Genomic DNA, 141,495 nt, shown 5'->3' on the forward strand with positions numbered 1-141,495 from the left:
CACGGGAAGTAAACAAACATGGTTATGGAACTAGATTGAAATAGCCTAAGTTAAACATAATTATGTAGGAAAGTTATTTATGTTTAACCCTCCTCCTTCCAATTATAATGATTTTGAAGGCTAAATATAGGCATATATATGTATACACATATATATATAAAACATTATAAAGGTATGTATGTACAATGTATGAAATTTGGAAAATCTTGAAAACATTAATAACAAAATAAAAGTTATCTATAAAACCCTCATCTGGTGGGGCATTGTGGGTCACACCTGTAATCCTAGCACTTTGAGAGGCTGAGGCAGGAGCATCACTTGAGGCCAGGAGTTTGAGACCAGCCTGGGCAACATAGCAAGACCTCCATCTCTAGAAAAAATAGAAAAATTAGCCAGGTGTGGTGGTGCACACCTGTAGTCCCAGCTACTTGGGAAGCTGAGGCAGGAGGATCGAGTGAGCCCAGGAGTTGAGGTTGCTGTGAGCTATGATGACACTACTGCCCTCATGCCCAGGCAACAGAGGAAGACCTTGTCTCCAAAAAACAAACAAACAAACAAACAAATAATAAAACCCTCATCTAACAATTGTTAACATTTTGGTATATTTTCTTCAAGTCTTCTATGTTTATAACTAACTAAATAAAAATAAACAAATGGGATCATATTGCATATACTGTTTTGTAGCCTTCCTTTCCCACGTTATATTGTGAATGCTTTTATATTATTAGCTATTCTTTAAAGACAGTTTGAATGTTTACATAGGATTCCATTTATCTAGGCCCAATCTCCACCTCACCGCCTTGTAGAGGACGAGCTGGCAGACTCCGGGAGGACAGGATTCCGAGCCTACACACTGTTACCAATAAAGAGGAAGACACATGATTTCCGTAAGGGCAAACCAGGCCTGTCTCACCCACCTGTTGGAAGTCAGTCCTTTGGCAAATGTTTACCAACTCTCGGGGGCCTGCTGGGCCTTGGGCTGAAAGGTGCAAACACTGAGAGGAAAGACAGCCTCTACCTCGCAGGAGCTCATGAGGAGACCGACTATATACCACGTGCTCTCTACAAATAGGCTGGCGGGATGGACACAGGGCTGCCAGGGAGCAATTCACTGTGCAGGGAAAGGAGAGTTTATGGGAAGTACCACAGGCGTGACATCGGTACCGGCGTTCCGGGGAAGGGGTGACTGTCCCCCAGAACCCTCTGAGATGGGTATCAGATTGGCAATCCCACAGCATCCATCTGTTATCCCCGAAGGGAGTTGTTTGCTCTTTTCTTTCTTTCTTTATTTTTGCCACTGCTCCCATGTTTCACCTGTGCATTCTTTCAAATCTCCAAGTCATGTTACCAATTCTTCGCAAATTTCCTCTGAGTTTCTTAGTCAGATTGGTCAAGACGGGGAAAGGGACAGGGGTAGGATTATTCGGCTTTTATTTATTTATTTATTTAGAGGCAGGGTCTCGCTCTGTCACCTGGGCTAGAGTGCAGTGGCGTCATCATAGCTCACTGAGACCTCAAACTCCCAGGCTCCAGCGATCCTCCCACCTCAGCCCCCAGATTAGCTAGGGCTACAGGCATGTGCCACCACACCTGGCTAATTTTTGTAAATATGCGGGGGGGGAGGGGGTCTCACTCTTGCTCAGGCTGGTCTTGAACTCCTGGACTCAAGGGATCCTCCTGCCTCGGCCTCCCAAAGTGCTAGGGTTATAGGCGGGAGCCACTGGGCCCCGCTGGATTATTCAAGTTATCCAGAGGTTTACACCACCTGCTTTTCTACCTTGGGCCTTGTTAAGCTGCATTTGGGAGTTCTAGGAGGAGTTGGTCTCACGGTGGCAGGGACAATGTGGTTGGTTCCAAAGCTGCAGCCATATGCTCTTGTCCACCATTCATGCCCTGGCATTTGCCCTTGGCGAGGAAAATCCTGGAAAAGTCATGTGCTGTTTTCCCAATGGTCTAGCTGGAGCCCGCCTTGAGCCCGAGCCCAGTAGCTCTCCTTCAGCCTCATCCCCACAGTAGATAATGACATATGTTCCCAGCGATCGATGCTTAATATAGCCAGAGACTTAGCAAAAGGCTTCCATCACCTTCCCATTCACTCCGTGGAAACAGCAGGTGTTCTGAGCTGGTGCTAGCATGGGCGTGCGTGGGTGGGTGAGGACAGGAAGGGGAGAAGCTAGAGTGCAGGCTGAGGGCAGCGTAGGAGGGGACTCTTTAAGGAGTTTAACTTTCATTCTCCAAGCCACGGAGAGCCATCCACCCTATTCAGCAGGGCAGAGACATCACCAGGGCATACTTTAGAGAAATAACTGCTGGCGCAGAGAAGGATAGACTGAAAGGCAGGCCCCTGGCGGCAGGGCCTGGAGCAGGGCAGAGCAGTGGGTGTACCGAGGGGTTTGCACACCGGAGAGGAGAAGGAAAGCAGGTCAGGTTTGCAGCTTGGGTGAATGGGAGGTGCCCTTGTCAGGACAGAGAATTCTGGTACAGGAGGGTGTGAAGATGATGGGCTCCAGGCTTGCCACGCTGAAGGTGAGGTGGCTGTGGGACAGCTTGTCCAATGGCAGCTACTCCTGCTGCCCCTGGGGCTCAAGAGAGGGAGTGGGGTGCAGGGACAGGCTGTTGGCACACTCTGTCTGACAGCGGCAGATGTGGTCATGTTATTATTAATAACAATATGGCAGTTATTGCACATGTGATGCGTCAGGTGCTGTTCTGTGCATTTTACATGCATGGATTTGTTTTACTGTCACCACACTCCTTTGAGGTAGGCACTGTTGTTAGCCCCAAATACAGAAGAGGAAACCGCGGCACAGAGAGTGAAGAAACTGGCCCAAAGTCACACAGCGTGCAAGTGGAGCAGCGGGGCTGGGACCCACTCGCTCTATTCTCTTTTCCAGAACATCCTGGGAAGAGGAGTCGGTGGGAAAGTTAGAGGGCGGAGCCCTCGAGAACCCCTGGGGCAAGCAGAGCTGAAGAAGTAAGTCTGGCAGGAAAACCAAGAGGCTAGGAAGCCACTGGCAGTGGAGTGATTCCAGGAGGCGTTAGCAGCACGCAGGGCGGCCACGGAGCAGCCAAGGGGTGGTCGTGGGGGGGAGGCCCTCGGGCTGAAAGAGCTGGGAGAGCCCGCTGGTGTCTTCCACTGCAGCTGCCCCTGGAAGGAAGGCGAAGTTGAGGGAAGCGGGATAGCAGGAAGTCGAGGATTGAATGGGTCTTGAGGAAGCAGAGAGTTGGTCTGGCTGCTCCTTAGAGGAGGTCTCCTGATGAATGGGGAGGAGAAATAGGGCAATGGCTTGAGGGCACGGTAGGGTTGGGGCAGGGTTTTCTTAGAAGGGGCCATCCGGAAGTGTTTGCAGCTTTGAAACAGCGGAGGAGACGGGGGAACCAGTAGAGTCTCCTGAAGCTCACAGGTTGGGCTGGAAAGCAAAGAGGATGGATGCGTCATCCTCTGAGAGGGGCAAAGACAACAGAGGCCTGAACTGAACAGGCAGAACTGGAGGAATGAGGGAGAGAGAGGGAAGGAAGAATGGACGGGGCCTGAGAACCAAGAGAATTCAGGGAAGGGGCACAGGGTTGGGGGGGCGGGGTACAGAGTGGCAGGGGAGGAGGTGGTGGCTTGGGGAGGGAACTGCTCTGCATTTGCTTTTTGCCTCCTTGAATTTGGGGTGTCTGAGGGAGCCCCTCTGTAGGCAGCTGGTGTGAAGGGCTGGAGCGCAGGAGGGAGATCCGGCCTGGACCCCTGGGAGCTCACCGCAGTGGTGGCAGTGAGTGAGGGTATCTGGGGGTGTGAGAGGCAGGGAAGCGGTCTGAGAAAAAGCTCCCAGGAAGAAGGAGTATGTTAGCAAAGTCCAAGAAGAATGTGCTTTAAGGATTGGTTTTATTAATGACCATAATACAAACCTCCAAGTTTTGTTAGACGCATTTTCCTGGTCCTGAAATGCCAAGCTGACAGGGATGAACTGCAGGGGGATCTTGCGAGTAAGCAGAAAAGTGGCAGATGAACTGCACTGCTGGTAAGTATAAGATAACACACTTGATAGCATAATCCAGTACCGCCAAGAGGATAAATCCTGAGCGCTCAGTTACAATTCAGGAAAGGAGCCAGGAGTCAGCAGAGAGGCATGGGTCGGTTCGTCTGCATTAAGAATCTTTAACCTGGGGTCTAAGGACCATCTTCTGGGGTTTCAAGCCCCACCCCAATCAGATGCACAGGAGCATGGGGAGAGGGGAGCAGGAGAGAGATCCTCAGAGGGGGAGAGGGAACCCAGTCCTGGAGCTCAGCTCCACATGCTACCCTAACACAAGGCCTCCCCAAGGAGGGTGTGGTTCTGAGGTTTCTCTCCCTCCCAGGTTCCTAAACTAACCCGGGGCATGCAAATGATGGAAACACACTGGTGTCTGGGGCACTTTGGTTTGCGGTTTTTACCATCAGATGTCTCTGTGGCTGAGCATGTTGGTCTGTCTCAGCAAGGCTAGCGGGTTGCAAGTGCTCAGAGGAGGGTAGAGGGGGCTCTTCCTGGGGGCCTGGGTCCAGACGGGCAAGCGGGTCTCTAAGGCAGGCTTTTGCAGGAGGAGGGTGCAGACGCTTTGCAAGTTGTTTGGCAGCAAAGCTGGGATTACATCTGGCCTTCACCCTCCTCAGATGCCCTAGGTAGCTCCTCTTCGAAGCAGGGTTCTTGGGGGTCACCATCTGATTCACCCTACCTGGCCCTAAATTGGAGTCCAAAACCGGACCACGTGGAAAAAGCATAGCCAAAGTCGATTTTCTATTTATTAAACAAGTTTTTCCATGGAATATCTTCCCAGGGCTCAGAAGCCCCTGAAGTGACACGGCGGACGTTGGAGAGATTGGGAAAAGAGGCCATGGGGATGTGGCAGGTGGTATCTGCTGGTGTGAATGAATAATAGCTTTGATTTCCTGACCCTTCCCCACATTCTCCTCTGATCTCAGCGTTTGATTTTGTTTCCTGTCCTGACCCCTAAATCCCAGGGAGCTGCCCCTCCCCCACACTTCCGTGTCCCAAGCCCCAGATGTGCGTCCACATTCTCCTGCACCCTCACCCTGGGTTCCTGGCGTACATCTGCAACCTGTCCGGCCGCGCTGCTCTTGGGCTCCCCTCTGATCTCAGAGATCTTGGGTCTCCCCGGCCCACCCTGCCCTGGCGCTGCTCCCCAGTCGGGAGGGGAGGACGCCCCGCACCCCGCTCTGCCTGGGAGACCTCCTGCCCGCAAGCCAGGGGGTCACTGCGGCTGCCAGGGGGGTGACACGGAGGGGATTTTCCCAATCTTCAGTCAGTGCTCCCCTCTCCGCCCCGCGCCACCGCGTTGGTTTCTGGACCCCCATCCCTGCTTCTCTCTTCCCTGGAAAGGGGTCGGGCACCCGGAGAGGGTCTGGGGGCGCCGCAGCCTGGCCCCCGCTCCGCCCGCAGCCCCGCTCCTCCCCGCGCGGCCCCACTTGTGGCCCCGCCGGCAGCCGCGCAGGGACAGCTGCATTTCTCGCCGCCCGCCGCTAGGAAGCTTGCCTCGCCTCGCATTCTCCGCCTCCCCGCGCCCAGCCGCGCCGCCGCGCCGCCGAGCCGGGCCCGCCGCCGCCGCCGCCGCCGCCGCGGGATCGCGCCCCTCCCCCGCCCGGCCCGGCCCGGCCCCAGCGGCCCGCGGGGAGCGGACGCGCGTGGCGGCTGCTCGGTAAGACCTCCTGCGCGCCCGCCGGCTGCCGCCCGGCCCCGCCGCGGACCCCGCCGGGCTCCCCGCGCGCAATCTCGGCCCCGGCCCGGCGGCCCCACCTTCTCGGGACCGATCGCCCAGGCGCCGCCGGGAGGGCCGGGCCGTCGCGAGTTTGATTCCCGGTGCTGTCGCCGCGGCTCCCTGGGAGCCCGCGCCGCCCCAGCCGCGTGCGGCAGGTCCCGGCCCGCCCTTCCTTCCCGAGCCTCCACCTCATCCCAGGCCCTGGGCGCGGGGGGCGTGCGGGCATCTGGGGCTGGGAGCGGGGCGCGCGGTGGCGGGGTGGTCGCGGGCCGGCGCCGCGGGGGAGGGAAGCGAGGCCTCCCCGAGCCGGCGCCGCCTGAGTCCCCTCTCCCGCCGCTCCCCCTTTTGTGTGGGCGCCCCTCCCGGTTTTGCCCGGGCCTGGGGGCGCTGGCTGGGCGGGACTGCAGGCGGGGGCGCCTGCTGGGAGCAGAGCTCCTTTCAGGGGGAGGGGAGCTTCGCTTCCTGCCCCCGCCGATGTCACAGGTCGGCTCAGCCTTTTCTGGTCCCACCTCGTCCCCTGGGAGCTGCATCTCCGGGCGGCTCGGCCAGGGAAAGTTGGGAACGCACTGTCTCCGCCCCTGCTCCCCCGCCCTGTGCGCTCCTGTGCCCCGGGCTCTAAGCTCCAGGGGGCTGGCATTTGCGGTTATTCATTCTGCCCTTGTCATTTTCTGGGTCGTACGGTTGCCTTATACCCAGCACTGGCTTGCCCATTTCATTTCTCCGTAAAAAAAGTTTTAGCTCCAAGAAATATATACTGAAATTAAATCCCGGGAAGGAATTTAACGGGAGAAAGGTTTTAGATTTTCCTTTTTTTGGTGCAAGTGGAGGGGGAGGGGACTCACTGAGAGTTTAGAAACAAGATGTCCAGGAGGTGATACAGGGTTCAAGAAGACCATTTCGCTTCCCACCTGATCCTCGGGCGGCAGCATCGTGAGCGTGGGGAGTGAGCCTTCCCCTGGGTTACCTTGCAGCACCCTGAACCACCTGGCCTAGGAGAAAGGACTCAGGAAGATGTTCTGGGCCTCCCCACCCCTTTTCTTTACAGCCTGGGTGGGGTTACCCTGGCGTTCCTGAAGGAGGTGAGGAAGTCCTCTCCCATGAGGTTTGCCCTGCAGATCTAGTGTGAAGCTGGGCCCTCTCTGTTGTTGAGGGTTGGTGCTGTTGGGACCCTGATCTGAGCGGTGGGTGCTATCTCTGGGATGGAGAGGTGCTGCTGAGAGAAGCTTGGCTCAGGCCCCCAGGCAGCTGGAGGATGTGTGCAGGAGGGTTGAGTTAGAAACTCCCCTGTCCACTTTCTGAAGCTGGAAAGATCAGATCAGCAGACAAGGGAACAGGTTGGCGCCGCAGACCTGGACACAATGTTGAATAGAAGAGAGAGCCTGGACAGCTAGGTGGCTCAGGGATGTTGATATGACTAGGGTGGGACTTGAGGCCAGAGGTTGGGGTCATGGGCCCCTTTGAGAATCTGATAAAAGCCCTAACTCCCCTCCACCCAAAATGCACATGTGCAGGGACACACTTGTCTTCAATATCAGAGGGTTAATATACCCCCTTGGAACTAGGACCCTCATTAAGACCCCAGCTCTAGTTTGTGGTCTAGCTTGGACCATTCAGAACAGTTCCCTCCTTTGTGGCTGGTCAGCGAATAATCCTGGGTGCAAAGAGCAGACCTCTTGTAAGGTCTTTCTCATGACCTTCCCATGCAACTTTGGGCTTGTAGCCACAGAGACCTGGAAACCCTGGAGCAGATCCCGGCTGCCCACAGCTGGATGGAGAATGGAGGCCGATGAGGCGGCCCTTCTCCAGAGCTGTTGTTGCTGTCTGTGTGGGGGGAAGGCCGTGGGCGCTGGGCTGGGGCCCACTGGGCTGTTGAATTAGAGGTAAATACAGGCACTGGGTAGGGTGGACATTCTGGTGTTTTAGCTGAGTGCAGGAGCCAGGCGCTTTAAGAGCCCTAGTTCATTCTTCGGGAGACTGAGTTAAGGTGCTTTAGTGGTGAGTGTCAAGTGTGAAAGAAAGACTCCTCTTGAGGAGGCCTCGGGGCAGAATTGTCCAAGGCCAGAATCTGGGTATTGCAGGTTCCTTAGATCCTTCTGGACTTTAGAAGGCAAGTGGGGGCCAGAGGGCTGGCCATCCCCATCCCCCTCCCCGTCCCCAGTGCAGCCTGGAGGGGGCCTGGCCTGCCTTTTCTTTCTTACTCATAGCTCACTGGGCCCTGGCTGCTGCGCAGTGTTTATGGTGTCTTCACTTGCTAGGGATCTGGAAGAGCCTTTAGGAGGACCTGCCATTTGTGACTTCTCTGCCTTTGTATTGAGAAGCTCTCGTTAGGCTCAAGTTCCCCCCAAGACAACTGTAGCTCATCGGGGTTTTTCTTTGTTTAGCTAGGGAGCACAGTGTTTGGCATATGGCGCCTCTCACACCTGTTTCTTCCTTCAGAGTTTCCTACATTCGCTCTGCTCTGGCATAAGCAACAGAGGCAGGAGTACTCTAGAGCCTTGGGCATAGGAAGCTGGGTGTCTGTTTTGCTGGCTCTTACACTTATGGGAAGTAAAAGCCATAATGGGCCTTGGGGACCCTAAAGGGCTGTGGTCCAGCAGTCCCTGACGTGGGACTTGGAAGATGTCTCGGTGGCATGCAAAGGTCCTGTGGCAGTGACTGAGGATTCACCTTCCCTAGTGGCCGGGACTTGTCTGTCTGCTGTGGCCCTGGCTGCCATGGGTTGGTACGTTCAGGATGCTAGTTGTGTTAGCTCACTCAGTGCTTCTCTGATCCCCTCTGCTTCTGGCCTCCCAGTAAGTACCTCTGATGTGTCAGAGCAAGATAAGGGACTCCTAAAGATATAGCTAAAATTCTTATCTTTAAAGCAGGTCATAAATGATAAATGTGGTAACAGTGCTTGTAAACATAAACTCCCTTCTCATAAAATGTGACCAGTTCATTTCTATTATGGTGGCATCAGGAGTCTTTGAGGAATTCTTGGTGGGATAAAAAAAACTCTGCTGGTCTAACCTCCACCCTCAGGAAGCAATGCAACCATTCTGTGTCCATTTTCCATCCTGGCTTAGTGGTTTAGAGTGTGGGATCTGAAGGTGGGCATCCCCAGGTGGAATCCCCCCATCTCACTCTATGACTTTGTAAGTCCCTGAGTTTCTCCTGTTTAGAAAGAGTTAAAAGAGATCTAACATGTGTCCCAGACAAATAGAAAGTGTTCATTAGATAGAAGCTATTATTATTATTATTTCTGCACATGGGTGCAAAAGTTCTGAGGCTTGTCATTAAGGAAAATCTTTGGTAAAAACTGTAGAGGGCTGAGGCTGGCTTTTGGAGAGGTGGGGGGTGTGTGGTGAGGCTCTTGAATTGTGAGCAGAGAGGACTGCACGGTGGGGTTGGGGTGGCTGAAACGTCAGGGCTGACAGCTAAGCATAGGTGGGGGCAGAATGACTCAGCATTTGTAGCCCTGCTGTGGAAACAACTCTTCTCCGTTTTCTTTGGAGAACTTGCCCTATAAGCTGGGGGCAGGGGTGTGGGGATAATCAGCGAGGGGGTTGGATGGCTTTTCATATTGGTACCAACATTGGTCCAGAGCAGGGGGCAAAGGGGGCACTGGAGGAAGGGAGCCTAGTGAGGGGGTGGGGAAGGCCCTATGGGGTCAAGAGTGGAATCTTCTGGGCTCTTGGGGCTCCTGTGAAGGCATAGGCTTGGGAAATAATGATAATAAGCACTTAGTCATGGTCAGACCACTTGCTATGGGTCAGGCCCTGTTCCAAGTGCTTCACATGGATTAGTTTGTTTCATCTTCATAAGACTCTATGAGATGCTATGTCCATTTTTCAGATGAAGAAAAAGAGACATATAGTAAGAGACATCGAGAGTTCAAATAACTGGCCCAAGATCACGTAAGTGGCAGAGCCAGGATCTGAATTCAGGAAGCCTGGCTGCAGGCTCACACCCTTATAGAAATTCTCAGAGAGACCCCTGATGAGCTGGGTGGGGGCTGTGGGATGGGGACAGTGGGCCGGCAGGTTTGTGCCCCGCTGGAAGGGCTGCCAGTGCAGTGTCCGGGCACTGCTGGAACATGCCCAGAGAGTTCAGGTTGATGCAGTCTGCTGAGAACCCCTGGCCAAGCGCCAGACACTCTGCTGGGGTCTGCCCTGGAGCGCATAGGTCTCCAAGGCATGGCCCCTGCCTGCAAGATGCCTGCAGTCTAGTAAGGGAGACCAACATTTTAGCCTAGAATTCCAGCTGCCATGGCAAGTGCTGCGACAGGACAAAGCACTGAAGACGGGGCTTTGCCAGCCAGAAGAGGAGTCGAGCAGGGAAGGTTTCCTGGGGGAGGGTGCGCTTGAGCTGAGCGAAGATAAAGGTGGCTGCTCTCTCCTGGGCTTTTTGTCTTCTTTTATTGATACGTAGTATTTTACATATTTATAGGGTACCTGTGAGTGTTTTTTACATGCATAGAATGTGTAGTGATCAAGTCAGGGTACTTGGGGTATCCATCACTTTGAGAATTTATCATCTCTATGTGCTGGGAACATTTCAAGTCCTCTCTTAGCTACGTTGAAATATACAATATGTTATTTCTAACTTTAGTCACCCTAGTCTGCTATGGAACCTTGGAACTTATTTCTTCTATGTAACTGTAAGGTTGTGCTCATTCACCAACCTCTCTTCAGTTCCCCCTCCCACCCTCAGGCCCTTCCCAGCCTCTGGTATCCATCATTCTATTCTGTCTTCATGAGATCAAGGTTTTAGGCTCCCACGTATGAGTGAGAACTTGCAGTATTTGTCTTTCTGTGCCTAGGTTATTTCACTAACATAATGACCGCTGGTTCTATCCATGTTGCTGCAAATGACATGATTTTATTCTTTTTTATGGCCAAATGGTATTCCATTGTGTATATAGACCACATTGTCTTTATCAGTTCATCTGTTGTTGGACACTTAGGTTGATTCCATATTTTTACTACTGTGAACAGTGCTGCAGTCAACAAGCGAGTGCAGAGGACCCTTTGATATACTGATATCTTTTCCTCTGAAAAGATACCCAGTAGTGGGATTGCTGGATTGTATCACTGTGTACACTGACAGCATCTAAGAGTTCCCTGTTCTCCACATGGCCACCAGCATTTGTTATTTTTTGTCTTTTCAGTGATAGCCATTCTGACCGAGGTAAGACGATATCTCATTGTAGTTTTGATTTGGAATTTTCTGACGATTAGTGATGTTGAGCATTTTTCATAAACCTGTTGGCCATTTGCATGTCTTCTTTTGCGAACTGGCTTTTCATGTCCTTTGCCCACTTTTTAATGGGATTATTTGTGGGAGGAGGTTTTGGTTGTTTTTGAGTTGTTTGAGTTTCTTATATTCTAGATATTAGTCCCTTGTTGGTTGAATAGTTTGCAAACATTTTCTCCTGTTTGACAGGTTGTTTCTTCACTCTGTTGATTATTTCCTTTGCTGTGCAGATGCTTTTTAGTTTAATATAATCCCATTTGTCTATTTTTGTTTTAGTTGCCTGTGCTTTCGAGGTTTTTTTTTTTTTTTTAAGACAGAGTCTCGCTCTGTTGCCTGGGCTAGAGTGCCGTGGTGTCAGTGTGGCTCACAGCAACCTCAAACTCCTGGGCTCAGGCGATCCTCCTGCCTCAGCCTCCCAAGTAGCTGGGACTACAGGCACGTGCCACGATGCCCAGCTAATTTTTCTATTTTTAGTAGAGACGGGCTCTTGCTCAGGCTGGTCTCTAACTGCTGGGCTCAAGCAATCCTCCCGCCTCTGCCTCCCAGAGTGCTAGGATTACAGGCGTGAACCACAGCACCCTGCTGCTTTTGAGGTCTTAACCATGAAATTTTTGCCTAAACCAATGTTCTGAATTGTGTCCCCTGTTTTCTTCTAGTAGTTTCAGGTCTTGAGTTGATTTTTGTGGTGAGAGATAGGGGTCCAGTTTCATTCTTCTGTGATGGATGTGTGGATGTCCAATTTTCCTAGCACCATTTATTAAAGAGGATGTCCTTTTCCCAGTGTATGTTCTTGGCGCCTTTGTCAAACATCAGCTGGCTGTAAATATGTATTAATAGATTTATTTCTGGATTCTGGATTCTGTTCCATTGGTCTTTGGGTCTATTTTTATACCACTACCATGCTGTTTTGGTTACTGTACTCTTGTAATATATTTTGAAGTCAGGTAGTGGGGTGCCTCCAGCTTTATTCTTTTTGCTCAGGATTGCTCTGGCTATTCTGGCTCTTTTACGTTCCATATGAATTTTAGGATTGTTTCGTCCATTTCTGTGAAAAAATGACACTGGTATTTTGATAGGGATTGCATTGAATCTGTATATTGCTTTGGGCAGTCTCCTGGGCTTTTGATGTGGCCATGGGAAAGAAAACATTGCTCTGCCACTTTGTGAACTCTGAGCAGAGCCGAGTGGCTGGTGTGTGGGTGTCAGAGGGTCAGGTTTTCTGGATCCTGCAGCACCCTTGCCAGGGTGAGGCAGGAACTGGGCAGTGTGGTTGGCTTTGTGGTTTTTAATAGCGGAGAAACACTGTCTCCTCCTGTAATGCCTGCAGTGAACAAGCTGAAGAAAAAATAAAAGTCTCCTAAGAGTTACTGCTCAAAACACAGTGATTCGCTCGTCTCTCCGAACTTAGAACCAGAACCAGAGGCAAATGAATTTAAACCGCAGAGGAAGGACTCAAGTCAGGTGCGAGGAAGACATTCCAGATAGGATGTGAGATGTAAGAAAGGTGACTCACAGGAGCAGAAGGGAATGGCCTTCCCTGAAGGTCTTTAGAAATAGGGACAAATTTCATTTGTCTTTGTGGTTTAAGAGGTTTCATCTGGAGACAGGAAGACGTAGTAGCGGCCCCTAGAGATCCACGTCAGCTCAGTAATAGTAGGATAAAAGGAGCTGGAATTTCTGAGCTAGAAGATTGCTCGAATCTGGCCTAACCCCTTCTTTTACTGTTGGAGTGATCGAAGAATGCCCAATAACACTGAGCAGCTCATCCGCTAATTAGTGAGCCCAGGCACACACTGTATCTTCTCAACAGCTGGGGCCCTGGCCCTGCACAGATCTCGATCAGCAAGGGTGCTCGCTGGGGGTGACCTGCAGCCCCCTAGGATGGAGTCCATGCCTGTGAGAAGAGGTGCAGGACCCCTGGAAGTGGTGGAACGTTTGTCTGGTTATTGGAACACAGAAAGCATCAGCCCCCATCACAAGTTGTTTCTGAGAGTGGCACGGGCCAAGCTAGCGGGTTATCTTGTTCACCCTCCTGGCCTAGCACCTAGAAGGGTTTTGAGTGTACACACGAGGCCCTCAGTAAACTTTGTTGAATGAATGAGTGAATAACAGATAATCCAAAAGTGATTTCTCTTTGACCATGCACTTGTTGGGCCAGTGCTCTTACCCTTCCAGTTCTGTTTTGCTTAAGCCCACAGTAGAATCATTTTGTAATACCAGCCGGCCACAAAGAAAGGCACCCACATGTGTGTAGTGGGGGCAGGGGTAAGAGGCACAGAACACAGCTTAGGATCTTTCTCAAAATGTATAATTCCTTGAAAGATCACCAAGGACTAACATTATGTTCATTTATAATGGCGTTTTCTCTTTCTTTCTTTCTTTTTTTTTTTTTGAGACAGAGTCTCATTCTGTTGCTGGGCTCGAGTGCCGTGGCGTCAGCCTAGCTCACAGCAACCTCAAACTCCTGAGCTCTAGTGATCCTCCTGCCTCAGCCTCCTGAGTAGCTGGGACTACAGGCATGCACCACCATGCCCGGCTAATTTTTTTTTTCTATATATGTTTAGTTGTCCAGCTAATTTCTTTCTATTTTTAGTACAGATGGGGTCTCGCGCTCTTGTTCAGGCTGGTCTCGAACTCCTGAGCTCAAACGATCCTCCCGCCTTGGCCTCCCAGAGTGCTAGGATCACAGGCATGAGCCACCGCACCCGGCCTTTTTTTCTTTTTTGTTGTTTCAAGCACAAAGTAAAACCTTCATTTTTCAAATCTAGGAAAAACATGTCCTGTAACAATCTCAACTGCATTCAGCAAGATGGCTGTAGAGATCTCACAAGAGAACAAGGCTCGCTCTCGGAAGAGAATCTGATTAAGAACGAACCAAATATAAATGGATGCTGGACAACGAGTTTAAAGAGTTTAAAATTGTGGGTGGTGAACTTTAGCTCTTGGGGTGAATTTAAATTGACTTGTGCAAATTAGAGAGAAGTAGCAGCAGAAAACAGTATGGCATGAACTCTTGCTTCCTCCTCTAACCCCATGTTTCCCTTTTCATTAAGTAAGTGTTCGGTTCTATGGGGGCGTCTGCAAAGCTTTGTTGTTTTCCGGTGACCAGCAAGCTGGATTTGGAGCTGTGTTGAGGGAAAATGCTCTGTGGTCATGTAGGGTGATCAGGCCAGGAAACGATTTCACTTAGTTCAGGTCTGAGATTAGTTTCTGTTTCAGGCAGTACCAGGAGCCAGAAAGAGTGAGCTAGTGAGCATGAGGGGAGGGGTCAGCTGGAAGAGTTTCACTACTGGCTTTGTCGCCAGCAACTAGGTGAGCAGACAGCAGGGAGAGGAAGAAGATGAATCAGAGATGGAGTTGGGGAAGGCGGCGAAACTGAGTGTGTGTCTGGAGACTGGGCTGGGTGATGGTGGGGAGGAGGAAGCCGATGAAGATATCAGACGTGCATAGGACAAAACCCCTGCCCAATTACAGGACCACAGAGGTGATAGGGAGGTCTTAAAACACAGATTACTGGGGCCCAGGTGCAGTGGCTCATGCCTGTAATCCCAGCACTTTGGCAAGCTGAGGTGGGAGGATCACTTGAGGCCAGGAGTTTGAGACCAGTCTGGTCAACATAGTGAGACCCTGCCTCTAAAACAGAAAAATTAGCCAGGCATGGTGGCATGTGCCTGTAGTCTCAGCTACTTGTGAGGCTGAGGCAGGAGGATTGCTTGAGCCTAGGAATTTGAGGTTGCTGTGAGCTATGATGACACCACTGCACTCCAGCCTGGGTGACAGAGTGAGACCTTGTCTAAAAAAAAAAAAAAAAACCGAGGCCGGGCGCGGTGGCTCGTGCCTGTAATCCTAGCACTCTGGGAGGCCGAGGTGGGCGGATTGTTTGAGCTCAGGAGTTCGAGACCAGCCTGAGCAAGAGCGAGACCCCCATCTCTACTAAAAATAGAAAGAAATTATATGGACAGCTAAAAATATATATATAGAAAAAATTAGCCGGGCATGGTGGCGCATGCCTGTAGTCCCAGCTACTCGGGAGGCTGAGACAGGAGGATTGCTTGAGCTCAGGAGTTTAAGGTTGCTGTGAGCTAGGCTGACGCCACGGCACTCACTCTAGCCTGGGCAACAGAGTGAGACTCTGTCTCAAAAAAAAAAAAAAAACAAAAAAACCCCCGAAAACCCACAAAAAATATAGATTACCTGGGCAAGGTGGATGGTACTTGAGCAGTTGTCCACCTGAGAAGAAAGCAGAGTATGCACAAGGTCAACATATATATTGTGCTGGCATCCTTAATACTAGGCCCCAGCCACCAGCGGCTACTGTCGTGAGAGGACTTATTCTGTGTCCAGCATTCTACTTATATAATTTAATTTAGACCTTATAGTAACCCTATGAGCCAGGGATTATTGTCTTTTGGATGTGGGAACTGAGGCTAAGGGTTAAGTAATTTATCCAAGTAACACACCCACTTACTGGGTGGAGTGTTTATTTGGTTTTTGTTTTAACCTTCTATTGTGAACAATTTCAAATATCTACAAAAGTAGAGAGACTAGCATAGTAAATTCCCATGTAAATGCCCCTGCTGAGCAGCATTTTTTTTTTTAAGAGACAGAGTTTCACGCTGTTGCCCAGGCTAGAGTGCAGTGATGCTATCATGGTCAGTGCACCCTTAAACTCCTGGCCTCAAGTGACCCTCCTGCCTCAGCCTCCAGAGTAGCTGGGACTACAGGTGTGCACCACCATGCCTAGCTGATTTTTCTCATTTTTTTTTCTTTTGTTTCTTTTGCTGGCACCTCAATCTTGGACTCTTTTTTTTTTTTTTTTTCCAAAGAGATAGAGTCTCACTATGTTGCCCAGGCTGGTCTTGAACTCCTGGCCTGAAACAATCCTCCTGCCTCAGCCTCCCAAGTTGCTGGAAATACAGGTGTGAGCCACTGCACCCAGCAGCATTTTCTTGCATTTGACTTTCTTTTTTTAAAAAAGTCAAATTAAAGTTTGAGAACTGATAGTTGCAAACTTGCAGACTTTTGCATATTGGTGCATTCTCTAAGAACTTTAAGCTGTCATTTTTCCAGAGACGGTTTGGGGCCAGTCTGGGTGTTTCACAGGGCATCATTACCCTAGAAAATCAGTGGTTTTCCTCCCTTGACTGGTTCTGGGTGAGGCATACACAGATGTTTCCTTCCATCTTAACAGTACTAGAGCATCATTGCATTTTATTTCTTGAAGTCATAAATTTATTTTATTTCTAAAAGAATCACTGAATTTTACAGCCAGAAAGGATTTTGAAGATCACTCAGCCTGCTCCTAGAGGAATTTGTGGTCCTGGGTCATTAAACACCTTGAAAAGACTGATGGTATGTGGTTAAGAACATCATGTCATCCTGCCTGTGTTTGAATACAGCTTCTGCTAGTCGCTGCTGTGTTCCTGGGGCAAGTTACTCAATCTCTCCGAGTCTTAGTTTCCTGATGTATACAGTGGGAGTAATAATATTACCAAGCGGTTGCTAATGAGGACCAAATACTTATTAAGCTCTTAGCACAGTGTTTAGTATATTGTAAGTCCTCAATAAATGTTAGCTGCTGTTACTGTTATTGTTATTATCATTATTTTCATTTCATGAACTCACACAGCTACTTAGTGGTAGAGCCAGGGCTACAGTGCTAAATTCTTTTCATTCTTAGTTCTTTTCAGCATGGCTATAAGGTGCTTTCATCACAGTCTTGAAATATGAGAAAGTGTGCAGAAGTCTTCTAACTAATGTTCAAAACAGAGCTAGAAGAAATGGGCTTAACCCATCTATTAGCTACAGTTAGACTTTGGGCATGAGGGCATATGTTTACCAAATGACTTGTTTCCACAAATATCATTTACTAGTGTTTTAGAGGCTTCCTAAATGCCAGATTGGTTGCTGCTGCTGGAAAGGTTGGGGTGTTTTTAGATGTTTTTGTTGAGGAGTTCTTCTCAAATTGGAAACATCCATTTCAATGAATTGTGGTGGCAAAGCAGGCTTTTGGGTGTAATGGAAATATTTCTGTAGCCTGGCTGCTATTTGTCAAGGGTGAAGACAGTGCAGATGTTTTAAAAATATATATATGGGCTTGGCAGAAGTCCACATGTCTTAGGCCGTGCTTATACAAATATGCTCCCGAATGGTTTGCCCTGACCTTTATAAATTGATGATAGCCTGGGAGCCTCCCAAGGGAGACTTTTTTGTCTGAACCATTGCTGAGGTCTGTGTGATCCTCGAGTGGTCCTTGGTGGCACCCTCTCCCCAAGGTGGCTTCAGTGTGTTTTCTTGGAATATTAAAATGAATAGAAATTAAATTTTCTTGGCGAATCCTGCAACTCTCCCTTGCAATACTGCCACTCCCTAGAGGTTGCAGCATTGGAATCTGTTTTTGATGCTCACCCATGGGACTTCTCAAATTTCCATGACGGAAGGAGGGAGCGTGTCAAAGTGTGAAATTCGTGAGTGTGCAAATTGGAGGCTGTGGCTGGAGTTCCAGTCTCAGCTCTGCCATGTGTGGGCTGTGTCATTCTGAGCAAGCCACTTCACTTCCTAATTTGTACTTTTCTTGAGGCAAATCTATTATTATACCCCCACAGCAACACATGGCTGTTGAACACATCTGTTACATAGAGCTTGGTAATAATAATCCCTATCGGTTAAGATTGTGGTGATGGTCTGATAAAAATAGCTAACATTTATTGCATGCTTGCTGCATGCCTGTAAGCTTTCTGAGCAGTTTAGGAGTATTAATTTATTTAAGCAGCCCTACATGAGATAGTGTTATCAGCACTTGATGCAGGAAGAGACTGAGGCACAGAGAGGTTAAGTGAACTTGCCTAAGGTCACACCGCTAGTTAATTGAGGAGGTGGGATCAGAGCTCAAGCCAGCAGCTGAGGCTTTGGATGTGTTTACAGGAGTGCGAGTGCTTTGCGCCATCGTAGTGTTGGGATTCTTATCCTTTCACTGTTACTCTCCTTATTTGACAAGCCGAGGGAGGGATAAAGTGAGCCTGGAGGTAGATTAAGTGTACGAGCGCAGAGCTGGAAAGAATGAGGAGACCGAGCATATGAGAGCTTTTTTTGGAGTTATGGGGAAGCAGCTGTTTCTAAGTTTGGGAAAGAGCTGAAGAGATCCAGCAGGGACAGAGAAGGACGTTTTCTGGGTGGATTTTTACTATCTGTTGCACGTCTGTGGATTTAAGAGCCGCGTGTCTCTTTCCCCTCCTAGCACGTTTTATTTGGAAATCCTTAAACCCCAACCCAGCCCTCCAGCAGCCTTAGAGACTTAGCAAACTGCCAGAGAGTGAATTCTTGAGACATGAAAGGGGAGCTGAAGGGTGGGATTTTTAGTGGAATTTCTTCCTTGTGCTGGCATTTCTATTAAGTGCGTACGGAGGATGAGCCATGGAGTGGCTTATGTTCAAAAGGATAAGGGGTGGGATTTGGGTGACTTCCCTTTTTCTCGTGAGTTGATTTAATAAGAGAATGAATCATCCTATTAGCTTTCATCCTGGAAAAGAAAAAAGAAAGGACAAAGCGAGTGAGTGAGATGACATTTGACTGAAGCCAGAAGCCCTCTGTGTCAGCCTCCGAGGGCAGGCACCAGGCTGGCACCCAGGGCCTTGGTGGTTCGTGCCAAGGGTGGGGGCCCTTCAGGGGTTTTGGAGAGGGCTCCCAGCTTCCTGTCACTGCCACCCTCAGCCTTCTCAACCTGGTGAGGCTCTGGGACCTAAGGCCTTGAAGGGAAGTGAATAGGGGGTGTAAGTGTCATTAAAAATACACTACTGGTGAAATTCACATATAGCAGCGCTCATATTTTGAAGACATTAACATAAAAATTCATTCTGTATAATGAGGCAATTCAAAAATGGCGTTTGACCTTCTGGGATGTGAATGGCCACTCACACCCCACAAAGGTGGCAGGAGTCCTCTCTGTGCTAATGGCTGCTCTCCTGGGACACCTTTGGGGAACTCCTGTTCCCTTTGAGGACTCCAGCTTTGAGCCTTCCAGGTGTGGCGCTCCCAGCCCAGCCAGCTCTACCTACCAGCCGCCTGGCCCTTCTCCGAGTTTACCTGGGTGCTGGGCAGCATGTCCTTTTCTGAAACACTCTTTGTGACCTTTCTGTGGATCAGTGACCTTAATTTGGATTCTGAGCTGAGGCTGGGGTCTCCTGGGGAATGTGAAGGCTGCCAAGAAAGGGGGGGTTCCGTGAGACCTCCCTCGGACCAGCCCTGCTCCCCAAGCTCCATTCAGGAACACTAGTAGGGTGGTCATATTTTCAGACTCTGGCTTCTTGGCACACATTTCCCAAAGCACTTGCTTTTCTGGACAATGTCCGTCTATCCCCATTTGCCTTGTGTTCCTTCCTGGCCCCAGCCACCAGCGGCTACTGTTGTAAGAGGACTTATTCTGTGTCCAGCATTCTACTTATGTAATTTAATTTAGACCTTATAGCAACCCTATGAGCCAGGGATTATTGTCTTTTGGATGTGGGAACTGAGGCTAAGGGTTAAGTAACTTATCCAAGTAACACACCCACTTACTGGGTGGAGTGTTTATTTGGTTTTTGTTTTAACCTTTTATTGTGAACAATTTCAAATATCTACAAAAGTAGAGAGACTAGCATAGTAAATTCCTCTGTACCCATCACCAAGCTCCTTCACTCGTCTGCAGAAGCCCTGGCTCCAGTGCTTCTGTGGCATACAGCAGACACCTTTGGGTGAATCAGAAGAAAGTACCCTTCCTCTAGGATATACAGCTTGATAAGCAAAGTATAGGCTGGATTCCAGCCCCATTTGCCCCTTTGGATGGGCACCTTGTGCAGTGAACAGCCTGCATAACTGTCTATGGCAACCCTGCCTGCCTAACTTCTCATCTAGATTTTGGCATAACGAAAGGAGACTGTAGCCAGACACCAGTTCCTGACAGAGTGATGATTTCTCTGCTCAGTTCTCAGCTATGTTGGGGGAGAGAAAAACCCAATCGTTGGGGACTTTTCCAGTTAAAATTGAGCAGGGAGATGATTCCCAGAGGAGCTAGTTCTGCTGCAGAGGATGGTGAGGAAGATGAGCTGTCTCTTTTGCTGCTCCTATTTTCTGCCAGCCACCTGCTGTCTTGATGCCTCCTCCGCCTTGATGCCTTCTCCCTTCTGTTCTGCGCCCAGGGCATGGGAAGCGCTTGTCTGCAGCCATGAGGTTGGCAGGAGTCGGGCTGGTAAAGCCCAGGGTGTGAAAGCCTAGTGTGAACTCACTCCTGGCTGCCACCCTCCTGGAGTCGCTGGGACAAGCTGTCTTTGCCTCTTGGAGGCTGAGCTTTTCTTGGGGCTCAGGTTAGCCAGGGGCTGTGTGGGAGCTCTGCTTTTGCACCTGGAGAACTGTTCCTTTGAGTCCTAAATGGGGCCTGTGGTTACCAGCAGATAGGGTGCTTCCTAGGGATAGCTATTGGGTTGGTTTGTGTGTTTGTTTTTTAACTACTGTGCCCTTTGCTATACCTGTTACAGCATCTGGCATTGGTGCTCCACAAATACCTACTAAACAGATGAATGTCAAACAAATGAGTGCAGCATCCTGCAGACCAGAGAAATATGCTGAAGGGCCTGGGCTGACTAATTTTTGTGCTTTAGTCAGGATGGGCTAGACTATGCTGCAGGAATAATCCAACCCTGTTATCCCAGTGGCGTGACACAATTTAGGTTTATTTTCTGCTCATGGAAAGTTTGGTGTGGGTTAGGCAGTCCTCCGCTGTCTGTAGGCACACTGTCTGCAACATGGGGACTTCCAGGTTACCACGGGAGGGGACGGGAGAGACGCAGGCAGCACCCTGGCTCTAACCGTCTCAGCAGGGAACCAGCCCGGCTCTCAGTTCAGACTCTACTGATTGCAAGTAACAGAAACCAGCCTGAGCTATTTGAAGCCCCTGGGGAGTTAAAGACTCAAGCGCAGGAAGTACAGCTGGCCTCCCTAGTGCCTGGAACTGACTCAGCTGCTCTCGGGGCCTCTGCGTGGTGCACCTGCAGGATGCTGCTGCCAGGTGTCATGGCCCCTCAGCTCCCAAGTAGACCCGTGCTCTTTCCAGTAACATCGTAGACTGAGTAGTGTCTGAACCTTGATTTGAAGTCTGGGGGGGAGAGAATCTGATTGGCTCATTTGGGTCAGCTGTCTACCACTGTCCAACAAGAGGTGTGGGAGGATGTGGCCTTATATAGTACCACTGCGGTGCTGGGGGCGTCTCCTGTGAGTTGGGGGGAAGGCAGACCCCACAGGAGGGATGTGAAGTGGGCAGACACCTCAAAAAGGTGTCCATGCTTACCTGGTTCAAGGGTCGTTGAGTTCATTGCATAATGTCTGTAAGAAAGTTTTTTGGGAACTGCAGGGTGTTGCACAGATGTGAGCTGGTACGATGGTGTGGGATCTCCCGTTAGGAATCTTGGAAATCGCACCACCCTAAAGGGGTATGGGAGGGATTATAAAGTGAGAGAGGATTAAAAAGTCTTGGTGGAGGCAGCAGAGCTGTTGGAAGTTCATGGAGCAGGGTGGGAAGGAGTGGTCAGCGCCAGCACAGGGCCTTGCTAGGGGTGAAGCTGGGTTTATAGATCGTTAGACCGTAACATTGTAAAAGAGTAAACGTGTGTGTCTCACCTGCATAAATACAGATGCTTCTGTAGTTGAAAGGATGTAGCCTGGATATAGCACTTTGGTCCTTGTCTCCAGACTGCCCCAACTGGCTGTGTGGCAGTGAGCAAGTCACCTTACCTCGCTGGGGCTGGTCAGTCCTGGAGCTTGAAGACTGTGTGTGCAGCCTGTATCTGTATAACTGAGGAGGTGGGGGACAAGGCGTGGAGTCTGGAATTGGACAACTGGCTTTGAATCCTTGTCCTTCGCTTACTAGCTGTGTGACCCAGGCGAGTTCTTAACCTCCCTGAGTCTCAGTTTCCTCCTCTGTGAAACGATGGTGTTCATAGTACCTACCGTATGCGGTTGTGTGAGGATTACATGAAACGAGTGCCAAGGCCAGGCCAGTTCCAGGGCCCTATGCCCGGGTGCAGGGATGCCGAGTGCGCAGGCCCTGTGGCAGTTAGGATGAACTCGGCGGGCTGTGTGGGGGTGCGTGAGGTGGGGGTGCAGGGAGAAGCCCTGAGAGAGGATGGGAAGCTGGAGGGCCCGAGAGAGGCACGGGGAGGCTGTTGACAGAGGGGGGTCTAGCCTCCCCGAGGCTGAGGCTCAGGTCTTCCTATTAATCCAGTTCCGCCAGCGCTGTGGAGATAAGCCCTGGAGCCTGCGCTGCTGCCTCTCGTCCCACCAGCCTATCTGCGTGGGCCTCTGACCCCGCAGAATCCTAGAAGTTTAGCACCTTCTTCCCTCCCCTCCTGGGCAGGGGCCTGGGGTTGGGATCAGAGTGACTCCCGTTGTGAAACCATGGAGCCTGGAGAGTTAAAAAATAAATGAAGAAGTCCTTCTGACCACAGAGCAATTTGAGGGCTGAATTATTTAGAGCCTCTGCTCCCTCTGGCTTCTCCTGGGGAAAGAGCCAAAGGAGGAATGCGGAGCCAGGGAGGGTTGATGTCCCCTGGCCGGGCTTGTACTCAGGAGCCCCTCGGAGCCCACACTGCTGGCCTTGTCCTCGTCCTCCGCGGCTGCCTTTGTCCTTGGGCCCCGAGGTCCTTGTGGTTTCCTGCAGCCCGGGGCCTTGCAGGGTTCAGATCAAGAGGAGAGGCCCTCCCATTCTTCCTTCCCAGGCTGAGGTCTCGCCTCCGCCTGATGCTGCTTGGCTCCAGGACACAGCGATAATGAATTACATAAATAAGTCATTCCCATTAGCAGCTGGCCCGGGAGGCAGGGCAGCGCCCTGGCAGGCGGGCGTGGGCCTGGCCAGCGTCTCCTGCCCGAGCAAGGCTGGTCAAGTCGCCTGGTCTTTCTCTCGGGAGCTCCCGAGGGAGCCTTAATCTTCTTTCAGGCCCTCCAGGATTAAGTTTTCAGCCTGAGGGACTTGAAAATCAGCGCTTGCAGCAGCTGTGGGGCCCAGGAGAGGGGTGCCAGCGAGGTCCCTAGGAGGGGCCTGGGGTGGGGTGCCCTGGCAGCGCTGAGCCTGCCAGCCAAGGTGGGCCGTGGCCATGGCAACCCCTGGCTGCAGCCGGGTAAACACAGGCTTTCAAAGGGGGCCTTGTTCCCTGTGGGAGCCTTTCAGTTCCAGCCTGCTGGGCTTTTCAAACCTCACGGGAAAGGGAGGGCAGCGGGGATGGGGTGGGCCTGTCTGTGAGGAAGTGTCGCTCCTGGTTCCCCCTTCGCCCTGGCCCCAGGCATATTTCCTGGAGGCCCCAGTTGCCAAAGCTCCTGCTTCTGGAGAAAGAAAAGAAGCTGTAAGCACCAGGAATGTGTCCAGTCTCTAGGCAACAGGGTGTGTGTGCCTGTGTGTAATTGAGGGGAGGGAAGTTTGGAAAAAAAAAATCACTGTCACGCTGGCCACCTCGGAATGGAAGGCCTCACCGCCCTGGGCCGCCGTGGGCAAGCTAGCCACGGCCACCTGATGCAGATCTGTAAGGACTGCTCACCCCGTTGGCATTGATTATGAAATGAGTAAAATCTCACGGAAAACACTAAACCATTCGTTACATATAAAATAACCACATTGGCAATTTGTATTCTTACATATTAGCCATTGAATTTTAGGGGGAAAGTTGATTGTGGGTGCTTCAATAGCCTTTGCTGTCTTTGGAGGAGCTTGGTCCCTGGAGTCCTCCCCATCATTTTGTCTTTAAGCTCACCCAAGTATTAACGTAAAGATCGGGAAGGATGGCGTGTCTGCTGTCTACGGTATTCTGTGTGCCTGCTAATGAATGAGCGAATGATGTGTGCACTTCCTCTTCCTAGGGAAGACAGGGGTGATGTCCAAATGTCCTTTCTGACACTGCATTCCTCTGCAGCCTGGTCTGCAGGTGGGAGGAGCAGCCTCAGGTGTGGGGAGGAGGGGAGCTCGAGGCAGACACCACTGCATCTGCTAATGCTGGGCTGGCCTCTCTCAGCCGGGTGCTCCTGGGGATCCTTGAGGGAGGTGTGGGGAGAGGTCCCAGCACAAGAGCCAGGCTGAGAAAGGAGCCGACCTGGGCCTGCGTCCATCTGTTTTTGAGTCACCGGCAGCCTGAGGACAGCAGCGTCTGATCTGGTAGACTGGGGTCCACTGCTGCCGGCCCCCGGCTCGTGCCCTCCATTCTGGTCAGGAGCGGGGTGGGCTCAGGAAGCACGAGGATACTTAGGCCAGCACCTGGCCACTCAGTGAGCCTCCCCCCAGCCCCAGCCCCCAGGGGACAGCGGCAGGAAGAGTCTCCTTCCCAGGTCGGACCCTGTGACCGAAGTCAGGCAGCTGGATTCTCCGAGATCCTCATCTCTCTGTCATCTCCTCCCTGTGTAAATTCTGCCTTGTCCTATGCTGTTGAATTTGGGTGAGGTGGTGCTGCTGAAAGGGGCGTCTTCATCTGAAGTTGGGGTGGAGGGGGCTGGTGAGCTTTCCCAGCTATTTTGATTAGCATAAAATAAGAGGCACTCATGGAGCTTTGTGGAGACGGGAAAAGAAGATACGGTTTCTGCCTCTGGAGGGATTTGGTCTAAGGGAGGAACCAACCAACACATTAGAAGAACATCAGGGCATATAAAGTGACAGACATTCTTGCTTACCTGGAGAATCTTAGACCGACAGGGAGGTCTAAAATGTTCAGAGGATACCTCCATTCGTGACTGCTCATTAGCATGTCTGATGCTGTCAGTGTGGGGTGGGGCCCTGGCGTGGTCCCCAGGTGTTTCTGATGTGCAGCCAGGGTTGAGAACCAGCCCTCTAGTGCAGTGGTTCACAAATGGGGGTGATTTTGTGGGTGGATGGATGGCAGGGACGCTGCTAAATATCCTCCAATATATAAGACAGGCCCCTACCACAGAGAACTGTCTGGCCCACAACGTCAGTAGTGCTCAGGGTTGAGAAGCCATGCTAGTGCCGGGACCAGACCTTCTGGAGATTTGTTTTAAGCAGAATTCTGAGAAAAGGAGGGATGTGAGAGGAGCAGGGTGGGGGCATCGTGTGGGGAAACAGCACGTGGCGGGATTGGGAGGTAGGAGAATGTGATCTGGGTTTTGCAAAGGAGAAAGAAGCTTGTGGTTTCATGGGAGTCATGTGAGATCCAGAGGAAGTTTTCAGCCTGACGCTCCCTGGACTCAGGCCTGTGTCTTGCTGAGACACGTTTAGTTGGGACAGCAAGCCCCTCTGTGTTTGCTTTGGTGTCACTGACCTTCAGGCCCAGTGGGAGTCAAATGAAGGAGCCCCTGTCAGGCACCATGAACTTCAAATACCCAGTCCCACCCTCAGGCCGACTTTCCCTAAGTCCATGCATATGTGAAAGCTGCTGGCCCGGGATCACTTTCCCTCCTGCTCCAGGAACAGCGGATGGCGTCTTGAACCCTTCTCTTATTTATTCCCCACTTCTTTAGGGGAGGGTGAGGAGAAGGCCCCCATCTGCCGAGCCCGTGCTGTCTGCCCGCTGCCTGACAGTACCTGGCATGTGGCAGTTGCGCCATCACTGCTTTTGAGAGAATGAGTGAATTCCCTGAATGAATGGGAGATCCGGGGCTTTCACTGCAAATGACCCCTCGTAATAAGCCTTTCAGTCCTTGTGCCTTAAAGTGAATTAGGGGAGACTGAGGTTGGCAATAAGAAGGGGGGTCTATACTATCAAGAATGTCCAGGGAGTAGCCCAGGTAACAGGAGGGTTACTCGAGGCCAGTGGGGGCCATTCTCCTTTGGAGTTGGGCTGCCCGTGGCGCTTTCTGGCTGCAGGAGTCACCATGGAGGGGTCATTCCTGCCCTCCTGGGTTGGCCACAGCACACCACTTCCTCCGAGGCTTCCAGCTCTTAATTAGATTCCTTAGCTCTCACAGTAGATGTGAATATCCCTTTTTTAAGAGGTACAAAGTGCTTGCCAAATGCATGTGTCTAGTTATTCTCCCAGGGCATCACTGTCCCAGCTTCAGCCTGGCATGAGCAGAACCGAGGAAGTGAGCACAGTTTTCTCAAAAATGCCTCCTCCTCTTGGGTATGGTTGTGGGTAATTTTCCTCTGAATGTTTGCAAATGCTTTTGAGCTGCTTTTCTCTGCCTTCTGTCAAGTCCCTGGGACAGAAAGGGCTGCTGTCTCTGCCACTCAGGAAAAAAAAGGGCCCCTGGGTGTTCCAGGCTCAGCCTGGCATGGGGGAAGGTGTTTTGTAAGGGCTGCCTGTGAGCCCAGCCCAGTCCCAAGGCCTTCTGCCCTCCTCACTGCCAGTCCTGCCTGGTGAGCCTGTGGCTGGTCCCCTGCTGGACTCTGATTCACTTTCTCAGACGGAGTTCCCAGCACCAGCCTTGTCTGCCCTGGTGCACTTGTGCAGTCAGAACCTTCCTACTCCAAGAAGGTCCCCAGACCAGCCGCGCCAACATCACCTGTTAGAAAGGGAGAGTCGCAGGCCCCACTTTGGACTTCCCGAGTCGGTCTGCATTTTAACAAGATGCACAGCTGGTTGGTTTGTGTGCACATCAAAGTCTGAGAAACGCTGTGCTGGAAGATTTTGGATGCCGCAGGGACAGCTGGTGACCTCGTGTGAGCGTCTTACATGCCCTGCCTTTGCAGTGCTTTAAAACAGTGCTTCTCAAACCATCTCAGGTGAAGGACAACTTGTTTTTCTTCATTCGTTTAGGGACCAGTGAGCATGACCTGTCTGTGCACGTCTGAGAACATCCGAACTGGTCTATACCCTGTTTGTTCAAAGAGGCAAGTTCACAGATCACATGCTTGGATGTTGTGGTAGTGCCAGATTACTAGAAACGTCTGTAAATCCCTTCTTACTTTCTTTTTCTGTACTTGTCTTGCCAAGGACCCACAACTAACAGTAGGTAATCTGTGGACATGCTTTTAGTGGTCCTGGTCTAGAGCTCTGTCTTTGGGGTCAGATAGATTCAAGTTTGAATCCTGACACTGTCAGTTACTTGCTGTGTGTTTTTGGGCAGCTGTTCAACCTCTCTGAGCCTTAATTTTGCCATCTCTAAATTGGAGGTAATAATGCTTCTGCCTCTTAGAGTTGGGGTGAGGGTGAAACGAGATAAACGCGGGTGAAGCCCAGAGCCCAGCACACAGAATTTGGGCGTGGTAATACTGGGTGTCAAATGTTGGCAGCCGCATCACTGTTATTGTTTTCTATCTTGGAGCATCTGGAAGTGAGGACAATGGCCTCTGTTAAGGGACAGCCTTGTTTTTAGACAGACAGTGGCCTTTAAAACTATAGCAAATTAGTTTGGAATGGAAACTTTCTTCCCCCTGCAAATTTCTGATAGTTTGGAATTGCTGGTGATGGATTTCTCTCGATGTGGATCCAAGCAAAACCCAGGATCAGAATTGGGACAGTGTTGGAACTTGTTTTTAAGTGATGGAAAGAAGTAATAAACACTGTGTAGGAAATCCTTTAATCCCACAGGACCTGACTGTTAACCCTTTCCCTCCCCATCCCCCAGTGTATATCTTGGCTACTGTCTCCCAAGCAGGCTGGGTGGATTTTCAGTGCCAGGTTTCCTTTAATTCTCAAGCTGCCAGTATATCCTCCCATTCTGGAGAAATTCAGGCTGCCCTCTTGGCTATTTCTTGAGAGCAAGGAGGTGAAGTGAAAAGTATAGGACAAAAGTCAGAAGATCTATGTTCTAGAATCAACGTAATGAGGCATCGAAGTGTTATACCTCAATGGCAGTTGGTTCTTACCCTTTTTTATGGTCCAGGGCGCCTTTGATCATCTAAAGAGAACTTTGACATCCTTCCCCACCCTGAAAAGTGCATGCACACACGAACGCTAAATTGTGCATTTGATTTCTGTTGGGTCCATGGACCTCACAGAAACCTCACGGACCCTTGGCTAAGAACCTTGTGCCAAGATGTAAGCTCAATGAGGCTTGCTTCTACTGCCCAGTGAACGTCTGAGTGGCCCTAGGGTAGAATAAGGGTTAAATGCACAGGCTTTGGAGTCAGGGTGCTGGGGTTTGAATTCTTCCTCTACTACTCGTTGGCTGCCTTTATCACAGAGCAACAGACAGTTGAACCGTGCGTGAACGTGAGGCTGTCTCTGGGTGGGTGGGGGCAGGCGTACCTCTGGGAAAGTCGGGTGGTCGGGAGCTTTGCAGCAAGGCTCCTAGGAGCCCTCCAGACCCAGCTGCTCCCGTTCTGTAATTTCCATGTGCTGGTTTTGGCTCCAGGCACCGAGAGCCCTGCCTCCCGAGCTTCCCTGAAACTAGAAGCCCCAGCCCAGAGGGTGTGGGCAGGGAGGGAAGCCTCAGTGAAGAGCTTTTTTTCTTGCCTTAATTAACTCTGGCTTTTTTGCTCCCGGGGCTTTTGGGCTTTCTGCATCCCCGGCAATTAGCGGGAGTGTTAACTGGGGTCAGGGCAGTGGCAGGGCTTGGGTAGGGGGGGACTCCCCGGGATAGTGGGGTGGGGGGAGGAAGTGCCTCTCAGGTGCCCCAGTGAGAACTTCACCGCCTGCTGCCTCAGCCCTCGGTCCCTTGCTGCCCCCTTTTAGCTGAGCTGCCCAGAAAGCCATTGTCGCCTTCTGTTGCAGCCCCACGCTCTGTCCCTGCCGATCTGTGAGAATGGCCAGGAGTTAAAGGATTCCAAACATTGGCCCCCACCGGGCCCTTAATTACATTAACGCACAAAGTGGCCCGGCCGCCTTGGCTCCAAGCGCATCACTGGCGTCCCAGCGAACAATCGCGGGTCTGTTCTCGGCCTGTTTCCCCCAGCTGCGCCTCCCTTTCATCCCGGCCTCTTTCCCAGGGATGCTGGGTTGTAACCTCCTTACTTCACCCCTGGCTTCATTGGTTTTTGTGTCTTCCTTTCCCCCTCTGGTCCAGGGGGGCCCCACGTGGCCCCAGCCTCTGAGCCCCCTTCCTGCGTTCCTGAGCAGCCCATCCAAGCCTGTCTTACTCGGATAGTGAGAGGTGTGAAAAGAACAAGAATGTGTTTGGCTGTTTTTGCTTCTAATTTGCACATCGTCCTGAAAGGGAAGCAAAATGCCCTCACTTTATAATGATACCCCAAGCATGGCATTGTCACGACACCTTCCATGCGTTTAGAATTGGATAGTTTTATGAAGCGCTATCCTATACATTTCTCACTGGTCTGTACACATTAAAAAAAAATTATTCATTAAAAAAATTTTTTTTTAAATTTACCCTGCCTCCACAGCATACACATTTTGATGCAGTGGCTAGGATGGGAATCGCACCTGTTTCAGGGAGTGAAGGGGCTTGAACGGGGGCGGGACCCAGCTAGCCTGACTCCCAGGCCAGAGCTCCTTCCCCTCGCCTGCTCCGCCTGCTCCGGGGCTTGGTGAGTGTGGGCCTTTTTCAGTCCTCCCCTGCGTCTCGGTGGACATGCCCGCAGCAGGAGGCCACCCGGGAGGGGCACCTGCGCTGCTGGTGAACTTGAGCTCCTTGCCATGAGCCTCGGGGTGTGAGGGACCTCTGGGGAACTGGCATTTCTCGCCTCTCCACTTGACTCTGCCCTTCTGCAGCTTCAAGGGACGAGGACGTCACTTTTTTCCATTCCAGTGTTGAGCTGTTCCAGATGCTTGGGTCTTTAAAATTTCCAGAGAAGGAAATTCTGTAGCCCCTCCCCGAGTTCCTCGACGACGACGGAGGGACTCCCGGCACAGGGCACAGGCCCCCTGACCCTGCCTTGAGGACTTCTCAGCAAGCTGGGCCTGGGGCTACCCCACCCGGCTGGGGGAGCCAGACCACCGCCCTCGCCGCCTCTGGGCCAGCCACAGGCTGCAGAGCACGGGCGGCAGGTGAAGGCTGACTCCCGGAGCACCTTCGCTTGCCCGCACCAGCAGGGCTCAGGCGCCACAGCCCTTGTAATTAGTGCTCTTGTGCAGACAGCTGCGGCCGCTCCTTCTCTTGACCCCTTCCTTCTTCACATTTGCACATGGCTTAGGGGCCTGCCATTCTCCCTCGCTGGGGCTGTCGCTGGGGCTGGCGTTCCCAGGAGCCTCCTGAACCCCATATGGTGAAGCTTGTCTCTTTTATATCCTTGTGCTGGGGGTGGCAGTGTGGGCAGGAGTCCCCGTCTGCTGGGGGGTCTCTGAGGGACACTGGACCCTGCAGAGGCAGCTGTCTTCTGCCTCTTCGCCTGGGGCCGAGCACCTGGCTGGACTGTGTTTCGCTTTGGCATCTTTCCCCAAACTCCGTTAGAGCACTTTAAGGGCTAACAGGCTCTTTGTTGTGTTCCCTGGAGAACTGCAGTCCCTGGGGAAGGGTATCCCACTGGCTTGCTTGTCCAGGTGTGACCATGACAGCCCCGAGGGCCTCTGGTTTGCAGCTGTGCCTGTCCCATGTCATTGCTGTGGGCTGCCTGGGGGCGTTTATACCTTCCCCGCAGGTCTTCATCCTGACTGCTCAGAAGCTGGGATCTTAGTCAGAATGTGTTCCTCTTTCCCCTGGGTAGTTTACAAGCTCATTAAATAAGAACAGGAAAATGCTTAATTTCCAGTAAAAATGGACCATTCTGATCATTTAAATCTGCTGCTGAGAACATTTGGTTGTGTTTCCTTCTGTTCTTTTTTTTTTTTAAAAAAAAATCGTGCATAGGTTTTAACAACTGTCGTGATCTTACTGATTACATACTTTCGAATCTAGCTTGTTCACGTTGCACTGCATGATGAGCACTTTTAACGAGTTGGTGTGGTTTTAAAACATCCTTTTAAATGGCTGTGTGCGGGTTCATCCTGTGGCCACACTACTGCTTACCGTCCTTGACCCCTCCAAGCTCACCTTTATTTTAAGCCTCCGGACCTTATAGAGTGTGAAAGTCAGGAGTCGTTGGTTTGGGTTCTCTTGGGGTAATGTTAATCCAGGGTCAGGGGCTCTGCCAAGGCCCCTTCTTGCCAAGGTGCTAGGAGGAGGGACCTGGCTGTGGTACAGTCTGGGGCCTTGATGGGACAGAGGCTCCTCCACGACCTCTCCAGCCCTCAGCTCCGTAGTCCTTAAAGCCCTTTGACGCTTCCTGAAGCTTCCTGTGGCTTATGCAGGGCTGGGGTGATGGGACACAGCCTCAGGTTGGCTCCCGGGGCCCCAGTGCATTGACTGAGGCATTTCCATGCATGGGCCTGGCATGGTGGGCCAGGTGCCAGGAACACGCTGCCCTGACCTAGCTCCGTCTCCTGCCGCTGTTGGGTTTTTGGCTCCTGCTTACCCTGCAGCCAGAGTCTCCCCCAGAGGCTCTTGGGTTTTCACCTGGAGTCATCAGGTGCTGCTCACCCTTTCCCAGAGGAACTGGGGACTGTAGTGTCCTGGCCTGCTGGGAACTGCCCGGGGCCAGGTGCCTTGCCTGGCTACCCAAAACACAGGATAGACACCGTCTTTTCTCTCAGTGTCTCTTAGTTACACTTCTGATGATGATAATGGTTAATAATAATTATAATAAGCATTATCCTTTGTTTTTGGAGACTCAGAGCTACTTCCAGTTCTGTTGATTTTATACACTTTTCCCTTTTCCCTTTCTTCTCCGTGCCGTGAAAGGGTAAACTGGATCACTGAGAGGTTTAAGAGTGTTGAGTAGCAATATAAAGAAGTAGGAAAAATCAGGGCACAGTGGCACGTGCCTGTGGTCCCAGATACTCAGGAGGCTGAGGTGGGAGGATTGCTTGAGCCCAGGAGTTTGAGTTCAGCCTGAGCAACATAGCAAGACCCCCATCTCTAAAAAAAAAAAATAATAACTAAGAAGTAGGAAGAATTGGACAGGCTTGGGTTCCAATCCTGGCTCTATCCTGTGTGAGTTCCATAGTCACTTATTCATTGAGCCTCAGTTTCCTCATGTATACAGTGAAAACAGTGATGCCTGACTTGCAAAGTTGATGTGAGGATCAAGTGAAAGTGTTTCTTTATCTTTTTATTTTTTTGAGACAAGGTCTTGTTCCATCACCCAGGCTGGAGTGCAGTGGTGTCATCAAAGCTCACGGCAACCTCCAACTCCTGGGCTGGAGCGATCCTCACACCTCAGCCTTTCAAAGTGCTTGTGACTACAGGCATAAACCACCACGCCCAGCCTGAAAGTATTTCTGTAAAATTGCCCAGCACATAGTAGATGCCCAATGTTGTTTTGTTGATGTTCAGGGTCACAAAATGCGCCAACCTCAAAGGCAGAGGGGTCTGCCCACCCCGCTCCCCCCACCCTGCTCCTGGTTTGCCAGAGCCCCTGAACTGTGCCTTTACCTGGCCAGCTTCTGGCTTTCCTGCATGGCTGATCGGAGGAGTTTGGCTGGCCACACTTGCTATTGTTTCAGCTCCTTCTGGCCGGGACATCCTGCCAAGGCGGGCCACGCTTTCCTACACCCCTGCTCAGCCAAGGGGAAGTAACTAGGGCCCTTTCCTTCTGGCTTCTCCCTTGGCCAATCTTGAGAAGGCAACTCTGCAGGAATGCAGGGTGTGGCATCACAATTAATTTGCTAGTGCCTCTTTCTGACCACATTTATCTGCAGACTCTTGGTAGAACCCAAAACGCCAACAGGAAGCCAGAGAGTCATTTGGGGACAATGACTTTGATTGGTTCCCTTTGGTTCTGGATCTTTGTCTGGGGTCACATGGTTGACTTTCTGCTTCCAGGAGGCAGTGCACTCACTCTAGCCTGGCTGGACAGAGCTGGCCTTTGAGACTGTCCAAGGAAGAAGAATGATATAGTCTTTCCAGCTATCCACCCAAGACCTCAAGTTTTGGGTGCCATTCCTCCCGAGGCCGCGGACCAGTGGTATCACCTGGGAGCTAGTTGGAAATGCAAGTCTCGTGCCTCACACCAAACCTACCGAGTCACAACCTGCACTTCCGCAAGATCACGAGGAAGTTTGTGTGCATGTTAAAGGCCAGGGAGCACTGATTTAGGCCGGTTCTCAGCCACAGGTGCACATTAGAATCCCCTGGAGAGTTTTTCTAAATCGTACTGATTGCCCAGGCCCCACCCACAGAGCAATGAATCAGAATCACTGAGGGTGAGATCTGGGCACTGGTATTAAAAAAAGAAAAAAAAATTCCCTCGGTGATTCTAATGTGCAGCTGGATTGATGAACTGTCTTTGGGATGAATGGTCCCAAATGACAATGATCATGATGGTAATAGGTTTTAAGCTCCTCCTGTGTAGGAAGAGCTTTACCTTATCTGTAATCTGCATTCCAAACCTGAAAGGTGGCAGTACTGTCCCTGGCTTGCATGTGAGAAAACTGAGGCTCAGTGAGGTGAACCAAGTCACCTAAGGTCATGTAAGTAATGGGACTGGAATCGTCTGCCCCGAGGCCTCTTTTGCCATTGACTTTAACCCGAGTTCATAATGGTTCAGATGGGTCTGGTTCTCCGTGCAAAATCTGGTTCGGTATTCTCTGCGAGCTCAGTTTCGGTGATACTTTCAGACAGTGTGATTTTAGGATGGTTGAGTTTGAGCAAAAGTATGGTGGCTTTTAGTCCTCAGATTCGTGTCTCCTAGAATGAAGGGTCAGAGGGGTGAGGTCAGTGACAGGCCACTTGCAAAGGAATGGTGGACAGTTCTTAAGGAAAGGAGGTATTTCCAAAGGTCATCGAGAAAGCATGGATAAAAGAGCCTGGACTTTGGGGCCGGAGAACCCGACCCAACTCTGTTTATTTTAAGTTAGCTGTACGGGTTCGACCAAGTCACTTTATCCCTCCGGACCCAAACTCTACACCTTCCACATGAGCGAGGGGTAACACTTGCTGCTCTTTCCAGTTCTACACATCTGAGTTCCAAGATAAAATGTGGGCAATGGGGGCAGTGGCTGGAATTGAGCCGAGCAGCAGACCCAAGACTTTTGCTCTAAGAGCGCTGGGAGGCGGCACTGGGGACAGTCACTGGTAGGCAGTCATGGAAAGGATGCTGCAGCCACTGTGCCCAGACAGGAAGCACACAGAACCCTGGAACAGATGCTCCCGAGGACTTGCAAGCTTGCAGAGAAACCAGGCGCAAGCAGCACAGAGAAAATGGGCCAGACATTGAAAAATAGCCCTTTCTTTTCCTGTTCTGAACCATGGCCAAACCTAACTTCTGAGTTCGAATAAGGATTTGAAAATCTGCCTGAGGCTCCCACAGAATCTAAATCCAGGTTACTCTGTACATCTTCCTTATAAAGTCACGGAATATCTGTGTTTAGGGAATGGAATGAGTGAGGGTGAATGTTCACTGCTTTTTTTTTTTTTTTAAACCTTTTTTCTTTTCAAGAAAATGCTTGGCCCTTGCATTGCACAGTATCTTGCAGCTCACGAGGGTCTTTAATGCATTTGGCTGTATCATTGATCCCTGCTCCAACACTATGGGGCTGAAAAGGGGAGCAGAGTTACCCCCATTTTATAGCAGAGGAAACACAGGCCCACAGATGAGCCTTGAGGTCCCACAGCACATTAGGGGCAGAGCCTGGACTTCAGTCTGGGTCTTCCAGCTCCAAGCACAGCGCTCCTTTTGTTCCACCAACACCTCCTGTTGATTCCCTATCTTGGTCTTCCAGGGTCTGAGGCTGGAAGCTGTCAATATCCTTGGATAGACGGAGCTCATAAAATACAATCAATGTCCAGTGATCTGTACTCGTATATTGAAACATACTTTCCTATTTAATTATATAACCAATACACAGCTGCATTCTGTTCATTAAAAATTTCAGGCAGGGTGCAGTGGCTCACGCCTGTAATCCTCGAACCCTGAGACGCCTAGGCGGGAGGATTGCTTGAGCGCAGGAGTTAGAGACCAGCCTGCACAAGAGCAAGACTGTGGCTCTACTAAAAATAGAAACATTAGCTGGGTGTGGTGCCCACCTGTAGTCCCAGCTACTTGGGAGGCTGAGGCAGGAGGATCACTTGAGCCCAGGAGTTTGAGGTTGCTGTGAGCTATGATGACACCACTGCACTCTACTAGGGTGACAGAGTGAGACTCAAATAAATAAATAAATAATTTTTTTTTAAAATTTCAAATAATATAAAGCCCCCTTTGATTCCTCCTGCCCCCTTCCCGTACCACTCCTCAGAGGTGACCCCTGAGGACACTTGGATGTGAATCCTCCGAGCCCTTTTTTCAAAACTGCATTTTGCATGTGTTGCTGATGGACTATGATAACCCCCAACCATCTTGCCTGCTTTAATTGCCAGCTGTGTGTATGTGCGTGGAAAAAGCAAACAATCCTTGCTTTTTCAGCAAGATAAAACCAGGGTGGTAAATCAGCCAGGCTGGTGGGTTAGAGCAGTGATTCTCAGACTCGGGTGTGCATGTGCATCCCTCGCAGATTTTGCTAAAATGCAGATTCCGATTCACTAGGCTCTGAGCAGGCCCTGGTATCCTGCGCTGCCAATAAGGTACCAGCGGATGTGAATGCTGCTGGTCGCAGGCCACACTCGGAGTAGGGAGAGTTTTTAGAGCGCAGACTCTGGAATCGAACAGACCCACTGGGCCCTTAATTGCCAGCTGAGCGAGCCAAGCAGGTCTGTAAGCTCTCGGTGCCTGTGACTCGGGAATAAGAAGGGGACCTTCCCTGCAGAGTTGTTGTGAAAACAAAATGGGCTGGGGCCTGTGAGGCACTTAGTCCAGTGCCTGGCACATAGTGAGCGCTCGATAAATATTAATATCATCTAGAGACAAATACCATAAAGTTGCCCAAGCCAAACAGAAAACGCTTGCCGGTTGGCTCCTATTTTGGGCTGTTTTGTGCTGGTGCGCTGTTCCATTATTCATTTAATGTCTTCATCGTCATCACCACCAGGATTTCGAATATGCCTTGTATGCTATTATTCCCATGCACTTACAGGGAAACTGAGGCTCGGGAAGGTTGGGGGACTTAGCCTTCCCAGCCACACAGCAGACACAAACTTACATCCGGGTTCCAGGTCTGCTGCTTGCTGTATACACCGCAGCTGCCTTCTCTTGAGAACTTACTATGTGCATGGCCCCGCGGATCTGTCAGTGTGGGAGCTTGAGCCTTTGATCATGGCTCCAGGGAACGAAAGCAACAGGCTTCAAAGTTTTTTTTTACTCCCACACCTGTCAAAAGAATTTCGAAAAACTCTGTATCTGCTCACACATTTTTTAATTGACGGATAAAATTTTTTTAACATAACTGTAAGGGGAATGTATTTCCAGGCTTATTGTATGTCATATACTTGCTTCAAATATATTTCTGTCAAAGCCTTAGAACAGCACACTCAGCCCAGGCAGTCATGGAAAATGTCTCCCGTAATTCCTAATTGGCCAACCTGGATCTTGTTATTAGACCAGTGGGGCAAATCATACTTTCTTTCCGAAAAAGCCTGACTCCATTTTTTAATTCAAATATTGATTAAATAGGTTAAGCAGATGTCCCTGTGTCAGCTTCCTTGCTTCCTAATTCTAATCCTAAAATAAACAGATGGGTAGATAAGATAGATAAATATGTCCAGCTCCCTTCTCAATGTCTTAAGGAAGCTCTCTTTGTCTGTGCTCCTCCATGAGGGCTGCATTCTCCAGTTGTCTCTTTGGTGGCTTTTACACCCCGGGGCAGGGCACCAGGGTAAGGCTGGGATGGCTGGGGGTGGGCCTTTGTTTCGGGAAGTGTCCCCAAGGGCCGTGGTGAAGGGAGAGCTGGCAGATCCAGACGGCTCCCAGCAGATCTGTCTTAGGAAGGAGCACATGTGGAAGTAGAGGTTTTAGGAATCGATTTCCTGGAAGCCATCTGTGTCTGAACCCCCCCGGACGTCCCTGTGTTGCCCAGGGGTTCCCCACACGCACCCTGCTGGGAAGACTGTTGAACTGGAGGCCCGGAGATGCTGCCCAGGGTTTTGCTCTGCGAACATTACATTGTGCATCCAGGGCTTGTGGATCTTTGGGAGTCTTTGTCGGAGCCGGGACTGAGTCTGCTTCTCCCACCGGCTCCCTGGCGGTACCTGGAATGCATGTCCATGTTTCTTCATGGCTCCTCTCAGGGAGATGGCGGGAGGCTCACACTCCCTTGTTGCAGAGGGGTAAACTGAGGCCCAGCACAGGGGAGGGACTTCATGGCCACAGAGCAGTCCATGTACCCACCAAGAAAGCCAGCTGGCATTCCTAGGGGAGGCATCACAAGGCAAAAAAGCCTTGGGGTGGGTCAGGAGAGCTGGTCTTCAGAGTCCGTCACTGCCTCCGCATCAGTGCACATCACTTGCGTTCTCTCATGCTCTCTGTTAAATGGGGGCGATGTGACGGGCATTTAGCCTAGTGTTCACGGGCCCTGAAGTAGGGCAGACCTGTGTTTGAATCCTGGGTTTGCCACTTGCTAGCTGTGTGACCTCGGGCAAGTTACTCAGCTCTCTGTGCCTGTCACCACATCGGTAAATGGGGAGAAGAAAAATATCTCCCCGGTGGGGTGATCGAGAGGATCAGTGAGACCATGGCTGTTTAGCGTCGGGCTCACGCAGCATGCTACGTAAATATGCTTGTTGTCGTCCTTGGTTTGTGTTCCCTGCAGGAATTGTGGTCAGGAAAACGCTCAGTGGAGCGAAGGCCCGGAGGAGACTCTCCAAGGGCAGGGTTTTGTTGGTGTGTAGCCTTGACCCCTTCCCAGGATGTCATGTGTGAAGGGGTGCTTAATACGTGTCATCTGATGAGCTGGGAGAGCAAGCCAAGAGGCTCTTGTGACTGCCCTTGAGCCCCTGCCACCTGCTGAGTCTGCTGTTGGCATCTCCCTCTGGCCTGCCCTGGACACTTCAAGCCTCTTGCCCTGGGGACGTCTCGTAACCCTGACGGCTTCAAGGGTGCCCGTGCACTCTGGTGGGGCCTGTGGTGACCTGAGGGTCCTTGTGGGACACCTGTTGCTGCCCAGCTTCCTCTGCCGTTCAGGTTCCCATGTCCTTCCTGTACAACCGGCCTCCTTACTCACCTTTCTGTTCTCAAGCTGCCAAGTCTCAGTTTTCTTTTGAGCCTCTCCCAGCAGATGTTGTATAAACAGAGTCCTGTCCCCACCCTCCCCCGTGTTCTGTCTTCTTTTCTTGCAGACTTTCCTCTGGAAGCTTCTCCCTTGGCCCCTTCCTCCTCAGCCGCAGGACGCAGATAATGAAACAGAACAAATGCTCAATCCACCGAGGGATTTTGCTGTTTCAAGGAATCCCTTTGTCAAGCAAGGAATCCTTTTGTAAAGTGAATCATCGCTCACTTTGGATTTCTGTTCGGGATCTTTCTCAAGAGTGGGGCCCGGGCTAGTTTGCAGGCCTGGGGGCGGTGGGGGCTGCTGGCCCCTCTCTCCCGGCCTGGCTTCTAGATGCGCTGATTACCTTTAATCCTTCCGCTGTCTTCCTGTCGGGGCTCTGGCCCGCCAGCATCCATCACGCTGGCCCGGAAGGTGGCGACGGGTTAGTGTTTCTCACTGTTTTGTTCCTTTGCTTTGCCCATCGCGTCTCCATGGAAACAGGTGCAGCCTTTGTGTTGCCTCTGCTTTGGGCAAATCAATGTGAGGAGTGGGGATTTTTCTTTTCTTTGGGATCAAAGGGGGAGGTGGGGGCGGTGCGGGGACTGACAGGAGGCCTTGTGCTGGCCCTCAGAGCTCTGGTCAGCCCCCTAGCTGAGACCCTGCCGTGTGGCCCCTGACCCGGCCTGCCCCCAGTGGTCACGCCTCAGGCACCGTGAGGCCATCAGGATGGGCGGGTGTGCAGTGATTTATAAGCGCTCTCGGCCCCCCTCGGCCCTCTATATTCTCAGAGGCAGCTGCTGGCCCCTGGGGTGGGTCTCTGGGAAGCCTCGGGGGAACTGGCACCAGCTCTGAGGCTTTGGTGGGACCTCCAGGGCGAGGCCTTTAACCTTTTCGGGTCTTGGTTTCTCCTGAGAGGGTGGAGAGGTGTTCAACACGGGAGAAGGCAGGGCTTTGGCCATATGACTCCTTTTACCTTAAGGAAAACCCGTATCTGGGTACACTCTGCAAAGTTTATGTCATGGGATTGTTCTGGGGTGAACTGCACATTCTGTGTTTGATTCAAATCAGCGAGTTGCCTGAACCAGTGAGTCTGAAAGGAGACACGCGCGGGAGCCTCCCTTTAGACTGAGCATCGTACTTACCACGCAGCCCCCCGGCCCCCGGCCTGGCCCAGGCTGTTCGCCTTCCTGGCTAATAACAGCCTGTCCGGGAGCCATTGTTCCGGGCCAGAGCACAGGTGTGGACCCACGCAGCCCTGCTTCGTGTCCTCGAGGTCCTCCCAGCGTTTCAGCTGCGGCCAGGGGACAAGGGCGCCCAGGCAGGGCGGGGCTCCTGAGGCGAGGTGGCAGTTTTCTGCCTGAGCTGGTTGCCTGCACGTGTCCCTAGTCGTCTCTGTCCCTGCGAGGTTGATGAACTGCATCACCCAACAGCTGAAACAGTCGGCTTGCAGCAGTGCCAGGCTCAGGTGCTAACTTGAACACAGTCACATTAACCCCTTTGATTGAATCAGTAAAATCCAAACCCTGCCCATTTGTTAAAAAGTTTAAAAAAGACTTCATTTTAATATCTGAACTCTCTACCCATCTGCTCGTTAAATTTAGCAAAGGAAGTGTTTGACCTCAGATTTCACATCGCCTGAAAGCCTCACTTGATGTGGGGGCTGGAGCCTTGTCCAGTCTCCTGCCTGCAGAATGGGCAGCCGCAACTTTTGGGGTCTGTCCTGGGACTCGAACTCTCTAATGCCTCTTTACAGTCAAGAAATTTTTTCTGCAGTCTAACCTAAATCCCATTTTATTTTCTTCTGTCTTTGAGAAAGATAGCAAATAAAGAGCAAGTATCCTTAATGCTTAACTCAAAGACACTTAAATCTCTACCGAGCCCTGGCCAAACACACCCAATTTTTGAAGGTTGCCTCCTGGCCTTTTCTTCCAGCAGAACAATGCCGGAGTTTTCTGTTGGTAAAACAAGGAGCGCAGTAGCTGCCTTGCTGGGTGGGTGTGAAAATTAAATAAAGACTGTGGGGATGCACCTTGCCAAGTGCCTGGCATATGGTTCATTTTCAGTTACATCTAGTTGACTCTGAATACATTTTATTTCCTGTCTACTTTTATGCCACTCGGGGTTCCTGCTTTTCCTTACAGCCTTTCTTGAGTAAAGCACCCAGGGCTAGTGGGACATTCTCTTGATGGCCTGTTCCTGGGCCCACGGAGGCCAGGTGGGGCAGGTGTGGGCCACACCCCTTTGCTGCCCCAGCACCAGCAGGCTGGGAGACTCTCGGCCCTTCTCTCTCCCCTGGGAGTCTTGGGCATGGGAGAGAAAAGCCCTTTTATGCCAAGGCCCTGGGTAGCATCATCCCTGTCCCTATTTCTAAATCGACCTCCCAGAACTCCCATTTGGACTGCTGACTCCCGGACCCTCCCAAATGGATTCAACAGTGTCCTGGTACCTCCTTGAGAGAGGCCTTCTGCAGAGACAAATTGCTCCCGCCCCTGTGCACAGCAGCCTGGATCTGTGCTTCATCCAAAGGGTAAAATTATGGTGTCACTGTGACCCCTGAGCCACAGGAAACAAGGACTTCAGAGGCAGTTATTTTTTCCTAGATTTTACTCTTTTTCTCTTTGAACCAGAGATACCATGTGGGCATATTTACCCCGTGTCTCAGTCTTCTCTCTGGAACATAGGACTTGCTAATAATAGTATTTGCTATAATTTCCCTAGAGTTTTGAAAAATGTGCCTAGTGGAACTGTTTGATTTAAAATTTCCTCCCTCCCTGTCTTCTGATCAGCATAAATACACATATTGCTTGTCTGCTCTGCGCTGGGTGCTGGGGACAGAGAAACTCAATGAGACCCAAAAATCCTGCCTTCCCAGGTGAGCATCATCTGTTGGGGCCACCGACTGGCATGGTGGCAATTGTGCTGTCCCGTGTCTCGTGCTGCCATATTGATGGCGGAGAAGAGTGAGGGTCTAGGCCAAGGCTGTGGGAGTGAGCTGAGAAGTGCATGTGGGAAGACTTCCTGGAAGAGGAGGCCTGCAATCTGAGTCCTGGAATAAAGAGTCACAGTTGCTCAAGCTGTGTGCTTGCTGGCAGGCGCCAACACCTGCATCTGGGGCTAAGGTAGTGCGTGTGTAGCGGGTTTGCTGTTGGGAGGATTCCGCACAGAGAGCTTTCTGCAGGCTTCTGCTGTACCTCATGCAATTGTAATTCTTGGTCTCTGTGAAGAAAAGAGGTTTTTATCTTGTGCATGCTGACACACAGTAGGTGCTCAGTTTTTTGACAGTGAATAAATCAATAGCAGTGTGTGTGAGTGTCATTGGTGCCTGCGAATGTGACGGAGTCAGTTCGCCTGGGACGTGAGGAATGCCTCCTGCATAATGTGGAGTCACTAAAGAGGTGTCTGTCCCTGTCTGTCCCTTAAGAGCTGATGGGGTGGCGGGAGCCAACCACACAAGACAGCAGCCGACGAAGTGCTACACTGCCTGCCATTATGGCCACTAAGTGCTCCCTGCCTCTTCCAGACCACCCTTAAGTGCTGGGGGTGGGCTGGGAGGGCAGAGAGATCAGATCGATACTGGCTGAAGTTTTCCAAGATTGCCTCTTGGGACAAGGCAACTTGAGCTAGGTCTTGAAAGATGGACCTGGCTTGTTTAGGAAGACAGAGGAGAGGTGCGAATCAAGTGTTCTCAGAGTGTGTTCCCTGGATCAGCAGTATCAGCTGTCACCTGAGAACTTGTCAGGTATGCGAATTCTTGGGCCCAGCGCCACACCTAGGGATCAGGAACTCTGGAGGTGGAGGCCAGCAGTGTGTGCTTAACCAAGCTGTCCAGGTGACTGTGATGCTCGCTGAGTGTGATGACGGCTGATGCAGAGGGAGGGATGTGATCTTTACACGAGAGACTGGAGCTGGGAAGTGGCCTGGCCTGTTCTGCTGTTGGTGGTGTGGTGGAGGGAAGGTGGGAGGCACACAGCAGACCAGCCTGGAGGCATCGGGGAAGCAGGCCTGGGATGCTGAGGGTCTCCGCTGGGTGGGCGGTAGCCAAGGGAACAAAGCGCAAAGCCAGGGCTCCTGTGAAGGGAGGATGGGCAAGCCCAGTGACGCACTGGATCTCGCGCCATACTTTACGAATACTCTTTTCTATAAAATGTTTAAAAAAGCATATCCCATTATGCTATGCTAATTCTGGAAAAATAAAAGAAAGGCGAAAAAATGGGGGCCATGCAGAATCCCACCATCTAGGACAACTACGGACATCTTGGCGTATTTCCTTCTGGCCCTGTTTTCTATACATTTTTTCTTTCTGTAGTTGAAAGCATAACCACAAAATACCAATTTGCATCCTACGTCCTTTGCTTAACAAAATATCATAAGCATTTCCCTATGTGCTTTCAGGCTCACTGTTTCTTTTTATTAGCACAGGAGGCCCCTGAGTTGGGCAGGGGAGGTAACTCCGGTTCAGGGAGAAAAGGAAAGTTGCTCCATGAACTTCAGACGGTAGGCAAGGCTGTGGTCAGATGGCCTGGATTCTTCAACACATAAATCATAAGGGAAAGAAAGGGATGGAGGGGAAGCTGTAGATTAAAATAGACTTAAAAGACAACAACGGGCAAAACTATAGCGTCCAGGGATGTGTAGTTGAGCGATAAAGAAATGCGAGGAGGCGATTGCTGCAAAAGTCAGCCTGCAGCATGTGCGGAGGGTTTTGGAGCAGCTGACAAAGTTTTGTTTCTTGACATGGGTAGTGACAAGGTGTTTGCCTTATGGTAATTCATAAAGTTTACACGTGTTTTGTGTAGTTTTCTGTATCTGTTTTATAAAAGATTAAAAGGAAAAGGAACATGTTCCATGATCCATGCACGGAACCAGGATTAGAACCCAGGCTCCCTGTCTCTCCTGGGGTGTCTTCATTCCCCGTTCCCCGCTGGGCCCAGACTTTGCGAGTTGTCTGTTCAGCCCCCATCCCCCAATCCTCAGCTTGCTGGAAAAACTGTAGATTTATGTCTCATTTTGGTTGACTTTCAGGGCCAAGCAGAGACAACTTGCAGGGAGAACAGTGAGGCTGCTTTGACTCCAATGAGGAAATTATTAAGGAGATTGATTATGTTAGGAGTGAAGGTGTCTCGGACATATATTAATGTATGTGGTGTGCGTTGCATGGGTGGGAGGGGCCTCAGTCTTTTTCTCTCTCTCTGCTTAGTTCAAAGATACAGAACCAAACACTCAGTCATCCTTTGCGTTGTTAGAACCCCTTCTAGCTCATTTCTTTAGCCTGACCATCTGATTCCCTGAAATAATGTTTTTATCTTTAATAAGCATTTACCAGCTTGGTGTGATGGGTCACGCTGTAATCTCAGCACTTTAGTAGGCCAAGGTGGGAGGATCACTTGAGGCCAGGAGTTCAAGACCAGCCTGGGCAACACAGCGAGACCCTGTCTCTACCAAAAAAAGAAAAAAAAAAGCTGAGTGTGGTGGCCTGTACCCATAGTCCCACATACTTGGGAGGCTGAGGCAGGAGGATAGCTTGAGCCCAGGAGTTTGAGGTTGCAGTGAGCTATAATTGTGCCATTGCATTCTACCTGGGGTGACAGAGCAAGACCCTATCACAAAAATAAAAAAACAGCACCGCCCTCCCCCCCCCACACCATATACATGCCCCCTGCCTCAGCTGCCCTTTTTCTCTGACTCCTTCCTATTGCTCTGAGAAGCAGAAGGAGGCAGTGCCAGGGCCACACACATGCACACCAGGAGAGGGGACAGGGGACAGCGGAGGAGCCCTGAGGATGCTAAGAATACCCCTCCTCCTGGCAAGGCAAACAGGAGGGCCTTTCTGCATCTGGTCCTCTGAGACCAGAGCCCTGCCAGTGTTGAAAGCAGAACTGGGGCTCCCAGCTGGACTCCCACTTTTGTCTGCCTGGGGTGTCAAGTTTCACAGGAAACAGCCAAAGCTTTGATCCTGGTTGAGGCCGAGGAGTGGGCAGGGCAAGGGCACAGAGCTCACCCCAGCTGTGCAGGCCGGGACGTGTGGGCGGCCCCTCTGCTGGGGGCCGGCTGTCCACGGTCCTTGGTCTCCCCCAGATAATGCAGTACAGCCCTTCCCGTTCCAGGGAATCAGGGCTTCAAACTGCTCAGGAGGAGAGGGGCTCCCCTTTAGGTCCTAGAATAGCGCTGTCTGATAGAATTTCCTGCGATGCTGGGAATGTCCTAAAATATGTCCTGTTCAATTTGATGGCCAATAGCCCCGGTGGCTGTTGAGCGCTTGAAATGCGGTAGTACGACTGAGGAACTGCATTGCAAATTTCATTTAATTTTAATTAATTAAAATTTAAATTTCTATTGCCACATGTGACTGGTGGCTTCCTTACTGAACAGTACAGTTCTAGAAGAAGTGGGTCTCTGAGAAGACCAGAGCGGCCACTTTGGGATCTTTCAGAACTGCCTGCCTTCCTCTTTCTTACGTGTGCACATACGCGCACACATGCACAAGTACCACCTAGCATGTTTCAGGAAGCTCTTGGATACAATGCCCTTTCATAGAAAGTCCACTGCTTAAATACCCTCCTGTCAAGTGAGGCAGAGCCGCCACTGACCACAGATGTGCCCCACGCACAGCTTCTCCTTGTCCTTGCACGACTGGAGGGAAGTGGGTAAAACCTCGGGAAACTGTGTCCCTGAGAAGTGTGCCTTCAGCAGTCACTGGCCTCAAAACCCGGCGTCCTACCTGGGCATGCCTGAACTTCTCCGTGCTCCTGCCCTTCCGGAAGAAGGTGTCAGTCAATGCCCGGTGGCTGGCCAGTGGGCACGCGTGTGTAAATAAGGCCCAGTCACGAGGGTGTTCAGCCCACCCTGGCAGTTTTCATCTTAGTCCCTCTTCTGGTTCCAACAGCTTGGCTCCAGTAACAGGGACTTTGGCCTTCTGCAAGAATGGGGGGGTTCGAGAGCAGCTCACTTATTCTTTCCTTCCTTTCTTTCTTTCTTTCTTTTTTTGAGATAGGGTCTCACTCTGTGGCCCAGGCTGGAATGCAGTAGTGTCATCATAGCTCACTGCAACCTCAAAGTCCTACCTCGGCCTCCCAAAGAGCTGGGACTACAGGCACCTGCCACCATGCCCAGCTAATTTTTCTTATTTTTCTGTAGAGATGGGGTCTTGCTGTATTGCCCAGGCTGGTCTCGAACTCCTGGGCTCAAGTGATCCCCCAGCCTCAGCCTCCTAAAGTGCTAGGATTACAGGTGTGAGCCACCACGCTCAGACTTCTTTCTTGTTTATATATTTTTAAGCAAGATGGATGAGGGAACTGAAGGTACACTGAGGTATTTACCAGATGGGGTGGTCTTCTTATCCCCCCGTCCCCACTTTCCCATCTCCCAGCACCTGGGCTCACACTGCCTGTCTGTGGAATGATGATTTCTCTCTAGCCGAGCTCCCTCTAGGACAGACTCTCTGCCTATGCTCTCCCTCCAGACTGCCCCAGCCTTCCTGCCGGTCTCTCTCATTCCCCACCCCTCCTGTCCAAGGATCTCTGATGCACGCTTCATTTTCCAGCACAACAGCCCTTTTTAATAGCTGTTTCCTAATGTATCATAACCCGGCTATTCCAAATGTCCGGAAAGTATCCCTGCACTGCCATCTCCCCCGGCCCTGTGGCATGAGTCACTCCGCAGGCCATCTGAACAGTCCTCACCAACAGAGTGTCATGTGCCTCAGCCCACTCCATGCAGATGGGGACAGAGCTCCTCTGTGCAGGCCAGGGCGTCCTGTGCGCTGGTTGCCCTCTCTCTCAGCAGCCCCGGTCGTGCCCCCGCCCCTGCTTCTGCTCAGTGACTCGATTTCTCCAAAACCTCTGCCTCGTCCTGCCTTATTTCCTTCCTTCCTTCTTTTTTCTCTTTCTCTCTTATCCGTCCTTCCTTCCTTCCTTCCTTCTTTCCTTCCTTTCTTCTTTCTTTCTTTCCTTGTTGTGGTAAAATATACGTAACATAACATTTACTATTTCAACCATTTTTCAGTGTACAATTCGGTGGCGTTTATAGTACATTCACATTGTTGTACGGCCATCACCACCATCCATCTCCAGAACTTGTTCATCATCCCAAACAAAACTCTGTCCATTAAACCAGAACTCCCCGTTCTCCCTCCCCTCGGTCCCTGGAAAGCTCCATTCTGCTTTCTGTCTCTGTGAATCTGCCTATTCTAAGTTCCTCCTGTAAGTGGAATCATAGTGTATTTGTCCCTTTGTGTCTGGCTTGTTTCACTGAGCGTAGTGTTTTTAAGTTTCATCCACCTGGTAGCATGTATCAGAATTTCATCCCTTGCGTGTGGCTGAGCAATATTCTGTTGTTCCAAACATACATACTACGTTTTCTTCATCCATCCATCTGCTGGCGGGCACCTGTGGCTACCGTGAACAATGCTGCTATGAACGCTGGTGCACAGGTATCAGCTGGAGTCCCCATTTCCAGTTCTTCTGGGCATATACTCCTGAGTGGAGTCACTGGATCTTACGGTAACTCTGTGTTTAACGTTTGGAGGAACCACTCAACTGTGGTTTTTCGCCATGCTTTACACTGTGGCCATACCACTTAACATTCTTACCAATGATGCACTTATTTGTTTAATTTTTAATTTTAAATTGCAGAAATAATGCGTGTTTGTTGTAAAAACACCAAAGGATGCAGAGGTACAAGAAGTAAATAGCAGAAGTTCCCCCTCGCGCAAGCTGCCTCTTAGGTAACTGCTGCTCAGGGTTTGGTGTGTATCTAGATACACACGTGCACATCCAGACATTTTAGCAAAAATGGGACAGTACACAGGGCCCTGCCACTGGGTTTTTTCATGTGGTTCCATGTCGGCACCTAAAGGTCTCAGCTGCCTGTGGCTGTACCCTGTGTTATCTGTTGCTCGCTGGGTACGGGGGCAAGAGGGTGGTTCCCCCTTTTTCGCTCTGCATTGACAGCTTTGCACACGTGGGCTCGTGTCTCACCAGATGGCAGCTGTTTGTGGAACTTGGACTGAGCCTCATCCTGGGGAGGCCTTCGGGCCCAGAACCACCTTCCCCAGCAGGTCTCAGCTTTTCCCACTTGCTCTCACCCCCAGTGCGGCCAAACCGCCAAACCGAGCTGAGCTGGGAACTTCCTTGTGAAAAAGGGCCACCCACCTGGCCTGAGCAGGCTGGCAGCAGCCAGGCACGCCCTCCCCTCTGGGAGTACCAGAGTCAGCCTCCCTGGGAGTGACTTAGAGGCAAGCCACAGACTTGAGTGTGTGTGTGTGTGTGTGAGAGAGAGAGAGGGAGAACCTGCTGCCATTAGCTGGCTGGGCTCTAGGAGCACTGGGTGCGGTGTTCTCCATGGTGGCTTGAGGGGTCCTCAAGGTATACAGTCCCCTCACACACTTGGAAAGACCCAGTTGGGCCTGGCAAAAGGCCACCTGTAAAGCCAGGGACCAGCCGGTCTTTCGCCAGCACCTTTTTCTGCAGAGCTCTGGGCAGCTGGTGGCAGAGTACAAAGAGGCCTGGAAAATCCATAAACTGCATTAATCAGCCCCTGCATCTTGGCGGCTTGACTCTGTTTATTGCTTCCTGTCCCCGAAAGCCCTTTACAAACAGAGCCAGTTTGAGGGGAGTGAGCTGGACCTGGTGGGTGGCCTGCCCCTGCCACACTCCAAAGCACCAAAGCACAGACGGAGGGACGGATCAGGCAGCTTCCCTAGACAAGCCACCTCTGCTGCTGTCACCCCAGCACAGCCAGGGAGGGTGGGGATGAGCCCAGGGGGTGTCTGAGAGTGTGAGGGGACCCCCACAAAGGAGAGCGATCCCCTAGAGAGCTGTTTACTTTGTAACTGCCAAAGGACAAGGGTCCCATTTCTTCTAATTTCCTTGGAGGCCTCTAGGTTAAGCTCTAATGAGGTGCAGGAGGGAAGCAGAGCAAAAGCTCAGCCTCTTGACGACCCCTGCTAGGTGGGGTGGGCGGTGGAGCCCATTCCCTGGGATCTAGAGACAGTCCCGGGTCCAAGGGCTTACAGGGCTCACTCAAAGCCTGCTTTATGGTTGTTTGCATTACATTTTGGGAAACAGATGTTTCCTTGTTGACTGCCTCTTCTCCCCCTGTGACCATATTCCCTTCCCTCTTTCTCTCCTCCCCACCCTTCATCTCCCTCCTCCAGGACTAACTAATTAGCTTCGCTGCCTTGCCCACCACTCCGGGTGGCTGAGGTGGGACTCGGAAAGGTTGCCCTAGATAGTGTTCCAGGGCTGTGGGGTGCCTGTGGGGATGGTTATGGGTGTTTTCCTCATCTGGGGGACACGGGGCGGACACGGGGCACCTGCATGGGGGGAGGAGGGATGCCGTCTTTTGGCAAGCGGGCTGCAGGAAGGCAGCCTTCCTAGAGCTGGGGCAAGCGGGAGTTGTCCATCTCTCCCAGACGCACGCTGCCACCGTGGCCCGGCTGGCCTGAGTCCCTTCTCTCCTTCTGTCGCCTGCCTTTCTGCCTCTTTCCTTTGCTTGGTTTCCCTGACTTGGAAGATTCTGACCACCAGTCCCACAGTTTATCCCCTGTGGGAAGCCCTCTCTGATTTAAAAAGCAGTGGCGGTGAGCCAGCCCTCACCCTCTCTCTCTCTGCGGACCTGCCTGGCCTGTGCTTCTGCAGGTGGCCTGTACGGGGGACCTGTGTGTGTCTGAGCCTGTACTCTTGGTTGTGCAATTCTCAGCCTGCCTCACCCTCCCAGCTCCTTCCTGAAAGTGAAATGCTACAGTCCTTGCTCAAGAACAAAGGCCCTCAGCTCGGCCCTGCACGTTAATGATATTCAAGTGTGGCCACTTCCTCTTGCCTGGCCTGAGTCACCCTGCCTGCTGCCTGATGTGGCTGCAGTGGAAACACAACCTGAAGAAAGCCCAGACCGGGACGGGGAGGCCCTGCTGGGAGTGGCAGTGGAGGCTGGTGAGGGCCCCTCTGCGCCTAGGACCACTGTGGCAGGGGTGTGCAGTGGCGCTGGCCTGCTCAGCTCTGAGCTGGCGTGCCCCTGCCACCCGGCCAGCCCACCACATCCACACACTCATCACAGCCACCTCTCTCCTGCTCCAGGGTGGCTGGAGGTGGGACCATTGCCAGGCTGACCCCATGTGCCCAGCCCTTCTGGAGCCTCAGTTTCCCCCCTTGCCGACGTGGAACAAGTTATTTAACTCCTCTGTGCCTTAATTCCCTCATCTGCAACATAACAGTCCCTATCAGGATTGTCATGGGGATGCCATGTAGATGGAGTGTCCAGCGTGGTGCCAGGGGCCGTCTCTGCTGTGGAGTGTGTGCCCGGCCTAGAGCCTGGCTCAATGGAAAGGGCTCGTGGACGTTCCTCCAGCACCGTAAGCTGCTAAGTGCTGTGCACGTGTAGGGCTGTCAGCGTGGTCACAGTGAGAGCACGATCTATCTTGGGGTTCTTAAATGACTGGGATCAGCAGATCCTGGCTATGATTCACAGATGTTTCCCCGCGTGGGAGCTGGGTTTTCATTCTTGCCTTTCCTGCCGTCCTGCCTCGTTAGCTGCCTTGCACATGCACACAGGTTCTCCACGCGCACAGGCAGCCCGAACCTGAACTCGCCTCGCACGGCCCGGCTGTGGGCCTGATGATCCCACAGCCCTGCTGTCGAGGATTCATAGACTGTGAAGGACGAGTCAGTCATGTGTCAGCCACCAGCAAGCAGTGTTTGAGCACTAGCTGAATACATCATGTTTTCATGGTGATCATCAAAGAAGCTAAGGGACTGAGAAACGTCTAGCTGCTTCTGGAAGGTTCCTGCAGCTGCTGGCTGCTCCTCGGTGCTGTTTCGTCACCTCCCTTCAGTCTGGATGACCTTGCAGCCCATTCTGTGCTGGGAGGACGGGAGCACACCATCCACACCTCCCGGGCTGGCTGCTTCCCCGTGAGAGACAGAGCGGGTGCAAGTTTGGGCTTGCGAGGTGACTTGGCAGCGCCTTTGTTTGATGACTGTTGCCTAAGCCCAGGTGTGCAGACCCAGTGTTTACTGAGTCCTGGTTGGCTCAGGGCTGGGGCTGGAATGAAGAAAATAGATGTTCAGGGGAGGGGGGAGGCAGCATGGATCATCCAAAAGCCATTTGTTTAGGGCCTAGAGCCAGAGATAAGGAATTTTTGCAGGTTTCCCTAAATCAGCCAGACAGGGTCTCTTTGCAATGAATACCTGCAGTGTATCCTGGCTGTTCCAGAGACCGGCCAGCCTGTGGACTGCGGTTCATACACTGTGGATCATCCGGGGACTCAGCAGACACAGAGGATGTCAGGGGTGAAGGGAGTCTTGGAGATCTTTTAGTCCTACCTGCCCATTTTCCACATGGGGAGCTGGAGGCCCGGGAGGCAAAATGATTTGCCTGAGGTCACTTGGCTAGTTAGTGATGGGGTAAAACCAGCATCCAGGTCTTTAAGTCATATCACCCTGTAAAAGAGAGGTCCTCACACTTCACTGTGTATCAGAATGACCTGGGAGCTTGTTAAAATGCAGATTCCCAGGCCACACCTCCGGAGAGGCTGATTCCACAATGGGGTAGAGAAGTTGTGTTCTTTGCAAATACCTCAGGGGTGTCTGATGAAGGTGGTCTCCACCACCCTCTGGGGGTACACTGCTAATATCAATTTATATCCCTACATAAATGCTATAGTGCAAAGAGCATTTGCCTCTTAGCCTGGCAGAAAAGCACATTTGCATTTCCTGAAGCCACATCAGTAGCAGTGAGGGGAACAGGCAGATATGTCATCAGTTCGGGAGATGCGAGCGTGCGGGGTTAAACCCAGGCAGTAAAACACGTGGCAAGTAACTCTGGTACGTCAAGAAGCTTGACCCACACGGCCAGGTTGGATGTGGCGAGGTCCTGGACAGCCCCTAGGTCACACGTGATTCAGTGTGCCTACCTGTAAAATGGCCCGATACTGGTGGAAGGTCGTAATCTACAGTCCTACACTGTCATGAGATTAAATGACATGACGCACGAGAAACACTTTGCCTAGCACTCAGTAAATGGCAGCTTCTCTGTGCATCAGTGCTGGGGGTGGGTGACGGCAGGTTGCTGTTTACTGTCTTTATGTAACAGACATCTTCTGAGGGTTTCACTTGAGAACAGGGGTTCTGGTTCTATAGCTCAAGAAAGCACACAGATCCTTCCAGTCCTGGGGGACTGGGGTGCAGAGACCTCCTGCAAAGGAGTCATCCTGGTTTGTACCCAGAATCATGGTGCCTTTCTCTGGCCCTGATCCACTCCCCCAGCCCCCACCCATGTCCTTGCATCCCTGGAGGATTTCAGTGATCAGACAGAGCAGGGACTATTGCTCTCCGTTTTCTAGAAGTTGAGGCTGAGGCCCTCCGGAGGCAAAGGAGGCTGGAGCTAGCCCTAGGAGCTCCTGTCCCCTTCCTCTGACTGTTAGATTTGAGGGCTGGGGCTACCAGCCCCAGCTGATCTGAGGTCCTTCCGAGAACTCCCTCCCAGGGGCTGGGCGTGCAGGCAATCAGGAAGCCAGCGCCTCGGCCAGGGTGTGCCGCTTCCTCGTGCTGGACAGTTTTGAAGCAAGTCAGGTCAGCCTGACCTCACCAACGCTGTAAAAACCGTTCTGGGTGCAGACGGGGGAAGAGAGAGAGAGATCTGGGGCCTCCTCTTGCCCTGACATCAGCCTGGTGCAGGGAGTGGCTTGCAGGGTGGGCTTCCAGAAGGATGAGGGTACTGTTAGTGCATAGTGTGTGTGTGTGTGTGTGTGTGTGTATAGAAGAGTGTCACTGTAAGTTTTAAAAGGCAGCTTCAGAGTTGGGGAAAGAAAGGAACAGATTGAGTGCCCGGGGTGGATGGGAGCGTTCAGGAAAAATCCTAAAGAGGGTGTCTGTGTCCGGGGGCTGTGAGGGCCCGGGACAAGCACATGGCACGTGAGAGTGAATGGGTCTGAGTGAGCCGGTGCGCGTGGCAGCGAGTGGGAGCCTGTTGGCACACGCAGGTGCGTGAGCTGTGTGCTGGCGCGGGCTGGCGTGTGTGCTGCACAGGGAGAAAGCACTGCCCAGGGGTCTCACGATCTGGGTTCAAATCCCAGCGCTGCGCCCCTTGAGCTGTGGTCTTTGGCAACATACACCGTCTGGAAGTGAGAGCAGATTTCTGCTGCCTCCCTAACTGTGGCGACTCTGGAGTGCAGAGTGCGTGTGTGGGCAGGCGGGTACGTGGGTGAGCCAGGGCGTCAGGTGGGGAGGGGACGCCAGGCAGCTGGCCGCTGGGTGCTGCCGGCTGAGGAGGGGGAGCTCCGAGTTCTGACAGGCTGGGCGGGGAGCGGCCTGTGGCTGTGGGGTATAGCTGGCCCGGCAGCAAGTGGCTCTAAACAATCCCATCTGCTGTCTGGGCTGGGGCCTTCTCACTCAGGGTGGAATTTCTGACGGTGTCCCTGCTGCCTGAGGGGGGTGGCCCTCCCAAGCCGCAGCTGCTGCCTGCTCTTTTGAAGCTGGGCCATGGGCCAACCTCCCCTCCCTGCCTAGCCTCTTCCCCTGCTCGGAGCCTGCATTCCTCAGCTGCCAGAGGAGACATTTCGGAGAGGGCCACTCTGCCTGTGCTCCTGCTGCCCGGGCCGTGGAGCCCTCCCTGTCCCCTGAGGAGGAGTGAGAGGCCCTGGTAATCTTCCAGTCGCTTCTCTTCCTCTTGGGAGCTTAGCTGGGGGCAGGGTGGGGGCAGGAAAGGGCAGAGGGGCTGTTGGCCAGCTCCCTGCTCCTCCCTCAGGGGTCCCCCAGGCCACCCGGCCTGAAGTCCTGGAGGCCCCTGAGAGGAGGCCTTTGTGTGGCACACTCGCCCCCTCAGGGCTGGATTCAAGATCACATCCCCAGGCCTGACTCCTGGGCCGGCTCTGGGCTCAACCCCTCAGAACTGTGTGGCCTTGGGGCATGAATGGCCCAGGACAGTCTGCACTCACAGCTGCCCCTGACCGAGAGCATCCTGCGTGGGGTGCCGGCCCACCACCACGAATCCCCCCAGGACCCCCCCAGAGGGTGCAGGTGGCCCAGTCTTACAGAAGCAGAAACTCACCTGGTAAGCGGCAGGGTCGGGATATGAGCTAAAGCCCCACTGCTACCGCTCTGCCTGCGGCCTCTCACCCCAGACTCGGCCCCAGCAGACACCAGCTTGTGGTTTCCGCTCCACGAGGAGCTTCCTGGCCAGACCCCAGCCCTGCTGTGCCCCAGCGGGCCCTGCACACTGTGGCCCTGCCTCTGAAACAGCCGTGGCACAGGCCAGCGCCTTGCCAGGCAGCAGGCAGCAGGGGGCAGGTGGGTCCCTAACCGGGCCTGCGGACGCACTGAGGCTGGAGAAAGCCTGCCTGTGTAACCACAGCAGGAAGGGCGGGATTGGGACTCTAAGGACTGCGAGGTTTTCAAGGCTCTGTGGTTTGCTTTCTTCTTAAGATTGTTTTCTATTATCATTCAGTTTTTTAAGAAATTTGTTTTGATTAGAGAGACAGTATAGGAGGAGGTTACGAAGAGCATGGACTCCGGGGCCAGACCATTTGGATTCAAATTCTGGCTCTGCCACTGTGTGACCCTACTTAAGTAATTTAGCATCTCTGAGTCTTAGTTTCTTTATCTGTAAAATGGGTACAATAATTGCTTTACTGTGGGAATTTGATGAGATAATGCATGCAGAGTGCATAGAAAGTGCATGCACCTAGCACATGCTCATAGATATTTGCTATAATTATTATTAAAAAGTAACTCATGTCCATTGTAGATACTATACATGGGCAAACATAAATGAAATCACTGGCAATGCTATTACTTTAATGTTCTTCATAGGTTATTTGTTTTTTAATTAATAAATACACATGAATCAAAATTTAAAAGGTAAGAAGAATTTACAGCGGAAAAGTTTCCCTGATCTATCTCTTATGACCAAATTCTCCCCAGAGAACCTATATTTTCAGTTTCTTGTGCATCAGAGTGCTCTCTCTCCCTCCACACACACACACACCCACCCATCCCATAATGCACTATAGTGACTACACGCACCGTTTTGTGCCTTGCATTGCCCCCTTAGGTCTTGGGTATAAAGAGACATATTGAAATGCCTCATTTTTGTTTATTGTTCCGTAGTATTCTATTATATATAGATAGATATTAGGATGATGATCATGTTCCATAATTTCACCAGCCTCCTATTGGTGGATGTTTAGAATGTTTCCAATCTTCTGCTGTTATATTATTACAGGGAACATCCTTGTGCATATATTGGGCACATGTGCAAATATATCTGTAAGTAAATTCAATAGAAAGGGATCCATGAATCAGTGGGTGGGAGCAAAGTGTGCGTTAATATGTGGATAGGGCAAGGGTCAGGACTTCCCAGGACCCTCCTCTGCCCATCCTGAACACCCCTCCCTCAGCTTGGGTTCTGTGACCTGGATTCCTGGGTGTACACAGATGCTAAATTGTGGGTCATTGACTGCCACCTGTCCCAGGGGCCCAGAGATGTTTCCTCATGCTGTCTAGAGTTCAGAGTTTAGCCGCAGACCATGCAGGCCCAGCCTGTGGAGGGGCCTTTGGCCTGACAGCCTGCAGGAGAGGCCCAGGGAGGGGTGGCTGGCCCCCCTTTCCCAAGAAGCTGGGCCTGGGCCAGTATGAGCTCATGCCTGGAGCCAGCCCAGCTTCCCTGGCCCTCCCTGCACCTCAGCTGCCAGGGTCCCCCTTCCTCCAGTCTGGGCCACATCACTTGGTCCCAGGTATGCACATATGTTCCTGCAAGCCCAGTGGGGCTCCCCAGAGCTGCGGCACCTTTGTGGGGAGGGATGTCGGGGGGCAGCACTCCCTTCATCCGCTGAGGTCTGATTTCCTCCCCGGCACCTGGCTTGGGTGTCTTGGCTGAGCTGGTGGTGTTTGTTGTTGGAGAGAGGGATTGTTGTGGAAATAGTCCCCAACCAGCTCAGGTAGTGATGGAAAACCAGTTGGTTGCTCAGGCAACTTGACAACTTTATGGGGTGAGGGAAAGGTTTTTGTAGGGAAATAGCCGTGGTTCTGTTTCGTCTTCTGGATGAGGCTTCACCTGCAGATTCCTCCTCCCTTGCTTCCCGGACATGAGCAACATCCCTTATATCTGCAGAGGCAGCCTCAGCCTCTCCAGGGGCAACTCTTCCCCTTTAGAATTCAATTTAACTCATAGCTACCGAGTTCTTGCCGTGTGCCTGGCTCTGTGCTTGATGAATGTAGAGTGTGGAGTCTGGAATCAGACCTCCTAGGTTCAAATTTCAGCTTCGCCACTAATCTGCATGACCTTGAACTCAACTCATTTTTCTATCCATAAAGTAGAAATAGCAGCAGTAACCTTACCTCTCAGGGCCGTGGAGAGGATGAAAAGAGTTAGCATGCGTAAGGCACTTGGAATGGTGGCTGGCATGTGAGGAAGCAGCAATCAGTGTTATTTATTATCATTATTCTATTATTACCATTATCTTGCCAAGATGAACCAGACAAATGACATGTTAGTCATGCCTGAGGAGCATCATCCTGGATCTTTCCAGCTGGAAGGCAGAGTTGGCTTCCTGATGGAGCCTTTGATGGCAGCCAGGACCGCCCGATATTCGGGCCTCAGGAGCGGAGGTGAATGATGGTGTCCTTAGGACTGAGGCTGAGGGCCCATTTCTTCGTGGGAGAAGGACCTTCTTAACCTCCTTTGAAACCTCTTGCCCTAGTCCCTGCCCCACATCTCCCATTGACCACAGTGTTGAGGTAGGAGAGAGAAATATTAGGAAAGAAAAGCTCTTTTTTCCCTCTTGTTCTTTCTTTTTCAGATTTTTAAAGATTAAAAATTGGTTTTGTTTGTTTGTTTAGCAATGTCTTAGCCTTACAGATCTGACTACATGATAGGGGGCGGGGGTGGTCAGGGAGGAGTTGTGCAGTGCACAGCCTGTACAGCTGCATATGGTAGCCTTGGGAAGGCAGGTGTTGCCCTCAGCCTTCCCCCTGCTGGCAGTCCTGCCAGGTGGGCTTGGAAACCAGGTGCCCTGCTTCTCTGGGTGGTTATAGGGCTTCTCGTAGCCCTTCTTCTTCCTAGCAAAGAGCCTTTGGAGTCCTTTTATTAAATCCTCGTGATTTACAGGTGACGAAGAAGAGAGGAGTCTCCAGAGGAGAGAGGGGCTGACCCACGGTCACACAGCAGGGCATGACAAAGTTTTCTGTCTCTCCCCTGTCCCTCCTCCTCCTCCCCTCAGGTCCAGTCCATCGGCCTCTTTTCTCCCATGGCTGTGCCCGAGGGTCCGCTTTGCCCTTCCTGGCCGGGGGTGGGCACAGGTGTGGCTGCCCGGCAGCTCTGCGGCCTGTGGAGCGGAGCGAGGCTGGCTTTGTTGCCGCCCCAGCAGCTGTGGCCGGCTGGGTCAGGTTTCCATTAAGCCGTTTCCGAGCCTTGGGCAAGAGCAGGAGGCTCAGCATCTAAAGGTCACCCGGCTTTTGAAGCTGCAGCGACATTAATAGCTTGGGAAGAAAACAAGGCTGTGCAGGGGAGGAGGACAAGGCGTCTCTGTCAGGGCTGCCTCCCCCTCCCCGCTGGGCGCATGCACACACACACACACACACACACATACACACACACACACACACACACCCTGAGAGCCTCCCTCTCTCTGTCTCTTGCTCTTCTCCCCCCTCCCTTCCTCTCTCCCCCTTTGGGGGCCTCTTCAGCTCTGAAGCCAAGAAGCTCAGACAGACTTCCCTGCACCCCACCCCCAGCGCGTCGGAGGTGACAATTGGCCGAGGATGCAGCTGTCCGGGGCCCAGCAGCCTCTCCATTAACACTGCCATTACCCACTTGAGGTTTCCCGGGACTCAGCCATGGTTACACAAGCCTCCCCTCATATGACCTCATTCTGGCCCCGCTGGCTCTCGCAGCCCGGATTCCTGATGAGACAAAGTGAGCGTGGGCCTGGTCTTCCCATGCGGGACATGCGAGTGCTGGCAGCCGGGCTGTCCCTCGAATGCCAGTTTTAGTCACTTGGTAGTGGCTTGCCCAGAGCGCCGTGTCGCAGAGGGTTCTGAGGCTGGGTGGGTCCTGTAGGACAGTAATACCTGGATGGATTAGTGATGTCTGCCACAGGGATAGACACTAGTGGCACGTGTGTCATATATTTGCTATCTGGGGACTAAATGATATTGCAACTCTGCGGTCTTGGGTTCTCAGACCCCTGGGGCGATTGGGTGGTTCTTCTCCCGGTTAGTCAGTCCAGAGGTGGGGGCAGGGCACATTCTTGTGTTCCGGGAGAGAAGCCACTCTGTCTGCCCTTTCCCTGGGACCTGCTGGGCCCTGAGCCCTGGGACACCACCTAGTGGCCTAGTCTGGCGGTGCCACTGGGCTGGGCCCAGATCTTAGGCAAGAAGCAAGTCCCCTCTGCAGGCAGGGATCACAGCCATGGCAGATAGATCACAGATCTAGGGTCCACCCCTCGGTGGTTTTTGGAGGAGGGAGCCGAGCCTGGGGTGTGCAGAGACAGTGCTGGTCTGAGGCAGTCCCACCCGCTTCCAGAAGAGTGGCCCCCTGGGTGTGGGCAGGAAAGAGCTGGCAGTTGGGACCTCTGGGCTCCCAGCCCCACGCCTCCTCTGAAGGCTTCCTATTCTAATGCCCACCTTCCAGGGTCGGGCCCTGGTGGTCCTGGGGAGCAGGGGGAAGGTCAAGCTAGATCTGGGAGGGGTCGACCTCCTGCCTCCTCCAGCTGACACTGGCCTGGAAAGGGGACCATCCTGCTATTAGCCTCGTATGCCAGGGAGGAGGCCCTCAGGCCAGGCAGCAGGAGGCTCATGGGACCGTGGCCCTGTCACCGGACTACCTTGGCCTCCGGTCCCTTCATCTGGGAAGCAGGACAGTCATGCCCTGTATATCTTGTGGGTTTGCTGTGAGGAGCAAATGAGAGTGTAGAAGAGAAAGGCCTCCCCCCCCCCACCCCCCCCCCCCGCCGTTGCTGAGCAGGAAGGGAAGGGAGGAAAACCCACGGTGGTTGTGCTCCTCCATCTTTCCTTCCCTCCTTGTCCACCTAACAAATCTCTCTCGGCAGTGCCAGGCGCAGTTGTAGGCACTGGGGACACCGCGGTGAACACAGCAAAGACCCTGTCCCCAGGGAGCTCACATTCTGGTGCAGAAGGTGGTCAATAACAAATATATAACCTCTGACGTCGTCTGTTTCGTCAGGACAAAGCCATGTAAAGGGTCAGGGAACTGTGGGGGAGGGGAGGTGCCTGGGTTGCCTCTCTGGTCCCTACTCAAGGTGACGCTTTGGGGAACAGGCCTTGGACCTTTTCCCAGGCTGTACTCACTCCCTGAGCGATCTTACCCACCTCCATGGCTTCAGATACCATCTGCATACCGAACACCAGCTCCCTATTTCTCTGATGCTCTGACTTCCCCTGAGAATGCTTGTGGAAGTGGAATAATTTTCCTAAGTCACACACAGCCTTGCTAGGCTGACAAAGTGAACACAGGACTCTTGCTCCCCGGCTGTCACATCCCCCGTGCGGACCCTCCCTGGCCCTGACGGGCAGGCCCTCCTAAGGCAGAAGGCTGTCTGGGATGACCTTGGACGAGCCCGGATGAACCACCCCAGGGCGCCTTGCCCACCTCCCTGGGCCAGGCCGGGAGTGACTCAGGCCTTGGCTGCGGACTTACACTAGGAGTGGAGGCTGGCTGTCTGCCGCCCTGCCAGGCCTGCTTCCCTTTAGGGGGCGGGTGGAGGTCCATTCTGGGCCTGGCTCCCTGGGACCTGGGGGAGAACAGGTGTGGGGCTTCTACTTCCTGGCCCCCAGGTTACCCACAGCCATGAGTTCAACCTTTGGGTCAGCCTCCGAGAGGTCTAACGGGCTCAGCAAGTCGATTCACTTCCTTTCTCAGAAGCTGGTCAGGGGTTATCTACCTGTCTTTCCCTGCCAGTGCTCAGCAGCTGAGGTTCAGAGAGGTCTCTTGAAGGCCACAGAGTCAGCTCTGGGGCACAGCCAACAGACCTCTCCCCGTGCTGTCTGGGTCACGTTTCCTCTGCCGAAATGTCCTCCAGGCTATGCCAGTGTGCTGAACCTGGGGCACACATGGCTGAATTTCTCAGGCTCCTTGGCTCTCAGCCCTGCAAGCCTTAACTGGCATTTTTGGCTCTTAGGAAGTTGGTTCCTAATTCTGGCCTCTCTATATACCGGCTGTGTGACTTTGGGCAAGTTACCGACCTTCTCTGAACCGGTTCCCACAGCCATAAAATGGAGACAATACCTATCTCATGGAGTTGTAATAAAGATGAAATGCAAAAGCGCCTGGCACAAGCTCGTAAACCTGTCTGTCGCCTGCTTGCCTTAATGCTTTCACATGTTTTAAACTGCTTTTCATTTGAGCAGTGCTGGTCGCAGAGGGCAGCCTGGCGTGGATAACTCTAACCCTGAGGACAGTCCTCCCTGCTCGCAGCCTTTCTAGCCACACCTCAGCCCTGGCCTCAGACTCTGCCCTTGAGCTTAGCGAGGGGGAGAGGGGAGGAGTCCTTTGAGGATTGGGGTCCTCACAGCCCAGCCTGGTGCCAATATAGGCAGCCTGGCTTTGGGGGGCCCTGAGTCCTTGTAGAGTCCTACAGAAATGGTATCACAGTAGATTGAATTCTGTTTCCCCCCGTTTCCCATTCCTGTTTCTGAGCCACTTTCTCCTCATCCACAGAACCGCCCTCTGATGGAAAAGTCTAGGCTTTGCCTTTACTCACTGTGTGTCCTCGGGCCACTCCCTCCTAGTCCTGGATCTCGGTCTCTTCATCTGTGCTGTGGGGTGGGGTTTGGGGCTGGGTTTTTACATGTCATGACTCACACACAAAAGGAGATTTGGAGCTGTTTTGAGGCTTTCACCTGGGGTGAATGGAAGAGGCTGCTTGAGCTGTGGTGTCCCCAGCTGCCCAGGCGAGCCAGGCCCTCCCCCAGGCTGCAAGGATCAGTATTTTCTTTTGGGGGGGGGGCTGAAGGAATCCTAGGGGTTAACATCCAGATGCTGGGGAAGACGCCCCTAGGATCCCCGCACCCCGGGGGGCAGCGTGGCCAGTTTACCCACTGCCCCTGGCTCCTCACCAGCCTCTGGGCAGTGACAGCAAGAATGCAGCCAGCCACGTTCCAGGCACTGTGCTGAGGATTATCTTGTTTCAGTCCCATTGAAGCCCCATAGGGGTGCGCACAGCTGAGGGCACTGGGCCACGGAGAGGAGAGGAGACTTGCCCCGGGTCCCACAGCTGGGGAGTGGCGGAGCAGAATTGCAGCCTGGGTCTGAACCGGCGCACACCCACTGTGCTTCTCAACACTCGGGCCCAGGGTCCAAGGAGCCTGTCCAGAGGGCTGTTAATGGGGAAAATATAGGCCCTGCCATCTTCCTTTTTCCTCCCCTGGGGGTGGGCCAGGCCCTGGCATCTTTCTGCAAGGGAATGGCTTTGACAAAGTGAGAGCCAAGTCCCTCCATCTCTCTTACTAAAGTATCAGGCAGGGAGATGGTGGCTTTACTCCAGACGGCCATAGCACAAGTCACTGACCCCTGTGTGTGATGACACTGTAGCCGCAGACAACAGCCCAGGGCACTGGCTTCTGGGGCCTTCTGGGCCTGAGGTCTGTGTTAGAGGCCACAAGGCAGGTCCCCAGAGCCCAGGACAAAGGCAGCTGTCAGGGTGGAGCCTCATGTTGGAGGGCATTTTGGCAGAGCCAGAGCAGCATCCTCCAACCTTCTGATAGATGGGGGCTGGCGGGAGGTGTGGGTGTCGGGGGCTGGGGTGTCTAAAGCCAGTTGTGAGAAGCCATGTCACACTTGGCTATCTTCCTGTGTTCATTCTCATAACGAGATTCTTGGACTGATCATTTGAGGTCACCCCTCTGTGTCTCCTTGTGAAATGGCTTTGGCCTGTCTGGGCTCTGACTGGCTCATCTGGGAAGAGATGGGGTAGAGGGAGTTGGATGATAAATCATGCTTCACTCAGTCAACAGAATACTACTCGGGCACTAAAAATGATGAAGTAGATCTATATGTTCTGACATGGGAAGATGGCCACAATATATTATTAAGTGGAAAAAACTAGCTGCATAGTAGAATTTATGGTATGACCACATTTAACACATTAACTACCATGTGAGTTATATTTAACTCATGCTAGTTTTGAGCCCAGGGAAAAGCAAAACCTGGGCAAAACTCTGCAGTTGGTTCATGAAGATCTTGTCGATGTTCTTATTGTTACAATTAATATTGACAAGTTAATTCTAAAAAGGTAGATTAAATGAATAGAAATCAATATATTTTGTTTTTCATTAAAGTAGAAAGGATCATTTGTTTTTCAAAGTTTTTATTCTATTTTCATAATAAAACACTGTGGCCCCAAGGGAAACATTTTTTTTTCCTAGGGTGGCAGTCAATGTGTTAAACAAAATAAATTCATACATATGGTAGCATATGCAAAGAAAAAATATCTAGATGTAGACACAGTAGAGTGCGAACATGTTTTCTCAGGGCTGGGAGAGGAAGATCACATTGATTTGCTCACAGGGACGTTTCTGTATCAGCTGTTAAGACTGTGACCCCAAGTCTCGGAAAAGGGAAAACAAGTTTGCACCTGTTTCATCAAACTTAAGAATATCCTTTGATGGAACAGTCCCTTAAAATAAAGCTGCTACTTTTCTACAATTAACAAAATTACTTTAAATCTTGGAGTAAGCACGAGAAAGTCAGAACTAGATGTTTTTAGACACATTCGGCGCAGTTGTCTGCACTAACAGAAACGCAACCTTGGCAGTCATTTACGTGCCTGCTTCTGAGTGGGCCGGATGGTTTTCTGTTGCAGACTTAAGTCCCTAATTGTGCTTGATTTTTATTCTCGTCTATACACGTTCTCAGGCACACTGTGCTGACACTGGGGTCTGGGGAACTGGGTTTGGTGGGGATAAGAACAGAACTTACGATGTACGTGGTTTCTCAAGACATCTTTGAGAAGAAACTTCCAGGGTGTTTTTTTTTTTAATGTGTAAAGACCCTGAGTGCTCCATAAAAACAAATGTGTTTCTGATATAAATAAAACATGTCAGCCTGCCATTGGGGTGAGGACAGTGAAGTCCAGGGATTGACAGTGGCCTGGAGTCTCTCTGCTTCTCTCAGTTGGGCTGGCTGGGGCTTCTCAGGGGAGTGGACTGAGTTTTCGGGCCTCACGTGAGTTCTCCAAGAGTGGGAACTGGCTTCTTCCCCTATCAGCTTGAGGCTCCCGAGGATGGAAACCACGTTTCCTCTCTCACGTTGGAAGCTCCTTGTGGCACTGGGGTGTCCTGTTTCTCGGCACTGCTGTCCCCCGGATTCAGTGGCACTCTGCAGAAGGTGGATGCCCTGGTCGTGGGACCTCAGTGTGAGGCAGTGATGTAGGAAGATGAGGGAATCAGAGACTGTATGGGACTGGAGACCAGAGAGGCAGGACATCTGTCCAGAGCCCCTCCTGCCCTAATCAGGTCTTCAGGGGTCCTTGGCAGTACATGTAGAGACCAGGGGCTCAGGGGCCACATGTCCCAGATTCAAATCCCAGCTCTTCCATTTCCTCAGTATCTATGCCTCAGTTATTCCATCCATAAAATGGGGATGAGTTAGCCTATATAGAGCATTTAGGATGGTACCTGGCTTAGAGGAAGCCTTTGGTAACTGGAGGCGCTCAGGTGGTAGTGTAGAACTGTGAGCTGCTTAATTGCAGCTGGAGAGAAAGCAGAAAGAAGCAGGTCTCCTCTGGGCGTGGTAGGGGTTGCCCCTCCCTGCCCTCATTTCTTAATAGCCCTTGGCTGCCACCCTGAGCGCATGTTTATTTGCCCCCTACCCTGACTCTGTCTTTCTGGGTTTCAGGTGGGACCGTCCGAGGATCGGGCGCCAGGATGCCCCGGGGGTGTGGGTGACCGGCTGTCCAGCCCCGGCACCGCCCAGGCCCGCATGCCGCCGCTCCGCGAGGACTGCTCCCCGAGGGCTGCCTGGGGCCCCGAGCCCGTTGTGTCCTGACAAGGAGCCCCCAGCAGCCCGTTCCTACCCGGCCCCCTTGGGGGCGGAGGCGCCGCAGGAGTGAGCTTCCCGAGCCCGCGGAGCAAGCAAGCGGCCGACGGTGGAGGGACCCTGGGGAACGGGCTTCGTGGCTGGCTGGAAACATTTTCCCTAAGCGGTTCCGCAAAATGACCAGCCTGTTCCGTCGGAGCAGCAGCGGCAGCGGCGGGGGCGGCACGGCCGGGGCGCGTGGGACCGGGCCCGGGAGCGGTGCGGCCGCAGCCCCGCAGGAGCTCAACAACAGCCGGCCGGCCCGCCAGGTGCGCCGCCTCGAGTTCAACCAGGCCATGGACGACTTCAAGACCATGTTCCCCAACATGGATTACGACATCATCGAGTGCGTGCTGCGCGCCAACAGCGGCGCCGTGGACGCCACCATCGACCAGCTGCTGCAGATGAACCTGGAGGGGGGTGGCGGCAGCGTCTACGAGGACAGCTCCGACTCGGAGGACAGCATCCCCCCAGAGGTAGGGACGCGGCCCCGATAATTCACCATCAGCTCCAGCCACCGTTTGGACCCTTAGAGCAGCGGTCCCCAACCTTTTTGGCTCTAGGGACTGGTTTCATGGAAGACAGTTTTTCCACGGACGGGGGTGGCCTGGGGTCGGGGGAGGAGCTCAGGCGGTGATGCCAGCTATGGGTAAACACGCGGCTCAACCCGCCGCTTACCTCCTGCTGTGCAGCCCCGGGTTCCTAAGTTTCACACAGGCGATTCTTCCAGGGCCAGGGTTAGGGATGGGGGTGGCGGAGCTCTGCAGCCTAGTCCCTAACAGGCCATGAACCTATATGGTCCGCAGCCTGGGGGTTGGGGACCGCAGTCTTAGAGGAGCTGGGTTAGTCCCCTGTCTGGGTTCTACCTAGCAAGCAGCCTTACTTCCCCTGGGGAAAGTTACCACCAGTCAGCTGCCTTTTATGGGCAGAAATCACACAGTCATTGAACAAACCCTGAGCACCCACTCAGAGGTGTGTCAGGCATGTTACCTCTGAGTCAGGGGTCATCAGAATCAAGGTGCTTGTTAAAAATGCAGATGCCTGGGCCCCACCCCAACATACTGAATCCTGCTTCCAGGCCTGGAGTCCTCTAGTGTGTATTTTTCAAGAAAGTCTCTTGAACCTCTGAGGGTCCACCTTGGCCAAGTCAGACAATGTTTCTAAAGTCTTCCCGGAGCTCCCAGTCCAGTATGGACTAGAGGCAAGAGTCAGGCACTGGCAGCCTCGAGTGGTAAGTGCTGCGGTGGGATACCTGGAAGCAGCAGAGAGGAGGGGGGCTTCCCAGAGGAAGGGATGGCTGAGCTGAGACCCAAAGGAAGAGTGGAGCCAGGGAAAGGGTGTGCAGGCAAGGGGGAACAGCTCATGCAAAGGCTCAGAGGTGAAATGGCACATGCCTGGTTAGGGGACTGTCAGGGTCCCAGGGTGGGAGGAGACCAGCGAGGATGGTGAGGCCCTGTCGCCGAGAAAAACTCTGGGGCTGTATCCGGAGAGCACAGGGAGCCACGGAAGCGGGTGAAAGTTCAGACTTGCCAGTTAAATCCCTCTGACCACGGAGCGGTGGAGGTGGTAGTGAGCCATCTCCCAACGGTTCTGCTTTCACTGCTGTCTCTCCAGGGAAGTGGCTGGGGAGAGGGGACCGCCACATTGCCACACCGCATCAAGGCCCATCTGCTGGTCCTTCCCAGCCTCACCCAAGAGTTCAGTGCACAACTGGCCCCCCAGTCTCCGCAGAGCCTGCGGTGCTCAGCAAGGCACGCAGAGTCTGTCAGTGAGAGGGCTGCTGCCTGCAGGGGCGTCTGTGACATGCAGCCATGGACAAGACAAGGGCCCAGCAGATGAACCTGTACCAGGCACCATCTTAAGAGCTTCACATGTATCATCTCTTCTAATCCCCACAAACTTTATGACGTGGTGGTATTATTACCCTTGATTACAGTGAGAAAACCTAGACCCAGATATGGCCTCAGAGCCTTTCTCAACACAGCCCTGTAGTCACTCTGCTTTAATCAGTCACCCTGCAGGGAGAGGCCTCCTTGCTCTCCGCCCCTTAGTGGCTGCTGCTGGGACTTCTGTCTCCCAGTGGAGGGGAAGCCCTGTGGGCAAAGACATCTGACGCATCCCTGTGTCACCTGCAGCACCCAGGACAGTCCAGGCACATGGGAGACACTCAGGGAATGTGGAATGAATAAATACTGCCGCTGTCTTTTCACAGCAGGCCATTGCCTCTCTCATTGGTCTGCCTGGTTCAGCCAGTGGAGAGAGTACAGGAAAACCCAGATCCTCTTTGTGGAAAGGAGGGATGAGAGAGAGGGAGAGAGTGTGTGCGTGTTTGCAGATACAGTTGACCCCTTGAGCAATGAGGGAGTTAAGGTCACTGACCCTCCTTGCAGCCAAAAATCTGCATATGACTTTTGACTCCCTAAAAACTTAACTACTAATAGCCTCCTGTTGGCCAGAAGCCATACAGTTGATTAACACACATTTTGTATGTTATATGTATTAAGTACTGTATTACTACAATAAAGTAAGCTGAAGAAAAGAAAATGTTATTAAGAAAACCATAAGAGAGAGAAAACATATTTACTAGTCACTAAGTGGAAGTGGATCCTCATAAAGTCTTCATCCTCAGCATCTGCATGTTGTGTAGGCTGAGGAGGAGGAGGAGGAAGAAGAGGGGTTGGCCTTGCTGTGTTGGGGTGGCAGAGGCAGAAGAAAATCCACGTGTCAGTGGACCCGAGTAGTTCAAACCCATGTTGTTTGAGGGTCCACTGTACATCCTGCAAGCGTGAGCTGGAAAGAAAGTTCTCTGCAAGCTCTGGCCCTCTCTGCATCTCATTTGTCCTGACAGTAGGTAGGATAATACTTCCTCCTTCGTCCACGGCCCTCCCGGCACTGGGCCCCCGCAAGCCTTCACCACCACCTAGGTAGGCCTGCTCTGTGTGTGCGCTTCTGTTTTTCTAAGAATCTTGCTTTCCAAATCGAGCCTCTTCCAGCACCCCTCCCCTCCCTTGGCGGTTTCCCCAACCCCCCACCTTTGGAGCTCTGCCTGGGCGCATTGGCAGGCAGTTCCTGAGCCAGCGGAAAGTGCTTCGGAAAATTTATGAGCAGCAGCTGGAAGGACAATAACTGCTGACTGGAGAAAGCCCCCTCTTGGGGGCTGATGGATGGGGGGCTGGCCTGAGGGGTATCCTTGCCACAGAGAAATAGCTCCTGGCAGATAAATGGCCTAGACCCTGCCCCCTGGAGCGCCTGGCAGGCATCCATCACCCACAGTGAGTTAAGCCAGGAGGCTATAGAGCCGAAAACTTCAGCACCTTTAGAGCCAGAAGAACAAGCTCTTTGTGGCTGGTGGGGGTGGGAGGAGAGAGGCAGGGGAGGTGGCTGGGGTCACTGTCCCTGGGACTTGGGACCTGCCCTTTTGGAGCTTGCCTGGCCAGCCGCCTGCCTCCGCCGTGTTTCCCCAGTTGCTGCCCCAGGAGGCTGCCCCAGGAGGCTGCCCCAGGAGCAGGACAGGGCCTCCTGGTGTGGCCGGGGAGGCCTGGCCACCCTGAGTCGGGGGTGACTGCTGCTGGCCGTGCTCAGCAGAAACCCCAGGCAGCTTCCTTCTGGAAGTAGTTCCTACTGAGCTCTCCTCACCCACTCACTTGGGCCAACCTCAGAGGCTGGCTGCTGTTGGCCTCAAGGCCCCAGCCTGGAACCCTGGCCCTCAGAGCAGAGGGGTCGTGGAAACAGGCTGGGGGACAGCAGCAAGTCCTCTGTAGGCACCAGGTACTTGCTGAGCCACTCTCCTGCTGGGCACCAGAGATTTGCCAGTGAACAGGAGCAGAGCCTCCAGTATTCTCCCTTTTTTTTCCCTTTCTTGTGGAAATTTGGGATAAACAGAGCAGTGGCCCCACAAGCAGCTACATTCTTTTTTTCCTGCAAAAGCATCTGTTTAAATACTTTCCGCCTCAAAGGAAAGAACGTTAGTGCATTCCAGGGCGGGAGGCCTCCTTGGGTCGGGCTGGCTATGTGCACACAGGGCATTGCAGCGTGTGCGTGTGCGTGTGCGTGTGGGTACGCAAGTGCTTCCACGGGCAGGCTCACCCACCCACCAGGGTGTCCCTGCGAGGCTCTGTGTGTGCCGGGCACGGCTGGCCTCAGAGCAGAGAGTGCCAGTGCAGCCAGGCCCAGCCCAGATTTGCAGAGGCGGAAGCAGAGGCAGCTTTAGCAGTGACTTCTGCAAACTCACTTGGTGTCTGGGGCCTCGGGCCGATTCACAGCCTCTGAGCCCTTCACATGTTCTTTGGTCTTGGAGGAGATGGGAACAGAGCTATAGGAGAGAACAGGAGGCTAAGATGGAGGCCAGGCTGGCGTGTGTGGCTGCCTCCTGCCCCAGACTCCTCCGTGTACCTCTGGGGAAGGGTCCAGGTCAGTCCACACAGCAGGAACCCCAGCCTTTGCCCAGCCTGTGGCCTTTCCCTGCCCCTCTTCCTGGCTCCTGGCTGAAAGGAGGAGTCCAGGAGAAAGAGCAGCCATCCTGGTCTGTCCCCTTGTCACTGTCTGCCCGGAGAGTCCAACCTGGTGTGTAGTCACTGCACCCGAAGTGGGACACCCTTGTAGTCCAAGTTGAAGACTCATTTCTAAGAAGTGTGTGGCTTTTGCCATGTCACTTAGCCTAGGCCTCAGTTTCCCCATTTATAAAAATGGGGTTAATGATCCATATCGTACCGTGCCAGGTCGTTTGAGGTCAAGATGAGATAGCGTATGTGAAAGTACTTGGAGAGAGGGTATGAATGATGTTATCATCAAAGAACAGCACATGTATAGGACAGCATGTGAATCACAGTGCACAGCTCAGCGAAGTTTCACAGCGTAACAACAAACCACATTATCTGCACCGGATGGAGAAACGCCATCGGTGGCACCTGGAGCCCCCAGGCGCCCCTTCCCATCCCTGCCCGCTCCACCCAGGGCACCCTGCTCTGCCCCCATCGCTGTGTGTTTGTTTCGCCTGTTTCTGAACCTTACTTGGATGGGCAATGCTGCCATGAACGTTGTTTTGGGGACGTGCACTTTCACGTCCGTCCAGTATGCTGGAATTGCGGGCTCAGAGCTGGCCGAGCGTTTAGCGTTAGTAGGGAAGGCCAAGCAGCTCGCCAAGGCGGTGGAGTTCCCTCATTACACATCCTCGCCCACACTTGGTTTGTCTGAATGTTATTTAAATTTGAGGAAGGATTATTAATATATTTTTTCTTTGTTGTCTCTGATTTAGATCTTGGAAAGGACTCTGGAACCTGATAGCTCCGATGAAGAGCCCCCGCCTGTGTACTCCCCACCAGCCTACCACATGCACATGTTTGACCGGCCTTACCCTCTGGCTCCCCCCACGCCACCTCCCCGGTGAGAATCCAGCTTGTCCCCGAGCACAGGGTAGCAGGGAAGGGGACTAGGGGTTGGGGTTGTGTACAGACACAGCAGGAAGCTTGGCTGGACCCCTCAGTGTATTATTCTACCAAGAATAGGCTTCCACGGCAGCAAGAAACATTTTAGCTAGATACCAGAAGGAACTTGCAAAGTGTAAGGTTTGCAAGAGCAAACATTTACTAAATTCCTACTCTAGGCTAGGTGGTCCCTAGGGGACACAGAGTAAAGTAAGACTCAGCCTCTGCTTTCAGGAGCTTATAGTCAAGGGAGATGCCAGAGTAGGAATGACAAACACATGGAATGTTTGCTGACACTTCCCATCCCAAGCCTATGGCAAACATTGCTAATCAATCACTGTGCTCCTTCCTGCTGAGTCAAAACAGAACCTCAGCATCCTCCTCAACACAGCACTCCCAGGCAGTCACCAGTGATTGAGGGATGGCTGTTTGCCATTCTTGGACTAAGGGTGTTGTGGGGATTTTTAAGCAATGGGACCAAGTCTCTTTTGGGGGGATAGTTTGATAACTAGAGGCAGGGGAGTAGACTTCAAGGTCCCTGGAAACTTCTTCCAGTTCAGAGACTATAATTTGGAAGCTTAAAATGAAGCTGGTTGCCAGCAGGGTCCCATGGGGCTCTGAGATGCTTGCTTTTTGGGCTCCATGTTTGTATCGGGGCTGCTGGGAGCCAAGGTGTTGCCTCTTTGTCCTGGAACTGCCGCTCCTTAGAATGACTCAGGCCTGGGCTGGGGAGGGGTGAGGGAGGTGATGGGACAGGGCACTTGCACCAGTGGATCCTTCCTTGGGGGATCTTGGGAGCCCCCGAGCAGTGGTGGTGGAGAACTCTGTCATCCGACAGGTATAGCTCCCACTTACGAAGCATCCTCAGTGCCAGCAACTGAGCAGGTTCTTTACCTACACCATCACATTGAAAGCAGAGGTGGGCACTGTTGTCACCATCCCCATTGCACAGATGAGGAAACTGAGCCTCCAGAGGTCCCATGACTTCCCCAGGACTAAGAGCTGGAATTCGAATCCAGGTCATTGTGACTTCAAGGCTAATCACTCTTCTCTGCTGTGTCCTGTCACCTCCCTAATGAGAAAAATCTGCGTAATTGCAGCTTAGGGAGTGGACGGAGTCCTAGAAGGCTACTGGGAGGTGGGGGGAGTGTGGTGTTTTGAGTCAGGGGCAGGAGCACAGCCAGGGTCTTTATCACAAGTGCTACCAGGAGACGGCAGGCGATGCTGAGGTGGGTCTGGGTGAGACCTAGGTAGGACGTGCACCCTGGAGGGGTCACAGAGCCCAGGGCTAAGTGATTTTCCTTTGACGTTTTTTTAAATATCCCAAGATGCTTTTGCAAAAAAGTTTAGCTTCTGTTAGGCAGAGTGGTTCTGCCTAGTTTTCAGAAGGGAAAACTGAGGCTGTAAGAGAGAGAATCCCTGTGTGTGTGTGTGTGTGTGTGTGTATGTGTGTGTATTCTTTATAGAGACAGTGTCTCTGCCTCACTGTGTTGCCCAGCGTGGACTTGAACTTCTGGGCTCAAGTCATCCTCCCATCTCAGCCTCCCGAGTGGCGGGGTCTACAGGTGCATGCCACCGTGCCCAGCTAAGAATCCCAATGTAAACGTGTCAAGGGTATCCTGGCCACATCCTCCCTCTTACTCTGGCTGGGTGTTCATCCTGAAGCGGGTAGGGTAGGGCCGGGGGGCAGGGGCAGTGCAGCCCAGTGATGGGAGCCCCGCTTGGAGGGAAGGTGACCTCAGCACTAGACCGGGGCTCAGGAGGCCTTCTTCAGACCCTGTGGACTTTGGGCAGGCTACTGCCCTTGCCTGAGGTTCAGGGGCCTGGCTGAGGAAACGAAGGCTGGGCTGGGGGCACAGGCACTGAGAAGAGCTTGAGTCGCTGAGTCTGACAGAAGCAGCCTGCTCTTGTCACCCTCTTCCTGCGGCTGCCTGACTTCTGATTCTTCAGGTGCCTCTGCTCTGTGGCCTTTGGCTCATTAATTAACCTCTTTGAGCTTCATTTGCCTCCTCTGAAATGGGAATACTAATTTCCACCTCAGCACAGTTATGAGGATTGAGTGAGATGCTGAGTGCTGAGTGCTTAGCGCAGTGCCACGTCTGGACAGAGCTATAATCTGAGGTTTACTGCTCCTTCCTGCCCGCCGCTGCACTGGCTGGCCTCGGAGTTCAACATTGAGACCAGCGGCGAGGCTTCCCCCAGAGGCCAATATTCAGGAGAGACACGTGTCCCTCTGCCCTAGGATGGCTCTGCTAGGCCCACGTCTACCCCCAGGCCACCTCCAGGGCCTCGTCCAGTCCCTCCATCCAGGACATTCATTTCCAGCATGTATCAAGTCACTGAGATGTGCAGGTGCTGAGCCATGTGTGTGACGCAGAGATGAGCACAGCACCGCCTCGTCCCCTCCACTCCCCACAGGGAGATCAGCCTCGGGAAGCTGTGGACACGGGGGTGGGGAGGGCTGCCTGGAAGAACTGATGTCCAAGCTGTGACCCGAGGGCCACCCTTGCATTAGTGTGGGAAGGCAGAGGACAGGAAGGCATTCAGGCAAAGGAAACAGCATGTGCATGGCAGGGAAGAGGGGACCATCTGGGGAATTCCTCCAAGCATCTAAAGGCTGAGTGAGGCTGGAGGGGCAAGCAGGCCGTGGGGACTTTGTGGCCTTCACACCAGCGGAGAGTACTGAAGGGGTTTAGGCTGGAGAGTGACATGGCCAGGTTAGTGTTTTGGGAGTCTCCCTCTGGCTGCCAAGGGAGGCCAGAGTTGAGTGGGGCAGCCGTCTGGCCTCCTTCTGCCACCTCCAGTCACTGGGGTGCCCCGGGGGCTTGCAGATGGGACAGAGTCTGGGTGTTGCCCTGCAGGGGCACAGAGGCAGGCCCATCGCCCGCCGGGGAGCATACTTGGAACGCCAGGATCCCTGGGCCCAGATTTGCCTGGTCCATCTATGGGCCCTGGGGACAGGACTTTAATGAACCCTTGTGGACCTCCGTGTCCAGTCTACCAAAAATCCTGCCTGAAAGCCCTCTGAAATCCTTCTCTGTCAGGTCCGATGTTCGGTGGGTAAACCGGGGGTCTGATGGGGCCTGAAGTCCTAGTTTTAGGGTCTGAGGGTGGAGTTTCGGCCAGAGATCCGCCCCAGCCTTCTCTCTCCTTCCCCTCCCCCAGCCTGTCCTTCCCTCCGTCTGTCTGAAAGACAGTCTCGGAAACCCAGGGGAGCCCTCCGCACAGGCCGCCTGCTGTTTTTCCGTTGAAATTACAGCCTTGGAAGTTTTTTATTTGCCTCTCCGCTCATTGCTGACATTCCTTTCCCACCACAATGGATGGCTGGGCTGCCTGCGCTCGGAGCCCTCGTCTGGCTCTCGCGGCTGTGGGCTGACCTCATCTCCACCGGTGCCAGGGCCCGGGGCGGGGCGGGGGACCGCGGGCCCAGCAGCAAGGGAAACTCAGCCGAGAGCAGGGGTCTCGCCGCTCCTTAGGTGTCTCAGTGGCTAGAGGGGTCCGAGGGCAACTCCGGGGCTCTCCCTCTGCGACTTCCCAGGGTGGCTCCGAGCTGCGGTTAAGTTGGGGGTGGGGACCCAGGTCCCAGATAAAGGCCCAGAGACCCCAGGAAGGGCAATGCCGCCGGGGAGGATTTCTCCCCGCTGTGGCTGGGGGTGGTCTGCGAGTCCCTGGGAGATGGGGCATCCTCGCCCCTGCCTCTCAGGCCTTTGGAGAAAAATGAAGCCTGCAGCAGTGACAGAAGGTGGCAGAGTGATGGAGAAAGAAATCTGGCCCAGGCCTGGGAGTCCCAGACCGTTGCTTCTCCCGTGTCTGTGCAGCAGGAGGGTGGACGAGGCGTGCGGGAGTTCCCTTGGCTCCGGTCTGCAGTGCTGAGCTCCCACCAGGCGCTGAGCAGCTGGTTATCCCGTCTGCTGCCGCCCCCGCCCCTTCCCCTCTCCCCCGCCCGGCCACCGCCCAAAATAGAAAAGGAAAGGAAGTTATTTCCATCGTCAGCGGCAGCCCGGAAAAGCTCCCCTCCAGTGAGGGGGCGGGCGGGATTCCTGGAGCTGGAGACCAAATCAAAGCCAGGCCCGAGAGTGAGCACGGCCCCCTCCGTGGGCCCTGAGCTGCCTCCTCAGTGTGTCATTTCCCTGATTCAGCAGAACACGTGTCCTGCGGTTGCCACGCTGCAGGCTACCGAGGAGCTGCGGGGAGCTCCTGGCGGGGCTCCAGGCTGCCCTCGGGCGGCCGGACGGGAGCCTGGGGGTCAGGGAGGGCGTGTGCCGCCCCCTCCCTCCCTCTCCACCGGGGGCCTAGCTGTTGGCCTCTGCCACGCACCTGGCCTAGGAAGAGCGTCTCCCCAGCGCCCTCGGGACGGAACGAGATCCCTTCCACGCTCATCTCTCCGGACGCCTTTCCAGAACACTGTTCCAGACAGCCTCATGAGGGGCTCCCAAGCACTTTGGCAGGGAGGTATTAATAGCAGTTTCTAGATGAGGAAACTGGGCCCCAGAGGAACACGGTCTCACCCAGGATGGTCTCAAGCTGCTGGCTGGTGGCTGAGCCAGAACTGGAGCCGGGATCCACTTCACTCTAGGGCTCCTGGCGTCCGCCTGCACGTGCTCCCTCCCCAGCAAAGTGACGTGCAGGTGCGCTGTGCTGGTAGTGCCCTGTGTATCTGTTCATTTGCACCATACCTGTTACTCAGCAGCCGTGAGCTCTGCACCGTGCTAGGTGCTAGGGACGTAGGAATGAAAGGACACGATCCCTGCTGTCCCTTAGAGGCACTCATGAACATCCACGTCTAAATCCACAACGTTCCGTGTTAGCACCATGAGCAGAGCTCTCTGGGTCTAGGGACCTGTGAGTGATGGGAGGGCAGTGACCGTCGCTGCTGGGGCTGGGCATTAGCTGAGCTGATGGAGAAGAGTCTCCACTGATGAGGCAGGGCGATGGGCCTCTGCTCTGGAGGCAGCGGAGGACACGGGAAGCTCTGAGCAGGGTCCACCTGCCTGAGGACCTGGTGTGGGGGTCCTCCTGCCCCAGAAGACCTGAGGCTGGGCTTGACTACTCCCTCCCACCCCACAGGATCGACGCACTGGGCTCCGGACCTCCTCCGAGCCAGAGGCGCTATCGGAACTGGAACCCACCACTGCTGGGCAACCTCCCCGATGACTTTCTCCGCATCCTGCCTCAGCAGCTGGACAGCATACAGGTGCCAGGGGCTGCCGCCACCTCCCACTCCCACCTGCACGTCCAGCAGCAATCTTTGCCCACACAGTGTGTGCCAGCCAGTTTCACTTCCTGATTTGCTGCTGAACTATTTCTGTTGCCCTGGGTTTATAGGGAAAGAATGCTGAACCGAAAGCCTCACTTCCCATCGGCCAGGAGGTTTCCTGTTCTGCCCAGGGAAGATGGCAGCCTGGGGCGGTTCTCTCCTGCAGGGGCACCTCAGCTGGAGGGAGGTGGGCATGGGACAGCCAGTGGCAGAGGGCCAGGGTACCGCCTTCCCTCCCTTGGGAAGGGGCCAAGGCAGCCTCTCCCCAGACGTTGGCCTGCCCTGAGGGGCCCCTGCAGGGGTGACAGGCTCACCCTGCAGGCAGCTGGTACCAGGAGGGTTGCGTTGAGTTTGGGAATCCATGTGGGGGCTGGTGAGCAGTTTGCAAATCCCTTCTCAGGACTATTCAGGGTGTAGACGAAAACACAAGGTGGTCCACAGTGGGGAAGGAAAACAGTTTTTATGTCCTCGCTGCTTCCTCAGCAGAGAGGGCTCTTCCGTGGGATTTTGGCTGCCCCAGTAGGAAGTGTGGGCCTCAGGGTGGGGCTAGAGGATCCTGGGAAAGGGCACGTGTGCACCAGATGTACCTGGATGTTTGTGCAACAGGTGCCCTGCGAGTAGGCGTTCACCATGCTCGCTCTCCTTTCAGGGTAACCCGGGGGGCCCCAAGCCTGTGAGCAGAGAGGGAGGCCCCCCTGCCACGGCCGGGCCTGGGCCCCGAGACCAGGAGAGCCGCTGGAAGCAGTACCTGGAGGACGAGAGGATCGCGCTCTTCTTGCAGAACGAGGAGTTCATGAAGGAGCTGCAGCGCAACCGCGACTTCCTTCTTGCCCTGGAGAGAGGTGGGCTCTGGGCGGGGGGGGAGGGCGGGCGCTGGGGCCGCTTCTCCATGGCCAGAGAAGGGAGTTGGTACTGGCCTTGGCCTTGAAATTCAGAAGAGCACTGAGCTGGAGGCCAAGGGTGCCCCTTGGCAAAGGGTGACAGGGATAATAGAGCATCGGCCACAGGCAGGCATGATGTGTCTGGGGCCCCAGGAACACAGTGACTGGGTCCATGGGCGCCAGAGTGGGAAAGACCCCTGAGAGGAGGACCTTAGAGCAGGGGCTCTCAAGTTTTTGGGGTATTTGGGTTTTCTTTGGGTGGAAGATCCTGCTCCCCAGTCTGGCTGCCTTCTTCCCACAGGGTGGGAGTGTGTTTGGGAAGGAGGAGGTGAAAGGCCATAGAGGTCTGTCCTTGTGGCGGTCACAGGGCAAGGGCTTGTGTATGTGTGTGCAACTGATGGTGTGTTGGTGGGGGAGGCGCGGGTTGTGCGGGGAGAATGTTGGGCTGAGATGGAGGCGGCCCCAGGCTGGCCCTGGCTCTGCAGCTAAGGTGCTGGAGCTCTCAGGGCTTTTCCTTTTAAATTAGGGGGTTTGGACACTATGATCTCTCAGGGTCCTTCTAATTCTGACATTCCAACATTCCAGGTGGTTGTCAGGCAGTAGTTTCTGTCATCACTGGTTCTTTGAGAACCAGTAGACGTTGTGTACACCCGTATTTGTGTGCCTGTGCGTGCTCATGTGTGATTCTGGGGGTTCAGCCTCCAAAAACTTCCTGTGTCTCAGCCCAGCCTGCCCCTGGGAGCCCAGGAGCTAACCTCCCTGACCTGAGAACATGGTCCTTTTCCAGATCGATTGAAATACGAATCCCAGAAATCCAAGTCCAGCAGTGTGGCTGTCGGAAACGACTGCAGCTTTCCCTCTCCTGTCCCAGGTAACCTTGCCTTCCGGGGAGAGGAGCCTGGAGGACTTTGCATATTTGGAGTTTGGGGGTAGAGTGAGCAAATAGAGGGTGGGGGCCTTGGCTTCCTCAGCAGACTGAAGAGGCTGCTTCTGCCCCCACATCCACACCCATTGTGGAGTGTGATGGCTGTTCCACTTTGCAGCCCTGGGTTCTTACCAATCCAGTGGCTGCTGGGGTCTCTGAGCCCACAGCTGCGACTGGCCAACACAGGCTGGCTGAACTTCCAGCCTGTGCTTGGAGTATAGGCTAGAAGGGCACCCTGCATCTTGCAACATCCCGTGGTGGGGAGTGGATGCAGGAAGGACTCACAGACACATAGGGCTTGGTCTCTGCCTGGGGGGACTTAGGGTCTTGTAAGGAGATATGTCCAAGAAACAGAGCAGACCAGCAAAGCTGAGGACGTACTTGTTGATCATAGCAAATGTGTGGAGAGAAGGAGGGCAGGATTAATCTGGGAGAGTTCATTCACTCATTCGGTAGTGGGGAATACCTACCGTCTGCTAGGCCCCGCCCTAGGTGTTGGAGGAAGAGAAGTTTCAAGCTCTGTGTACAGGGGGTGAGAAGAAAAGTGTTGCCTCAAAAGAGGGCCAGGCCCTTCTGCTCAGGTGTCCTAATGGCTGGAGGAGGACCCGGGCTGGGGGGCAGCAGGGCTATGGGGAAGCACGGACCAGAGGGCTGAGCCGGAGCTGGGAACATGGGGCACAGGCCCAGGTGTCCTTGGTTCCACACGTGGCACTCCCCCCCCTTTTGCCTGGAGCAGACTTTACATGGTGCAGTGGGGTTGGGCAGGGGCAGGGGCAGGGGGGAGCTGAGCCCTTACAGGGTGTAGTGGAGGGGGCACGGGGCAGAAGGAGTTCAGCTGACCCCAGCTCGATGAGAGAAAATCCTGTGGAACTGATTCATAAGCAACAGGCTGGCGGCTTAGGCCCCACCAGATGCGCATCTGGGAGTTTTAACCAGAGCCTCTTGTCCTTGATCCTGAATTAACTAGAGACACCAGGGCTGCTGAGATGGATCAGAATGACTCAGAGGGGACTTATCAGACAAGGTGACTGGGGATTAGCCGCGTTGCAGGATGCAGAGCAGGGGCTTTAGCATGGGCGGTGACAGACCCAAGTGGGTGCTCACTGAGCCGGGAGCCTGGGTGGCCTGGCTGGGCTCTGACCCTAGGACTGGCCCCACTCTCATTCCTACTCGCTAAGGAGCCACAAACCCTGTGTCTGGGAGGGAGGAATGGAGGAGGCTGACCCTAGAAGGAAGGAGAAGGGACTCGCCTCTGGCGAATGCCGGCTGTGTACCGTCACCCCATCTGACTGTCACATGCGTGTCGGGTGCAGGCAGGCGCGAGGGGTGCCAGTGAACGTTTAACAGCCAGCTCTTGAGTGCAGGGCAGGCCCGGCTTGCAGCACCTGGCGACCTCCGTGGTGGACATACTCCCACCACAGCTGCTTCCAAGCTACCAACGTGACTTCTGGAACCGTAGAGTTAGTCCGAGAAGCAGGCAGTTGGGACCCCCTGGCTCTCCACGCACACAGCAGACCACGAGATGGTTCCCATTTTTACAAAGGAGGAAACTGAGGCCCACGGAAGGGAGAAGTGCTCCCAGAACCCCACGTGTCCTCCTTGTTTCAAATTCCCCTTGGTCAGGGAAGAAGCCGGCTCTTTGTGCCCTTCCTCAGACGGGAGGATGGAGCTGAAACAGCCCTGCCGGCGGCTGCTCTTCTCTCTGGCCGGCCCTCACCGGTGTCATCTCCTTCCAGGAACTGGTGACGCCAACCCCGCTGTGTCTGAAGATGCCTTATTCAGGGACAAGCTGAAACACATGGGAAAGTGTGAGTCCAGCCCACCCCCCCCTTCCCTCTCCAGCTCTTCTGAGACGGGCCCTGTGGGCTCACGGGATCGGGGGACCCACCCACAATGTTTAGTGTGGCCGACTCTTGGTGAACCGAAGTGACATTTTAATCGCAGGCTGGCTTCCTCGGCCTTCCTGCCTCACTTGCCACTGCAGCTGAGTCTGGATACAAATTAAGTTTTAAATCCTCTTGAGCCAGCTGTCTGCAGAAAAATAATGCGCCGCACATGCCCTCACCCTGACTGTAGCACTCACATTCTCTGCGCGCAGACACCCCCGCTAAGCCACGCTCTGTGGGGGCGGAAGGCCTTCAGGGTGGGGGACCTCGTTCCACAAAGTCCTGCCAGCCCCGAATGCCCCCTTTCCCTCCCCACCACGCAGCCCCACATCCGTGCCTGCACGAGGCTGCCCTCCTTTCCGGCTCCGTTTCAGGGAAAATCTCAGATTAGTCATGGAGATCCCAGAACCAACTCTGGAGGTGGCTAGGGGAGGGGCGGGAAGGCAGTGGCAGCGGAAAGAAAGCCAAGATGCGTTGCAGTCTGTTGCAGCTGGGGAAGGAATACCCGGATCTTGGGCTGCCGGCTGTCCCTAGGTCTGGCTCATGGTGGCCTGTGCTGCCCCTGCAGGCCGACCTGGGATGGCAGCCTGGCTCCCATGGTGACCTCCATGGTCTGTGATTCCTGTCACCTCCCCCTCTCCGGGCTCCAACCCTCGTCTTCCCCCTTCCCCTACCTGGGGTCGGGGGGCTGGTCCGCTCCTGGCCTCCCTATACCTGTGGGGAGGCCATCTGGTGTTCTGGCTGCCGACAGAATGACTCACAGGTCTCTCTGTCCCCAGCCACCCGGAGGAAGCTGTTTGAACTCGCCCGAGCCTTCTCTGAGAAGACCAAAATGAGGAAGTCAAAGAGGAAACACTTGTTGAAGCATCAGTCGTATCCTTTCCAGCTGGCACTGGGTGGGGGAGGTGGAAACCAAGGGTCACTGAGGCAGACCCCCACTGGAATCCCCGAGGCTGTGACCTTCTCCAGGAGTGGTGGTCCCCCCTGCCTCCCATGAGCCAGGCCACTAACCCACTGCCCATCTCCTGGTGCCAAACAAGAACCAGGCCTAGGGTGCGGGGCTACAGCTCCTGTCGTCCTTCTGCAGGCTCAGAAGTTGTCCTATAACTTCTTGTTTTTTTGGTCTGGGGTAATCTGCATCTTAGGAGAAAAATTGGTTCTTCCCTCAAAAGCAGCAAACCTGTCCCTGATTTCTCTAGCTGAGCTGGTGCACGGATCCGCCTTATTGCAAGCACCTTGGCCTTGCCTTCTCATGTTCAGTTCCTCTAGTAGAAATACGGTTCTCCACATTTTCACCTGAACTCCCATCCGTGCTTGTCACATAGGGCCCTGGATATTACAACCAAAGGGGAGCAGGGAGAGAGCCGCTTCTGTCCGCAGAGATGGGAGTGGGCGGGAGTGTCAGGCCCTGGCTGCAAGGCTGACACCGAGAAGGAGCTAGCAGAGGCAGTACTGGGGGTCAGGTGGGTGTGGTGGTTGCCTCCTGGGCTTCAAGGGTGGGGTGGGGAACTGGGAGGCCTAGGACAGTGCCTGTCCATCCCTGGGACAGTTTTCCTGAACTGCCCGCCAGGCTAGGGGCTGCCGCGTCCACAGCCAATCTCCTGGATGACGTGGAAGGCCACGCTTGTGGTGAGACAGGAGGGGAATCTTAAGCTCCAACTTGCCTGTGATTGGTGATTCTCCCAGAGGAGGTCCTGGGTGTTTCACCGGTGGCCCCAACCTGTCAGGGAGGGAGCACCCATCCTGGGGACATGTCGAGGGTTGGTGGGCAGGTGACCCAAAGAAACGCATCTTCCCCACTTGGTCCACATTGCTTCTCCCTTCCTGCAACCCCTGAAAGGAGGTCCTAGACCCACCTCCACCTAGATCTCTACCTGCAACATAAAGTGCCAGGTACCGTCTCTAGAATATCCTCTGGGGCGTGAGGGGGCAGACAGGCTTACCCACATGGAGGGGCATCAACTTCAGAACCAAGCGCTGGGCAGGACTTCCCTCTTCTAAGTCTCACTCCCCACTCCCTGGCAGTCTGTGGGCCCAGGGCCTTTCACTTTCACCCAGTCCCTTCCAAAGGCCCTGTGAGCCAGAAGACCCTGCCAGGCCCACAACTGAACTCCAATCCTCATGCCACAGAGCAAGAGGGACCCTTTGGGCATCAGGAGACATCTAGAAACAAGGACAAGAAGGGGCTTGGAGGTTATCTAGATAGTCCAACTTCCCCATCTCATTTATAGCTGAGGAAACTGAGCCCCAGAGAGGAGGGAAGAACTTGTCCAGTGTCTCAGAGCTCAGTGATGGAGCCAGGCCAGCACCTGGGTGTCCTACTGCCTCTCTCACCAGATCCATGCATCCCCCACCTGGGGTTCGGCATGTCCCGAATGAAGAGGGCAGAGCGAGTCAGGTCAGCTCTCTTGCCCAGTCTGAGGGACCTGCCTGAGCAAGGCCCTGCAGGGTGCAGGGTGAGGCAGCTTTCCTCTGGTTTTCAGATGAAGACTTCCGGGGAAGGCGGCAGGAGACCCCCAAGGTGGAGGAAGCCCTGCGAGAAGGACAGTAAGAGGTAAGACCTGGAGCCATAGCTGCCCCGGGACTGGCCAAGGCCATGCCCTGCTACCTCTATACCCGTGTCTTCTCAGGTGTCCAGAGGTGCTGGGCTGAAACACCTGGGTAGCACGGGTCCTGGGGCTCCTCCCTCATAGTCGTGGCAGGGACACAGGCTTCTGCATGGCAGCTAGTCTTCTGTACTGTTTATTCATTCATTTGACGAAAGATAAACCATACCTGCCTGTGTCAGGTGCTGAGAACAGGAAAACAAAAATCAGCTTTGACCTTGAATAGTTAACAGCCCAGTTGAGAAGATAGTCCAGGACACACGTGGCACAGTGAGAGGACAATCTAAGAAAAACAGAGGTGGCCTCAATCCAGCCATGCACACACAGAACTCTCTCCAGCCCCCTGCTTGGGTTGGGTGGCCCGGGACCTGCCACAGCCAGATGAGGAGGGATGAGGACACAGGTCCTCGAGGGAGCTCTGTTTCTGGCCGGAGCCCTGGACTCCGGGGCTGTTTTTCCTCCTGTCTCCCCGTGCACCCCTCTAGGGGAGAAACAGAATGCTAAGGCCTCCTGCAGGACTTGCCCCCTCCCCCTATCAGGAGGCAGCCTGCCCACCCTTCCCCAGTGGCTGGTCTGGTCCCAGAGGGCAGCATCCACAAGGCTTTCCTGGGCTGACAGTGTGGCAGGTGTAGTCCTGTTTCAAACCTCAGGAAAGTCACATGGAGGGAGATAAACCAGGAAATACAAGCACCCCTCCACCTGGGCAGCCGGCCCTCACTCCCCTGCAGCTGCCTCCCTGCCACAGCCCTCTGCAGGCACCTCCAGCCCCTTCCATCCTCCTCAGGCTTTGCCCACACACAGAGCTCCACCCCGCTGCTCCCCAATTCCCTGGAGTGCCCAAATAGAGCCCACCAGGGAAACGCCTCAGCCCCCACTCCATGTTGCTGCCGTCTCCCACCCCCTTCTCCTTCCCACTGGTCCCCGAGGAAAACCGGTCCTGTCCAAAGCCACCTGCGTTGGAACCTTGCTCATCATTTATTCTCTCCTAGGACTTGCAGCTTTTCCCTCTCCAGCTCCTTCTTCAAGTTTACATCCTCCTCCGCCCCCCCTTAAAAACCAGGGGTCCCTAGTATCTTCCTCAGCATGCTCCTTCATCTGCTGCAGGCTGGCAGCTCTTGCCACCACCCTGGACTGGCTCAAGGAGGTCACCTACCAGCTCCAGGGCCCCATGCTAGTAGTCTGCACTCTCCGAGTGCTCTTCCCACCCATGCTGCCCGGGTTCTTTCCCAATGGCTCACCCTCCCTCCACTCCTGTGAGCCAGAAAGCCTGTTGCTCCTCTCCCTCCCTAAGTACCCGCTCTCCCTGTTGCTCTGCCCTTGACCCTCTTCCCAGTCTCCTCACTCCCCACTCTGGCAGCTCCACCGTCCTCTTTTATAGCACCAGCAACAGTTCTGTGCAGTTGGCTCCACAGTCTGAATCTCCATCACAGTTATTTCCAGATCTGCTCCGTGTCCCCAGCTGCACCCACAATTGTCCTTCCAGCCTTGGATGTCAACTCGCTGAGAGCCAGACAGTGTCTGCTCCTGACTGCCCTTTCATTTCTCCTATTCCTCCCATCACCTAACAGCCCTAGTCTCTTCACTGACCCTACTCTGCTCCCGCACCGCCAGAGCACCACTTGAGTTCCCTTTCTCCCTGCTCTTTGAACAGGTCTTCTGAGTGAAGTCTTAACCACTCCTCAGCCTGGTGTCTGGGGCCTACCAAGTTGTGGCCCCAGTTTACTTTTCTGCCCCTATAGGTCCCATGTCTAGCTCCTCTGAGCTCCCAGTCTGAGAATGCACCCGGCCCCTTCCCCTACAGCTGCTTCTCCCCTGGAATTCTATGCCCCCACTCCATCTCTGGCTGCCAGAGTCCCTGCAGCTCGGCAAGTTGGAGCATTTCTAGGAGTCTGGATGAGGGAGATGACGCAGGCAGAGTTCCAAGGCTGACCTAGAGGCCCTGGAGAAAGGAGAAGGGTCCTGTCCTTGGTGGCTTCTGCCCAAAACTGTCTGTCCAGAAGCCAGTGACCAGGAAAGACCACTGGGCTTCTCTGAAAAAGACTTCTCTCATCCCTTTCCCTGCCAGGTGCCAGCAGCTCCTCCTCTCCGGAGGTGATGTGACCCGTGGGGACAGCCAGAATGCAACACTGGCCCCCAGCTGAAGGGCCCAGCTGCAGCCAGAGAGATGGTGCTTGAGAACTGAGGCCTAGTGGTCTTCCGGCCACAGTCCAGCCCAGCCACTGCCATTTTCCTTGGGACTAGAATTTTGGAGTTGCCATCCTGCCATCAGAGGAAGGACCTGGGGCTAGAGGCACCAGCCAATCAGAGCCCCTTTTGTAGCCCGGCTTTTCTATGGGCAAGGAGTGGAAATGTGGGAACCCCCCTTCTGAAAAAAAAAAATTCCAGGAAACATGCAAAAGTTGGAGTATGGGAAAAGGCAAGATGACCCTACCAGAGGCTCTGGTCTGAAGGTGGAGCCTCCTGCCCTTCCCCATCTCTCCTGCCGAAGACTCTATCAGCCCCCACCCCACCCCACCCCCATCCCCCTCTGGCCACCTTGTGCCCTTTCTCCTCGCAGCCTCCTGCACCTCGGCCTTTCCCCGGGCTGCCGACCCTCCGCACGACCCCTACCCACAGTGCGGGTGGGAGAGCCCTGGGCACCCTCTGCTGGGGCAGCCTCCCCTTCACCCAGCAGGGATGGGGAGGTGGGGCCCTGGAGCTGGAGGACTCAGGCTAGGCAGGGTCTTTAGTTTGGCAGAGGACAAAAGCCAGTGCAGGAGTCATGCCACAGCGGGGGCCCACAGGGCCTCTGGCTCTTCAGCTGGACTGGAAGTCAGGCCGTCCTCTTAGGGCGGCCGCGGCGGGTTCCGGAGTGACCCCTCGAGAAGGCGCAGGCGGACGAGCAAGGTGGAGGGGCTGTGCGCCTGGGTGGGAGCGCCTGGGGCAGAAGGGCTTGCCGGGTGCCGCTTGGGAAGAGCGAGGTGCTGCGAGGAGGAAAACTCCCACCCCACGAACGCTAACCCGGCATCAACCACTGCCAAGGGCAGGGCGGCCGCCGCGTCTCTCTGGCCCCGCCCTCGCCACGGGACCGCGCGGGCCTTCCCCGGCGCGGGAGCCTGGGCGGGCCGCGGGCGCCGGAAGCAGCCTGGGCCCGCTCCCGGCGTGGGGCTGCGGCGTGGGAGTGGGATCCGATCCTGGGGAGGCCTCGGTGGCCCCGAGTTCGTGAGGGCGCAGCCGAGATCGCACCTCGCCCCGCCCAGACTCTGGAGCCCCCTGAGCTCCCGAGAGCGGTGGGCGCGGGAGGCCGGACGCGCCGCCGCCGAGCGTGACCAAGTTTGGAAGCGCGCGCGGGGCCGGGGACGCTGTCGCGGGGGCGCCTGCCGAAGAGGGGCGCTCGTCCTCCGCTGCTCCCCGCGGCCAGGCCTGCGGTCCCTGGAGGGAGGGAGAGGTCCCCAAGGAGCCACCCTGGGCCGCCAGCCCGAGCTCCAGAGGGGTCTGAGCCCGAGGGCTAGAGGAGGGGGCTGTGGCCCTGACGCCTCCCGCGCCAGAAACGGGCGCAAGGCGGGGGAAGCCCCAGCCCCACGTCTATGTGTGTTGCTTTGTTATTTTTTTCCTCCTATGTGTGGGTTTTTTCTTGGAGCTGTTTCATAGGAATTCCTGTAATAAAGACTTGGTGTTCTCGGTGCTCTGATGTGGCGGGCGGCGTGGGCTGAACCCTCCCTCTTTCTCCCTCCTCCCCGCCTGGGGCAGGGTTTGGCCCCTGGAGCCCCGCGTCGCATCCGAGGGCCACCTGCCTCGCCCGCCCCCATTAACCCGCAGCCAGCTTGGGGCCCAAAGGGCTCAGCCCTCTCTCTGCTACCCTCACAAGATGACACCTGCTGTCCCGGCAACCTTGCTGACCTATCGGCTTTGTCCAGTGCTGTCACCTTCCTGTTGCCCCAGGGAAGTAAACCGCTTGTCTCCAGGCAAAGGAAACACCATGGAGAAAGCCAGTCTGTTGGGAAAGCTCCAGACGGTCACCTCCCTAAATAAATAGCTTCTGAATAGGCCGCACTGGAGGGTGTAGGGAAGTGCGATCTCAGACTTCAAAGGACGGCAGAGGTCTTCCAGGTCGTATATCTCTAGCTTCCCCTTCTCCCCAGCTCAGTGAGGCTACCTCCCACTACAAGGACAGAGAACTCGCTGCCCAGAGTAAGCTGGTGCTGTTTCCAGACAGGGCCCTTCTCAAGGTTAAAAAGTTCTTCCTTGTGTGGAGCCAAAGGCCTCCTTGGGGCCTCCAACCACACTTCTGGTTCCTGGACTCTGGATCACTGGGCCGAGGCTGCTCCTTTCCCCCCATGCTATGTTTGAGCTCAGTGGCCCGTCTCTTCCTGACAACTCCTGTTCCCCCTGCCCTCCCTTCAAAGAGGGTCCTCTACCATCAGGGTCTGGCACCACCACCAGTCGGACCCAGGTGCGCCTGTAAAGTGGCATACCCGGGACAGGTGGTGATGCTCCACCTGTGCTGTATTAAGCAAACCAAGATGACCCTCCAGTGCTGGTTCTTTGCATGGTGTTTACTGGTAGTGCAGACCAGTGTAATCCCTGGAGCGTAGCCCCAGCACTGCATGGCAACTTGTTAGAAATGTCAATTCCCAGGCCCACCCCAGACCTACTGAGTCAGAAAGTCTGGGGGTGCGGCCCAGCAATCCGTGGTTCTGATGTACACTATAGTTTGGGAGCCACGGGGCTAGGCCATTACCTGGTATTGGCTGCACAGAATTACTTGAGTAGCTTTTTAAAAAGTCGTGATGCTCAGTACCCCAGGCCAATCACATCAACAATTATGTTTTTGTTTTTGTTTTTTAAAGCTCCCCAGGTAATTCAAATTTGCAGTCAACTCTGAGGACCAGCACACCAGACAGTCTGTTAGGTGTTTCATATTAACCCAATTGATCTTGCCTAGTAACGGCCACTTGCAGATGATGAAATGACTGTTCAGAGAGGTTTAGTAACTTATCCAAGATCACAGAGCTAGGGCATCATGAAGCCAGAAAAGGGGGCCCAGAGCTGCCTGTCTCCAAAACCTGTATTGCCTCCTCTACACCCCTGCTGCTCAAAAAGTACTCCAAGCACCAGCAGCATCAGCAGAATCACCATCACCTGGGTGCTTGTTAAAAATGCAAATTATCAGGCCTCATTCCAGCTCTACTGAATCTGAAACTGAGGTGCATATTAACAAGCCCTCCAGACGAGATTCTCATACATATTCAAGTTTGAGCACCACAGTTCCACAACCTTCCTACTCAAAGTTTGGTCTGTGTAGTAGCAGGAGCAGCTATATCTGTTAGAAAAACAGAATCTCAGGCTCTGCCCCAGACCTACTGAATCAGAATGTGTATTTTAGCAAACTCTCTTCAGGTGCCTTGCATGCACATTAAAGCTTGAGAAACGTTGCTGTTGAACACTGATTCTCAAATTTGCTGTACATTAGAATCATTTCTGATGTATGGGTCCCATTCCCAGAGATTCTGACTTAATTGGTTTAGGATTTAGCCTGGGAATCAGATTGTGAAATCTCAGGTGATTCTAATAAGCTGCAAAGTTTGGGAACCATACACCATTTTGCTTATTAGTATAGATGAGACTGAAGGTGATTGTAATCAAAGAGAGAAAAAGAGGGAGAACACTTATCAGTTCTGACAAGGAGTGCAGAAGATGAAGCCGCTATTTGTTGAGCCCCTGACTCCCTGCTGAAGGTGAGTATAGGACCCGGGGGCAGGGACAGGCTGGATCAGGTGACTGCCCCAGCCATCTATCCTCATGCACCATGCTTATCTACAAATGCTGGGCTCCTGGTATCCACAAGATGATACAGATTTATACCTTCTGCAAAAATGCTGAGCCAGGATATCTGGAGTTTGATCCAGTTGGTGCTCCCTCCCCTTCTTATCCTTTTGAGTCCCCACGGCTCAGCCCCAACTTGAAAGGAGATCATGGGTCTGGGAAATGCCATGCCCAGAAGCAACTGGCCTGGTTATTACCATGCTGGGGTCTCAACCCTCCCTCTGTTCTCTCGAGGCACCTAATTGGGGGTAGGGGATAGGGGTTGGAGGGAAAAACAGGAGAATTTGGTGCAAAGAACAAAAGAGGCAGGCATGGTGTGGGATGACGAAGATGGTAGCTCTTCATTGAGTGCTTATTGGGTGCCAGACACTTCTGGGGTGCTTTTCATGCATTATTTTACCTAATCCCCACAACAGTTATATGCAATCAATATTATTGCTCCCATTTCACACACAGATCAGGAAACTGAGGCATAGAGATACTAAAATCCTTACTCTACATGTACCCTCAGTAAGTGGTAGTACCTGGACTTGAACCCAGGTAGCTGAGCTCCAGAGCTGGTACCTAAACACTAAGCTGTATGTTGAGGTAGGGGTGGGGGTGGGGGTGGGGTGGGGTACAGGTGGTAAGACCCAGGACTCCTGCAGAGATGCAGTTTGTGGCACACAGAAAGGACCCGCTTGCTCAAAAACATCTCCACAGTGATCCATGATTCAACTGAGTACTGGAACTCCCCCATTAGCATTCTTTATCTGGTTTTAAAAACAATCTCTTAGCATTTCCATTAAATGGCAAATATGCTATTGAGAGAGAAGCACATGAACTCCTTATGGCCATTATCACAGCATAGATTAATTTGTTGGATTAGCGGGCTGTGCCAGCTGGAGGAAGAGTTGGAAATTTCTGGAGGTGGGTGGGGGAGGCTTGGAGGGGGGCTGTGTGAATCTACTGCCACCTGGTGGTCATCTTTCGGAAGTGGCAGTCGCTGGCCACTGAGAGACCCAGCACCATTTTCCCAGAAGGAAGGTATCAGCACCTGTTGGGCCTGAGACCAAACAGACAGAAGGGAATTTACTCTGTTCACGTGGTCATGTGTTTGTAAATTTGTAGAATTCTAAATTTGTAAAGTTGTAGAATTTGTAAAACAAAGATATTTTTACTTTTTTTCTTAAAAGAGTCACTAAGATTATATAAGTTTCAGGCCCCACATAACCAATATCTATCTTGCCTGGAGAGCTGAGGCCCGGAGTTGGGTGTTCTTTCTAGAGAGTAAAGAGTCACAGTTCTTTATCAGCCCAAGAACCTCTGGAGTGAGGAGGTGTGAAACTCAGTCCAATTCAGCACAAGCCTCCTTGCTATGACCTTGCTATTCCAAGTGTGGTCTGTAGACACAGTGACTAATTGTCCTGGTTTCCCCAGATGCAGAACTTTCAGTGCTAAAGCTGGGAAAGTCCTGAGCAAACTTGGGCCACGTGGTTACCCCATCTGCAGACTAGCAGCACTGGCATCAACCTGGAAGCTTTTCAGAAATGCAGACCCAGGCTCAGACCAGTCCGAGGTCCCCAGGAGGTTCAGGCGCACACCAAAGATCAAGGTGCTTTGACTCCCCGCACCAGCCCTGAAATGTCTGCCTTCCAGGGGTCTCATCTTTGGTGGCTGACAAATCCCCACAGATTCCAACTGTCCTTTAATTTCAACAGTACATTTGAAACATATTGTTTCCTTGGCTGCAGTGATAAGGACCTCCCAGGGAAGGTGTGGGCATAAAGTGTTTATTTCCTCTCTGCCAGAACTGAATTCTCCTTGGGCCAAACTCCCATTTAGTTTAGACTGGGAAGCCATGTGAAAATGCCTTGTAAATTGCTAGGCTGGATTTAATGGCAGGATGTTGGTGCTTTTAAGCATGGAGTAATCAGAAATTGTTATCATCATCACTTGTATTTATTGAGCAGTTACCATACACCTGGCACTGTTTTAAGCACTTTGCAAGTATTAACCCACTGATGCTTCACTACAGTCTCTATGCTAGGGGCTATGATTATCCCCATTTTACAGATGGTGAAGCTGAGGCCCAGAGGATTGTAAAATAGGACTATCCATCAGTAAAGCCAGAGGACACCGAGAAGGGGAAATGACCAGGATGCCCAGTGCATGGTGAGGCAGGGGATTATTTCCATTCAGTCACAGCTCTCTCCCTAGCAGCGTCTCTGGGGAGGGCCTTGAAGGAACTCTGGCCCAGGAGGGAGGGAGGGCCAGATGTGGGCAGGCAGCGAAGGGAGGGCTGAGATCACAGAATCCTCATTTGTCCTAACTTGGCTTTATTCATCCGTGTTGTTCACTGGAAAACTCTAAGAGCCAGCTAGCTCTGGGCTGAGCACCAGGCCGGGAGTGGAGAGTCTAGTTCCTGTCCTCAAAGAGGCCGGGTTGGACAGACTCAGAGGAGTAAACAGAGTTGCAGCACAAAGGGAGACAGAATAGCTCCAGGAGGAGGGAGCAGGTCGGGGTCACTCGCCCAGTCTGGCCGAGTGTGTGCTGGGTGCTGAAAAGCTTTCCCACTGAACTGACTCTTGACAGGAAGCCGAGGAGTGGGTGTCCAAAGGAAAGTGCTGGAAAGGCAGCACAGCCCAAGCTCCTGAAGGAAGAGAAGGCACTTCGCCTCCTCTTCTAACACCGCCTTGCCTGCCTTGCACCCTTGTGCTCGGACTCAGTAGGCCTACAATTCTTATACTGGCAATTGAATATATTCTATTGATCCCACCCCCCCCCCGCCCCGACCCCTGCCACCTTTTAAACTAACTGCTCCCTGATCCTGGCTCTTTGCCATAGGTGAGTAGCAGTATTTGTGATTTCACCAATATGCTGGGATTTTTGCTTATCAAAGCTGTTCCACTTTTGGGTATGCACTTCCTCTTTTTGTTGACAGCCCCCATGCACTGCTTAAATAAGGGCGCTACTTACAAAGCTGTGGGCAGAGTGTAGGGAAGCCACAGGGGATGGCCTAGACGCTGTGGATAGCAACAGAGGGGCACAGTTTGCTAACTGTGTCTAGGCCTCCAGGGGCAAAGGAGGGATGGTGACCCGAGAGAGCCGCGTGACTTTATGGGCCAGGACTTCACATTCAAGGAGGGAACCAGGGAAATAAAGATGGACTTCACTCTCCTCCTTCCTTCAAGTCCCCTGCCAATGCTTCCCGTTGGTGGTACCAGCTAGAGTCTAGCTGGATGCAGAGGGCAAGGGGCTGGGGGATGCAGTCCACAGAAGTCAGCCCCCTGTGGCACAGAGCAGGGTGAGGGATGGCACAGAGCGGGTGTGGATCTGCATGGGCAAATGCAAGCTACTCAGCACTCATTAACACATTAATTGCCATGTGAGTTGTAGTTAACTCACGCTAGTTTTGAGCCTGGGACCTTGTGAAGCATATGTAACTCACACATCTCTTTACCTCAGGAGTTGCATGAACTATTTTTCAAGTTGCATATAACTCACACACAGAAATCAATAAAAAATAACTTTTTTAATTAAATTGGAAAGGATTGTTTTGTTTTCGAAGTTTTTATTCTACTTTTGTCATAAAACACCATGGCCCCAAGGAAAAAAATTGTTTTTCTACTGTGGCAGTCAATGTGTTAATCAGAGTTAGAGGCTGAACTGTGTATCCCTTGAATTCATATGTTGACGCCCTAACCCCCAGAACTGCAGAATGTGCCTGCATTTGGATGTAGGGTCTTTGAAGAGGTAACTACATCAAAATGAGGTCATTATGGTGGACCCTAATTCAAGATGCCTTGTGTGCTCATAAGAAAAGGAGATCAAAACACAGACCTTCCCACACAGAGGAAAGACCATGTGAAGACACAGGGAGAAGACTGCTGTCTGCAAGGCAAGGCGAGAGGCCTCAGAAGAAACTAACCTTACAGACACCTTGATCTTGGACTTCTAGCCTCCAGAATTGTGAGAAAATAAATTTCTGTTATTTTAGCCACCCAGTCTGTGGTATGGGTGTTGTGATGGCAGCCCTAGCAAACTTAATACAATCCACAAGCTATGCAGTGCACAACCTGTCATTTATGTATTTGCCCCTCTGTCTACCATACTGGACAGGTGGATTCCCTGAGACTCAGTATAGTCAGGTAGGTGCTTAAATGCTTGTGGAATGAATTGATCATTGAACAAGAAAATAAGACAGTCTATGAAATACCATCAAAATGCTGCAATCCAGGTGGCAGTTGGTGGATTATACAACACAGCAGCAACAGTGATGCTGTAATAGCTTTCAGATTTGTTGCTCACAAGCACTCACTATGTGCCAGGTACTGCGATTAGTGCTTTACATGAATGATCACTTTTACTCTTGCAATAAGCAATGAAGATAGTTAACCTTGCCATCCATATTTTAACAGTGGGATAAACAGAGGTTTGAAAAGTTATATAACTTGCCCAGAGTGATGTGATTAGTGGGCAATGTAAAATGTGACACAGTGGAACTAAAATGGGGCTGAGTGATGTAGTGGAAGGAACATGGCCTTTTGGAAAGTTTACAGGCTCCACTTCCTTACCTGTAGGATTGTCAGGACATTACCTGTGGCAGCAGGTAGTTGAACAATTGGATGAGATAACTGAGGTTCCTGGTGCAGTGTTTGCCATAAGTGCCCCAGCGCCTTGCAGCCTTGAAATGCCATGGTGCCGACTCAAGAAGACAGCTTCGGCTGGGCATGGTGGCTTACGCCTGTAATCCTAGCACTTTGGGAGGCCGAGGTGGGAGGACCACTTGTAGCCAGGAAGTCGAGACCAGCCTGAGCAAGAGTGAGACCTCGTCTCTACAAAAAAATAGAAAAATTAGCCAGGCACAGAAACGTGCACTTGTAGTCCCAGCTACTGGGGAGGTTGAGGCAGGAGGATTGCTTGAGCCCAGGAGTTCAAGGTTGTAGTGAGCTAAGATGAGGCCACTGCACTCTAGCCTGGGTGACAGAGTGAAACCCTGTCTCAAAAAAAAAAAAAAAAAAAAAGCCTCAATTGTCTATTCTGCCTTTCCCCTGCTGCCCAACAGCTCCCTCCCATTTTATGAATGAAAGCTTCTTGGGTGTGCTTTTCCTGTTACAGGCTCAGAGGGCTCCCAATCAATCATGTTCCCACATCCCCAAGATCCCCCCACTCTGCCTACCAACATTCTGTTCTCTTAGTCACAGAAGCATTAAATATGATACTGGAAAGGGAAACTTCAAAGGCTTGGAAGAGGCAGGGAGCACCCCAAGATGATTTAGAGAGAAAATTCCTGCCTTGCAATTCCTCCCCTACTGAGGGTTTGAGTCTTTGGCCTGATCTTGGAATATACCCTTCTAATTCTTTAGCAGCAGTGAGTGTGCTAATCTAGGGGAGCAGGCCCTGGTGAGAGAAGACAAGTATGTCTGTAATCTGGGCTGGCAGAGAGCTCTGGCTTGGACAGAATTAGAAAGTTGTTAGGAGGCCTAAGAAGACTATATTTAGCTGGGAGCATGTTTGCTGTCCCCAGAGCAAGGTCTTTTAGACTTCCCCAAGACTGGGAGGGGCCAGACCCATACTCTCTCTTCTCTGTTCCAGAGGGTCCTGACACAGCAGTGAAACCCACCTAGGTATAGCCCTGGACCCAAAATCACGGGATTGCTTTCCTCTGGGGCAAGTTTTCTTGACCCTGGAGCCCAGCAGCCTCCATCTTTAGGCATAGCTTAGGAGGCATTGTGGGGCCCAGGCTGGCCTGGAAGCCTGGCTCTATCAGTTGCCTCTCTGACAAATTACTTAACCTCCTGAGGCCTTGCTTTCTCATCTATAATGAGGATAATAATAGCTACTTTGTGGGAAGGTGTGTGGATTCAGTGAGATAACACAAAGTAGTAACTGCTCATCATCAAACAGTCCCTTCCTCCTACTCACCAGCCTCTCTTAGAGTGGGAGGACTCTGGGATGATTTCATGTGCTATAATGGGTTCCCAGGAGACACTGTGTGTATGTGATTCAAAACATTCATTGGATTAAAAGTTCAAATATGAATACAAACCCTTTACAAGTCAAACTCTGAGGCATACATAAAGGAAGAAAAAATTCTCCCTTCTCTTCCTGCAGTTTCACTCAAGATATCCAATGTTCACAGCTTTGTGTGTCCTTCTGCAGTTTCTGTCCTCATACAAACACAAACATACACAGAGGTGATTTGTTTGCTTGTTTTCTCTAACAGGTTGGGATCCCACTAAAGGTGTTTCTCTGTAACTTCCTTTTTCGTTTAACCATAAATCAGGGACATTACTCTAGGTAAATACATATGGATCTAGCTCATTCATTTTAATAGCTGCATAGGATTCCACACAATGTATGAACCATAATTTCCCAGCCATTTCTCATTTGATGGATTTTTTTCTTTGCTACCACAAATAATGCTGCAACCATGATCCTTGCACAAATAATCTCATGAAATTATGCTTTAATTTCTATGGGGTACTTCCCCCGAAGTATGAGTAACTGAGTCAAAGGGTACGCTATGCAGTACATGCAGAGTTTATATTTTTTATAGTTTAACACTGAGGGGTTCCTTTCTTCATAGTTTTTAGTTTCCTCCTGGGAATCTGTTTGTTCTGGACACTTTGACTTTTCGAGCTGCTAACAGGAGCTAGCCAGCGACGCCTCCGCAGAGGAAACACCAGTTGCAGTCAGCATCCCTGTCAATGTGGATGCAGGTGGCATTCATGTGACAAAGGGCATAATGCGGAGCGCCGCACGGCAGGGGATGGAGGACCGAGGTCTAGGATCTAGCGTGACTCTGGGCAAATGCTCCTCCCTGGACCTCAGTTTTTTTCTGCGTCATTTGTGACTCTGACCAAGGCTGGACTCAGTCCGGGCCTAGAGCTCGTGACCTCAAATCTCTGCCTTGACTGTTCCCTTGGTTTGGCTCCCCTACGACGGTAGGCTGCGCCTCACCCTCGCTCTCTCCAACCACATTCTCTCCGCGCAGCCCCAACCTTCTCGAAAGAAGTTGGCTCCGGGGGGCCAGAAAGGGTAAAGAGCCACTAGAATTAATCCCTTACCTAGATCGGTCATTTATTATTTCTGCCCTGCTTTTGCTCGCTCCCTCCCCTTTGGCTCGGCTATCGAGTGCTCCGGTCTGAACCTGGCAAGTAGCCCGGGAGCGCGCCGGTTCGGCCCATCATTTGCTTCTGGCTGCTCCGCTCTCAGGTGGAGCTGTGCAGTAAAGCACAGCGATCCTCGGCTCGGTCAGCAACTTATGCCCCCTGTGCTTACTATTCCCGCTTCCGGTTCCGGTAGCGGCTGGTCTCTCTCTGCTTTAGTCACTGGCCATGGCTGGCAGTCGCCTGGAAACCGTGGGGAGCGTCTTCTCGAGGTACGTGCTCGGAGGCAGGGGTGGGCTGAGACAGCTACTCCCAGGCGGGGGTTCTCAGCGGGTCACGCTCTTCCTTGGGTGGCCCTGAGCAGGGCGAAGCATTCTGTAGGGTGCGGGTGTCTGAGCCGGGCGAGGCCCTCTCTCGTGCTCTCTCCTAGCTCCGAATAGTTATGCTTGATGTCTCCTTGAATTTATCATTCACGTTGTAGATTGCACGCCCCTACCCCGAGTGGAGGTCTCTAGGAAGAGGGAGGGAGGAAGAGCTTGATGGGCCAGACTGAACAGTCCTTTGCATTTTCCGTGACGGAACGGGGGTGGGACGCACATAAGGGGAAGATAGAGGGACTTAGCCCCTGAGCATTGTTAGGTTGGTTTGGGATGTGGAAATACCTTCCCTGTTGCCGGGGAGCATCCCTGGTTCTCCTCCCTCGTTTTATGTTGTGGACTGCATGATACCTTTGGCGTCCCAGGCTGTGTGTTTGACTGATTTAGGGGCTTTGGCAGGCTGTTGTAACTGGTTTTCGTTCTGTTCCTTTCCTAAGGACGCGGGATCTGATTCGGGCTGGAGTGTTGAAGGAGAAGCCCCTCTGGTATGACATATATAACGCCTTTCCCCCGCTGAGGGAGCCGGTCTTCCGAAGGCCCCGCTTGCGTTATGGCAAAGCCAAAGCTCCCATCCAGGACATCTGGTACCACGAGGATCGGATCAGAGCGTGAGTGTGCAGCCCATGTAGTGGACAGCACTTCAGAAGGAAAGGTTTAGGTAGCAGTCTGGTAACTTAAGTAAGGAATGACCTCCCCTGTGGAGGTCTTGTATATCTAGCCAAATTAGGGAATCAGCACCTCTGCCCCCTCTCCCCGTGTTGAGGGAAACAGAAGTTCTGAGGAGTGGAATCTGGAGTCCAGCAACTGACAGACCGTTGCAATTATAGCTGCTCTGTTTCTGTACATCTGCTTTACAAACCTTATCTCATAGGCACAACTCTAACCCTGTACGGTAGGTATCCTTGTCTGCGTTTTATTTAAAAGGACTGTGAGGCTCAAGGAAGTTAACTTCCTGTGGTTATAGGAGGGTGGCAGATCTGGGAGTCACATCTCTCACTCCAGCCTATGTTGGTCATTGTGCCTGCCTTCTCCAGGAGTGGAGATAGGAGGAACATGTTCTGTGGATCCAGTAGTAGGGATCTTTGAAGCCACTCAGACAGAAGGATGCTTAATAATCCAAGGGATTTAAAAGTATTGCTAGGCATTTGAGGGAAAGTGCTTGCATTCTTTATTTCTTTAGTATCTTTTTCCTGTTTTATTATAAAAGTAATATATACTCATTGTAGAAAATTTAGAAACAAAGGAAAAACAGAAAGAAGAAAGCACACATCACCCATAATTCCACCGAGATAAGGGTTTGAAGGCAAGTCCTGCTATTTACTCACCTGTGTGACCTTGGAGTAAATAATTACCCCTGTAAGCTTCAGTTTCCACACAGTAAAATGTAATAATAGTACTTTGTAGAGTTGTAAAGATTTAATAAGGTAACACAAAGTCTTTAGTTCAGTGCCCGGCACAAAGTAAGCCTTCAATGAATGTTAACCATTATTGATGTTGTTATCAACAACATTTGGGTCTGTTTCCTTACATTCCTTTCTGTGTGGTGTATAGAATTTCATCATAACATGATACAAATAATTTGTGTCCTTTTTTTCTACTTATGGTGAGCACTTTTCCATTTTTTTATACATTAAAAAAATACATTAATCTATTGTGAATGTTCTATATTTAACTATTTCCCTAGTGTTGGCCATTTCTGGTGTTTATATACTATTAGCTATTATAAATAGTAATATTTTTGAATTTCTATCTTTCTCTGTAACACCGATTATTTCCTTAGGGAGGACTTCTACCACTAGAATTGATTAGGTTATACAGTATGAACATTTTTAAAGCTGTTGCTGTAGTTACCTAATTTGTTTCAAAAAAATTATCTAGTTTATACTCTGATTAGCAGTTTCTGAGAGTTCTTTATCCTTGTCAGCATTGATAGTGGTTAAAAATTTTTTTTTCTGATCTAGATAGTTTTAAAATAGTGTCTAGAGTTTTTAATTTTTGTTTCTTTAATCAGTAAGAAGTTTCTTCATTTTCAGGTTTATTGGCCATTTGAATTTATTTTTGAAATATCCATGTTCTTTACGTATTTTAATAATTGTTACTATTAGTAAGAGTTCTTTATAGAATTAAAGGTATTAATCCTTTGGTGTACATTGAGACATTTTTTCATGTTGTTTGCCATTTGTAATGCTTTTTTTGTATAGAAGTAGATTATTTCATTCCACAAATGTTTTTTTGTGGTGCCTTCTATATGCCAGGCATTGGGCTGGACACTGTGCTGGAGAGTTTTATGTTTTCCAGTTTACCAGTTTTTTCTTTTTGTTGGTTTCATTGCCTTTAGGCTTAGAGGGTTTAGGAAGGTCTTTTTCCATAAACTCCACCATCTTTTTCTGAGTTACTTTCAAAGTGCAAATCAGGTGTTGAAGCTGGTGGAAAAATTCATTCTTTAATCTCCTTCTCTCTCCTTTTCCCCCAAACCTAAATAGCCACAGAAAATGTGCTTCTAATGGTTCCCAGCAACATTCTTTAAAATGTCTTTACAATTCTCTATTTTTTTCATAGTAAAAAAAGAACAGCTCAGATGTCACACTCTTTTGGGAATATTGCTCTGCTGTCTCCAGCTGTTAGTGTTTCTCCTTTTGTATACCCTGAATACCTTGTTCATATTGCCCCTGTTAAGGTGTTGACTTGTCACTAATAGCTCTGCGTGACAAATGCCCTGTCTTTATTCAATAACAAACATTTATTAAGAACTACCATGGGCCTGGCATTGTCATAGTCATCCTTGTAACCTCAGTGCTTAGTGCGTGGTATGTAAATTGCTTGTTAGTTGTCTTTTGAGTGAAGAAACTAATGGATTAATTACTGAACAAATGAACCACGAGGCTAGTAGAGGGAGACATGAGAGAAAATTCCTTGGAGAGGAATGATGAAGGGCCAGGATTAGGGCTGTTTGGAGAATGACCATCAAAGTTTTATTTATTCCTGAAACAACTTCAGGAACAGTGGGTTAGAAACCACTTCTGTGGCCACGTTTGGCTTCCCTGTTCACATATCTGAGCTTTAAGTAAGTGGTAAATCACTCACTGGGAATTTACTGATAAAGTCCTTGCCCTTGAATACTGATGTCAGTTAGTTCTTAGTGTCTAGAATTTGTATGGTTCCTTTTCTCTTAAGTGTTAAGACCAGTAATTGTGCCTAATTGAAGTTAATATACACCCCTAATTCTTAGCACTATTCCTGGATGCAAGAAAATGGAATTTATAAGTTCATTATATTCTCCACTGGGGCCCAGGTACTTTTCATTTGAGGATGCTCTTTTTTTCTTTTTTCTCCCATAGCACTTGTTTGAGATAGCAGAACAAGTATGTTCTTGCTCTACTTGGAAATTTTCAGGTTAGGATGTGAGATATTTGGGGGGATTAAATATTTTTTCAGCACCTTTGTGCTCAGATCCATTGCATGCACTTGGTTAGGATGCTTTTGTGGTTTATTTAGACAATAAAATCATTTGTGCTCCTACTGTGGCTAGCATTGGAACTGGCTGATAAGTCATTGTAGAATGTGGAATATTTTACTGGTCCCTCTTTCTGGTTAAATATTAATACTGTTAATGCCAAAATAATAACAACTTGTATTTATATAATTCACTGAACCTTTATCTTTAGCCTTTTTTGTTGTTGTTTCTGATATTTTTAAGAACTTATAGACTTAAGACCACTGGTGCATGCCAGTAGTCCCAGCTATTTGGGAGGCTGAGGCAGGAGGATCGCTTGAGTCTAGGAGTTTGAGGCTGTAGTAAGCTATGATAGTGCCTATGAATAGCTACTGCACTCTAGCCTGGGCAACATAGTGAGACCCTGTCTGTTAAAAAAAAAAAAAAAAAAAGAACTTAAAATAAATTCCAGATGTATCAAAATCTAAATGTAAAAAGTGAGACCATAACAGCACTGGAAGAAAACATAGAATTTAAAAAATAATCTGAGTGATAAAGGCCTTTCTAAGCATGACATAAAACCTAGAAGCCCTAAAAGAAAATATTAAACGTTTTTGCACAAAAAAGTACCATGAGCAAACTCAAAAGACAACCAATAAACTAGAATGATTTTTCAAAATGTATGACAAAGGACTAATTTCCTATTTATATGGCTACAAAGTTTGCTTATAAATCATTAAGAAAAAGACCACTGTCTTAATTTTGGCTGCTATAACAAATTTCCATAAACTGGGTGACTTATAAACAACGGAAATTTATTTCTCATAGTTCTGGAGGTTGGGAAGTCCGAGAGATCAGGGTGCTAGCACGGTTGGTTTCTGTGAGGGCCATTTCCTGATTCCTCACATTGGGGAGAGCAGAGAGAAAGGAAGCTCATGCTGACTCTTCTTATAAGGGCACTAATCCCATTATGAGGGCTATACCCATGGTCTGATTACCTCCCCAAAGGCCCCATCTCTAAATACCATCACATTGAGGATTAGGGTTTCAACGTGAATTTTGGGGGGGGTCACAGACATTCAGTCCATAGCAACCACCAAACAGAAAAATGGGCAAAGAACATGGACAATTCACAGAAAAGGAACTTCAGTTTGCTTTTAAATTTGAAAAGATATCTAAACTCTTTCATAAGAAAAGCAAATTAGAACTACGAAGAGTTACAATTTCTCACCTATCAAATTGGCAGAGATCAAAAAGTTGGAGAATGTAATCTGGTCAGGGTGTGGGGAAATAGGCACTCATACATTACTGGTGTGAATGAATATAAATTGGTACAACTGCTTGGGAAAGCCATTTGGCAATTTGGAAGGCTTAATTACATGTGCACATACCTTGATCCACTAAAACCACGTTTATGAATTTGTTCCACTGACTAATTTGCACAGTGTACTAAGAAGTATAGATAAAGGTAATCATTGCAGCACTGGCTAGGGTAGCAGTGGACTGGAAGCAATCTACATGCACTGATTGGAAATGATCTCTGAGAAATACTAAGTGAAAAAGGCAAGATATGGTATGGGGAGGGAGAAATGCGGAATGACTGCTTAATAGGTATAGGGCCTCCTTGGGGCTGACGAAAATGTTTTGGAATTAGAGGTGATAGTTGTACAACTTTGTGAATGTACTAAATGTCACCGATTGTACATTTAAAAATGGTTAATTTTATGATGTGTGAATTTTACCTCAGTTTAAAAAGAGGCAAAATGTAGAGCAAGGTTTACCATGCTTTGGGTTAAAAAGTGTGACTGGGAACAGGGGATGATAGTGTATATGTGATTGTATATTAGTGGAATATTTCTGTATGGATATACAAGAAACTGGTAAGTGTTGCTCCCGAAGAGGGGGACTGGGGTGCAAAAGGAGGAGGGGGTGTTCCTTTTCACTGACCACCCTTTTGTACCACTTGATGTATTTACCATGTGCATGCATGGCATTACTTATTTAAAAAAACCACTGTTCATCTTAGGCTAGGTAGGTCATGCTATACTTTACAGGGCCTAGTAATTACTCTTTATTACTTTTACTCCGTTTTGGCCACAGTCTATAATTAGAGATTTATATTTGTTTGTATTTTCTAGGAAATTTTATTCAGCCTATGGATCTGGTCAAAAAGCTTTTGATTTGTTCAATCCAAACTTCAAGTCTACCTGTCAGCGGTAAGCCATTTTACAAGTCCTGGATTACTTTTTTTTCTTTTTCTTTTTTTTTTAAAGGATTTAGTTATCAGTTTGATGAGTTTTGTTGAGAGGGATGTTCCTATAGGAAGATCTGTCGAGGGAATACTTGATACTGTGTAACAGCATGTCTTGACAACTCTGACATACGTACAGACCCTGAGATGTGAGTACTTGGAATTCCAGGTTTGTGGAGAAATACACTGAGCTACAGAAACTTGGAGAAACAGATGAAGAGAAGTTGTTTGTGGAAACAGGGAAGGCCTTATTGGCAGAAGGTGTCATTTTAAGACGAATAGGAGAACCAAGGACTGTGAGTATTTTATTGTTAAAATTATTATTGGATTACAGTATAAAGGGTCATAGTATAATGTAAATACTATGTAAATAGTTTTTCTTTTTTTTTTAAACATTTTATTTTATTTTATCTGTTTTATCTTATCTTATTTTATTTTATTTTAGAGATAGTGTCTTGCTCTGCCTCCCAGTCTAGATCATAGCTCACTGCAGCCTTGAACCCCTGGGCTCAAGTGATCCTCCCACCTCAGCCTCTGCAGTAGCTAGGATTATAGGCAAGAGCCACTGTGCCTGGCTAAAATTTTTATTAATTTTTTATTCTTTAAAAAGTAATTTCCACCTGTAATTGGTTGAATCCACTTATGTGGAACCTGCAGATACAGGGATTCAACTATTGCCCATTTGTCAGAAGTTAGAGGGACACTTGGTTTCCTTTCCCCAACCTTGGCTCATATTCTTAAACTCTAGGTCAAATACTATTAGACTGAATACACTGGAATGTTGTGGTAATGGCTGCTACTTGGAACAAGTGAGTTGTCATGGGGGCTTTTGAAATTGTGGTTCTATAGAAATTTTTATTGTGTTTGACATTTGTTGTACTAGACTTTAACCTGAGATATTAGTGCTAAATTTTTTACTCAGACAGACTGTGCCTAGTCATGTGGCTTTAGACAGTTAATTGAGTGCAAATGATAACATCTGTGTGAAGTACTTACATATTTGGTCTTCTAAGCAACAGGAAAGCAGTCATGTTTCCTGGAAATCTGAACACATGAGTGTCAGACCCCAGACTGCGCTGGAAGGAAACCAGCCTCAGGACGAAGTCCCACAGGACCAGCATTTGGTGGCACCTGAAGAGCAGTCGAAAGGTCTCTCGCCGCCCTGAAGATTGTATACTGTGTATACTGACATCCACACTGTACCGACTAGATGAATGCTGAGCTATTTTTAACAGTTGAACTGTGTAAATGTTTCTTAATCTCTAAGGCAGTATGTTTGTCTTCTCTTAGTTCTGATTTCTGGGTTGTCATAAAGCTCAGTATCATGGTTTGAAAGAAGCAGTTACGTGAACTTTTATGTTAGGACATTACTAAATAAAGAATTCCCTAGCTGTTTATAAAGTAAATTTACGTTGAAATTGTAAATTACATGAGGAAACCTTTATAAAGATTGTTTGAGTGGGACTCATTCTGAGTAGGCTTGCTTGGATGTTTGTTAGCATGTGGGCTGGCTACATTTGATTCCCTGGTACGTTCTCTTCTCTGGAGCCATCCAACTTACGGGTACACATGGTGTGGTCCCTTGGCCAGCTGTTTCTGTCTGTAGATAATCTTTGTCCTTTTTGCTATAGAACTATTAACCTTCAACCTGGGAGGCCACGCTGACTTGTGCTTTGCAGTAAGAGTGAGGACCTGATATTGCTGAGGGACGAAAGGCCAAGACTATCACTTTAATCTTATGCATTGAGTGTGTTGGGGACAGTTAATGTAGGCCTGCACATGGTGGGCTGCTCAGTGAATGTTTGTTGACTGAATGAATGACTACATCCAGCTAAAGACCTCACTCAGATGGCATCTCTGGGGGTGACTGGAGTGCCAAGAGGGAGGCAGCTGTTTTGGCTGATGCTCTCCACCAGCATCCACCTGCCTCTCTGGGGCCGAGGTATGCTTACAAGTTCTGCCTTCCTCATTTTCCTGTGCTTTACTAAATAAGTGAAATATTCCTCTGAGGTTGTCGTCTTTGTATTTGTCATCAAGCCAGTGGCTTTCAGCTCCTACTAGTAAACTGCTTCAGAAATTCCTTATTTTAAACCTTGTGTTGCTCTTCTACCCACTTGTCTTTGTGTTACGATCTCTTCTCTCTCCTGGTGGACTGTGGTGCAGGGTCCGGTCCACATCTCACAGCCTGTACGTGGTACACGTTCTTCCACATGGTGCTCAATTAATGCCAGTGAATGAATGAGGACATGAGGCAAAAGCAGTTCTCAGCCATGTTCCCACCGACCTTTATCTTCGTGTTTGGGGAATGCTTTACTTTTAGGTGGGCAAGTACGTTTCATCCATTCAAAGACATTAGGCAACCACTGGGTACCATTATCAGGCCATTGGGAAGAGGACTTAAGCAGGTGAAGGAGACAGTTCCATGTTCACAGGAACAATCAGGTCACTCGTTATCTCTCAACCTTACATTTCTGGATTTTTTAAAGGCAGTTTCTCTGCCACAGCGATGAAGACTTTAAGAGTCGCATAATCCTTTAAAAAAATGACACATGTATGTGGCTCAAAATTTAAAGGTAAAAAGCCAGTCTCCCACCCATCCCTGTCCCTCAGCCATTTTCCCTCCTTTCAGGCCACCACGAGAACCATTTCCTTGTGTGGCCTTCCAGAAATATTTTGGGCATTTTTGTGGGACACTTAATGCATACTGTTCTGTACCTTGTTTTTCCAGTTAATATGACTCCTCCTTTGCGTGGATGCCTCATTTAATCATTGCCTGATGAAAATGTTCATTGTTTCTATGTTTTACTGTGCTGCAAATGGGATATGATAGTTACGGGATGCTGGGTTGAGGAATAGCTTATCTTCAAATTTGATATTTTCCACCGTAGAAATTGTGCTAAATTATACTCTCACCAGCAATGTATGAAAATGCGTGTTCCCCCACATCTGATCTTGTCGAAGCAGACTGGGAGTCTCAGGAGGACACCCTAGAGCCTGGCAGAAGGGAGAGAGACTGTCCCTGTTGAGCAACCCTCTGGACGGGGGAAAAGCTGCTGTCACTGACTTCTTTAGGTTGAATGTCCGTGATCAACACAGTGAAAGGTGCGAAGCTTACTTGGAGAAGTCAGAACTGTTTCCCATAGTTTGGGTAAAAGCCGTCATCAGGACCTCTTAGTGCTTTGGAGAGAATGGGAGTGTGACCTCATTCTTGCCTTTAAAGAGCTTACAATCTATTTGGGAAGACAAGAGTGACTTGTGAAACAGCAAGATGAACAGGCATCCTTTTAAATTATGGAAAAGTACGGTAGGTTCAGGGGGTGAGGGATCAGCTCTGGACTCGTCCAGCAATGCCACGTGAGCCTGGAAGGGCGAGTGGTATCGAAGTGTGCCTGCTGTTCCCTCCGCACCGTGGTCTGTAGGAATCGTACCTTCCCGTGCGCTTTTCAAATAGTGTCTCGGAAACTAATGTTCAAATCAGGTGTCAAGTCCCTTATCAAACTCCCTACCAATTGCACTCCTAAGGCACTTCACTGCGGTTGGTATACCTGGTCTACTGTTTGTACGCCTGCCTAGTTTACTGTGGCCTTCACTTAAATGATAGTGGTTGTTTCCCTGTTAAGAGTGTAGATGAGGACAGAAATTTTTATCCTTTGTGTCCACAGAAGCATTAAACAACCTTTCAGGAACAGACCCTCCTGCGGGTTTGTTGAGCCCAAGGAGAGGAAGGCACGTGTCCAGGTTACCGTGAAGTCTGCAGCAGGCAGGTATGAAGATCGGGGTTCTAGTTCTGGCTACTCCAGTTTTTACTGGCATGACCTTGTGCCTGCCACTGCCTCCCAGCCTGCAAAATAAGGACAATGTTTGCCTCTTTGGCTTCCAGTTACTGTTGTGAGGATTAATTGAGATAATGACTGCAAAGCTCATTTGTAATATGTGTGGCAAGTGCTTTTAGTACTATTTTGAGAAATAGTGGAAAACCCATTTAAACAGATGGGATATGATCAGATCACAGTGGCCGTGAGAACCACAAGGAGTTCGGTTGGGTGTGGGAAGGTTTGAGCAGGGAAGGAACGTGACAGCGATGTCAGATGGAAGGAAGGTTTGCCTAGGAGTGATGTAAAGGATGGGAAAGGGGAGTGGGCAGGGAGGGAGGAAAGAGAGGACATATCAGACAATGAAGAGGAAATTTCAGGGTTACAAACCTGAGTGACTGGAAGACTAGAAGTATCACTAACAGACAGCCAGTCGGGCAAGTGGAACTGGTGCTCTCAGGGAAGAGACCTTCAATTCCCAGGCTACTAAGTTGACAGTGATGGTACGGTGTTCCAGTGGGGGACAGATACAGGATAGGTGTCTGGGAGAGAGGGAGAAAATCCCTAGTATGGGGGCAAAGTTTGGAGACAGGAGAATGAATGAGCTCTCCAAGGGGAGTGTGGAGAGAGACCCAGGATGTCGGGGGCTGGCCAGGCAAATGCTTTCAGTTAAAGGACAGGAGGAATGAGAAAGCCAACAAAAGAAACTGACATCCACATCTTCTATCGTCTAAACATCCAGACTTAAGTGATCCTGAATTTACCGTATTTTACAGTTCTGCTTTTGCTTTTGTTGGGCAGACCTGATCCTTGATTGGTGTCCATAAAAGGCTAGCCCAATTCTTTTTGTAGCTCGGTATAATACTGCCGAGAGTTCCCTGATAATGAAAGTGGTATTGCAGAATAATCTGCCCCTAAAGGACTCCTGATTTTGTTAAAATGATACCCTTCTGTCTAAACAAATGATGGCTTGCCACTGAAGAACGTTCTGCAGACTTCTTTTTTTTTTAAACAAAGTCATTCAAGTGGGATAGGATTTTCTCTGAGGCTGGCACGGGTGCCCAGCCCTGCTCCTGGGAGTGCGGATGAGGCACGCTGGAATTGTCGGGCTGCGTCCATCCCTCTCGGCTCTTGTCTGTGACCACGTCTGACTCACACCCGGCTGGCAGTTTTCCTGGATACATGGGAGTGAGGGCATGTGACACGATGTGGTGCCGACAGTGAAAGCCAGCTGGCACCGCCTCACCCAGGAGATCGTGGAGCTAGGAGCAATGAAATGCCAGTCGGGTTGGGGTGGGGCCGGGAAGGGCCGAGGCGATTATTTTCTTCCTGGTCTGTATCCCAGAGCTCTATTCCAGAACAGCCAAAAGTGGAAGGCTGACTCTAAGTTAGTCACGTGTTTCGAGCCTTTGACTGTGTTGGGTGAGATGAGGGATGCCTGAGCCGGTTCAGTGAGCAACTTGGTTGAGGTCACCTTGGCTGGCAGAGGAAGGGCACCTGCCCTCCTGTGGAAAAGACGGGAACTGGCTTTCATGTCGCTCCTAGGGTAGCGCTCAATGTGGCAAGCGGGTCTCTGATTGGATGAGCCCAGCACCGAAGCAGTTTCTGTGGTGATGCTGAACCAGACAAGTGGTTATTGCTGCAGCTAAAACGAAAAGGTTGCTAGGGAAGGCAGAGGAGGCAGGAAGTTAAATGCCACGTTCCCTACAAAATGTCGCCACCACTGACCACCAACACCACCGCCCTCCACCTGTACAGATGACAGACGGGGGCGGGGGGGGGGTTGTTCAATCCTAGCTGACAGTGAAAATACATTTCAGGTATAGTTTTACCCTCGACAGATGCTTTTCCTGGACTGCAAGTTAAATAAATGTCAGTCACCGGACCTTCTAGTTGCTCAGTTCTTTTAATTAAAAGATGGTTCTAAGCGATATACAGTAGTGGTCTATTTATTATTTATCAAACATTTTCCTTCCAGCAGTTAGTGAAAGGTCAGTGGCTTCAACGGATGCTTTGTTTTCGGTGAGCAGCTTAGATGAAAAAGATACACAGGCGATCTCTGCTCCCTCCTGTTTGCTCATGGGCAGGACACTGTTTAATAGTCATTGTGGCATTTAGGACCGGAGGCCTCTGAAACATGCAGAAAAGTGCACGTGCATCCCTTGCTGCTGAACATTTCTCCAAAAGTAAACATCAGGTTGTGATTATGGTTAATAATGAGATATTGATTGTTTGAAAATGTCACCGCCTGGAACCAGCGGGCTCCGGCACCACTAGATGGCGCTGCACTCTCACGCTGCTCCACTACGAGCCTTTTCTTCCCTTGCCTCGGGGTACCTTGCCTTTCAAGGTTGGCGAGTGTCCTTGTAAAATAATGTTCTGGCTGAAATTTAGGAAGCTGAGATCCTGGGGTGCTATTGGGATGGGGTAGAGAAGGGAGAGGACAGGTCACGGGACAAATGACAGAGGCCTGCGGGGGAAACTGGCACTGTTTGCATTGTAACGGGAGCAGGAGAGGAGGAAGCTAACTCTGCCCCCGGAGACTCTGCCCAGGGCGGTGTTTCCTAACCTTCTCCGGTCAATGACACATCTGCCCCTGTGCTGTGGAGGACGGTGGGGTCAGAGGACGGTGCAGCAGGGAGGCAGTGCCCAGCAGTGGAAAAAACCCAGGCCTTGGAGAACGGACCCGGGGTTGAAACCCTCATCTATCGCTTTGTCTTGTGCCATTAGGGGAGTGAGTGAACAACTTGAGCCTCAGTTTATCTGTGAAACAGGAGTAATAGCATCTACCTCATCGGGTTGTTGTAAGGATTAAATGAGAACCTGGACAGAGCTCTTGGCCAGGACTCAGTCCGCTTTCGCTGCCTGGAAGGCTCTCGGCAGCTTTTGAGTCCCACTGGGTGGGGAGGAACCAAAAGCTGGCATCTGTCCCCTCTCACCAGCCTCTCATCCAAACACAGCTTTCTCACCCCAGTAGTTACTATCTGCTTTATCTACTTCCAGCCTTCTAGTACCCAGTGAACAAGTAAAATAAAATAAAGCAAAGGAGAAAACCACAGAACATCCTGGGAGCTCATCCACCCTTGGAACTTACCCAATGCTGGTAGGTTTCACCGAAAAACTTGCTTTTATTTCGTTATTTCTTTGATTGTGTGTGTGTAGAAACTGCCTTATGGCACTCTTTCCTCCTCTCCTTTCCTTCCTCCTGTTGCTCCCCCTGCACCCTTTCTGCTTTCTTTTTTCCACCCCTGCACCCCACATTGTTACCAAAAGCTCTGCACTTGTCCTTGAGGTCACATCAGAAGAACGAGAACAAATGATTTGAGGAGAAGGAAAGAGAAGTTTTTTATTTTTCTGGCAAAGGAGGAAAATGGTAGACTCTCCTCTCAAAAAAATCCAAATCTTCCTGAACATAAGCAGAAATACAGAGCTTTTAAAGGGAGGGCCCTCAGTTCTAGGCTACTGTGTTAATGATTCCAATTGTCTCATCTCTGCTGAAGACAAGCCTGTGACCTCTGCCCACCTGGGCCCACCTGGAGGGCTGGCTCTGGCCTGGGATGGCTGAGCTATCTCCTGTAACACAAAGAACAAAAGACATTCTCCCTGCCCCAGGGATGCAGGCCAGGCTGCAGTTCCCAAAAAGAGTGGGGGAAATTTTAAAAAGACAGATAGTATTTTTGCTATTTTTTCAGGCCATTCCCTCTCTTACATATTCCCCCCTGTCAGTATTTCCCTTCCATATCTATGGGCAGAGGGGTGACTGCTCTGTTACAAGATTACGGAGGAGAGCCAGAGGGTCACTGCCCAGAGGCCCAGCCTCAGAGACTCTGTTCCTTGGGCCTGGGGCTGGTCAGCGATTGGGCGGGAGTTTCTGGAACTCCTTCTGGCCCTCCTCCCGGTGAAGGCCATGGGGTGCTGCAGAAATGGTGGGCAGGGTGGGGGTGAGGCCTGCAGGGCCAGAAAGATCTATCCACGTCCTTCTTGCTGTCTCATACCCTCTTACTCTGTTTTAAACCCTGGGTGGTCTGCAGGTGTGAGGTGTGGCTCCTCTGCCTCTGGTTATCTGGATGCGAGGCCAGAGAAGTGCAGCCAAAAGCTATAAGGGTGCCACTCAGGGGGGTTACAGAGGGTGGGCTCTGGCTTCTTTTCTAAGTCTTAGTCAAAAGAACAGGGTCAAAATCCTGATGCCGACAGTCCTGTGTGGCTGTGGCTTCAGACAAGATCCTTACCATTTAGAGTCACATCCAGCCCCAGCACAGAATCTGGACTCCGATAAACCCTTGACAGTATATTTGTTGAGTGAATGCGTGGACAAATGAACGGTTGCCCCGTCTTTGACACGGGGATGGTGATATCAGCACTAAGTACATTTTGGGGTGCAAAACCCAAGCAAGATGCTGGCTGTGCAGAACTTTGTAAACTCTTAAACCTTCTACAGTTACACAAAATAATGATGCAGGGAAGACAAAAATGGCTGTGGAGCTTGTGGGGGCGGTGCTGGGCTTCACACCAGGGGCAGTGCAGAGCCCTGGCTGGGGCCTCGGGAGAGGGAGGGCAGCAGGATGGGATGACTGGTGGGAAAGTTCCACTTTCCAGTCTCTGCCTGCTAAAGAATTCTTTCCTGGGTGCAGGCACAGGTGTGTGCTTGGGTCATCTCGCCAGCTCCCTGGCTCCTGCCAAGTGAGGCGAATGGCCCTGCCCTCTCTAGCTGGGATCGTCGCCTCCTCCACCCTTGCAGAGCCCCTGCCTTCCTCAGGCCTGGCTTCCCGCTGGGGACCAGCCTGGCTTGGGTGTCACTTGGCTCCTCAAGGCATCCAGCCCCCCGGGGTGTAATGTCAGGGACAATGGGCTTGCTGTCTTGGCACCGGCAGGGGCTGCACTTTCAGATGGCAGAAGGGAGGGCTCAGAACCCAGTCCGGGTGACCTCAGTGACTGTGCCTGAGCCACTTCCCCTGCTTTCTCTGCCCAGCCACACTCATGGGGCCCCTGAGGTTAGAACAAGAGGCTTAAGCCCAGGAAAATTCCAATTTAAATCCGAAGAAGGTCAGGCTTGTCTGGGCAACCCCGCCCCAGCCTAACTTTCCCACTTGTGTATGTCAGAGAAGTGAAAGTGGCCCTGGGACAGGCCGCGTGGGGAGGAAGGTCTGGTAACCTGAGCTCCAGGCAGACAGAGGGCACCAGAATGTTCCACAGTCCTGTCGCTCCTGGCTCCCAGGCAACCTACCCTCCAATACAGCATGTTCTTAGGCTTGGGACTGTTTATTTCCTCCCTGCTGATTATCGACATGCCTAGACTGGCTTCTTAAAAGAACCACTTTAAACACCTGTAAAGTCTAAGACGGTCAAATTTAGGAAAATCTCATCTGCAGGACTGAGGTCCCCTGAGCCATTGGCCACTTGTAATTAATATTAATGAGCAACAGATGACAGATGTTCATTGCTCGACTGACACACGCATTGTCAGCCCCCAAAGGGGAGGCTCTAAGATCTAAAGGACTTGAATATACTTTGCCGTCATGCTCAAGAGAATAAAACTTAGCCGGGCGCGGTGGCTCACGCCTATAATCCTAGCACTCTGGGAGGCCCAGGCGGGTGGATTATTTGAGCTCAGGCGTTCAAGACCAGCCTGAGCAAGAGCGAGACCCCGTCTCTACTAAAAATAGAAAGAAATTATCTGGCCAACTAAAAAATATATATAGAAAAACTTAGCTGGGCATGGTAGCGCATGCCTGTAGTCTCAGCTACTCGGGAGGCTGAGGCAGTAGGATCGTTTAAGCCCAGGAGTTGAGATTGCTGTGAGCTAGGCTGACGCCATGGCACTCTCTCTAGCCCGGGCAACAAAGCAAGACTCTGTCTCAAAAAAAAAAAAAAAAAGGAAAACTTTCAGGGTGTAATCAAGATTTCTTATATGTGAGACCCCAGTGACCCATAGGCAATGTTTACCTTGAAAAAAGAAAAAAAATGAGTGCACCACCATTGCTGACTGACATTAAAAATAGCTCCTCTAGTCCGAAAAGGAGGCAGAAGATGGCATGTGCAGCAGACAGAACACGGGGGTGCTCTGGAGCCCCAGCCTGGCCCCAGCTCACCCACTAATTGGCCGTGTGACTTTGGTAAATCTTTAAACCTTTTCAGCCATCTGTAAAACGAGGATGCTGAGCCACAAGATCCCTGAAGTCCTGTTCTTTGGGTCTGTGGGTCCAAGAAGAGCTCCAAAGATGAGGAGAGCCGGCATGTTCCAAGACTCATGAAATACTTATTTAACATCTTTTCACTTTTTAAATTTGATTATGGAAACTCTCATAAAGGTAGAGAGAATCGTATTAATATAAAGAAACAGTCACGAGAATAAACAGATCACCTACAGAATGGGAAAAAAATTTTGCATAGCATATACACATCAGATAAAGGACTGATAACAAGAATCTATTTAGAACTCAGGAAAATCAGCAAGAAAAAATCAAACAACCCTATCAAAAAGTGGGCAAATGACATGAATAGAAACTTCTCAAAAGAAGATATAAGAATGGCGAACAAACATTTGAAAAAATGCTCAACATCCCTAATCGTCAGAGAAATGCAAATCAAAACCACAATGAGATATCACTTAACTCCAGTGAGAATGGACTTTATCAAAAAAACCCAAAACAACACATGTTGGCGTGGGTGTGGAGAGACAGGAACACTCATACACTGCTGGTGGGACTGCAAACTAGTGCAACCCCTGTGGAAAGCATTATGGAGGTATCTTAAACAGATTCAAGTAGACCTGCCATTTGATCCAGCAATCCCATTATTGGGCATATACCCAAAGGAAAAAAGGTCATTCTGTAACAAAGACACATGTACCCGAATGTTTATAGCAGCACAATTCACAATAGCAAAGATGTGGAAACAACCCAAATGCCCATCAATACATGATTGGATTAGTAAGCTGTGGTATATGTATACCATGGAATATTACTCAGCTATAAGGAATGATGAAGACACGACATCTCTATGGTTCTCCTGGAGAGAGTTGGAGCCCATTATATTAAGTGAAGTATCCCAAGAATGGAAAAACAAGCATCACATGTACTCACCAGAAAATTGTTTTCCCCGATCATCACCTAAATACACATCTGGGAACGACACCAATCCGATATCAGACTGAGGTGGGGGGTGGGGGAGGGGATGGGTGTATGCCTACACAATGAGTCCATTGCGCACCATTTGGGGAATGGTAACGCTTGAAGGTGCTGACTTGGGAAGGGGGGGGTGGGGAAGGGAGGGATATATACCTACATGATGGGTGCAACGCGAACTGTCTGGGGAACAGACACGCCTGGAGCTCTGACTTGGGGGGAAAGGCGGTACATGGGCAATGTATGTAACCTGCAATTCTGTATCCCCCATAACAATAAGATGAAATAAAAAAAAAAGAAAAAGATCCTCTGTGTTCATCATGTCAACTCAAACGTTATTAATACTTTGCTATATTTGCTCATCTATGTTTTTTTCTGAAGTATTTTAAAGCAAGTCCATATATAACCTCTCTCACCCAAGGCTTCAGCCTGCTTCTCTGAAAAATAAGAACCTTTCTTTTTCTTTCTTTTTTTTTTTTGAGACAGGGTCTTGCTCTGTTGCCCGGGCTAGAGTGCAGTGGCGTCATCATAGCTCACTGCAACCTCAAACTTCTGGGCTCAAGCAATTCTCCTGTCTCAGCCTCCCCAGCAGCTGGGACTACAGGCACACACCACCACACCTGGCTAATTTTTCTATTTTTTAATTTGTAGAGACGGGGGTCTTGCTCTTGCTCAGGGTGGTCTTGAACGCCTGGCCTCCCAAAGTGCTAGGTTTACAGGAGTGAGTTACCGTGCCTGGCCTAAGACCCTTTCTTATATCAACACAATACCATTATCAAACCCAACGAGGTAATTAGCCATTCTTGAATATTACCTCATACTCAGTCTGTCTTCCGATTTCCCCACCATCTTCTGAGCAGGCTGGCCACTCCCTCGCACCCTAAGCCTGTCGCTGGGGCCAACCAGCCACTTTTAACCATTTCTGCTTTTAGTACTTCTGGTAGTGACCTTCACATCTCCAAATAATCAGCTGATCCCACCACTTCTTGCTTTACCAACTGTGGTTGATGTCTCCTGGCTTTCTGCCGAGCTAGATGAGGATTTAGCAACGTAGATTGTGTTTCCTCCCAGTGTGGTATATTTCCATTTTAGTTCCTGTGTGTAGTGACACTTACTAAGATGCTGTTTTGAGTTGAATTGTGTGCCCCCAAAAGATATGTTGAAGCCCTAATAGCTGGTGCATGTGATCTTATTTGGAAACGGGGTCTTTGCAGCTGTAATCAATTTAAGATAAGGTCATGCTAGATTAGGGTGGGCCCTAAATCTAACGACTGGTGTCCGTATAAGGAGAGAGATTTGTAAACAGACACACACAAAGAGGAAAGACAGCCCTGTGATGAAGGAGGCAAGGTTAGAGTGATGCAGCCACAAGCCGAGGACCACCAAGGATTGTGGTGACCCCCAGATGCTGGAAGAGGCAGGAAGGATTCTTCCCTGCAGCATTCGGAGGGAGCATGGCCCTGCACACCTTGATTTTGGACTTCTGGCCTCCAGAACTGAGACACAATAACATTCTGTTGTTTTAAGCCACTCTATTTGTGGCAATTTGTTACAGTGTCCCTAGGAAATGAGTACGGGTCCTTCTACCTTTGGAGCATTACATAATATACTTATCCTCTATGTATTGGTCCATCAACAAACTCTTGACTTCCTACTTTGTAAGATGAGGGTAAGAACCAAAGGTTTCAACTGAGAGCTGATGGACCCAGGGTCCGAGAAGTCTTAAGTGATCATGACAAGCACTAGTACGAAGGGTGGATGCTGTCACCGTGGGGCTGTAGGATGTCCTGATGATGTGTCCACAGCTATCGTCCCAGGGCCCCACCCAGAGTTAGAGCTATGTCAGCCCCCAGGCTCCAGTGGCCAGGTCTGCCTGCTCCTCTCTTGCTCACAAAGGCCTGTTCCCTCTGGAAATGTCCCAGATGCTGGATGCTGGCGATAGAGACCAGCCCCCTCATACGGCAGCTTCTGCTGAACCCTGCCTGGACAGTGAGCCGTGGCACGCACTGAGAGGTGCCAGGAAGTGACTGTAGGATGCACACTTGTGTTTTTTTCTGGAGGAATCTTATTGCCCATTTTTTCCTCGGTGAGGATCCATGGGGGAAGTTTTTTTTTTTTTCACATCTTGGTTCAAGAAAAAACGTTGCTGCTTTTGAACAACTGGGATGGTTTACTTTTGTGATCTTGGCAAATCTGGTATCTTAGCATCCCTCTTAGTTTCGGCTGTAGGGAAATTCAGAGCTAAATTCACGTGCAGCTGTGGAATGGGAGCTTATGATGACACTGTCTTTGATTATTATGAAATATTTCAGGCATTCAAAAATTACAGGAAATATATGACAAATACACACATCCCCACTACCTCGCTTAAGACATGAAACTTAACAAATACAAATGAAGCCTCTTGTATCCATTCCTGATCTCTTTCTCCTTCCCTACCCTTGTGGTATCTTCCTGCACTTGGTAGTCATTTTTCTCATTTAAAAAATAATAACTTTTCTGCAAATGAATGCATCTATAACAAACATATAGTATTATTTCGCACATGTCAACACATCATTAAGTGGTTTCGTCCTACACATATCCCTCTGTAATTTGATCTTTTTCCTCAAGAGTTTTCTTTTGAAATTTACTGGCTTTGCCACATGTAGCTCTGGTTAATTCATTTGTCACTGCCGTATGGAATTCCATGGTAAGACCAGACACATGACTCCGCAGGGTTTAAGAGCATGGCTCTGGGGCCTTGGTTCTGTGACCTTGGACAAATCACTTAACCCCTCCATGGCTCAGTTTCTTCATCCGTAAAATGGGGCTAATAATACCACCTACCTCACAGAGTCGATGTGAAGATAGATGAATTGGCAGATGGAAAGCTTTTAAAATATCTCTGGTGCGTAGTGGGTGCTGTGTAAGAGTTTGTCCCATAAGCAGTAAGGGAGCACGTTTTAGGAAACGCCACATCACCAGTGTTCTTCATGGCACAGAACAGGAGAGTATGTAGAAAGACACAGATATCAAGGACACTGAGTCAAAAAGGGATTCAGAAATGTCAGAATGCACGTGAAGAAGTTTTAGAACTACACGAATACATTTATTTCACCTATAACTTTCATTTTTATGTATACAATAGAACGGTGAAAAAACTATGTATAAATAAAAAGAGTGCTTTCAATAACTAAAAAATTAACATTAGAAATGATTTAAAAAAAGAGTTGGTTATCATTGTTATATATTTATTTTCTTGTTGGTGGACATTTAAGACATTTAAGTTGCTTCTAGTTTTTTTTCTGTGTCCAGGATGTAGCAGGGAACACTATTTCCCTGTTTCTTTGTGCACCTGTGCAAGAAAGAGTTCCTCTGAGCCAGGGCATCCCCCAGGAGGGGATTGCTGGGCTGTAGAATGTGCTCATCTTTAGCTTTCTGGGGGCTGCCAAGTTGCTCTCCAGCGGGGCGGCACTGACTCACTCCCACCTGAGTGCATGGTTGTGTCCATGTTCCCACTCTCACTGATTCTTGGCATCATTTTTGTACATTACTTTTGCTTAAATTTTATTTAATCTTCCTCCCCCTTTACCCAGATATCCCTATCTATTTATTTTAATCCTAGTATATATTTCTGTAAACATCCTTTTATCCACTCTCCCTGCTTTTTCTTTTGAATGAAACAGAATATAAACACATAAAAATTCCACAGCATCCCACAGAATGAAGAACACAATCTACAGGGGCTGCCTGCTACCTTGGACCCAAAAGCTCCTGGCTCTCAGAATTGTTAAGGTTGGGCCAGGTGTGGTGGCTCATGCCTATAATCCCAGCACTTTGCGAGGCTGAGGCAGGAGGATCGCTTGAGGCCAGGAGTTCGAGACCAGCCTGAGCAACATAGCAAGATACCATATCTACAAAGAATGGAAAAATTAACTGGGCGTGGTGGTGTGCACTTGTAGTCCCAGCTACTCGGGAGGCTGAGGCAGGAGGATCGATTGAGCCCAGGAGTTTGAGGCTGCAGTGAGCTATGATTGTGCTACTGCACTCTAGCCTGGGCAACACAGCTAGACCCCATCTCAAAAAAAAAAAAATTGTTAAGGTAGCTATCAGTAGTGGCTAACATTTTTTGAGTGCCTACTATGTGATAGGTGCCCTACAAACATTATCTTATTCACTCTCACAGCAACTCCATGAAATAGAAATGTTATTCCCAGAACCGTGATTCAAAGGAGGCCGTCTGATGCCAGAGTCTACGCTTTTAACTACAGGGCCTCCCGCAGGGCGGCCATGTGGGTTGACTCAGCCTGGGCACTATTTGCACAGCGTACAATGTGAGCGGCGTCCCTGCGGGTTGTGCAGGGCAGTGGCCCTGGCCTTCTACTAAGTACGAGCTTAAAGAAAATGCTTAGAAATGACAGGCTTACAAGGGTAAACCCCACTACGCACTGAGGGGCCTTTCTGCTCTGGATTTATAGCACTTTCATAAGGTCATAGTTCTTGATGTTTTAAAAGCCTGTTGGCATGAGAGCCCTCCCACCTATATCACCATTTGTTTAAGAACGGAGAGCCCAGCGTGGGCCCCACGCTCTGACACTAGCCGTGTAAGGCCACAGACTCGGCCGCCGTGCGTGGCTTTCTCCCTTGGCCACCGCAGACTTATTGAGCAATATATTATGAGTGTGCCTCGCTCTGATGATGTGTTATGGATAAATCATTAAGGAGGCAGCTCACCGCGGTGATGTATTGGTGTAATAGATCATCAGAGTGAAGTCTTCCACCGACACACGGGCTGGCTCAAAGGGTGGTGTCATTCAGGGAAGAATTAGCCCAGCAGCAGATCTGGCTTAATTACAGGATAAAAGGTTTGTGAATGATCGGCTGAAGTCTGCAGCACCAGCGTTTTGATTCTTGATGTAAAAGCATAATTGGGCTTCCTGAGAGAATTTCTGATTATTTTCAAACAGCCTCCCGCTTTATCACAACAGCACAACTTGCCACGTGGCGGCAGGGGCACCTTTTATCGGAGGGATCTCCAGGCCCTTTCCACATCCAAATTATCGTCCTCCTTTCAATTTTGTAGGTCACAGAAGGAGTTAAGGGAGATAAAATTCAGGAGGCCTGACTTTCAGGCCTTCAGAATAATGTCGTTAGCAGCTGGACCATCAGACTCAGGTGATTTATTTAATCGTTAACTAAGGCAGGGGTGCTCAACTGCTGACCTAGGTCTGTGAACACTTGCGGGGAGGAGGGGGCGGTCTGGTGAGGGTGTGTCCCAGGACATCAGCGTCTTAGGGATAATGATAATAACCATGTTTATCTAACTCTTAACAGGTGCATAACATTCTGCTGAATGCTTTGCATGTATCACTTAATCTCATTTAATCCACGTGACGTCATGGGACCGGCATTATGGTTACTATCATTCCCATTTTCCAGATGAGACCAGCCAACAGCTGGACTTGCCAGCCAAGGTTGCACAGCTGCTAGTGGCAGAGCTGGTGTGCTTGATGCTGCAGTGATTCTTACGTGCTTCTCTCCCCACTTCCAGAGCTCCCCTTCCTCTGAACCCTAAAGCAGCACTTCTGGGAACTGCAGACCTCAGTAAGTACAGAGATGTGTTTGTTGAAAAACTGAACATTTTATTTGAAGACACATAAATCAACTTTAGATGTTTCTTAACACCTATTAGTAGGGTCTCAGATTTGGTCCGAGTTGGTAATTTCTTGAGAAGCTTATCAGAGGAGACTTCCACGCAATGTCAGGTTAAACTATCTGAACCAACTCTCCCACTGGAGACAACTATAAAAGCTGCATAAAGTATTTTTTGAATCTTCAATAGTATTCAATTGCTGACAGGACAGTAAGAGATAACTAGGTCAGCAGGGAGGGGAGACCAGGAACCAGAGAGGTGCATGAGTGCTGAGATTGCTTTTGCTGTGAGGGTGTTTACTGATCCTCTGTGGGGAACTTTCCCAGGGGGCTGCAGCCTAGCAGGAAGAGAGTACAGAATGGAGGCCAGGAGTCAGCCCCAGGAGAGGAGGCCCTCTCTGTAGTCAGCTGGAACCCCCAGGGCTATACCCTCATGCAGAATTACAACCCAGGTTCCAATGACTCAGACTGTCCAGGTCCAGGGTATCTCAGGCCTTGGACTTGGCTTATGATGGTCTCAGACTGGTACTGCCCAAACACATTACAGAAGCAGATTATCTCATATCATTCCTATAAATAATTTTTAAAATACTGGACTACGGTCAATGATAACCAGGCACACAAGGAAACCAGATCCATGAGTTAGAACCAGCAAAAACAGACAATAGAAGCAGATCTATGAAGACGTTAGATATTGAAATTGTTAGACTACAGACAATACGTGACTTTTCTTGCTTATTATGCTTAAATAAATAAAAGATAAGCTTGAAGATATCTTCAGAGAACAGGAAACAGTAAATAAAATTATTATGGGACAAATAGGCAGCTACCTATCCACTGTTCTCACCTCCCACCCTACCTCCCCAAAGAAGGAAGAAATTCTGAGCCTCAGAATTTAATATGGAAATCTCACTTTACTCAGTATTAGACAAACTGGAAAAGACATTGTCCTGTCCTCATTATATTTATTTTCAACAAAGAAGGTCAAGCATAGAACTTCCTTTTGGTTTTTACTTGTGGCTCTTTAAGAAATTATAATTTGAATTTTATTATTAACGTGGAAGTGAGAAATTCCTTTAAATAAGTTAGCTAAAAAAATCTTGAAAAAAAAGACAATAGACAATATATTTACTACCATACTCCCATTCCACAAAAAAGAGGGGAGGGAATATAACCTCGGTTTTTAATTTTTTATTTTTTTATTTTTTTATTATTTATTTATTTATTTTTGAGACAGAGTCTCGCTTTGTTGCCCAGGCTAGAGTGAGTGCCATGGCGTCAGCTTAGCTCACAGCAACCTCAAACTCCTGGGCTTAAGCGATCCTACCGCCTCAGCCTCCCGAGTGGCTGGGACTACAGGCATGCGCCACCATGCCCGGCTAATTTTTTCTATATATATTTTAGTTGGCCAGATAATTTCTTTCTATTTTTAGTAGAGATGGGGTCTCGCTCTTGCTCAGGCTGGTCTCGAACTCCTGGCCTTGAGCGATCCACCCGCCTCGGCCTCCCAGAGTGCTAGGATTACAGGCGTGAGCCACCACGCCCGGCCCTAACCTGGGTTTTTAAATCATTGTAGAAAATATTCAAATTGAGATGTAAGTGTTGAAGTATGAAATGTAAGCAGCTGTGATGTTATGATGTATAGATGACATTTCTAAAAGTCTTTAGGACACGGGACTATAATATCATAGTTAAAAACATGGACTCTACATCAGAGAGACTGGGTGGGGGTTGCAGGTCTGATACAACATTTTTAAGCCTTGTACAAGTTCCTTAAATTCGCAGAGCGTCAGTGTGCTCATCTGCAAAATGGGGGGTAATAGTAGCACTGCTCCTGCTTCAAGGGGTCGTAAGGATCAAAAGAGATCCTAGGTGTTAAGAATGTAGCATTTTTGCCAAAACGTGAAACTTGCCATTTTGACTTTAACCTCTTGGAACAGCATAACTGCATCCAGGCGAAAGTGGCATTTGCATTTTTCTTGCATTTAAATCCAGGAAGGCTTTATGTAAAGAGAGTGATTCTATATGTGTGACTAGTCAGAAAAATTCTCTTACCATAAAAAGTTGATGAAATTTGGCTCCTGGGACACAGGGCTGCTCAACTTGGGCATTTACAGTGAGGCTTTTGATAAAGAAGCCACTTATTCTGGCTTCTAAAATCAAGACCATCTCCTTGTGAAGGGTAGAAATCCAGGTGAGCTAAGATTGATAATCTGCATTGCAGAATTTATTAAAGATGTCCAGATTAAAAATGGGGTTGTCTGTTAATCAATCAGCCTGTTTTCTACATTTTTCTCTGTCCTCTACCGAAAATATTTCTGTATAACACCAAATCCCCTGTGGACCTCATAAATGCTAATAGACTTTCCCCTTCCCTTTGGAAGGACAAAGGTGGCCATGTTTCCTAGCAGAGGTCCCTGGATTTTTCCTCGCCTCATTGAAGGCTTTACCATTATTATTTAAATTTTTTCCCAGTCATATAGTTTCAAGTGAGGAAGAAGAGCACATGAGTGCAAGGGACCAATGAAGTGTGGTATAGGCTGCATTCTCTTTCTTTCAGGTAATCTCCTTGAACCTCAGTGAGAGAGGACAAATAGGAAACAACCAACCTGAAGATAAACTCACATCAGTGAGAAAAGGAGGGTGTTTTACATCAACAGTATTGGGAATAGGTTGTGCATTTCAGAAAAAATTTAAATTTGGTTCTTTGATTCTCTATCTTGTACCATATCCCAAATAAATCCCAAAGGGATTAAAGATCTAAAAATAAAAATTAGGCCGGGCGAGGTGGCTCGTGCCTGTGATCCTAGCACTCTGGGAGGCCGAGGTGGGGCGATCTCTCGAGGTCAGGAGTTGGAGACCAGCCTGAGCAAGAGTGAGACCCCGTCTCTACTAAAAATAGAAAGAAATTATCTGGCCAACTAAAAATATATATAGAAAAAATTAGCCAGGCATGGTGGCGCATGCCTGTAGTCCCAGCTACTTGGGAGGCTGAGGCAGGAGGATCACTTAAGCCCAGGAGTTTGAGGTTGCTGTGAGCTAGGCTGATGCCATGGCACTCTAGCCTGGGCAACAAAGGGAGACTCTGTCTCAAAATAAATAAATAAATAAATAAATAAAAAGAAAAACTATAAAGGTTTTAAATTAATTTAAAAAAATTAAAATTAAAACTATAAAAGTACTAGAAGAAAATATAGAACCTTTTTGGGCAAGACACAAAACCCAAAAGACAGTAGGAAAAGAATGACAATTCTGACTACATAAACAAACAAATAAACAGCAATGACAACTTCTGTGTGATGAAAAACCCTACAAATAAAAGTTAAAGAAGGGAAGAAAATATTTTAAACATATATAATTGACAAAAGTTTAACATCCATGCTATACAAAGAGCTGATGCAAATTAGTAAGAAAAAGAAATACCATAGATAAATGAGCAAGGATGACAAACTAGCAAGTTACGAAGAAGAAATTCATGCAGCAGAGAAAGCATGGAATGATGTTGAATCTCAGCAATAATTAAAACAACACAGATACAAACAAAATGAGATACATTTTCCCTATCAAAATTGGCAAAAATTAAACAGATTGCTAGTACTCAATGTTTGGAAAGATACAGATAAAAAGGCGAACATAGCTGATAATGCTAAAACTTGCCATGACATTTTTGATGAGGAATTTGGCAATGGCAGTCGAATTTAAAATACATTTGTCTGCTGAGCCAGAAAGTATACTTTTAGGAATTTAGTATATAGCATCCTTCCTTCAAGAGAGAAGATATGTAGGCCTAAGTGTGTTTACTTAGCATTATTTATTATAGAAAAACACTGCGAATAATCCATCAGGGTAAGAGAGGCTGGATGAGTTGTGGAAAATCCATACAATGGAGAACTATTGGACAGAATAGCTGTACAGACATGGGGCTACGTTCACAGCAAGCTGTTAATTAAAAAAGTAAATTGATGAATAGCACATAAAGCGAAAGTTAACTTTATTTTATTTTATTTTTTTTGAGACCGAGTCTCGCTCTGTTGCCTGGGCTAGAGTGCCGTGGCGTCAGCCTAGCTCACAGCAACCTGAAACTCCTGGGCTCAAGCGATCCTCCTTCCTCAGCCTCCCAAGTAGCTGGGACTATAGGTGCTCGCCATCATGCCAGGCTAAATTTTTTTGTTTCTATTTTTAGTTGCCCGGCTAATTTTTTTCTATTTTCAGTAGACACAGGGTCTTGCTCTTGCTCAGGCTGGTCTTGAACTCCTGACCTCAAGTGATCCTCCTGCCTTGGCCTCCCAGAGTGCTAGGATTACAGGCGTGAGCCACTGCACCCAGCTGAAAGTTTATTTTTTTTAAAAGTTAAAAAGATAAGAGTATTTAAAAATTTAATCTATTGTAGAATTTTTAAAACACGTAAAATATAAAAAGGATTGTATAATGGACCTCCATAGTCTCATCGCCTGGTTGCAACAATTTTCAACTCTTGGCTATGCTGTTTCCACCCCATTCATTGCGTCTCCCACCCATGAATTTCTCTGAAGCAAATCCCATATATCCTATCATTATACCCGGAAATAACACTAGGGCCACTTCCACATGTAAAGGATGGCACAGTCAGAGAAGAAGGACTCAAAGGACACACGTCAAGTTGATGTCAGTGGTCATCATGGGGAGGTGGGATTGTGAGCTTTTATGTGAAACACTTTAGTGTTATATGATTTGTTTTTTTATTATGTTACAAAAAGATCTGTTAAGATTTTTGAGAGAAAGTGAGAAATCTCAATTCTGCCTTTTATCTGTACAGAACCCTCTTTTAAAACTTTAAAAACAATTATTATCACTTGATTTCTTAAAAAGCCATCTCAAATCTTTTTTGGCATGGATTGGGATTCATACATCAATAAAGATATTAAAACTTGAATATATAATCAATACCTAGACTATCCAGCTTAGGTCAAGTTTGTGATAGGTGAGTTGGAGCCTTTATGTGCCGTGTGTACTGTATGTGTAATATAGAGAAGCTTGTAAATCAATATGTACCATTTTATGGAATTAGCTCAGTAGCTCACAGGCAGGCTTTCCAGAGGGAGAATTTGACTGGCCCCCCTTTGGCTGTTCACTCCTGGCCCCATCAGCTCCGACCGGGCAGGGTGGGGTCAGAGAAGGCAGCGTATACCGACTGAGCAGACACCTCACTTCTTCTTTCTTCTACTTCTTCTTCCTGGCGTTTCCTTCCCTGGTGCCGACTGACATTGCTTCACGCAGCCAGTGCGTGTGTGGCGAGGCTGGCAAGGTAGCAGCGTAGAGAAAGGGGCTTTGAAGGCAGATACTCTGGGTCTGAATCCACCAGCTGTCATTTGGAGTAGCTCTCTCATCTCTAAGGCTAGTTCCTCACTTTAGCTGAGGGTGGCACGGAGGAAATGCATTATGGATGATGAGTACCAAGTAGGCCTCAAGCTCCTGTTTCTCATCAGGGGGAAGCCTGGGCTCCTTGTTCAAGGACATGCCCCCATAGGTTCCAGGGTGGGGGCCTTGGAGTTGCACGACACAGGCCCTGTCACTGCAGAGGCCATCGGCCAAGGCCTCCTCCTCTGCCTCCGTGCTCTGGGGACAGGGCCAGGCACAACCCCAGCCCAGGAAGCACTATTTTCACAACAGCTCCTGAACTCTCTTCCCCTTGACCTTGGAGTTCAGCCCCCAGGGCGTTTCCTTAAAGGCCTAGCCTTCCAGCTCAGGTGCGTCCTCCCTCACCACAGGCCCCTCCGCAAACCCACTCGGATATGCACTAATGCCATTATCTTCCCGAAATTAAAATCAAGCCTCAACCTATAATGTTTCACGGAGAGGGAATTGGGGTTATATATTCCTGCGTTGAGCCGTATTCTATTTCAGTCATAGCATTTAATTATGATTGGTATGTTAGTGCCCATCGGAGCATAACAAATTGTCATTATGTTATTCTGCTGAGTCTAATTTAATTGGCAAGTTGTCACAAAAGCAATTATCCATCATTTATTTTGTTGCCATAACCACATCTAGAAGAGCACCTGCTGTCTGTGAGGAGAAATGTGCCACAGTCTCTCCGCCCTGGACCCAGGCCACTTGTCTGACACAAAGACATTGCTTCCCCTTCTGATTTAAAAATATGTTCCTCATTTCCTGCTGCGGTCTCATGAATCCTCCTGGGGGAGCCTCAAAGTGCCAAAGGAAATTCACGGGCTGGGAAGTTGCCCGGGCCCGCGGGAGCGAGGCTGAGAGGTCCCCCTGCCCTGTCGGGGGGCGGGCGGGAGGCAGCGGGAGGAGGCAGGCCCCGCCGAGGGCCCGGACCTGACCGGGTCAGGCTTCGCTCCGTCAGCTGTTTCAGCTGCCACCTCAGTGATGGATTTATAAATATTTGTTGCTCTTTTCTCCCGAGGCACGCCGCGTGCTTGCTCCCTGGGAAGCAGGATTTGTTTGGCCATTTCACAGAGAGAGAACCTGAGGCCCAGGGAACCAAAGGCCCAAAGTCACGAGGGGAGTCTGGGGAAGAGCCAGGTCTACAATTAAGATCTCCAAAGTCCAGGGGCTTTTTACATTCTTCACATCAAACATGTGCAGGCAAAACCCAGTCCCCTTAGGCGTGCCAGTGTCCCAGACTGTGCCTCTGGGTGCAGGGGGACATTCATTTGTCCTTCTAAGAGCTAGACGTCATTGGCTCTATTTCACATGGATGCATCCGGCTGGGAGAGGGAGAAGAGCAGAGGGAAGGAGAAAAGGGAGAGGGCAGAGTCTGCAGACTGTGCACGCATGAAGTCTGGGACAGGAACTGCCCAGTCTCCCTGGAGCCTCTGTGTCCAAACTCTCTGGGGGGCCCTGTTATCTCTCTCCTGCTTGAAAGGCACCCTCTACCCCCTACAAGGAGACGCTTGTGAGTGTAGCAGCAGAGGCAAGCAAAGTCATCACAAGATTTTTTTTCTTCCCTGAAACTGGAGAAGATAAAGCCTGTGGGTCTCTCCCCATCCTGCCGGCTGGAAGCAGGTGGAAAAATTACCAATGTTGTTTTTGCTTTCATGATACTCTTTTATAGCAAAATCAACAAAGGACTCATTATAAACAAAAACGAAACAAACAAAAACATCAACAAAAAAACAAAACCAAAAACTACCATTATATTGCAAAGCGGAAAAAAAGAGCCAGACGTTTAAATCAACCAGCTTTTCCCTCTGGATCAGTCAGCTACAGTTTCCAGGCTGCCTATTAGGGGGCATTGGAAAAGTACCAGTTTCCTGAACACAAGCAGACACAGACCAGTGGAACACAACAGAAAATCCAAATATAGAACCATCCTCATATAGTCACCTAATTTTCGACAAAGCGGGAAAGAATATACTCTGGGGACAAGAATCCCTATTCAACGAATGGTGCTGGGAGAATTGGTTAGCCACTTGTAGAAGACTGAAACAGGACCCACAGCTTTCACCTCTCACAAAAATCAAATCACGGTGGATAACAGACTTAAACCTTAGGCGTGATACAATCAGAATTCTAGAAGAAAATGTAGGAAAGACTCTTACAGACATTGGCCTAGGCAAAGAATTTATGAAGAAGACCCCCAAGGCAATCACAGCAGCAACAAAAATAAATGAATGGGACATGATTAAATTAAAAAGCTTCTGCACAGCCAAAGAAACAGTCCAGAGAATAAACAGACCACCTACAGAATGGGAAAAAATTTTTGCATACTACACATCAGATAAAGGACTGATAACAAGAATCTATTTAGAACTCAGGAAAATCAGCAAGAAAAAATCAAGCAACCCTATCAAAAAGTGGGCAAAGGACATGAATAGAAATTTTTCAAAAGAAGATATAAAAATGGCTAACAAACATATGAAAAAGTGTTCAACATCTCTAATCATCAGGGAAATGCAAATCAAAACCACAATGAGATATCACTTAACCCCAGTGAGAATGGCCTTTATCAAAAAAACCCAAAACAACACATGTTGGCGTGGGTGTGGAGAGACAGGAACACTAATACACTGCTGGTGGGACTGCAAACTAGTGCAACCTCTGTGGAAAGCATTATGGAGGTATCTTAAACAGATTCAAGTAGACCTGCCATTTGACCCAGCAATCCCATTACTGGGCATATACCCAAAGGAAAAAAGGTCATTCTGTAACAAAGGCATCTCTTGCAACTCTTTAAAAAAGGAAAGTTCTCATTGCAATTGCTGATAAGATAAAGTAGGGATGCGATAGGTCCCTTCCTCCTGGACCAGTGTTTTCCCTAAAGAATGTTCTTCGTGGTTGTGGAGAAGTCACTCTCTCCACCATAGCACAATGTCCTGGATCTCGGCTCGTTGCGGGAGGTCCTACTTAAGTCTCGGGCGCCAGAACTTATACAGTTGTTACTGCAGCAGGAGAAAGTTTAATGTGCAGGGTGGAGGCTGTGCCTGAGCCCCCGTGGAGTCTAGCGGTGGCGGAGGGTGCGCTCTCTCACGTCAGGAGTGGGTGCGTAAAATACTGCAAACTCCATGGAAAGTAAGTTGGCTAGACGGGTGAAGAGCCATAAAAACATACATTATCCTTGACCCAGGAATTCCACTTAGGATAAGCAAGTTGCTTCAAAAACGGAAGAAAGATGCTTGCCCTGGTATTATCTAGAATAGCAGAAACAAAGTCTGCGCTCATGAGCAAATTGACCTGCAGCACATGGCAACAAGCACACAGATGTTGATCAAGTTTGGTTTTTGTTTTCTGGGAGGGATGTTGAGACAGGAGGAATTCTTTACGTAATTTCATTAAGTAAGTAGATAAATGGAGCCCAGTTATGTGTCTAAGTGAAGACAGAGGAGACACACACCCAGCACCCTCATATATTATTTTCCCATTGCCGTTGTAACACATTACCTTCAATTTAGTGGCTTAAACAATACAAGTGTATTATCTTATGGTTTTATGAGTCCAAAGTCTGAAATGGGTCTCACTGGGCTAAAATCAAGATGTCGGCAGGGCTGTGTACCTTGCTGGAGGCTCTGGGGAGAAGCCGTTTCCTTGCCTTTTCCAGCTCCTAGAGCCCACCCACATTCCCTGGCTTGTGGCCCCTTCCTCCATTTTCAAAGCCAGCAATGGTGAGCCAAGTCCTTCTGCGGCACTCTGACCTTTTTCCGGGTCACATTGTCCTCTGACTCTCTGCTTTTGTTCCACGTTTAAGGATCCACATGATTACATTGGGCTCATCCAAATAACCCAGATCATCTCCCTGTTCTAAAGTCAGTTGATTAGCAACCTTAATTTCATCTGCAACCTTAATTCCCCTTCACCATGTAAAGCAACATATCCACAGGTTCTGGGGACTAGGACATGGACATCTTTGTGTGTGTGTGTGTGTGTGTGTGTGTGTGTGTGTGGAGGGGGGCAGTGGCATTATTCTGCCAACCACACTGCAGACCAGGAGCTCACAATTTAGTAAGAGAGACAGTGAGCCCATCTTTAGTGTACGCGGCAGAGGGCCACAACCAGCCAGCGGGATGGGAGGAGGCAGCATGCACGTTTACACATGACCCAGAAACTCCTTGCTGGGAAGCTAGGTGCTGTCTAACTTGGTTTTCCTAGCACAAACTCTCTGCTCTGGTCACTTTGGTCCCCGCGCTGTTTCATGATCACCTTTTCCAGTCCCACACCTTTGCCCATTGCTCCCCTACTGACTGCCCAAAGCCCCCCCACCCACCAAGCCCCACATTCAGACCTGTCCCACACCCAAGATCCTGATCAAGTCTCTTGACCTCCATGACTCTTCCCTGCACCCCTCACCCCCATCCAGGCCTTCTAGAACACGTATTTTCTCAATTACCTAATATTCTGCTCAAGGGTAATTGCTCTCATGTGCTGTTGTCTCAATTTTAGTGTGTTCTCATGTCTCAGCTAGCTTTTGATCCCTCTGAGATCAGGGATCACCTGTTATAATTCTTCTGTCACCTCCACAGCACCTGGCACGGTGGTGCCAAAGAACAATTTGCCAAGTTTGCTCAAGTCAACTTTTTGGAGCAGTCCCAAAGTTGCTAGACCCTGGGGATGGGACTGTGCTCCCAAGGGGGTCCTGCTCCAAGGGGGCACTCAGCCTAGAGGGGAGACTGACAAGAAACCAGTGGGTCAGGACATGATGCGACAGGCGCTAGAATAGAGTTATACATGGAAGGGGCCTCTAGGTCAGCTGGTGGGCCAATCAAGGAAAGCTTTTTGGAGGAGGTGATGTTTGAGCTGAGGTTTGGAGGATGACTAGGAGTGAGCTAGGTAAAGGGATGTGGGAGGAGGGTTCTACTCCCAGAAGAGGAGGACCATTTAAAGCAGAACAAAGAGATCGACTGAATTCTGGAAAAGCTACTCACCTCTCTTTACCAGACATGAGTGTTACAGGCCAAGCATGATGAATAAGCTCTAGAGATCTGCTGTACAACGTTGTAACTATAGTTGACAATAATGTACTGTACACTTAAAATTTTTTTTTATTTCAGCTTATTATGGGGGTACAAAGTTCAGGTTACATACGTTGCCCATGTACCGCCCATCCCCCCGAGTCAGAGCTTCAAGCGTGCCCATTCCCCAGACAGTGCGCATCGCACTCATCATGTAGTTATACCCCATCCCCTCCCCCCACCCCCCACCTCCCCGAGTCAGCACCTTCAGGCGTGACCATTCCCCAGACGGTGCACAACGCACTCATCATGTAGGCATACACCCATCCCCTCCTTGTACACTTAAAATTTGTTAAGAGGGTAGATCTCACTTTAAGCGTTCTTACCATAATAAAATAAAACAAAATAATTGATTGGAAGAAAAAAAAGAGTATTATAGGTGCTAAATGCTGTCCCACTTGGTTTGCCTGCCTCCCTGCACAACCTCCCTGCTCTGGTCACCTCGGCCCCTCTCTGTCCTGTGGTCACGGCTGCTTTTCCCCAGTCCCGAATCTTTGCCTATTAAGTTAGAAGAAATGGTGAAAGCTGACATTCACAAGTAGAGCCGACAGGGAAGGGACAAGAATGATCAAGTCTCACTAAGTCAAAAGACTAATGATAATACATATGACAGAGAATAAATAATATTCCTAATATATAACTTGATAAGAAAAGGACCAAAACTTAAAAAAAGAAAAAGGACCAAAGACACGAACAAACATTTTACAGATGAGAGACTACAAACGGCCGATAAGCATATGAAAAGACACTCAACTCTTATTGTAGTCAGGGAAATGCAAAATAAAACAACAATTAATACCATTTCACTCATCAGATTGGCAAAAATTAAAGATTGATAACATCCGAAGATGTCAAGTGTGTGGGTAAACAGGGACTCTCATACATGGCTAATGGATATGTGAATTGCTAAACCCTACTGGGAAATCTATCTCAAGGTGACTCTTAGAATTAAAAACGAATACATCTTTTGGCCCAGTAAGACCAATTTTTGGAATATATTCTATAGAAATAATGGCATATGTATATATATATATACACACACACACACACAATATTGTTTATTGCAAGATTGTTTCTAGTAGCAAAAGCTGGATAGAATCTGAACTGTCCATCAATAGAGGAATGTAGAATAAATTATCATACTGATATGTTATAGAATATGATGGTGGTATCCATATATGTTGACCTGGAGGAATTCCATGATATAATGTTAAATAGCAAAAGCAAAAAGCAAGTAGCAAGGGCAGCGTTATAGTGTGTGGGAGGGAGGTAGGAGGGACACAATGGGAAGGTTGTGTACTATTAAATGATCTCAAACAAAGATTTGGAAGGCTGCATCCTCCAGGATGTTAACAGTGATTACCTAAAGTGACAGGCTTCGGGAGCCAAGGGAGGGGAGATATTAACTTAAAAGTCTGTACTGTTTGACTTGTTATAATGAGCACGGACTATTTTTGTAATTGTAAATGTTACCAGCATGGCGGAAAAGTTCTGAGGCAAGAGTTCAGCAGGATCTCTGTGTTAAGGGGGTGGGCAAGTTCCTGGGTTCGGGCCTATTTGTCCCTCCCTGGCTTCTCTCCTATTCATATGAGCTAATTCAACAAAAGTGAGATAGCTTTTCTTTCCTTGGGTAAGTGGGTTTAGATCCTGGGATAAAAACAGCATCATTAACATACGTAGTGACCTTCTCTTTATATCGGTGAACTCCAATAATAAATTAATTAGAGCCAGTCAGTCCCAACCCGCCTCACGGATGACACCCTTTCTTTTGGTGCAGGCATCCGTCTGCACCAAGCCCAGGGCGAGGTGTATTGTGAACACCCCCACACTGGAGTAGCGGGCGAGCCCAGCGTCAGCTGCGGTGCCTCTGTAGGCGTGCGAGCACTTTCCCCACGCCTCCAAGGCTAAACTAGTTAAACATCTGCCCCATTGACCGAGGAGAATGCCATTCTCAACTTGCTCCCGGCTTCTCAGCCACGCCGGAGGGAAACCCTTTCTTCTGAGCCGGAGCTACCCTGGAGGTCACAGTCCCACCATCACCATGGCAACTCCCTTCAGGGTATGACTGAGGGGGCTGAGGAAAAGAGTCAGAAACTTACCAGGGGGCCCCAAGAGAAAGCTGCTTTCCCAGAGAGGAATTTCAAAGTCTCAATTATTGGGTTGGTATATGGGGCACTGCTTTGTATGGGCTATGTTATTTCTGGAAAGTTGCTCTATGCCATTTTTGAGGGTAACATTTTCTAATTTTATTCAACACACAGGTGGAGTTCCCTGTATTGAGAACCTTGCGAATTCTTTTGCAAAGTGCACAAAAACTCTTATTATTCTTTGCTGCAAGCATAGATGTTTAGATGTCAAATGGTTTCAAGTTCAGCACAGTGGCATTTTGGGGTTTGGAAGGTGGCGGACAGTGTGGGTGGGGGTTGACGAGGAATCTACTTCGAGTAATGCTTTGGGTGGTATTTGGATGTTGTGGTAAGGTTAGTTTCTACCAAAAGAAATGCCTGGGCCAAGGATTACGGTGCAAGTAATTTATAGGGAAACTGCTCTCAGGAGAAATCTGTAGAATGGGAGAAGCAGGACAGGGAAGGGAAAGAAGCCAGGCAAAGGTCAGATGTCAGGTCCCAAGGGGAGTTCTGGGGCGTCCAATATTGTTGGGGTCGTAATGTCAAATCTTTTTTTTTTTTTTTCTTTTTTGAGACAGAGTCTCACTCTGTTGCCCGGGCTAGAGTGAGTGCCGTGGCGTCAGTCTAGCTCACAGCAACCTCAAACTCCTGGGCTTAAGCGATCCTACTGCCTCAGCCTCCCGAGTAGCTGGGACTACAGGCATGCGCCACCATGCCCGGCTAATTTTTTGTATATATATATTTTAGTTGTCCATATAATTTCTTTCTAATTTTAGTAGAGACGGGGTCTCACTCTTGCTCAGGCTGGTCTCGAACTCCTGACCTCGAGCGATCCACCCGCCTCGGCCTCCCAGAGTGCTAGGATTACAGGCGTGAGCCACCGCGCCCGGCCCGTAATGTCAAATCTTGCTGCTAATTCACGTGTAGGTTGAGATGGATTCCCTTCCACTACAGCTTTCAGCTCATCATTATCCACCTTGGTCTCAGGTTGCCCACGTGGTTCATTTTCAAGATTAAAATCACCACAACAGAACTTTTCAAACCATCAACGTGATGTGTGTTCATTAGCCACATTCTTCCCAAACACTTTGTTGATATTTTGAGCTGTCTGTACCGCATTTGTTTCACGACGAAACTCATATTAAAAAATAACTCAAAGTTTTGACTTATCCATAGTTTCACAAAAAATACTATAAAAAATTTTTTGAAAGATAATCACAAGCCAAGCTGCATTTGAAAGACTGAGGATGTACCTTCACAACAAAAATAAAACAAGAAGTGTCGGGTCGGGTGCAGTGGCTCACGCCTGTAATCCTAGCACTCTGGGAGGCCGAGGCAGGAGGATTGCTCAAGCTCAGGAGTTTGAGACTAGCCTGAGCAAGAGTGAGATCCCGTCTCTACTAAAAAAATAGAAAGAAATTATCTGGATAACTAAAAATATATAGAAAAAATTAGCCGGGCATGGTGGCACATGCCTGTAGTCCCAGCTACTCAGGAGGCTGAGGCAGAAGGATTGCTTGAGCCCAGGAGTTTGAGGTTGCTGTGAGCTAGGCTGACACCATGGCACTCTAGCCTGGGCAGCAGAGTGAGACTCTGTCTTCAATCTGACAATCTCTGCCTTTTAGTTGGAGATGTCTAATGATGTGGTTGGATGTAAATGTACCATTTTGCTATTTAATATTTGTTTTCTATTTCTGCCATTTATTCTTTGCTCCCTTTTCCCTCTTTTACTGCTTTCTTTGGTATTAAATGAGTATTCTTTTGGTGATTTCATTTTATCGCTGCTATTGGCTTATTGGCTAAACTTCTCTGACTTATTCTTCTAGCAATTGCTTTAGGATTTACAATGTGCGTCATTGACTTATCACAGTCTACCTTCAAGAAATATTATACTACTTCACATATAGGATAAAAACCTTACAACACTGTCCTTCCATTTCTCCTTTCCTGGCCTATAGTTGTCATACATTTTACTTCTGCATAGATTAGAAACTCCACAACACATGGTTATTATTATTATTTTTAAATTTTTTATTTTTAATTATTATGGGTACATAATAGTTGTATATCTTTACAGGCATGGTTATTATTTTTGCTTTAAACCATTAATTACCTTTTAAGGTAATTTAAGTAAAAAGAAAATAAGTCTTTTATATTTCCCCACATATTTACTATTTCCGGTACTCTTCATTACTTTATGTAAATCCAAATTTTCTTTTGGTATAATTTTTGTTCTGCCTTAAGGACCGCCTTTTAACATTGCATTGTAGTGATGATTGCTGGTGACGCATTTTCTAAGATTTTGTATGTCTGAAAAAGTCTTTATTTAGTTTTTATTTTTGAAAGATATTTTCTGTGGGTATAGAATTCTTGTTTTTTTTTTCCCCATAGATTTCCCCCTTAGTACCTTAAAATGTCATTCCACTATTGTTTTTGTTTTTCCTGAGAAAGGGCATTGCTCTGTTGCCCAGGCTAGAGTGCAGTGGTGTCATGATAGCTCAAGCGATCCTCCTGCCTCAGCCTCTCAAGTAGCTGGGACTACAGGCACGCACCACCATGCCTCATTAATTTTTTTATTTTCTGTAGCGACGGGGTCCTGCTATTTGTTCAGGCTGGGATTCCACTTACACATATGTTTGATGTTGTATCACAGCTCACTGATACTCAGTTCAATTTTGGGGGTCTTTTTTCCTTCTGTTTCACTTTGAGTTGTTTTTTTGGGATATCTTCAAGTTTACTAACCTTTTCTTCTGCAGTGTCTAATACTCTCTATCAAGTGTATTTTTCATTTCAAATGAATTTTTCATCTTTAGAAGTTTTACCTGGGGCTTTTTTAAAAAAAAAAAAAAATGTTTTCCTTGCCTGTACTTATCATGATCATATTTTCCTCTACTTTCCTGAACACATGGAGTAATAGCTATTTCAACACCCTGTCTACTAATTCTATCATCTGTGTCATTTCAGAGTCTGTCTCTGGTGCTTGATTTTTCTCTTTATTATTAGTCATATATTCTTGGTTGCTAAAATTCTCAGTAATTTTTTACTTCTTCCCTTTACTATGCCGAAATCTGATTCCCTAACACTTCAACTTGTTGGTCCTAATTCTGTCCTTTAGAGTTATATAAACTCCATGTTTTTGGTACCTATAGCACCTTCCATCATGGTACTTTTCAGCATTTTAGATATCATATTTACTTGTGTGATCCTTAGATTAATGACTGCTTTTCCTACCAGATTCCCTCCATGACACAGGCTCTGGGTATGACCTTGGTCATCATTATATCCCAGTGTAGGGCACAGGCCTGGTGCATTGGAGGTCCTTGATAACTATTCAATGAATGAGTGAATGAGCAAATGTTTGGCTTTGATGATTGGCACCTGTTAAGACTGCCACTCTGCCACCTGCCCTAAAGTTGGCTTTTGTGTTTTCAGAGTTCAGCTCTTTGTCTTCAGACATAACAATCAATCACAGTAATAAGGACCTTATGTGGATCCTTAAACAGACTTTAAAAAATTTATGAAACAGGAAAAGTTAAACACTCTATAGATATTTGATGATATTAAAGACTTATTGTTAATATTTTCAGGTTGAGCACAGTATAGTGACAATGTTTTTAAAAAGACTTCATCCTTTAGATTCGTAGATAGCGAACTCCTTATGGATAAAATGATGTAATGTTTGGGGTTTACTTCCGACTAACTGGCGGGGAAGGAGGAAGTAGGTGGGGATGCAGATGAAGCAAGACTGGCCATGAGTTGATAATTATTGAATCTGGGAGAAAGGTACATGGGGTTTGTTACACTTTTAAATGTTTTCTTATAAACATTTTAGCTCTTTGGCTGAATAAAAGGTAAATGGGCAGAAGTGAGACAGGTGTCAGGGTGGGGAAGGTTGTGGGTGGGGAGGAAGTCAGGGGGTTCAAAGACATAGGACCCTCCAAGAAGTTGCCTGGAGGGTGCCAAACTAGAGCTGTCTCTGACAAAATGAGGGGGCTTCTGAAGGTGGCCCCCTTTTTGTCTGTTTGTTTCCTTATGCGTTTATCAACCAGTCCGTTTTTTTATAGGCTCTCTCAAACAGGATGCAAAAAGAAGTGCCCTTTAAGTAACAATTCTCTCCCCCCAGGGCCCCTGCCTCCTGCGCTAGCTCAGGTGGTACGCTGGGTCTTCCTGCCTCATACACACCCAGTTATTCCCCAACAGTTCCATATCTTTAGGATGCAGGGTGTAGGGCACACGTCCTTCTGACTGGTGTTTCTCCTTTTTGCAGGGGCTGCTGGGAGGGGACTTCTGAGCAGCTGTTGTGGAGGGCCCAGGCCCTGGGTCCTCCCTCCGCAGGCCTGAAGGGACTGGTCCCTGCCCTCCCCCTCCCCCTCCCCTTCCCCCTCCTGGAACACAAATCTTCTATAAGATCCTCCCAGGACTGCCCATAAAGAGCATGAGGCATTTTAGGTGAATTAGATCATCCAGTGGAAGATTTTATCCTAACTTCCTTTGGGTGTTCTTGTGTAAACAGCAGTCTATATTTAGCCATGTATACCATAATTGCTTCTGCCCCACCCAGTCTCCTCCCTGCTTGGAGATGAAAGCTAAGGGAGCGTGGGCCTTTTGAGGGAGCAAAAACGCATTAATATGCTGGGAATAGCAGAATTTGAGCACCGATAGACTTTTCAGTGGAATGAAATAAATTCTGGAAAAATGACTTCCGTATAAAACTTTTCATTTAGATATTAGAGCAAAAACTCTTGATGGATTTTCTAATTTGAAGACCCATAATTATTTTCCACTTTAAAAGTGAAATACCCCATTAAAGAACTCTTGAAAAATACAAAAGAGAGGGGGGGGAAAAGAGAGAAAAACCTAGCTGTGGTCCCATCCTCAAGACATAATCATAAATACATCTTCATCTATTTTATTCTGTTAATTTTCTTTTTAAATGCACAATCTCCAGGCTCTTCAGCCAATGGTCGAAAGTCTCGTGTGCACAAATTTTAACGTAACTATTGTTTCCACCCTTGTTATGAGATGCCGTCATGTTTTCATGCACTGTTACTGCCAGATGGTTTCTCAAGAAGATCCTCCTGTTTTTTTTTCACTCCTTCCCTGTAAATGGGCAGATGGGATGTTTCCATTTTTGTACCACAGCAGACATCTTTTTCTGTATTTGGAGTGATTTCCTAAGGATCCCACCCCAGAAATGGGATTTCTGAGTCAAGTATAATGGATATTTTTATGTCTCTTGACTCATTTGGCCAATTTGCTTTTCACGGGTTTTGCATGAATTTACACTCCCACCGGGGTTCTATATGCGTCTTTAAATTTTGAATGACGTTGTCTCATGTAGCACACTTTCTAGAGTAAATATTTTCCTGCTCAGATATAAACTTTAAAGGTTCTGACACCTGAGACAATATCGCCTCCTATTTAAAGCTTTTCCTGAAATGCTTCCCGAAGTTCTTTCTGAAAGATGCTGCAAAGAATTCTTATGCTGCAGTGTCTGCTTGCAGTCTGTCCTTGTCCTTCTCCCATTCTCACCTTAGGCCACTGGTGATCATTCCTGCCCTTTCCTCCTGAGAGCAGTTCCCTAATCTGAAGGTCCCATAACTGCCAAGCTGGACCCTACCTGGTTCCTACGACTGGCTGTGGCCATGTTGGGGACTCTTTGCTTCCGGTTCCCTATAACGCTTCTCCAAGTCCTGCTGGAGCTGAAGGGATTAGTACTAAGGGGTTAAGAGCTCAGTCTAGTTCTCTGGTCAACTCATTCACCATTCCTATCCCCCTAGGATACGCAGTGAAGTTGTTTGCAGGTTTTGCCAACTTAAACTCCACCTGGAAGGAGAAAAACATCCCTCTACACACCCCCTGCTTCTTTTGATATTAAGAGAAAAAGAAAAAGATTAAAGTATTTACAAGTATCTGATCATCTCCCTCTTTTGGAAGGCATGTAACAGAGGAAAACAGACAGACATCTGTGAGCATTTAGAGAGCGGAAAAAGAAACATTCAGGTTTCAACTGGAGCCTGTCAGGTGGTTGGCAGCACCCACCCGGGGGGAGTTTCTGTCCTGATCATGTTGTTTTGTTCTGGCCACCGGAGCGGGAGGGGAACGCTGTGGGGCTGAGGGAGCCATCTCCAGGTTTTGTTCAATTTACTTTGAGAGTGAGTTAAAGTCTTGCAGCAGAGTCTCTTCCACAGCAGAAATTTGGGGATCTGGAAAACAACCAGACTAGACTGTGCATAGACCTGGAGAAGAGGACCCAGGGACACACCGATAAGTCCCTGAAGTGGGAGAAGAGCATGGTGGTTCAGGGAGGGAGGTTGGGAAATCAACGATGGCAATGAGGGTGAGGATGATGACGACGATCATGAGGATGACCACAGCTATTGTTAACATTTCCTGAGTTTTTATTGCATCCCGGGTACTGTCCACAACACTTTCCATGGGTTGACTGTTTATTCCTCACTGCACATGTACGTGGAAATGACTATTACTGCCCCCACTTATGGATGAGGAGGCTGAGTCACGGGGAGGTAGGTGACGAGGCTGGTAGGTTGGGGCTGGGAATATACTGTGGACAGTTAGAGGGGCTGGAGCCCAAAGGCAGGGAAGAGAAAGGAGAAAGGGATGGCAAACGGTCTTTCTGGGCCCTGGGTGACTGCTTATCTGGGCCCCAAATCTGGGAGTCTCCAGGACTTGCCCCTTTTCTCCTCCTGCTGCTCCTGAGCTCTCTGGCCCAGCACCATCCCCTCCACCGGCTCCACCAGCATCTTGCCTGGACTGTGCAGAAGCGTCCCAACTGATGAGCTGCCTTCAGACCCCCCCCAATCCATCTTCTATATTGTCCCCCTCAGCCCCCCATAATCTTCCTCTAGGCTTCCTTGGCACCTTGTAAATACCTATATTTAGTATTTAGCACACTAACAGTAGTTGTGAATTTACATCTTGTTTATCTAGTCAAATGTTTGTTGAATGAAAGAATGAGGTCACGATCAGGAGAGGAATTTACATTTGAAGCCAGAAGGGTAGACCTGGGGCCCACATAGGAAAGGACTTTGCACTGTCAGGGTCCAAGAGTACCAAGAAGAACCAATCAGACCTCAGACTGAAAAAGGGTGAATTAGCATGAGAGGCCAGGGGTAGAACCAGGTGAAGCAGGGGGTTGCTGGGAGATGCCAGTGCTTTGCACCTATGCCAAGAGAGGCGAATAACACAAGACACTATTCTGGTAAGTTAAACATACCATGCATATCAGGAGTGGGAGCTTCTGTATCATGGCAGCTCAAGGCACTACATAATAAATAGGAATGGGGAGCCAGTTGAAACACTTTTTATTTATTTGAAGACGGCTCATTCACCCCAAAGCATCCCCGTCTGAACACAGGAAAGGGATGTTGCATGTGGTTGGGAAGTTGATAGACTCTAGGGAAGGAGCAATTTGTGGGAAAGAGGGGATTTCTAAGCCATTCTCCTCTGTCAATCTTTGAGTATATTCTTCGGCTTTCTTGCAGTGTGCACAATTCTACAGTTGCTCTTTCAGTGAAACAAGAAGGGAGATTTAGATTTAGAAGCATTGACCTTCTTTCTCGCAAAGATTCTACAAGGTCAGGTGCATCTCTTATTTTATTTAAGAGTGTTATTAGAAACAGCCGGGGCCATCCTGGGCCCAGCTGGCATTACCCTGAATGTTCATTTCTTTGAATGTATCACTGGAAAAATGAGAGGTAGAGACTGACGACATGATGTAGCAGAGCGAAAATCTGGGGTGGATTATTTTACAAGTTTGTCTCTGCTCCTACGATGGAAAAAAATGAAGTCTAATTGGCCAACACAAAAGTGGAAGAGATCATATTATCTCACAACCTTTAAACTTTACATGATCAATAGTTTTGAGACTGAGAAGGCTGAGGCATTATTGCTCATATTCTACATATGGGCCTGTCTAATGGATTATTGGTGACAGGCAAAGCACAGAGTTGTGAATACATCTCTGAAGTTAGTGCTGAGGCTAGTGCCCTGGGTCTTTTGCCTCCTAGTGGGGTGGGAGGGGGAATCTCCAGTGTGGACTAATTCATTTCTGTAGTCAACACATATTTATTGAGCAGCTACTATGTGCCAGGCACTGCACTGGGAACTGGGGAAATAGCAGTGAAAAAAACAAAGTCCTTGCTCTTGTGGAGCTTAAGATCTATTAATAGTTGGAGGAGACAGAAAATAACTATTCAATTTATAATATGTGCAGTGGTGATAAATGTTATGAAGAAAACTACATCACAGTAGAAGGGAAGGGTGGTGTTTCTGTCTTCTATGGAGGGATCAGGGAAGGCCTCTCTGCTAAGATGAGCAGCGACTGAATGGAGTAGAAGGAAGGACTCTATGGGTGCCTGAGGTCAGAGCATTCCAGGAAGAAAGAACAGTAAGGGCAAAGGCCCTGTGGCAGGATTATGCTGGGCACACTCTAGTGACAGCAAGGAGGCCAGTGTGGCTGAGTGACATGAGCATGGGATAAGAGATGAATTCAGAGAAGCCAGGGGTGAGATCACACATGGGTGGCCCTGTAGACCACGGAAGGGCCTTCCATTCTTTTTTCTTAGCGACAAGAGAAACCTTTGAAGAGTTTAAGCGAAGGAGTGACATGATTTGACTTTCGTCATGAGAGACTTTATCTGCTGCTGTGTGTAAATATCAACAGGGGAACAGGATAAAACCGGAGACCAGCCAGGAGACGACTGTGGCTTGGACTGGGGTAGCAGTGAGAAGAGTGGTCAGATTTGAGGCACATCTTGAAGGTAAAACTCACTGGATTTGCTAACGAATTGATGGAGGGCGGGACAGCGCGCCAGTAAGGTAGGCAGCCCTGTCTGACCTGAGCAACTGCGAGCAGGAAGCTGCCCCTATTAAGGTGGGAAAGATTTCTCAGGAGAAACCAGTGAAGGGAAAGACAGGGAGGAGAGAGGAACGCAGAGCTCTGTCTGGACACGCTAAGTCAGATGCCGTGGGGCATCCGAGGGACAGGGTGACGGGGCTGCTGGATGCGCACGTCTGCAGTCAGGGACGGAGGAGCCGGAGACGGGCAGCACTGGTGTTAAAGCAGAAGTTAAAGCGTGGGCGGGAGAGGAAGTGTGAATGGAGGAGAGGCCCGGACACTGAGCCCCGGGCGTCCCTACATTTGGAGGTTGAGAAGATGAGCTTCCAGCCCAAGGTGACTGAGAAGGACTGGCCAGACGGGGAAGAGGAGACAGGGGTGAGTGGCAGGAAGGAAGTGCTCCAGGGAGGCAGGAGTGGTCCACCAACCACGTCAGTGCCACCAGGGGACTGAGTGATGGAGCATGGAAGGACAGCAGCCAGGTTCCTGGTGTCCATGACAAGAGCAGGGCCAGTGGAGCAGGCACAGAGGCCTCCTTGAGTGGGTTCAAGGGCTGACAGGAGAGGAAGTGGAGCCACTGAGAGCATGTTTCAAGAAATCTGGCCATCTAGGGAAAGAAAGACATTGCGGTGCGGGATAGTTGGGGGCAACATGGAGCCAAGGAACTGCTGTTTGTTTGTTTGCTGTTTTCTCTGGGAGACCTTTCGGCTTTGTTTGTAGTTACCAGATATCCAGCCAAGAGGGAAAAATTGATAATGCAGGAGAGTCTCCCTAAACATAACTTTCCTCCCTTTTCTTTCTTGTACAGCTTGGGGCATTGATCAATGTGTTTAGTAATTGTTTGTGGTTGATGTTTCTGTGAATGTCTCTGGCATTTATTTCCCCTTTAGGCAAAGTTGTTTCCCTCAAATATGCCCATGGAACTAGAGCAGATCCATTTAAAGATGAAAATGCTTTGAAGAAACAAATCCCCTGACTTTTGTCCATGAGACCTTGTCGATTATTCTCTTATCACTTAGTTGTAGCGGTGTCGGCTGAATCAATAATAATAAGTTACTATTATCGAAAGCTTACTATGTGCTTTACATGACTTATCAAGGGAGAATATCACCGTGATGTAGGCACTATTGATGACCTCAGTTTAATGATGGAAAAATGGAAGCTTCAGAGGTTAAACCCTATGCCCTGGGTCCAGCAGGCGGTGCGTGGTGGAGCCGGGTTTCCAGCCAGACCCCGTTCTCTCAACCAAGACGCCCTGGAGAACTGCTCCCCCAGAGGGGCCGGCCCAGGCCTTGGCCACTGCAGGCACACTTCGGTGCAGAGACTAAGTCCTCTTTCTGCACAGCCGAGCTGAGAAGCGGCCCCGCCAGGCGGCGGGCTGCAACTCCCCGGACCCGCGGTCCTGTCCGGGACGCGGCCCTCTGTGCGACACCAGCGGGGCTCGGGCGGCAGGGGGAGCTCTCCCGTCACGAGAGGAGGACAGAGGGCCCGACCCCAGCTCCGGACCAAATGACCCCCGTCCCCGCCACCCAGACCACCCGGCTTCCCCTCCGCGGCTCATTCCCCATCAGAGCTCATTGCTGCTGCTGCTGGCGAAGCCAGCTCTGCGGAGATGCGGAAAAACCTCTGCTCTGGGGAAGGGTCCTGGGGTAGGGGCGGGATAGAGGCGGGAGGTGCTGGCTCTTGGCTTCAGGGTGCTGCTGTTAAAGTAGGGGGGGCCCAGCGGCGGGGCCAGCAAGCTAAGGCCCTCGGCTGTGCCCTGGTCCAGCTAACAGGGGTCTAGCGCAGCGCCCTGCACGGCGTGTGTCCGACGCTGGACGGGCACTCAAACGTTTGCTTTTGTCCCCACGTTCCTCTCCGAGGGGCTTCCTTCTAAGGTCCCAAGCACCAGGACCACTGAAATACGAACTCCTAGTTGGGGAATCAGACTCGTGTATCTGCAGGGATGCGACAGAGAAAGGGAGGCCCCATCCTGTGGCTCTGAAGTGAATGTCACATGAAGAGGGAAGCAGGTGGTGGATCTCTTCCCCGCCCTGCTCTGCCCCTTCTCTGAAGACCCCACCGGCCATTTGCTGCTCTGGTGGCAGGGGAGGAGCAGCCGGCCCAGGGGAGGGCCAGAATCAAAAGGAAGCCATGTGGTGGGCGCCTGGGCCCTGGCGCGCCACCGCAGCTGTCGGCTGCATGTGACTGCTCCCGCCCTGACCAAGCGCCCCAGGCCGCAGAGGGAGGGCGGGGACACAGCTGCTCGTGCTGGGGGGAGCCCCGCCACTTAGCCCTCCCTGGGATCCACAAGTCCCGACCAGGGAGCAAAGAAGTGAGGCAGGAGGAGGAGGAACCGGAGCCCTGGCTTTCTGAACATTCCAGATTTGGCTCGGGCTGCGTGGCCCCCGGTGCCGCTGCTGGCTGCCCCCACACTTCCTGATTAAGTCCGGTTTCCCCGGGTGGCCGCTGCCCGGGACTCCCAGAGGCAGCGGTGGGTGGCAGGAAGCAACTAGTGTCCTGGCATCACCCCAGACACCAATCTAGTCCTTGATTTGACAGCACTGCTCTGCCCTCCACCCCACGGATGTGTGCAGAAGCAGGAGGGCCACACACCGAGGGCCACAGAAACCGCCTCCTGCTGCGGAGTCTTTGCATTTCGCCTTTGCAAGCAGCCAGTCTCGGAGCTGTTCCTAGCTGTTTAGAGCTTCGGCTACTCCACCCTGCACCAGCCAAGTATAGCTGTACTTCCTGTGGGCTAGTCCTAAACAAGCACAAAAATCAAATGTGCAGCAATTATCAGTCACCTACTGAATGCAAAAACAGAGGAAGCATCCTCACCCTCCAGGGGCTTGGAATCTAGTGGAAGAGAGGACACCCAAATTCATGGGAAGTTCAGTATCAGGAACGGTGAATGTACCAGTTTCAGCAACAGTAGAAGAGATGTCACAGGTCCGTTTGTGATTAATTATCAAATGAATGGTTCTGACAGCGATGGCTGTCCTTGTCTAGAGGAGAGAGGGAGTGCTTCAGGCCTGTGTGGTCAGAAAAGCTGCACTGGGCAGGGCGGGGGCTGGGAGGAAGGCCTGGATTTGGGTTGCTTCTTGGAGGCTGAATGCATCAGATCCTGTAAAAAGAACTCATGATTCTTTTTTGCTTCGGAAAATGCATAGGACTAACCATCCTTTCTAGATGAGTGCCTGATTCCAGGTTACTGCCCCTCACATTATCAGGGTGCCCATAAAATATCATTTTATAAATAAGAATGACCTTTATGAACACCTGCAACATGCCCGTTATTGCATGGGGCACATTAAAAAATTATTTCTGATATTTTCAGCAACATTTATTGGAAGATCACCTCCTACCCTAATCTACAAATGAAACAAATGGGGCTTAGAGAGTGTAGCTCTCTTGCCCAAGATCACATAGCTAAGTCAGACAGGGTGAAGCCGGGATTTGAGTCTTGTTAATCTTACCCCAAAGCCGAGAGGCTAAGATTTGCAGAAGGGGCCCAGTCTGTAGCTGTTTTCTGAGAGGTTTCCCATTTGTATGCCTAATTTCCTGCCTTTAAGAAGACCTGGTCTCTCGGAGCCCTCCTAACATGCTACATGGATCGAGGACCCAGCTTTGATATTATTTTCTTGTCTTTTTTTTAGGATAAGGGAAGAGAAACCCAAACAAATATTGTTGCTGCAGGTTTCAGAATTGGATGGGTCTGAGCCAGAGGAAACCATTGGGAAGTCAGGGATCCCAGCAACTCAAAAGTCCCTCCAGGCCGGGTGCAGTGGCTCATGCCTGTAAGCCTAGCACTTTGGGAGGCCAAAGTGGGAGGATTGCTTGAGGCCTGGAGTTGGAGGCCAGCCTGAGCAAGAGCAAGACCCTGTCTCTACAAAAAAATAGAAAAATTAGCCAGGCATGATGGCATGCCTGTAGTCCCAGCTATTCAGGAGGCTGAAGCAGGAGAATCACTTGAAGTTGCTGTGAGCTATCATGACACCACTGCACTCTAGCCTGGGCAACAGAGTGAGACCCTGTCTCAAAAAACAAACAAACAAACAAACAAACAAACCAGTCCTTTGAGAGAAATAAATGGCTTCCCCCCTCCCCTAGGCTTCCTGTCCATCTTTGACCCCCTCTTCCCTCGCTCTCTGCTGATGCCCATGGAGGTGATGCTGATGAACGTAACCCCTCCTCCTGGAGGAAGCTGAATCCTCAGCCTGTGGAGTGGGGGGAAGCTAGCCCTTCAACCTCCCACCCACCAGGTCGTCAGCAACAGAGGATGGTGCAGGGCAAAGCCAGCGGGGTTTGGGCTGTGTACACAGAGCACACTTCTGACCTGTCAGTTTGGTGGAGTGGAGCATAAATCTCCCCCTTCCCTCTGCTTTGCTTTCCTGACTCTGTAGATGTGAAGTGATTAACACCACTTCTTTTTTTCTGTTTTCATGAAATCTCCAATCCACTTGGTACCTGTCTTAGTCTGTTTGGGCTACTGTAATAGAATACCATGGACGTGGTGGCTTACAAACAACAGAAATTTATTTCTCACAGTTCTGGAGGCTGCGAAGTCCTAGATCAAGGCACTGGCAGATTCAGTGCCTCATGAAGGCCAGCTTCCTA

The 141,495-nt window shown here is 50.2% G+C and overlaps 2 protein-coding genes across 3 annotated transcripts; both read left to right on the top strand.

Moving 5' to 3' along the window:
- Positions 1-5,633: 5,633 nt before the first annotated feature.
- On the top strand, positions 5,634-82,386 carry CUEDC1 (CUE domain containing 1). The gene is made up of 11 exons (XM_069481151.1): positions 5,634-5,679; positions 62,775-63,430; positions 68,209-68,336; positions 73,445-73,571; positions 74,284-74,476; positions 75,303-75,386; positions 77,177-77,248; positions 78,106-78,199; positions 78,897-78,955; positions 79,810-79,880; positions 81,998-82,386. The coding sequence occupies exons 2-10, from the start codon at positions 63,092-63,094 to the stop codon at positions 79,875-79,877; spliced, it is 1,164 nt and encodes a 387-aa protein (XP_069337252.1). The 5' UTR covers positions 5,634-5,679; positions 62,775-63,091; the 3' UTR covers positions 79,878-79,880; positions 81,998-82,386.
- Positions 82,387-93,039: 10,653 nt separating this feature from the next.
- Positions 93,040-100,889, top strand: MRPS23 (mitochondrial ribosomal protein S23). Of its 2 annotated transcripts, none has more exons than XM_069481152.1 (5): positions 93,040-93,103; positions 93,646-93,816; positions 98,780-98,857; positions 99,062-99,188; positions 99,906-100,889. In XM_069481152.1, the coding sequence occupies exons 1-5, from the start codon at positions 93,060-93,062 to the stop codon at positions 100,056-100,058; spliced, it is 573 nt and encodes a 190-aa protein (XP_069337253.1). In that variant the 5' UTR covers positions 93,040-93,059; the 3' UTR covers positions 100,059-100,889. The 2 variants fall into 2 exon arrangements, with proteins under 2 accessions (XP_069337253.1, XP_069337254.1); XM_069481153.1 differs by having other exon boundaries at positions 99,912-100,889.
- Positions 100,890-141,495: the final 40,606 nt, after the last annotated feature.

Source organism: Eulemur rufifrons, chromosome 9 (assembly GCF_041146395.1).
Source record: "Eulemur rufifrons isolate Redbay chromosome 9, OSU_ERuf_1, whole genome shotgun sequence".
Lineage (NCBI taxonomy): Eukaryota > Metazoa > Chordata > Mammalia > Primates > Lemuridae > Eulemur > Eulemur rufifrons.

What these genes read in the sequence shown, in the direction of transcription:
- CUEDC1 (XM_069481151.1), top strand. Translation starts at nt 63,092, where the DNA reads ATGACCAGCCTGTTCCGTCGGAGCAGCAGCGGCAGCGGCGGGGGCGGC. An exon ending in AGGACAGCATCCCCCCAGAG is followed by an intron (nt 63,431 to 68,208) that starts GTAGGGACGCGG and finishes TCTCTGATTTAG; the next exon opens with ATCTTGGAAAGGACTCTGGA. An exon ending in CGTGGAAGGCCACGCTTGTG is followed by an intron (nt 78,956 to 79,809) that starts GTGAGACAGGAG and finishes TCTGGTTTTCAG; the next exon opens with ATGAAGACTTCCGGGGAAGG.
- MRPS23 (XM_069481152.1), top strand. Translation starts at nt 93,060, where the DNA reads ATGGCTGGCAGTCGCCTGGAAACCGTGGGGAGCGTCTTCTCGAG. An exon ending in GTGGGGAGCGTCTTCTCGAG is followed by an intron (nt 93,104 to 93,645) that starts GTACGTGCTCGG and finishes TCCTTTCCTAAG; the next exon opens with GACGCGGGATCTGATTCGGG. An exon ending in TTCAAGTCTACCTGTCAGCG is followed by an intron (nt 98,858 to 99,061) that starts GTAAGCCATTTT and finishes TTGGAATTCCAG; the next exon opens with GTTTGTGGAGAAATACACTG.